The sequence below is a fragment of the Glycine max genome, chromosome 4 (genome assembly GCF_000004515.6).
Source record: "Glycine max cultivar Williams 82 chromosome 4, Glycine_max_v4.0, whole genome shotgun sequence".
NCBI lineage: Eukaryota > Viridiplantae > Streptophyta > Magnoliopsida > Fabales > Fabaceae > Glycine > Glycine max.
In genome coordinates, this window is record NC_016091.4 from 1,889,093 (window position 1) to 2,020,955 (window position 131,863).

The 131,863-nt window shown below is 30.3% G+C and overlaps 15 protein-coding genes and 2 long non-coding RNA genes across 27 annotated transcripts; 10 read left to right on the plus strand and 7 right to left on the minus strand.

Moving 5' to 3' along the window:
* Window positions 1-3,759: 3,759 nt before the first annotated feature.
* Window positions 3,760-8,804, minus strand: LOC100780634 (protein PSK SIMULATOR 2). Of its 2 annotated transcripts, none has more exons than XM_003523500.5 (13): window positions 8,464-8,804; window positions 8,061-8,291; window positions 7,485-7,798; window positions 7,309-7,401; window positions 7,105-7,195; window positions 6,698-6,791; window positions 6,240-6,337; window positions 6,010-6,079; window positions 5,235-5,332; window positions 5,043-5,159; window positions 4,815-4,891; window positions 4,617-4,661; window positions 3,760-4,516 (listed from the first exon to the last, which is right to left on the minus strand). In XM_003523500.5, exons 2-13 carry the CDS (start codon window positions 8,283-8,285, stop codon window positions 4,024-4,026), a joined length of 1,815 nt encoding a protein of 604 aa, XP_003523548.2. In that variant the 5' UTR covers window positions 8,286-8,291; window positions 8,464-8,804; the 3' UTR covers window positions 3,760-4,023. The 2 variants fall into 2 exon arrangements, with proteins under 2 accessions (XP_003523548.2, XP_006577966.2); XM_006577903.4 differs by having other exon boundaries at window positions 8,061-8,372; window positions 8,464-8,802.
* Window positions 8,805-17,444: 8,640 nt separating this feature from the next.
* LOC100781525 (tubulin beta chain) lies at window positions 17,445-21,027 on the plus strand. The gene is made up of 3 exons (XM_003523429.5): window positions 17,445-18,125; window positions 19,746-20,015; window positions 20,110-21,027. The coding sequence occupies exons 1-3, from the start codon at window positions 17,726-17,728 to the stop codon at window positions 20,787-20,789; spliced, it is 1,350 nt and encodes a 449-aa protein (XP_003523477.1). The 5' UTR covers window positions 17,445-17,725; the 3' UTR covers window positions 20,790-21,027.
* A 5,706-nt stretch (window positions 21,028-26,733) lies between these two features.
* On the minus strand, window positions 26,734-28,473 carry LOC102659432 (uncharacterized). Its single transcript, XM_006577904.4, has 4 exons — window positions 27,931-28,473; window positions 27,788-27,850; window positions 27,524-27,598; window positions 26,734-27,349 (listed from the first exon to the last, which is right to left on the minus strand). Exons 1-4 carry the CDS (start codon window positions 28,204-28,206, stop codon window positions 26,963-26,965), a joined length of 801 nt encoding a protein of 266 aa, XP_006577967.1. The 5' UTR covers window positions 28,207-28,473; the 3' UTR covers window positions 26,734-26,962.
* Window positions 28,474-31,218: 2,745 nt separating this feature from the next.
* LOC100781174 (uncharacterized protein DDB_G0280579) lies at window positions 31,219-33,822 on the minus strand. 2 transcript variants are annotated; one of them, XM_026128152.2, is made up of 3 exons: window positions 33,412-33,822; window positions 33,261-33,331; window positions 31,219-31,667 (listed from the first exon to the last, which is right to left on the minus strand). In XM_026128152.2, exons 1-3 carry the CDS (start codon window positions 33,694-33,696, stop codon window positions 31,346-31,348), a joined length of 678 nt encoding a protein of 225 aa, XP_025983937.1. In that variant the 5' UTR covers window positions 33,697-33,822; the 3' UTR covers window positions 31,219-31,345. The 2 variants fall into 2 exon arrangements, with proteins under 2 accessions (XP_025983937.1, XP_025983936.1); XM_026128151.2 differs by having other exon boundaries at window positions 31,219-31,685.
* A 3,102-nt stretch (window positions 33,823-36,924) lies between these two features.
* On the plus strand, window positions 36,925-37,644 carry LOC100790925 (uncharacterized). Its single transcript, XM_041014758.1, has 2 exons — window positions 36,925-36,940; window positions 37,037-37,644. The coding sequence occupies exon 2, from the start codon at window positions 37,062-37,064 to the stop codon at window positions 37,491-37,493; it is 432 nt and encodes a 143-aa protein (XP_040870692.1). The 5' UTR covers window positions 36,925-36,940; window positions 37,037-37,061; the 3' UTR covers window positions 37,494-37,644.
* LOC100787747 (ER lumen protein-retaining receptor erd-2.2) lies at window positions 37,049-41,807 on the plus strand. The gene is made up of 7 exons (XM_003523441.5): window positions 37,049-37,516; window positions 38,409-38,928; window positions 39,156-39,355; window positions 40,078-40,218; window positions 40,414-40,494; window positions 41,110-41,234; window positions 41,596-41,807. The coding sequence occupies exons 2-7, from the start codon at window positions 38,556-38,558 to the stop codon at window positions 41,642-41,644; spliced, it is 969 nt and encodes a 322-aa protein (XP_003523489.2). The 5' UTR covers window positions 37,049-37,516; window positions 38,409-38,555; the 3' UTR covers window positions 41,645-41,807.
* A 3,990-nt stretch (window positions 41,808-45,797) lies between these two features.
* Window positions 45,798-46,905, plus strand: GASA4 (gibberellin-regulated protein 4). Its single transcript, NM_001252707.2, has 3 exons — window positions 45,798-45,927; window positions 46,068-46,107; window positions 46,509-46,905. The coding sequence occupies exons 1-3, from the start codon at window positions 45,847-45,849 to the stop codon at window positions 46,688-46,690; spliced, it is 303 nt and encodes a 100-aa protein (NP_001239636.1). The 5' UTR covers window positions 45,798-45,846; the 3' UTR covers window positions 46,691-46,905.
* A 3,311-nt stretch (window positions 46,906-50,216) lies between these two features.
* Window positions 50,217-50,756, minus strand: LOC121174760 (uncharacterized). Its single transcript, XR_005891068.1, has 2 exons — window positions 50,635-50,756; window positions 50,217-50,528 (listed from the first exon to the last, which is right to left on the minus strand). It is a non-coding gene; the product is annotated as an uncharacterized lncRNA (long non-coding RNA).
* LOC100781719 (uncharacterized) lies at window positions 50,547-54,881 on the plus strand. 2 transcript variants are annotated; one of them, XM_006577907.4, is made up of 13 exons: window positions 50,547-51,035; window positions 51,179-51,334; window positions 51,438-51,495; window positions 51,850-51,956; window positions 52,067-52,289; window positions 52,392-52,629; window positions 52,734-52,800; window positions 52,882-52,942; window positions 53,076-53,145; window positions 53,228-53,318; window positions 53,439-53,780; window positions 53,872-54,087; window positions 54,395-54,881. In XM_006577907.4, exons 2-13 carry the CDS (start codon window positions 51,275-51,277, stop codon window positions 54,827-54,829), a joined length of 1,968 nt encoding a protein of 655 aa, XP_006577970.1. In that variant the 5' UTR covers window positions 50,547-51,035; window positions 51,179-51,274; the 3' UTR covers window positions 54,830-54,881. The 2 variants fall into 2 exon arrangements, with proteins under 2 accessions (XP_006577970.1, XP_003523550.1); XM_003523502.5 differs by having other exon boundaries at window positions 51,183-51,334.
* A 1,391-nt stretch (window positions 54,882-56,272) lies between these two features.
* On the plus strand, window positions 56,273-58,023 carry LOC106798364 (uncharacterized). The gene is made up of 2 exons (XR_005891069.1): window positions 56,273-56,843; window positions 57,843-58,023. It is a non-coding gene; the product is annotated as an uncharacterized lncRNA (long non-coding RNA).
* A 2,020-nt stretch (window positions 58,024-60,043) lies between these two features.
* Window positions 60,044-63,067, plus strand: LOC100807896 (WEB family protein At1g75720). Of its 2 annotated transcripts, none has more exons than XM_006577908.4 (2): window positions 60,044-60,664; window positions 62,126-63,018. In XM_006577908.4, the coding sequence occupies exons 1-2, from the start codon at window positions 60,518-60,520 to the stop codon at window positions 62,600-62,602; spliced, it is 624 nt and encodes a 207-aa protein (XP_006577971.1). In that variant the 5' UTR covers window positions 60,044-60,517; the 3' UTR covers window positions 62,603-63,018. The 2 variants fall into 2 exon arrangements, with proteins under 2 accessions (XP_006577971.1, XP_003523521.1); XM_003523473.5 differs by having other exon boundaries at window positions 60,060-60,664; window positions 62,120-63,067.
* A 2,300-nt stretch (window positions 63,068-65,367) lies between these two features.
* LOC106798608 (uncharacterized) lies at window positions 65,368-66,381 on the minus strand. The gene has a single exon (XM_014775222.2). The coding sequence runs from the start codon at window positions 66,284-66,286 to the stop codon at window positions 65,786-65,788; it is 501 nt and encodes a 166-aa protein (XP_014630708.2). The 5' UTR covers window positions 66,287-66,381; the 3' UTR covers window positions 65,368-65,785.
* A 5,538-nt stretch (window positions 66,382-71,919) lies between these two features.
* LOC100811650 (transcription factor E2FC) lies at window positions 71,920-76,024 on the plus strand. 5 transcript variants are annotated; one of them, XM_014774425.3, is made up of 14 exons: window positions 71,920-72,692; window positions 72,792-72,978; window positions 73,070-73,120; window positions 73,215-73,300; window positions 73,442-73,530; window positions 73,618-73,672; window positions 74,497-74,549; window positions 74,637-74,687; window positions 74,768-74,816; window positions 74,899-74,964; window positions 75,049-75,161; window positions 75,282-75,480; window positions 75,558-75,610; window positions 75,755-76,024. In XM_014774425.3, exons 2-14 carry the CDS (start codon window positions 72,792-72,794, stop codon window positions 75,795-75,797), a joined length of 1,095 nt encoding a protein of 364 aa, XP_014629911.1. In that variant the 5' UTR covers window positions 71,920-72,692; the 3' UTR covers window positions 75,798-76,024. The 5 variants fall into 5 exon arrangements, with proteins under 5 accessions (XP_014629911.1, XP_006577972.1, XP_003523527.1 ...); XM_006577909.4 differs by having other exon boundaries at window positions 71,921-72,446; XM_003523479.5 differs by having other exon boundaries at window positions 71,924-72,446; window positions 75,558-75,615.
* A 4,487-nt stretch (window positions 76,025-80,511) lies between these two features.
* LOC100815932 (putative HVA22-like protein g) lies at window positions 80,512-83,311 on the minus strand. 2 transcript variants are annotated; one of them, XM_003523487.5, is made up of 7 exons: window positions 82,904-83,311; window positions 82,655-82,695; window positions 82,440-82,538; window positions 82,294-82,350; window positions 82,133-82,196; window positions 81,819-82,028; window positions 80,512-81,000 (listed from the first exon to the last, which is right to left on the minus strand). In XM_003523487.5, the coding sequence occupies exons 2-7, from the start codon at window positions 82,684-82,686 to the stop codon at window positions 80,605-80,607; spliced, it is 858 nt and encodes a 285-aa protein (XP_003523535.1). In that variant the 5' UTR covers window positions 82,687-82,695; window positions 82,904-83,311; the 3' UTR covers window positions 80,512-80,604. The 2 variants fall into 2 exon arrangements, with proteins under 2 accessions (XP_003523535.1, XP_040870694.1); XM_041014760.1 differs by lacking the exon at window positions 82,440-82,538 and having other exon boundaries at window positions 82,904-83,250.
* A 5,667-nt stretch (window positions 83,312-88,978) lies between these two features.
* LOC100820195 (endoglucanase 2) lies at window positions 88,979-96,405 on the plus strand. The gene is made up of 6 exons (XM_003523493.5): window positions 88,979-89,803; window positions 89,939-90,222; window positions 90,872-91,309; window positions 91,818-91,965; window positions 95,525-95,691; window positions 95,773-96,405. Exons 1-6 carry the CDS (start codon window positions 89,584-89,586, stop codon window positions 96,103-96,105), a joined length of 1,590 nt encoding a protein of 529 aa, XP_003523541.1. The 5' UTR covers window positions 88,979-89,583; the 3' UTR covers window positions 96,106-96,405.
* Window positions 96,406-103,427: 7,022 nt separating this feature from the next.
* On the minus strand, window positions 103,428-106,495 carry LOC100782787 (probable cytokinin riboside 5'-monophosphate phosphoribohydrolase LOGL10). 2 transcript variants are annotated; one of them, XM_003523503.4, is made up of 7 exons: window positions 106,019-106,495; window positions 105,477-105,574; window positions 105,375-105,405; window positions 105,073-105,172; window positions 104,459-104,529; window positions 103,984-104,127; window positions 103,428-103,838 (listed from the first exon to the last, which is right to left on the minus strand). In XM_003523503.4, exons 1-7 carry the CDS (start codon window positions 106,142-106,144, stop codon window positions 103,743-103,745), a joined length of 666 nt encoding a protein of 221 aa, XP_003523551.1. In that variant the 5' UTR covers window positions 106,145-106,495; the 3' UTR covers window positions 103,428-103,742. The 2 variants fall into 2 exon arrangements, with proteins under 2 accessions (XP_003523551.1, XP_014629913.1); XM_014774427.2 differs by having other exon boundaries at window positions 103,984-104,139; window positions 106,019-106,435.
* Window positions 106,496-127,707: 21,212 nt separating this feature from the next.
* Window positions 127,708-128,365, plus strand: LOC100305700 (uncharacterized). Its single transcript, NM_001248554.3, has one exon. It carries the CDS (start codon window positions 127,758-127,760, stop codon window positions 128,058-128,060), a length of 303 nt encoding a protein of 100 aa, NP_001235483.1. The 5' UTR covers window positions 127,708-127,757; the 3' UTR covers window positions 128,061-128,365.
* Window positions 128,366-131,863: the final 3,498 nt, after the last annotated feature.

Genomic DNA, 131,863 nt, shown 5'->3' on the forward strand with positions numbered 1-131,863 from the left:
AGGGGAATAAAAAGAGGTCCAATTCTATATATATATGGACAAAATAAAATTTCGTCGCAAAGCACTTTATTTATCTCCCTCGCTCCATTCTATATATACTTTGCCCCCTCTTTCTTTTTTGGGTTTACATAAAGGAATATACCTTTTAATAAAATTACATCGTTATCATAAAGAAAGATTGAACAAACTATATTAAACATTTTGTATTGCCCTTCCCAATTAAAGACAAAAAAAATGACCTCATCTTATCATATTCGGCATCAATTAGCACCACGAACTTCTGTACGTACGTTTTCAGAAGGATAATGACCTAGTTAATGTGATTTTCATAATTTTAAAAGCTCGCCTGGCATTTTACATGCTTGCTTTTTTTCATGATTAGTTGCACCAACGTAGATGACTTCCAAGGAAAAAAAGCGTGGTTGTACTCTAATTTCTAGTATAAATTAAACTGCCGGCCCAGCAAAATGTATCTTATGAGTTATGATTTATATATATTTGATTTGGTTGTGATGGTTCTTATGAATTGAAGTAAAGGAGGGCGTCTTATGTTTGAAGTTGCCCGTAAAGTGAAGGAATTTATTTTCCTTCTCAAAAAATAATTTTTTTTCTTAACTTTCCCTCCTTTCATACATTTTTTTTCATCTGACCCTTAGACAATCTTACCTCGCTCCATCTTTGGAGATACGTTGTAACATGGCATATCTGCAAGAACATTTCTATGATAAATATGATGTTAAAGTAAGGTCATGTGTTTCATGTTTGAGAAACTATAGCCAACACACCAATTTGGATTTGTCTCAAACCAATGTAACCTGTCATTGTTCATTAGAGCCTGTATTAGACTTGTAAATATCTTGGTTTATGTAGATGACACTTTGGTCACAGAGCTCTCCTTAGCTCATTCAAGATCCGATTGATTTCTGCTATCTATATAATCTATTTGTACTGAAAGACCTTAGTGATCTTTATTTAATATTTCTTTTGAATAGAAGTCAAGAACCTGAGTGATGGAAGACTACATCTGTCAATAAAGTATAAAAGCACCAAGGTAAGGGCAATCAACACCCTGTGAGTTCAGGTGTCAATGTGTCCAAACCTCAAGGCTGATCCAAACACTCGTATCTTAATTTCAATTCAATAGTAGGTGTTGTATTTTGGTATGCTAGCTAGCTAGATCATACCAACTGAAGTTTATGGGAGATCGCTTTGTGATCCCCAAACTTACCTTTATTAGTGTTCAATGGCATTTTGTAGAAAGTAATCATGTTTAGTTGTTTTTCAGAATCATGTTTGTTTCTAAATTCTAAAAGCACATTTGACTAAAAGTGAAAATTGGTAACTTCAGTGTTAGTGAGAATTTTATCCAAAAATTTACCACAAATCTGTTTTTGATTAAAAAAAAATCTAAACATAAATCACTTCAGATAGCTCAGTTTAACCTATACTGCTGCTGAATTAACATGGCTCCAATTATTTCTAACATGATTGCACATTCCACCTCAACAGCCTGCGTGATCTTTGACAGTCTCAGCACACTAATATTCTTGTCCTACAATCCTGCATTTGCTACAATCTAAAACCAAACACATGGAATTGGGTGGGTTTGGTTTTTGTTCAAGAGAATTAAGGTAATCCAAAAGTGCTTACCAAGGCTTTATATATCCTCCACCCGATTTATATAAGTCTTAAAGCACATAGACATCGTGACTTCAGAGATCTCTCTACATAGTCGGGATTACTTTTTGTCTATCGTCTTCACTAATTCCTATATAACATATATTCAAAATTTTCAATTTATAAGAAAAAAATAATAACACTTAATTATATATTGTGTAAAGGTTAGTAAGGATAATAATAGTCCCAAATCACCTAACAATTTCTTGCTTCCGCGCCAAGTTTGAGGGGGTTCTCCTTGATTTCTCTTATTCTTGGTCATACTTGTTAAAACCAAATTCTTGGAAATTTATTTACCTAAAATCCTTTTTAATAAAAGAAAAGTTAGAAATATTTGGTTCAATTATTTATGTAGACAAGAGCAGAAACAGAGAAAATTATATATAACTACTTTTTGTTTATTTTCATGGGTGTTAATAAAACTTTAATCCTAATGAAGTTCAAAGTTTTCAAGAACTGGTTTCAGAGTTAAAAGAAATGAAAAAAGAAATCCAAAGAGAAGAATTAGAATGAGCTGGAAACCCAAGCTGAAAGTGATGTACAAATAAGCGAATTATGTTCAAGCTTTCGTCATAGATTCTAATATAGCCTAGTTTTTTTGTTCATCTTTACGATAATCCAAATAAAACGGCCACATTTGGTTTGTCATATACCATGAATTGATCGAAGAGGGATTGAAGTGATAACAATGTTTAAGCAACCACCAATCTTTCCCTTGCTTCCAACACTGTGGATGACATCAAGACGATGCAAAAAGCAGGCAGGCCAATTTGAAGTTGGTATTTATGCTAATAATATAAATTTGTATCAAGATTGCTATTTCCCTACAGCAAGCTTTTGTAGTGTGCAATCGTGACAAACTCCTCGCTTGCGTATATCTTGTATAAACGTTAGCTGTCAGCCCTACAAGCATGGCTCATGCTAGGGTACAAATATGGTTGATTGGGTAGGCAAAACAAATTGCATGATTATTGGTAAAAGTTATTCTTAATTAATTAAAGGATGGCAAAATAAAGTAGATAACTTACCTAAGTTAACTTATAAATGGACGACATAGCTGGTTGAAATTTAATTTTCATGCAGAGAGACTTACGATTTGATTTCTTTATAGGTCGCTTACTTGTTACCAAGAAAACTAAGTTCTACAGACAAGAAAGGAGATACCGTGTGCACCGGCAATCGCTGATTAAAAAGACACAAAGTCCAACTACTAAAACTTAGATCCAAATTTGTCAGCCCATTGCGTTGTGAAATGCGTTGCTGTGCGTTACGACTAGTGTCCTCCAAAAGTCCATTATATTAGGCGCATTTAAATAAACACCTTGATTATATATTTAAGTAATTGTATGATGACTGAAATATTCATTAAAATAAGTTGAAAATAATTTATAGCATAATTATTTTCTTAATTCTTATAATTGCAACAACTTTTTCTTTTACTTCTTATTGTTTATAACATCTTAATTTTGTTCTTGCTTGTAGTTGCAAATTTAGGATATGCATGAAACTAAGGAAAAAAGTTGCTTGAAAAATTAAGGGTAATTTTTTTTATCACATTGGTGCGAAGTCACAAGCTCAAGATATTACTTAACAAAAAAACTCAATATCACTGGGAACAACAACTTAGTGGTAAATTGAGGGTAATTTGGAATTATCATGTTTGAGTGAAAGAAAAAACCGTTAAAAAATACTAATCAAAAGCTAAAAATGTCCATATGAATAAAATCAACTTATTATTTTTAAAAAAAAAATGTAAATTTGAGCAAATGTTTTTAAACAAAACAGCTAAAATGAATAATTTAAGTTGTTATAAACACGCTCATGATTTTCTGATTCTAAAGATTACTATGATAACACCTCTAGTTTAGGTTTAAAGTGAAAGTTATTCATTTATTATCCTCGTAGTTTTAATAAAATGTTACTCATATTTTGAAATATAAAATTTAGTGTTTAATATTTTGATGCTTTTTTATTGTCGCAGGTAATTTTTTGTGAAGTATATCTTCTTTCATTGCAATTAGAGCAATGGGAAGATTCATGAAGCACCAAAAGGAAAAAAGAAGGGGAAAAAACAGCAGCAAGTGACAACAAAAATAGAGAATGTATTCACCAAAAAAATAATAAATTGAACAATAAAAGGAATTCAACTATTTTCCTCATCCCCTGTACAAAAGTAATTTATAAAGTTAAATGAATCCAGCGTTAGTCGTTCATATAGATATAGATATGTACATAACTAGAGTTGTATAGAAATGAATGTTGAATATTATCCCTAAGCAAGAATTCCAGCAGAAAAACAAGTGAGAGGTGAGAAGTGAGAACAACGATTGAGTGTAGATGAAGTTTTCAGTAACCCAACCCATCCATAATATCCAAAACGTTATAGTTTTGGTGGTTAAAGACGAGTCTTGTACCGAAGAATTCCTTGGCAGGTGAACTCCCAGCACTTTTGGTCACTTGCAAATGTTTGACTTGTCTTTTCTTAGCCAAACCAAGATCCTCGCTTTTGCTAAGTCCAGGGTTCTTTTTCCTTGCAATAACATCCTCCAATAATCTCCTATCCTCATGAGAAATTTGAGTTCCCAACGGCTTGTTGCTACTATCCACAGATAGAATTAATAACTGTCGCATCTTAGACTGAAGTTCGTGTCCCTTTGGAGGAGACCGTGTAGGCATTGGTCTCAAGGTATTCTGTCTAGATTTTACAGAGCTAATCAAATGGTGAAGCCATGCCAACAATTCAATGATGTAAACATCTATCTTCCTCTTATCAGCGTAATAAAGTGTCTGCAGGCGAATCAGGTTATTTTCTTTGGAGGTGTTATCGCCAGAGTCATTACTGCAATATCAGAAAAAAAGTTATCATTAGGTTTCCTTCCAATTGCACATGTAAACACAATTAGTATATGATGAGAGAATACTCCAAGTTTACAGCTAACCTTGTGTTTGCCCATTCACCTACCCATCCGAAACCTTGATGTGCTCTGTCAGGAATATTAAAAGAGAAAACAAATGCATAAGCAATTGCAGGGAGTTTTAGCCTATTTTCATAAAAGGAAATAAAACCAGCAAGGAGAGGGGGAAAAAAGAGCAAGTATAAGTGAAATTCAAACAAATATATTACATATCTTACTTACTTGACTGTATTTGTGGCAAGTGGTGCAAGCCACTGAAGAATCTTTTCCATTTCAGCTTTGATCTGAGTGATGGAGAGCTACAGAAAATTGCTATGTCATTTAACATAATTCAAAATGAAATAAAACCCTATCTTCATGAAGTAGGTGTGACTAAGCCCCCCAAAAAATGACACATAAATAGGACTAGAAAATGAAAGGCAGTGGATATCTGGTGGAGTGGGGGTGTACCTCTTTCATGTCAGCAACGGTTTGCAACTGGGATGGAAGAGCAGCCTTAATATTGTTGGGCAAACCATGATACAATGTGTCTCGGGTGTTTGGAGGAAGAGCAGTTGGGCGAGATGCCTGATGTAAACAAAATTGTTTTATCAAAAACATCTATAGGTGAGGTCATTAAAAATTTATCATCATGATACATACAATCATATTTATCTGACTGATGATGTTAGCATAGTGCAGTGCAAGACCAGCTTCCCCTAGTCTTTCAGGACCGTCACTGTGCTTAGTTGCAGCTGTACCTGCCATGAATCCACAATTTCACAAGTTCTTATGACCTGCCAACGATCTACATGACAGATAGCACACGAAACGTAGATTTTCATACAAGTCAATACATGACTTGAAAACAAACATAAATAATTAAGGAATTCATTTTTCTCAAATGCTTTTACTCAATAAGCTAATCCAAGAAAAAAAAATATTATTTAGGAGCAGATCAGTTGAAATCTCATTCAACTGATTAGAATTCACATAACTTTTTGTTGTAAGGGATATATACCATGTTTCCAAAATGAGCTTTGGCAATAAATTTTACAATAGACAATATGAAGTGTTTGATTTCAAGGGTATATTTTCTTTGTAAATATGCATATGATGTCTCTAATTTCAACTCTACCACAGAGAAATGCAGCTGGTTATTTCAAGTTACAATTGAATAGAAAACAAGAGCATACAAAAGATTGAAAAAATTAATCTGCAGTCGGTTTGCTTTACAGAGAATCATTTCATACAGTTAGAAGGCATGTGATTTGTTTTGTTTTTTCAATAAAAAGAGTAGGCGCAAGATTAAAAGAACAAGTTCAGACTTCAAACCCTAAGTTACTTCCTAGACTCCTTGCGCATGAAGAGATGCATATGCTATAGCTATATTATGTACAGCATTGGTTTTTGATTCATAAGAGATACAATCTCATACCATGATTTCCAAGGAACAGATAAATTGCTTGATGTATATAGGTAACAATATCAACGAGCTTTTCAACTATCTGCAACAAGAAAATTCAATTTCAACTAAGTAAGTCCATTGTTGTAAATTTGCAGCTATAAAACGTTCACTTCTACACTTAAAAAGAAGGAAACATGAGGAAATACTGAATTCAACAATAATCGATGCAAATTAAGAATTATTCATTGATAATAATATACCTCTTCCAAAGTTCTGGACCAAAGAGACTTCTTTTTCAAGCTCCTCACAAGCTTTCTTTGGTGCTTTAGCTCACTTTGAAACATTGTGATACTCTCCCCTAAAATTGTAAAGAGAATGTAGCTGTCAAACACTAGTTAATTTCAGCAGAATTAAATTTGCAATCCAGCTGATAGTATGTACTGAAAATGAAAACAAGTCAACTGAAACTACTTTTAAGGCCACCAATAATGAGAATATATTTCAGCTGAAAAATGACTTTGCTGGCTCATAACAGTGGGTAACAAATCTTATAAACCAATAATTTTTTTGTTTGTGAGATTATTATATACTCCATCTCAAATACTTAGATAATATACCAAACTGAGCAAATAAAGGAAGAAAAAAAAACTAAAATTGCCATTACAATACAAAATATTATTTGGAAAAACATTCGGGAAAACTATATGATGTTTCTAACCTTTTAGAGGAAGGTTTAAGGACTCCATTTCCTTAATCTTTTGCAGATAATCTTGTTCAAAACGTTCATAAGCATTTAACTCATGGTATAATTCCTACATAAAAGGAGGAAACATGTCATTAGAACTGCTAAAAAATTCAATTGGAAAACCTAATTTTAACCGATAAAGAACTTAGAAAGCATATCAGAAGTAGGAAACAAAATAACATAAATAATATGAACCGATATAAATACAGCTGACAGTATGCCTAAAAACTGCATATAGGTAACACCAGAGATCCATGAATCAAAATCATGCAGTATACATTCAAGAAACCAAAATGATGACAACAACTTTACTCAGTCATCGGTTCACTGAGGAGATTTAAAAATATGCAGAACTTTATTTGAAATGTCAATGAGCTTACAGAAGTATTCCGAACTAGGCTGGTAAACTCCTGCATTGTCTTTTCTGCCTCTACCTGATATTGTTTGTCATCCAGGACATCCAAATCTAATCTGATATTTTTTTGACAAAGATTATAATGTGAAATGTTTGTGATTGTAATCAGCTAATTCAATCAAGATAGGTTAGCATAATCTTGTCATAAGCAATGCACATGGAAACTCACCTTGAGAAATATCTGTCTAGGTTGTGCCACTGTGGATCTTTACACATATTTCCAAATCTAGTCACTTCCCTTGAGAAGACATTGAGTTCTTCCCTACAAATTTCCCCCAAAAAATCAGGATAAAGAACATAAAAAGCAATGACAACAAGCATACTATTCATTGAACAAGCTAGAACCTTTTGTCAGCCTCAGCAAGAGCTATTAACTTCTTCACATCAGTTGATACTAATAGCTGAACCCCCTCCGATTGTAACACCTCATTTTTAAGGAACTGAATGTTTTCTTCAGAAAGTGATTGAAACAAAATTGTTCCTTTGGTTATTGTATTAGCTACTTCAAATGCCAGTATTGATATCTTATTCCCTCTAGAAGTTGTGCCAGAGACAAACCCGCTATTAGTGTTTAACTTAGGCATGCCACTTCCAATTGTGTCCAGAACTTCCACTGCTCTCTCGCCTGCTTTTCCCAGAATAGAACCCCTCTGACTCACCTATGAAAGAAAAAGAGACATCAATCATGAACCATTAAAATTCCAATTCAGAAATTCCCTAACATAATATGAAATGTCACTAATATATTAAATTATTCATAATTGTCCATTCAGAGTTTCAGACATTGCAGGCATCAATGTAATTTCCTTCAACATCCAATTCAGGTATAACAGAAATAATCTTAAAGATATGCATATTGTAAACATTTTCAACCATCCAAATAAAAAACATACAAACAATGCAAGCAGAGTGAAAACACACCTGTTTCCCCCCAGGTGAAGGAGACGATAAACCAAGTTCATGGGAAAACCCAGTATCGTGCTTCTTTTGCTTTCTAGAGTGACCACTATTAGACCTTGAATCTGAAAAAGCTTCTCTCCGATTCACAAAGCTATTTTCCTTCTTAAGCTTCCCAGAAAGCCCCAAACTCTTCCCTCCAAGTTCACCATTTTTCTCCACCATACCAGCCGAACAAACCGCTCCCATTATTATCTTCCTCAAAAAATGTCACCAATTATCAGAAAAAATAAATAAAAAAAATGCAACACAAGACAAAAATTAAAAACCCAACACCTGCGCAAAAAAGAAAAAAAGAGTTTAAACATTAAAGTTCAACAAACCAGGGTAATACAGAACGATTCCAAGTTTCAGAATCGGAGCGTACCTATTTACAGAGAGTGTTTGAAATGGAGAAGGAAAATGAGATTAGAAAAGGAGGGCATGGGAATGGTAAGGAGGTATGAAAAAGGGAAAAGTCGCCGAGAATTTACGACTCTGGGGTTTGACTAAAAACATAAGATGTTGTTGATGACATTCATTCATTGATTTCATACGGTTGAACGAATAAAATAGTAAAAGTAAGCAATTAATGAAAAGAGAGAAAACGCGGAAATAGAATGCTTGCTGGGGTTGGAATGAAATGGAGTAGTTTGACTAGACGTGGCACCCCAACAATGAATGCCAACGACGACTATGTGTGCCCCGTGTAGTACTGTGTATTGCATCAAACATTAAAACATGAAAACGCAGCACTACGTGGACCAAACCACCCTAATTAACATTCCTATCAACTACCTTAATTCTGTACTTATTACAACATTTTTAGATATATTCAATAACATACTTTGTTGTATATACATTACACTATTAGTCTTCGTTCACAGGATTTCGTTTTTGGAAGAAAAAAATACAGTAGTTAATTTCATGAGATGATGACACTCTGGTTGATAAAAAAAACTGGTGGAAGTGATGAAACTTATAGGAAATTGAAACGATTAAATATTAAAGTGATACAAGAGAATAAAAAAATAAAAGTATCATATCTTTAATAAAGAAATGTATCATATCTTTAACTAATGTATTTAATTTTTTCTTCCAAAAACGAAATCCTGGGAACGAAGACTAATAGTGTAATGTATATACAACAATGTCATCATCAGACCCAACAATGTCATCATCAGATGAGCCTTTAGAACTAATTTTTAAGGAATCTAGTTTAGTTTTGGAAAGTTGGTCGTCCTTGAGTTGTGGTTGAATCTTTGACAGTTGTGCAGTAGTAATATCAGCAACCTTCGTACTACACACCGAAGATTTCTGCAACGGGGGCTGAGGTATACGTCTTTCAACCAATGAAATTGATGATTTAGCATCTACATTTAACCATTCCCGCTTTCGGTCAGAATTTCTTTGAATATGTTCTTGAATTCATTCGAAACGTGAGCAAAACACAAATTAGAGAAAAATATGGTCCGTGGACTTTTCTTTTATGTCACCACAAAGCGAGGATTAAGGAAATATAAGCTACACTCAACCAGAGAAATGAGAAAATGAGAAAAGATGATGTAAGACTTCCTAACATCTCCCTCCACATATGTCTGCCCATACAGCCAAGCCTCTATATATATATATATATCAAGAAATCTATGAAATCTTTACAAATGAAGGAAGCTCTGTCCCCTCTAATCAGTTTAATTAATTAAGTTATTAAGTGGAAATTGCAGGTGTGTTGATTCAATTCTTTCCAATATATTATATCTCTTCTACATATAATAGGAATATTTTTCTTAAATTCATTAAAAAAATAGTATTTTTGCATTGACTAACGGCTGCTGTTCATGAAATGAAACGTCAGATATTGAATTTGAGTCTGAAGTATTATAAAATATAATATGTCAAAAAAAAGTATTATAAAAAAATTGAAAGGAAAAAGTATTATAAAATATAAAAAGGCTCTCGTGTACGTTTTTTTGTCAGATTCATTTACGTTTTATAAACAAATTAAAAGACATTCTGTTTAATAAATGCATAATAGATAGTACTTAATATAGTTTTTCTTTTTGAAATACGAACAGGGGTCTTTAGGACACTTGATAATATTTATTATTTTGATTTATGTTTTCTTTCAAGCTTTTGAGACTCTTTTTTTATCAAATTTATAAGTATCCAAACAACATATTTTTTTTATAAAAAAAAACCTGAATATCATATTTGCCATTTGACAAATCTTTAGAATCTCTCAAGACTAATGTTAGGAGGTTTCATTGGGTCTTTCTTATGTTTTGTTTCTTTTACACTTAATCGAAAAGACATTTCATTCTATTTTATAGAATTATTTTTTCCTTATAAAATTTTTTAAGTTCAATTTTAGTCTTTTTAAAAATTTATATCCATTTTTTGTCCATCTAATTTTAAAATAAATCACTTTTACTCCTCAGAGTGTTTTATATAACACTTTATATGAGGACAAAAAATTATTTAGATAATACTTTTAGGATTGCATTTCAAAACTAGAGAAACAAAAAATGATAAAAAAAAATTAGAAATACTAAAACTAAACCTTAAAATTATTTAGAGGGATTAAAATAAATGTTTTTTTTAGATAATTTGTTCTCGCTAACTCTTGGTCTTGGATCCTCCACTAGTGTACCTTGTGCTTAAAGAGATCAAGAAACATGCATTTGTTGAGAGATTGCCATGATGCAAAACAAATTTAGCGAGTTGTTATTGGGAATGATAATGGTGGTAGCTTATTTAAGGGAGATTTATATACCTGGTTGATAAATAATATCAAACCAAAAGACAAATTTCCAATCTACTTATTATACTTGACATTTTCTTTCTTTTTTTTCTCAGTTCATCAAGAGAAAAATAATTATAATTAATTTAAAATTCAATTAAAAAGTAAGTAAAGTCTTATTAAGAATTATTTTCATAAAAAATACCAAACTTGAGTGTTATCCAAAGGATTCAAACTTAAACACATCCTTTTTGAGGTCATATTATGACAATATAAATGAGAAAAAAAATCTAAGGCGTTTGAAGATGTTTTCATCACCCAGCATAGCAAGAATTGAATTTTTTAAGTACAAGTTGGTGATGCACCCCAAACTAAAAAAAATGAGTTAATTAGCAAACTCTTAATTAAGAATAATAATTTTTGTAGATATTTAGACAAACATTTTAAAAATATTTTTTAAAATAAGAATTAATAATAAATAATTTATCATATTATAATATTTTTAAAATATTATTTTATTTACATATATGCCATAAAAAATATTAAAAATATATAATATATAATATAAACAAACATGTATAAAGCACAAGACTAAAATCTAGTAGATACACAAAACTTGTTGTGCAAAAGCATTAAATATTGTATTTATTAAGTAACTTATATTGTATAATTAAATGTGATATTAATTTAATACAGTACTTAATTTCTTAAAGTATATTCACTAGTGTTTTAGAAGAAGTATATTGACAATATTTATAAAAAAAATTGAAGTTATAATTCGTTAAGTTTACGTTAACAAATTCCACAGTTTGATTTTTAAAATAAATATGTTAAGTTTTATCTAAATGCGGTTACATTAACAAATCTTATTTAATATTATAATGGTTTAACTATTGTTTTAGTTCTTAAATTTAGTGTGTGTCTTTTTTAGTTCTTAAAATTTAAAAATGTTTTTTTTAGTTCATGACTTTTGATAAATTATTTCTTTAGGCCTTAATATAATAAATTAACACTTTATGACAGTATTTAATATTTTGTGAGGAATTTTTAATATTTTATGATAATTTTAAAATGCAATTAATTTGAAAAATTAAACCATTTTCTTACATACTAGTTTCAACAAATTTTAAAATAAGTATAAAAATTGGTCTTTGATATCAAAACTAGTTTTAAACAAAATTTAATTAATGTTTTAGTCTCTAAATTTGGGATGTGTGTTTTTTTAGTCCCTAAAATTTAAAATTGTTTTTTTTCTTAAATTTTGACAAATTATTTTTTTAAGTCTCTAATGGAATAAATTGATACTTTGTGGTCATTTTTAATTTTCATAAATTAGTTTTTATTTTTTAATTGTTTGAATTTGTATTTTAAAATTGTCATAATACTAAAAAAAATCGTCATAAATTATCAATTTATTGTGTCAAAGACTAAAAAAAAGAAAATTGTCAAAATTCATGAAATAGAAAAACATTTTTAAATTTCAAAAACTAAAAAAACATATCATCAAGGACTAAAAAAGTAATTAAGTCTATTATAATTAAATGAAATATATACAATATTTATTAAATGCACAAATTTCATATATAAAAATTGTTGTAAAAAGTTATTACTAAACAAAAAAAAAAGTAATTAACATAAAATTTAGTATAAAAAAACTGTAAATGAAATTGTTATGATTTTTCTTATTATTTTAAAACTTAGCTTGTAAAATATATTTCAAGATAATGAAGATCAAAATGGGCATCAATATAATACACGTAATACGTTTTTGGTCCAAGTTAAAATAAGTTAAAAACTTTAAATAATGTATCCAAGTTTAAGTTTTATAAATAAAAAAATATGATTGGAAGATGAAATTTAATTAAAGGTGATCCACCTCAATCATATTTACAATCATGGTGGCCAAAAAATAATACACATCATTTGATAAACTTAAACAAGATAAAATTATGAAGATTAAAAATTTTAAATAGAAAAAATGAAAGATTTAATTATAATGTATTAACATTTAACAATGTAAATTTTATACTGTTATATAAATAAAAATATTGTTTTGTGTAATAATCAATTTAAAATTTAATTTTATAACTAATCAATAGTATTTTATATTGACAATATATCAGAATTAAAAGTAAAATAAAAATAGATAGTATTAAGTAATTTACTATGATTAACAATACATTTCTTATATACGCATTTTATACAATTATGCAAACTTCATTTTTTTACAATGCACATTCTTTTATTTAATTATTGATTTTAATTTACATCTATTTTATATTTTAAAAATTTGTATTTTATTTTGGATGATAAATATTTCAGTATTTTTAAAATAAATTATCTATGTTTTTAATATAAAATATTCTTACTACAATAATATTTCAAAACATTTGTATTTTTTTAAATATGATATCTATATTTTTACTACTAAATATTAATTAAAAACATAATTTATTTTTATGTGGATTTTATATAGGTAAAAATAATTAAAGAAAATATGTGAATATATTTATTACCATCAATTAAGCTAAAGCAATGTCATTCTCTACGTACTTGGTGTTGTGAACATACTAATTTAAAATAAAATATTTATTCACAAGTCATAAGTCAAGATGAATCTGGATGTTACATTTATTTCCACACAGCCTTATTGCATCCTTTCCAACTTGGTCTCAAAGCTTTCTAAGCTCCCGCAACTGCCGACTAATGATTTGAATTTTATAAAAGTTAAAATATTCTTTTACACTTGCGTATGAAATTTCTTTTTTTGGAATATGCTGCGTGTGCCATGAATGCTAGTTACATTGAGTATATCAATAGTAAGTCATTAATGTAAACATTAATTTCATTAAATGTATATGCTCTTCTTCTTTTTTTGGGTGAATAGTAGTATTATGTTCTTTATAATGTAAGATTACATTTACAAAAGTATATATGGAGAATTGCGTGTACGGTAAACATTAGATACATTAATGTATCATTAAAACAGTAAAGCATTAATTCATCATTTTTTATATTAAAATATGTTATACTTATCTACGTAATGTTTAAATACATTTTCTCAAATAAACATTCAGAAATAAGCACCCATTGATTTTATACTTAAATATATATTTTTACTGTAATTTAATGTTTTTTTTTTCTTATTTTCGTCCTTCCAATTTTATTTGCATTAATAGTGTTAGTTTTGATTGACATAATATCTTTAAATTTTTGTCTTGCTACACCAAATTAGTTAAATTAATGTGATAAATTTTGACAAAATAACCAATTTAGTATAACTCATACTTTAACAAATTAAAGTAAAACATTTTAAACTCGAGGATTAAACTTGAAAAACAACAAAATAAGGGACTAAAATTCTGTTTTATTAATTTAAATAAAGTTAAAAAAATAAAACAATAGAAACGTTCTTTCATTTATATTGGTCTTCACATATTTTGATCATCTTTTGTTTTAAAATGATTGTTTAAATTATTAAATAGACACAAATTTTGTTCATTGCCTTGAAAATTTGGGCCAACATTTGCCTAAAAAACTTTGTATTTATTTTACACTCACGATAACTAATTTGTTTAGAACATGAACAACTTAAGAAAATGACTTTTAGAAAAATGAGTTAAATGCATGGTGGTTCTTATGCATGACATTGACTTGATGCTGGTGTAACGTGATGCAAAATAGAAAAATAAATTATCAAAATGTTAAATAAATAAGATTAAAACCTTCGACCCTTAGCACCAACAACAATACTTAATCATCAAAGTAATGAATTTCTTTGTTTTGAAAATGAAAGTTATAATGTCTCTTATATATATAGAGACACTTACTCCAACTATTCATCATTGTTATTCATTTTTTTAAAAAAAAGAATAATGGTTAAATCTTAAAAAAATGAATGATAAAAATGAAAAGTTAATCAGTGAATCCCTTCTCATATATATATATATATATATATAAAAGAGAGATTTATTGGATGTGGCCCAAGAGATCCTTCATTGATTAGCTCTTCTTTTAGTCCTTTCATCACAATTGAAAACCTACATCACATAGGAGTGCAACACATGAATTTGTGATAAAACTATCTGACAAGGGATCGTAACACCATCAAAAACCACATTGTTCCTCGAGGTCCAAAGAATGCAACAAATAGTTTGGGACAAGCACACCAAACTTAAGAGTTTGATGATGGAGCCACTTATGAAGAGACTCATCATCCACATCAGCTATTTGCACAAGAATTCTGCATCTTTCCGATATATATTTGGCTACATGACATTAAAAATGCAATGAGTAATGTTCTCATCCACACTACCACATCTCGGTCACATTGTATCATCCATAATACCCCTATCATGCATAACTTGTCTGGCTAGGATTGTTCGTCTACAAAATTGCCCAAAAAAAAATATGACCATTAGCTGGAGCAGCAAGCTTCCAAATCCATGACAAGGGCACAACCTCCTCCAAATTTTGAATCGACCCATTCAGGAAAGCATAAGCACTTTGAACTAAATAAACTCCAATTATACATTCCTTCTTAATACAGACTTCCAAATGTCAGGAATTTTATAATTTTTAATTAATTAATTAATTAATGTGGACTACATATTATATTAAAATCTGATATATAATTATAATCTTTAATACATCAAATCAACAAACAGCTTCTCTTAAATAAGATGTTTTGGTTCAAAGAAATCATGAAATCAATTATTTGTAACTGTTCTTTAGATTCTGCTGCATTTATTTTGATCAATAATTATGAATTGAGATATTCTTAAAACTATAATTTATGATTATATGTTTCCAATGATATTTTATAAGAATTTTCTAAAATTCTAACATCAAAACCCTCTGTATAGTAACTAGCTTGATACTCGAAATAAGACAGAAATTTTCGTAGTTAGAGCACTGGCCAACTCTTCCAAATGCCACCTATCCAACTATCAAACATCTTCAATGCCCAAACATGTATCAACAATATGGAGTAAAGGAATTTTACTACCAATAGACTCCTTTGCTAGTCAGTGATAAAAAAGAAACATTGATTCACCATCTCCAATCTTAAAATTGAAACCATCTTTGAGCAATTTAATCGCTTTTACAAATTGCATTGGACACTGGCGAGCCATCCTTTCTCTTTGGGGTGAACAAAAGTTGCCCTTTCTTAACATACTTTGCTTTATTCAATGATGCCCGAAGGTGATTCGAATCAAGTTGCAATAGATCCAAAACCAATTTTTCCAATAAATTAGTGTTTTGATGTTTAGCAATTCGCACTTCCAGCCCACTAACATCTATGAGTTTAGTGATTTTCTTCCTACTAACCATGTGCATGCCTTTATCAATTAATATATTAATATTACTAATAATATTATCAGTATCAATTTTGAAATAGATTTACATTTATTTTCAAAATAAAATGAAAAGGTTTTGTGAATTTGATTATTAGTTTTAAGAAACATATTATTATCATAATCATCATTTCACTCCTACTATTAACACTATCAGTGTTACCGTCACCACCACTACTATCATCATTCCGTCACAACCACCTCCACCAACACTATTTCACTCCACCAATATCTTCGCCACCACACTATTTCACCCCACAATTGTTATCACCATTGTTATCTCATTGCTTCCACCACCAACATCGTCGTCACTCCCACCATTGTTACCTCCACCATCATCATTATTTTATAATGGAGTTAGATAAGGTAAAAAAAATTGACTCATTTTATCCATTTTCAATTTGTAACATCTTTTAAAAAACAAAAAATAAATTGAAACTAAAAACTCAAAATTGATTTTGGTTTTTGGAAATTTCAAAATTAAAAGAGAAACCACCCTAAACATGTCCTTAGCGGTCTTTGAGTTTTGAGTGTCTTGTTCTAATCATATTATAACATTTTGACAACCTATTATCTTATTTTTATATGTCACATTATCACGTCATGTCAATGACATATCAAAATTTGTGTCACCATCATATTAACAAAAACAATTTTTAACAAAAGATTGATAAAAAAAAATCGAAATCATTTAAATGAAACTTAGAGGATAAAAAATTAGTGTTATGAAAATCAATTCAATTATTAATTTGATCGAGAACTGAATTAATGGATCAAAGGTCAAATTGGTAAATCACTTGTTGGGTATTATCATTAAATTATTAAAAAAATTCTTGTTATTTTCTATAATTAAGTATAAAATTTATTGAATGTTCATGAATAAATATGATAAAAATATATATAATACATAAATATTAAATTATGTCAAGATTAAGATAATAATTATTAATCATTATATATTTTTATGAAGATGAAAATAATATTATACCAACATATCATATGCTAATATTCAGTGATCGACTATTAATAGTTTAAGATGTGTTTAGTAATTGTAAAAAATTAAGAGTTGTCATGTCATCGGCAAAACATTGACAAAAACTGTAAATATAAAATAAATTTTCATAAAGACTTGAAACAATAAGCATATGGGAGAGATTAGAAAAAAGAAATTATGATTGCATTTGATCTGATGTGGATAGAAAATGCACCGAATATAGGGAAGGCAATGATGCGATGGGCAATAATGTAAATGGAGGTTGAGAAAAGTGGGGTCCGAGAGATAACGTGAGCGAAGTTATGCGCTGGTATGGTTGGTAGCGGTAGCATGGCTGTCACCCTTGAGGAATGAACGGCACAGAATACCGCACTTGAAAACAAAATATCCCGCCATCCATTATTACCATCCTAACCTCCGAATATCCCTCTCTCTCTCTTTCTTCCATAAATCACTCCACTCTCTGTAACGCATCGCATTTCATTTCCCTCCCCCACCCTCACCACCAACGCCAAACAAGCCCTAAATCTCTCTTCTCTTTCTTCTTCTTCCTTTAACCATGAGAGAGATCTTGCACGTTCAGGGAGGCCAATGCGGTAACCAAATCGGTTCCAAGTTCTGGGAGGTGATCTGCGACGAGCACGGCATCGATCCCACCGGAAAGTACAACGAGGAAGGCAACAGCAGCATCCAACTCGAAAGGATCAATGTGTATTACAACGAGGCCTCTGGCGGAAGGTACGTTCCCCGTGCCGTGCTTATGGATCTCGAACCTGGAACCATGGACAGCATCAGATCTGGCCCCTACGGCAAGATCTTCCGCCCCGACAACTTCGTCTTCGGCCAGTCCGGCGCCGGTAACAATTGGGCCAAAGGTCATTATACTGAAGGCGCCGAGCTGATCGACTCCGTTCTCGACGTCGTTCGCAAAGAGGCTGAAAACTGCGATTGCTTGCAAGGTATATAAAATGCACATTTCACATTTCAAATATCTGCATTTAACCTCGTTCAATGCTACTGAGCCGTAATGCTTGAGCGACGATGAATCTCCAGATCTGTTTCATTTCTGTGTTGACATTTCTCTCTGTTTTTTGAATATCGTTGATCTATTCTTCAAACGGTGGTTTATTTAGCATTATAATAGACGTTTATGGATCTGCAAATTTCTCTTGGTCGCATGGATGATAGTGATATAGATCTGGATAGCGGATTTAGAGGTTAAAGATAAACAGAGCATAAGATCCTGTATTCTAATTAAATCCAAATGGAAGAATGAGTATGCTCAATTTGATTGTATATTTGCTTCTAGGAGATCCAATGTACATGTTCAACGCAACCTACATAAACAAAAGTGCTGCTAGTTTTTGCTCCGTTGTTGGATGCAACACCTTTAATTGCCTGTAGACTGTATAAACACGCATTCACATTGTCATCAATTTGTAACTGTAGGATGAAGATTGGACGATTCATAATTTCTCTATAAACCAGATTTGAAATATGCGTTTAAGATCTGAGCCATTCAATCTTCATCCAACCGTTTTTTATATGTAGATCTATAATATAATAACTAATAAGTCAAAGAATAATTATAGATCTGGAGTAGTATCCATGTATCAGGAATCGGGATTTTCTTTATGTCATCTTTCTGCTGCAATAATTGCTGTCTCAAATCTCAATTATTATTATTTTCATTTTTTTTTCTTGTTTGACATTATGCATCTGGATTGCTTGTTTTTAGGGAGAAAATGACAGGGCTGAGATGTTAAATGTGGCCCCTGTTGTCTAGAATGACGACAGGCAGGGACCACCTTATCTTTTATAGTGCTTAATTAATTAAATAAAAATATATAAAATCTGTTTATTTTGTAGTAACATTTTCGCGTGATGATATTTGACTATTGTTTTAAAATGATAATAATAATCCAACATTGATATTCTCTTCCTATCTTTACTATCTCAAATAAGCAAAGTTTAATTATTTTGGTGTGTTATATATATATATATTGGATTTTTTTCGCTTATTCTCAAAATAGTGTACTACATACATGAAAGTGTGTACACAACTTGGAACTTTAGTTACAGTAGCAAGTCACTGTAGTATATTAGTTTACCCCCTGCATCTGAATTCAAAAATTGATTTGGAAAATACTTTGCATACTAAAACAATGCAGATTCGTGAAACAGTTTTGTTTAATTTTGCTCAACTATAAGTTATTATTTTGACAGTGCTTGCAATAGTGATCTAGGAGCCACATAGCACTACATAGTTTCCAGATACCGCTTAATTTGGCTTCTATTGGGTTGTGCTATATAACTCAACTGTGTTCATGGTTCCTTCGCTTAGCAGGGCTCAGAACAGAATTCGGTTGGTGTGCTTTCATGGTCTTGAAATGTGGGCTCTATGAGATCATGAATTTAATTCGAAATGCTTCCATGTGGAATATAATTTTTCTCCTGCTTGGTTCCTGCTGCAGTAAATCTGATTATTGATAGTTTAATAATTATCTCAAGGTTACACTAACTTGCTTTTTTTGTCATCTTTTATTCTGAAATCTGAAAGTTTAATTTAATTTCCTCAGGTTTTCAAGTTTGCCACTCTCTTGGAGGAGGCACAGGTTCTGGCATGGGAACACTGTTGATATCAAAAATTAGGGAGGAATACCCAGACAGAATGATGCTCACTTTCTCTGTTTTCCCATCTCCAAAAGTTTCTGATACAGTTGTGGAGCCATACAATGCCACTTTGTCTGTACACCAACTGGTTGAAAATGCAGATGAGTGCATGGTTCTTGACAATGAAGCACTTTATGACATTTGCTTTAGGACATTGAAACTCAGCACCCCTAGCTGTAAGTATTATCCCCTCTGTTGTACACAATTGCTCTCAGATTAGGCAGATATAAATAATAACATCCGTTGATTTCTCTCATGGATTAATTGTAGTTGGTGATCTCAACCATCTGATTTCTGCAACCATGAGTGGGGTTACCTGTTGTCTGAGGTTTCCTGGACAACTGAACTCTGACCTCAGGAAGCTGGCTGTCAATCTGATTCCATTTCCCCGTCTTCACTTCTTTATGGTGGGGTTTGCACCTCTCACTTCTCGTGGGTCTCAGCAATATGTCTCCCTTACTGTCCCAGAGCTGACTCAGCAAATGTGGGATGCCAAAAATATGATGTGTGCTGCTGATCCCCGACACGGCCGATACTTGACTGCATCTGCTATGTTCAGGGGAAAGATGAGCACCAAAGAGGTTGATGAACAAATGATCAATGTGCAGAACAAAAACTCGTCATACTTTGTTGAATGGATTCCCAACAATGTGAAGTCCAGCGTTTGTGATATTCCACCCAGGAATTTGAAGATGTCATCCACATTTATTGGCAACTCAACATCGATTCAAGAGATGTTTAGGAGGGTCAGCGAGCAGTTCACTGCTATGTACCGGCGCAAAGCCTTCTTGCACTGGTACACTGGGGAGGGGATGGACGAGATGGAGTTCACCGAGGCAGAGAGTAATATGAATGATTTGGTAGCAGAGTACCAGCAGTACCAGGATGCAACAGCAGAGGAGGATGAATACGAGGATGACGGTGATGAGCAGCAGTATGATGACCAGTAGCTGGATCAATCTTAGGGCAATGCTCTGATGGTAATTACCAATGGCGTGATGATAACTTCTGGCACCGATCTACTTTTACTGCTATTCGTGTATCTACAGCCATATGAACTCTATTTCATTCCCATTTATCTCTTCTTTTAAATTCTGCTAATTTCATTTATATGTTCTGCTTTTGAATTGTTTGGAATGTGCCCGGTGAGACAATAGTTGATTATTCTATACTTCCAATTGCCAAGCATAGCAAGTGTATGAACAAGTTTTGTTTCCTCCCATGTCATGGTCCTGAAGAAATGGCCTCAAATGGGCCACCTTTTTTTTGTTGGCGTTCTATTGTTTTTCCTCTTTTTATAAAATAACTAGCATAAGTGTTTTCTTACAATATTAAATTCACATTTTATAAATTTATAAGAGTTATGTTTTATATTATTTAAATTTTTAATATATTTTATTTAGTTTAAATTTTAATAAATGTATGTTAGTAGATATGTCAATAAAAATATTAAAATAAATTGTATTGATAAATAAATGTATAATATAATATTTTGTAAATATGTAGAAATAATTAATCTTGATTTAAATTGTTTTATTTGACAATCAAACAACTCTATTAGTTATTCATCTAAAATTTACTTTTGACCACAATTATTATATTTGAAAATATATTTATAATTGGATATTTTTTACATTTACTTTGATAAAAAAATATACCATATCAATGATACGGTTCTTATATATACTGTATAGAAATTGGAAAAATAAAATAAATATAAAATATGAATATTCTAATTTATAAGATTTTTATATACTGTAATTGATTTAAGATTTTATTGGAAGTAGAATAAATATAAAATATTTATTAATTAAATTATTTGAAGGAAGTATTAGGTGACATCCCTCCATAAAATAAAGCCTTCTTATATGTATATATAGATATATAATAGAAGAGATAATAATTTTTTTAAAAAAATTGAATTAAACAATTAATGTAATTATTAATTAATTTGAACCAATCAAAATATATATATATATATATATATATATATATATATATATATATATATATATATATCAATTAATTTAAGATTTACTAAAATGATTAAATTAATAAAATAGATATAAGATGTGCATTAATTAATTGAATTATTTGGAAACAGAATGAATATGATAAATACATTACCTTACTGAATCATATATATATAGAGAGAGAGAGGGGGCGGTGGGAATTTTTGAAAAAATATATTTTATTTATTTGTTTTTGTTTAAAAGTTTCAAGTCATGAATTACTATTTTTAATTATGTTTTTATTTTTAAGGAAATTAATTAAAATATATTGAAAATAGTTATTTTACATTGACATTTACATACAATTATAAATTGTACTTTTGCAAACTTATCATTTTATAATAGATTATGATTAAATGAAAAATTTTATAATGTATAATCTTTTTTCTCTTGTTTTACATCATTTTTAGGATAAAATTTAATAGACGGTTAAAAAAATTGTGTATATCTTAAAATCATTTTTAAATAATTTATGCATTTATCATAATTGGAAGAATAATTATAACAGGGATCACGTTAGAAAATTAAAAATACTTTTCATATAAAGAACATATTTTAATTTGTTTGATGTAAAGAATAATTTTAATAGGAGTTGCTTAACAATAACTAATAATTGCCTACAATTAATTGCCTACTGTAGGGATAAAGTTAATGTCATGAAAGATACAAGGATGGAAATAGAAGAAATACTGAAAAATAAAGTTGAGAATTGAGATGTACTTCTTCTTTCGGTTTTAAATATAAAAAATAAAACACTTTTTTTTAGGTTTAAAATAATTTTTTTTATTAATTTGATGTTATTATTTCTAAAATATTTTTTATTTGATTAAAGTATTAGTTTGAATGATTTTTTTATTTTTAATATCAAATTTCATTGAAAATTAAGTTAAAAAATATTTTTAATTAAAATTAATATAATTAAATATAATTAATTAACTTTTTTTAGTTAATATGATTTTTATATATATATTTGAGACTGAAAGAGATAATGAGGAGAGATAAAAAGTTAATAAGCCCCGTAACTCCACAAGATAAATTTTGACGCTCAAGTGACGAGAAATAGCTTGAAAAATTATGTTAGCAACTATGGTAGGGTCGTATTTTCTTTTGCTGCCATTGTTGGGTTTTGTTATTTATGTAGAGCTTTGGGCAATTTTTCTCGTATTCTTGCTGCTCGGGATAAAAGAGTTCAAACATTTATGATCTGTTTGGTTGGATGAAACAAAAAAAAAATAAAAAATTGGAAAGAAAATAAAAAAAAATGTTTTTTCTTCTGAAAGTTAACTTTTTTTTTTTTTCTCTCAATCCAAATAACAGAGAATACTTCATGTCTTTTGACTCTTATCTTTCCTTTCTATTTTTTTCCTCACTTTATCTCCAACCAATTTTTTCCTCACTTTATCTCCAACCAATCATATTATTAATTGTAGAGTCTGATTTTATAATTCTACTCAACTTTTTAATCAATGGTTGTTTGAATTATCATCCTTGTTTTTTAAATTATTATGGTCAATTCTTTGACTCGTGGACAGGTTGTTATTTTTTATTATTTATTTTTCTTTTTCGTATTTTCATTATATTTTTCTTTTATTTCTGTTAAATCAATTAATTAATTTTTTCACTTTATTTTTCTCTGTTTTAAATTGGCATAAATCTTTGGTTGAACTGAGATAAAAAAAAATTATGTCATTTTTATGAATTTATAATTATTTTTAAGACATTAGATATTTATGTGTTTAGAATTTATTTATGGACTTGATACGAATATTAGTTATTATTTAGAATATTAGATATTTTATAATAACAATCATTTTAACCTGGAAGTTTGTCTTTTAATGAAACAATTAAGAATTTTTTTATACACAGTAAATTCGGTAAATTGGTATTTTTCATGTCAAGTCAAGGACACGGGTCAATCCAAATGGCCCCATCTAAACAGAGCTATCTTGGTTGGTCCAAAATATTTTCCAACACCATACCTGTCTAACCGGCTAAAATGTTTAAGGAATAAACTTTTTGCCATCCAAAATTAATATACACCTTCAAAAAAATAAAGAAAAAAGTATCAATTTAATAAATAATATAAAAGGAATGGAGAGATAAAAAAATAGAAATATTGATCAGATGTTTGATATTTAAGGGTGTCAAGAAATAAGACACAGTGTCTAATTCTTCCTTTGTGAAAGCTGAAACAGTCACGGAATTGATTAAAAAATTGCAGATAGGAATTATTATGATTTTATTAATACGGATAGGAATTAAACTTTCTTAATTTATGAGCGATCTGAAATTAAAAGGAGTGCGATTTCACCAAAAGCCATGTTAACAGGAACAATGGAAGCAGACCAATCCAACCACTGGATTTTGCACACACACACATACACACAAAAGGATATGCAAACAATAAAATAATGGATTAGTGAGGATAAGTGTTTCGATGAATGAGAAATTCGTAAAAGCATCAGAGTCATGGAAGTATGAGGATAAACATCGCTCACAAATAGACGAGCTTCTCATAATCCGAAATAAACTCATCATTTGCTCGCTTATCATTCAAATTTCATCTACTTGTGTATAAAATAATAATAAGCTGATTTCGGAGACAAGAACAAAATATTATTATTTTGTTCATAATTACGAAGCAGATACGGAATAGAGTGAGATAGAAATGGAACATGAAATGCAGTTGCGGCCGTCGTTTAGCATTTTATAGAGGTGGGAAACCTTATGCTAGGGTTTCTTCATTGAGCTACGACGGGCTAAGGTTTTCTTTGGGCCTCGGCCTCCTGTGTTTTGGGTTACCCATCAAATAGAAACCCGAAATGGTTTGCACAATCCCCGGTTAGCAAATTTCCACGATTATATCTATTCTATCTTAGATACAAGGAAAGATACGGAAAGTCTAAAGGTATATTTATATCTATCATAATTATTTTCTTATATTAAGCTCAAATATATTGTGTATTGTAAGATATAATTTGGCATAAATCATAATCATATTTACTAAAAAGTTTAATATATTGTATTGTATCATATATTTAATGTTGACTTCTTGTATGCACCGTAAATATATTAATCATGCTAAAATTATATTTCCTTTGTATATTTATCTTTTTTAGGGGAAATTTGGATATTTATCTTATAATCATGGTTATTAGAACTTGGAAGATTAACTTTTTTGAGATCGGGAATCTCAGTGATTTGAGACTTATGGTAAAGTTGACGTACATATGATCTGACGTAATTCAATTAAACTTAGTGTCATTCAACTTTAAATTGATGATCCAATTGGTTTGATAGATCTTACATTTTTTAGTTTTTTTTAGTTGAACAACATCACTCATATGAGAAAATTCAATTTATATCTTCCAGTTGTGTTGTTTATAAATTTGCTTACTTTTTTTTTACCAAACATAACCACATCTTAAAATTTGAGATGATAAACTTGTTGTCACTTCAATTTTCCATGGGCTAATGTGTATTAGATTATGTATATTGAATTATAGTTTAAGATTATATAAATTGAATTCTGAAAAAATATGCCGTATGATTAAAATTTTAAACAATTTCATAATTATGCTTTTAAATATATTGAATTTTGTTAAAGTTTAAATAGTACAAAAATTTACATATTATGAAATTATTATTATTTTCAATATAGAATGAGCATGCAGATCAACTAGTTCTTCACTTCATTGATCCCTAATTCAATATTTTGACCGAGTTAATTAATAATTGATATGAGTCTGATAATATTGTTACAAATATTTTCCCGAGAGGTTAGTTGAGAAAGTCCTTCAACTACTTGTATATCATTACATAATTTTCTATTTTTCACTTGTGTTTTTCACCTATACAAAGTTGCGTGATCTATCAACAAGGTTTAGGAATAACCAAGGCTTCAAGAAAGATAATCGATGTCCGTATATTGCCAACACTTAGCTTTCTAATCAATGATGACGGTCTACACCATGTCATAAGAACATCCCCTAAAGAAAAGAAAAAAATATAATAAATAAATATCTGGGGCCTTTTTCTTGGTCCTTAGCCAGGAAAATGGCTAGCCCAAAAAAAGGCCTAATCCAGTACAAGGCCGTGCAAGGAACAAATCACTGACCTCACAATTCACATATGCACAGGTACCAGGCTAAAACAAAACCCTAACTCAGAACCCAGGGCACAAGCGGCGCTACTAGATTTTATGTATTCTTGTTTTTTAATTGAATATTACTTCTGTTTTACTCAGGCTATATCCATTAGGTTAATAAGCTACTAAAGTGTGTCAACCTTAGCCTACGTGCGTTGATGCTTTATAGTCTTGGACCCAAAATTATAGTTGAATTGGCTGTTAGCATGCACAACTATCTCAACAATTCCTAACTGCTCTGTAATATTTGGTTCATTTCTTTTTAAAAAAATTCCATTTATTTATGGATTGAAACGTTTCAAGGAAAGATTAAAAACAAAAATACTTCAAATCTTCAATCAATTAAAAATTTTCTGTGCAATACACAGAACGTAAAATATGCTTCTTTCTAAAAGAAAATGGTGAGCTGCCAAGAGATTTCCATTGTTAAGGATGCAGGCAAAGTCAAGGTCTAACGGAAGGTAAACTCCCCCCCCCCCCCCCCCCCTCTAAAAGTTACTACATTGTTATTCTCCTTTTTCTGATCTATCTATTAAAGAATTTTAATATTTATGATGAGTACATATAATATTTAAAATTTAAATAAAAAATAACTAATTTTAGCTTAAACATTTAAATTTAAAGTGGACAGATTAAAAAATAATCGGAAGGTGGAGCGACGAGTGAGAAGGTGATGCTTTGCCAATATACCATTACACCGATTCGACCTTTTAAATAGCCTTAAAACTCGGAATCTGAAACGTTAAAATCATTATCATGAAACAAAAGTCCGACAAAATCTCCCAGAGAGATTCCAAAATATACATTCTGTGAACAGTAACACCCATTCAATTCCTTCCTTACGAATAGTAGTATGAAAAAACTTGTACTATTAGCAATGGCTAAAAACAAAATTGAAGGTAAGAACTTAAAAGGAAGAACAAATTAAAGTATATGCAAATATAATACTGTACTATAATTACCATCATCTACAAGAGTAACGGGGTTTACTAATTCCAATTGGATTCTTGAACCTGTATTTTTGAAGCATATTCTGGCGGGCCTGAGCTGCCATGGTCCTACTCAGATCCTTATTGGCCAAACTCACATTTATATCACAAAACTCCATTGTCATGGTCATGGACTCATCAAGTGGCAGGTTCAGATCGGGAATTCCAATTGGGCCCACATCATTACTACCTAACGACGTCGTTGCGTGAGCAGGACCAACAACGCCCTCGCCGCCTCTTATTTGGGCTGGCCCAGCCGTCTGATTCAATATCAACGGTGGATGATGCGCCATGCCGGAAAATTGGAATTGCTGTTGTGGTTGCTTGTGTACCAGACCACCTTGACTTGGGCCATGACTTCGCTGTAAAAAATAAATATTGCAATTCAATAAACCAAAATAAAGGAGTGGTCCCCAGCATCAGAGAAAAAGATCAAAGCAACATAAATATAACAAGAACAAGAAATCCCCAAGGGAAAAAAAGAAGAAGATAAACACAAAAAAATTGTCATGCTAGTGGAAGTGGTATAGTAGTACCTCTTGTTTTCTTGCTTTCAACTTCAAATTGTACTCCTTCAGTTTTTCATTGTGACGCTTCACATTCTTTATCTCCTGTTAAAGAATTTTCACAGATCAACCATAACCAATAATTTTTTTTCTCTTAAAAAAAATGTGGAGCTTATGTTTAAGAGGGTCCAAACACCAAAAATTCAGATGAAAAAAAGGCCGAATTACTCGCTAACAAACTATCTCTTGCAAATGATAAAACTGAATAGAAAAGAGGAAGAGAGAGAAGGTTACCCCACGGATCAAATCGTTATGTTTGGTCAAATCTTGTAGAATCTTGACATAGTGTTCTCTCTTCTGCAAGTTTTGAAGTGAAAACCAGAAATTAAAAAAAAAAATAGACAAGGGCGAAAGATAGATGATTAAAAGAAAAATACCCTTTTGAGAGAAACGTTTCTTGTTCTTGTTCTTATGAGTGTGGAGGGGTTTTCATCGGACTCACTGGGAGAGAAGGAGAGAGGGGTGGCAGGACTTGAAGCTTGCCGTGCTTTTGGATCAACGCCAATCGCAGATCTCTTTCTCTTGCAACCCCACGAAGGTTGTAGGATTCCACAGCCACACTCGAATTCCCATATAAGACTTGGGAGGTTAACGAGGATTTCAGCAACCTCGTTCTCCCTCATCGTACACGACCCACTCCCCTGTTTCATCATCGTATTCTTCTTGTTTTGTTTCTACCAATCCTAATCTAAATCCGAATTTGCATTGGAGAATATATATAGAGAGAAAGGGTGGACTTAAATTTCGTAGCGTGGAGTGAACAAGTTAAGAATAGAGAGAGCGTTTTGGTTGCTAGGAAGAGGGACGCTTTCTTCTCTGCTTAATAAAAAGGAGAATTTGGAAATCCATGCCACGCGCCAATCCTTGACACGTGTCATCTCTCGAACAATTGAGGTTACTGCTAGGGTTTATTGTTTCTCTCTAACAAGTTTTTGTATTTTTTTGCACTAGGTTAGGATTGGTTTTGGTTGTGCTGAGCGTAGGTAGATTATAGGAAAACAATTTATCGCTTTTTCTTTTAACTATATATCTTTGTGAGAAAGTCGTAAACTTTTTTTTTTTTTAAGATAAAGTGGTAATTTTATTTATGATATGTTTTTTTTAATGATATGATGTGATTAAATATTGAACAAACGAAATTTTAATAAAAATTCAAACAAGTGTGAAGTTTTGTTGTTGATTGTATTATTATCTTGTGTGAAGTTTTTTATGTGTCAAACCGATATTAAATCCTACAAGTTTTCATATTGTAATATAAGATTAACGTAGAATACATAATGTGAAAAAAGATTTACAATAATTGAAATTGAAAATATAATGAAAATTTATCTATAAACAAAAAATTATGAGTTTAAAATTAATTGAAAACTTCAATTATATAACATATAAAAATATATTTTTATTCATAAAATAAAATTGAAATTTGTATAAAAGATACCGTTATAATTTATAAATATATTAATTCTTGTTATTTTCCATTTTTTAATTTAATAAGTTAAGTTTAATAACTTTTAACTACTAATTAGTTTGTTTTTTTTTATCCAAACATAACCTTTCTAAATAAAACATATCTACAACCTATATAAAAAATTACCTAAGAAACAATTTTTTTAGAAAACAAAAAATATGTTTAAGTACAAACACTCTTGTATGTAGTCATGAGCCAAACAAACTTTAAAAAACACAATAGTAGTTAATAAAAAATGCTTTAATATTTGTTTCTTCTTTTATGTTTAAAATAATAACAGATAAACTAAAAAATAATTAATACTTTTATTTACACTGATTTTTAAAAAATTTCTTATAATTATTTCATTATTATTTATCAAATAAAAGCGTGTATAATATTTTAAGAATAAAAATAATAAATATAATTTTTCATCATTTTTAATCCAACATTTTCATTTTTATTTCTATATTAAATTTTGATGTTTTAAAAATAAATCATCAACAGTTAAAATAATCCTATATCATAATATAAACTATTTATCATAATTTTAAAATATAAAATGTTTTTTATTTTAATCATAAAATATTTTATATTTTAAAAATTATTTAATTACGTACAATAAATATTAATCGTGTGTAATTCACATACTAAAATACACTAATAGATAAATAAAAGAAACGAGGAAAGTTAAAAGAGAATACTATTTAGTATTTACAATGCAATAGAGACAAAATATTAGTAATTTCTGTTCAAACAATTAGTAAGATAATTAGTTTGTATTATTATTAATTTTATACATATGTTTTTTATATACATTGTTAATTTTATAAATATGAATCAATCAATATATAATAAATTTTTATACATACATATATTAATATAATTTTAATTTTGATATGAATTAAAAATATATATGTAATTGTATTTTAATTATTTATTTTATTAATTAAAATTATGTTGTAGATACTTAAACAAGATACAAATAAAATTTGTAGATATTTGAACTTACTTTAAGTTATATGCTAAAAACAAAACTAATAATTTAGCAAAAATAGAAAAAATATTTAAGTGTGATTTTACTCTTTAGAAAATAAGTGGATTTTGTATTAATTTTTTATGTGTATCCGTATGTTTAACTATCATTCTGAAAATCTAATCACAAAGGCTTAATTAGTATTTGAATCCAACCAATAAGTTTGCACTGAGTTCCTAAATTCATGGATCATTATTCCCATTTCTTAAGGTTATCAGATCGTCTCTTCAAGTTTTAAACCTAATATTTTTAACAAAATTATCAGATAGTTAGTTTTCTATAACGATAATTAGGAAATTTTTAGATAGTTGAAGGACCTAAGAAATAATTTAACCTATGATTAATCTACTATCTAATATGTAAGAAGAAGAAAAATTTTGTTTTCATACTCCTTGACAACTTGTAAACATAAAGAAAAAGTCTTTTTCTTTTCACACTACTTGAAAAGAAAAAGTAATATGAGAGAGGAAAAAACATGTAACTATAAGAATATTTGCGGATTAAATTAGATTGATTTCAAAGAGAGAATAAATCATCTGATACAATTACTTCAATTTTTTTTAATTATTCTTCCAACAATTTTGGTCTAAATTTTAAATTTTATCCAATATAAAACATTTTGAATTGTAACAATTTTTAGTTTTAGTCTTATTTTTTTTAGAAAATATAATAAAAAAATTAAATCTACAAAATGTAGTTAACAGTTGAATACTTCTTTAAATATAGACTATTAAAAAAGTATACATTTATTATTATTCACATAAATATAGTTAATAGTACCATAACTCTTTATATAATATAAAAAATAAATTTATAAATGTAATTCAAGGTAATATAATCAAAATTACATTTATAGACCTTTAATTAAATATATTCTTTAGATATATATTATTCACATATAAAAAATAAATATACCAGTGTGAGTAGTATCATACATTTATATTCTGTCAAAAAAGTATCAAACATTATAAATAAAAACATAATTTTTGTATAAGTTTGATTTAAAATAAATTGATTTTCAAAATCAATTTTGAAATCTGATACCATCCAATAAAATTTTTCACTTTGTTCAATTTTCAATTTTTTAGGTATATGTTTGTTATTATTTATAATGAATTGGATTATATTATATTACAGTCCATGTAAATTGTTGGGTTTATCAGATCACTCCTTGTTGGGTTATTATCAAACCACATGTATGCTCATTCCTGTAAAGTATATAACATCATGCCATTCAAGTTGTGTCACCAGCAATAAATGGTAAAGAAGAAATGCGAAAAAGAAATATGAGTGTCACAGAAGGGCATAATTAAGCCATTTTTCTCCTCTTTGCTACTGATGATAATATAAATTCATCATCGGAGGAGTTGGTGTCATCGTCATCCTCAGAGCTTAGATCCTTAACCTTCCTCTTCTTGGACTGCTTTGATGTGGAGTTCGTTGTTGTTGTCTTCTTTTTAACAGAAGACACAGGGGATGCTGGGCTTTTCTTCTTAACAGTGACAGACTTAGTGTTGCTCTTCACAGCAGCTACTGACTTAACTGGAGAAGTGAGCTTCTGTGGAACTTTCTTCTTCTTCTCATATACTTTCTTTGCCACATCTTTAGGAAGCAACCCCGATTCCATCAACCTGCAATTACATTCAATCCTGAAAAATAAACAATCTTCTATTCTTTATATTAACTATGGCAGGTATGTTTTGTTGCTTGGAAGATATTTGCAGAGCAGATAGATTGTCTTGTTTAGATAAGGCTTTGCATTTGGTCTATGGTTAATGTAAAATTCAAGTGTCACTCGTTGCAGTAACTAAGGATTGTTATTTGTTACAACATTTCTCAGGCGTTTATTAACAAGTGGCACCACAGGGTTCACTGATAGTGTTAAACTATTTACATCACTGCTGAATCGAAATTAATTCCTTTAAATAATTTGATAACTTTAAAAAACATTTTAAAAAAATCAATAAAAATCAATATCCTAAACTAAAAAACTTTTAAATGAAAAAAAAGGAACAGGGGAACTAATTATTGCCAAAAGTATCAAGCTAGGCCAATTTGGAGGCGTGAGATACTGAACAGTTTACCTGGATGAAAACTCTAGATATTGCAACTTCAAGGAACAGGTTATAAATCTATTGAATTATTAAATCAAAGAGAAAGAGAGAGGAAAGTAAGCCTGAAATAATTTTAGAATAAGACATTAAAGCAACAAAAGTATCATTGCTCAGATGCTCGAGACAGTGATAAAAGGTTTGATACAAAAACTGATGACAGGTCTAGCATTTTAATAAAAAAAATGACAGCAAAATGAGTACATTGCAAATACAATATAGACAGCAAGGGTAGATGACATCTTATGAAAAAGTTTTGAGAAAGAAGTTAGTCTTGCATTAAGTTTAAATCAACTATAAACCATTTCCATCCAGCTCCTCCCACAAATGCACAATGGCAGATATACTGGTACCTATCTAAAACTGCTAACCTGGTTTTGGGGTTATGATTTAGAGGGACAGTATATGTTTATAAATTGTTATGACTGGGAATACATACCCTGGGGAAAGGAGGGGACTCAATTGAGCCAACAAAAGCTCCTTTTTTCCCCGCCATAATTATTGTTTACAAGTTTACAATAAAAGTTTGTCCATCTCACTCATCCTTTGAAAGAGATGAAAGACTGATCAATCACAAGGGGGAAAAGAAAGGGGAGGGGGGGGGGGGGGGGGGACCCCTAGATCTGCCTTTAAAATGGTTTGTGGTTTGCCTAAACAGAACCTTAAAGTAAAAGCAGAATCCTTTAAGTGCATGACCTTCACTTTAGCACAGACAACTTGGTGTTATAAAAGCTGGGAAATTACTATTGAGACTAATGCTCACATCTTAAAAAAATTGGTTTCATTCATGAAACATTAAGAGCATTCTATTACCTGTACAAATTCCACTTCATCGGCAAATATATTTAACCTGACATTATATCCCTAACACCAATTCTACAATCCACGGGCATTTATCTTAGTGAGACCCAAAAAAATTCATTATTTTATGAGGTTGCAAAATCGCTGTAAATTCCACGAATATTGATAAAAGGGTTTAATTTTTTTTATTTTTTTTCATTTTGTTTTAAGAACTAACAAAGTGCAAAGAAGACAGAAAACAGTAAGAAAACAATACTAGGTCCCTAGTTCCTTCCTTCTCCAATGTAAGTTTGAAAATGAAAGAAAACTCACCAGATTTGTGACATTTCGCTGCTGGGGACTTGCTTGAATAAAGTCTCGTAGAAAATCCTAAGAGGGTCTTTCTAAAAAATAGGAAAAGTTACTCAAAACTTAAAATGACAGAAAAGGAACAAGTGCGAAGAGAAGAGAAACCTGAGCATACCTCCTCAGGTGGATCTCGTTTCTGGCCAGGTAAATCATAAACCTTTTTTTCTTTCTTCTTCTTATTATTCTTATTCTCTTCCTCCTTTATTATTACCTTCTTCTTTTTCTTCACTTCCTTGGAGTTGGAGGTCCTTCTCCCGATGGGGAAGTCGTCGTCGTCATTGTCTTCTTTCTTAACTTTTGTGACCTTAGAGTTCGAAGTTAAGACCTTTTTGGAAACGAAGCTCTTGTTGCTGAAATCCACCTCTTTCTTCACCACCGGCTTCGAATCTTCCGAAGGCATTTTTCTCAGGAAAAATTCAATTTCAATCTGCAATGCGAGTGGGAAAGATAGTGAAGTGTAGAATTGCAGTGCTGCCCTTTTCCCCTTCGTTTCACCAACAATGTACTTCGGGGTTTTGAATTCCAAAACTATGCGTTTTGCCAGTGTTCACTTCATATATCTAGAATACAAAATTTGGGCCCGGCCCAAACAAGGACTCATTATTTGAGGTCACTGTTACTATTCCCACTCCATTTTGTTTTCTTTCTACTATTCCCACTCCATTTTTTCTTTTCTTTCTCTAAATTCACCTCAGCAATCATGCTTCTCTGTTTTTTCTCTCTCGAAAATACCTTTGAGGTAAACACTACCAATTATTCACAATACATAACATAAGCTTGTCACCCACAATTAGGGGCGGAACTTATAATTTGACCTATTTAAAGTTTAGTCCGGTACGCTATATTTAATAATAAAAACCTAAGTTTGGACTTTTAAAAATATTTATTTCTTTAAGTAGGATATGTTTAGGTTTATAAAAAAGTCTATTAGACCTAATAGGTCAGCCTATTTACCTGTAATATATATATATATATATATATATATAATACTAATAATAATATTGTTGATTAAATAAATCAATAAAACTAAGATCATATTATTTATTATATCAAAATAAATAATAGTTAGACTACGCCCGACAATATAATCCATAAGTCACTAATAGTTTCATCGTCTTGTTGAATAATATGACTTTTTACCATTCTACGTTAGTTTTCCATATATTTTAGATTAGCTTTTTTTTTTCTTTATCATATATTTTATGATACTTTTGTCTCTAAATGTGTAATTTATTGATAATACGTCTCTGAAAGATAAAAATATAAAATTTAGTTCCCGAAAGTGTAAAAAATACGAAAAATATATCCAGCAGTTAACTTTCGTCCGTCACTGTTAATAAAATAACCTACGTGACACAACAAGATGAATTTGTCACTGGAATGGTTGTCAACGTGATTATGCTGACTAGATTGGATAAAAATGTCAATAAGATACCATTTTTGGACGTAAATCTCAATAATTTTTTGTTAAATAAAAATGTCAATATTTTTTTATTGGAGGAAAATGTCAAAAAAAAAATTGGACCTAAATGTCAATATGTTCCATTGGACCAAAAATGTTAAGAAGTTATTATTATTGGACAAAAATGTAAGTGATTTTTTATTGGACCTAAATATTAGTATATTTCTATTTGACTAATTTGTTAGACCTAAAATTTCGTTTCATTTAAGGGTAAAATATAATTTTAGGATAAATTCTCACCATTTTTTATCGCCACAAGCATATTATTACGATAATCACTTAAAAAAAATATATTGACAAACATAATTTAAAATAAACATAATAATAACGATAATATTGATTATCAACCATAATTTATCTGTCACAATAAAAATTATTCAAAATAAATATTGTACCAATTTACCAAAATAAAATATTGTAATAATATATCAATCAATACAATTTTTTTTTTCAAATTATCCTAAAAGATAAATATATCTCATATTTCATTTTTTCGAATCTTAATTATTTTATTAACGGCGATGGATGAAAGTTAGCGATCGAATATATTTGTTACATTTTTTTACACTTTTGGGAACTAAATTTTATATTTTCATCTTTCAAAAATGTATTTTTGAGTGAATTACACATTCAAAAACAAAATTGGTTATTTACTCATTCATATTCCTAGAGAGTGAGAAGATGAAATGTCAATTAAATATTATAGGATAAATATGTTCATATGTTGACAATTAGAGATGATCACGCTGGCAATCATTTTAGGGACAAATTCGTCCCTATGTGCTACGTAAACTATTTTATTAATAGTGACGGATGAAAGTTAATGATCAGATATATTTGTTGCACTTTTTATACTTTCGAGGACTAAATTTTGTATTTTCATCTTTCAAAGACGCATTTGTCAGCAAATTACATATTTAGAGAAAAAAAGTGGTTATTTATCCTATGTTTTATAAGTTAGTCTTATGTTAGCGTTTTTTCTATTGTATGTTACATTAGTTTTTCATTTTTTTTTTAATTTTAAGAACTAAATTTTAATAGCAATTATATGTTTAACTTAACATATTTAAATATAGATTTGTTAGTTGATTTAAAATTTATTTTATCAGCATGCTTTTAAATAAGCTAATAGATTTTAAAAAGGCTAAGGGACTTATAAAAAAACATCCATGATAGATAACATGTCATGTTTAGGCCTTATTAGTTTTATAAAACATGTTAGATTTATTGATGCAAAGTCTGATTTGTCCTGTTTCTATTCCTACCCACAATATGTAACATAAGTGATTAAAACTTTAAGTATATGAGAGAGATTCGATTGCTGATTATGTGAATAAAACTTTATTTTTTGGATATTAATCTCATGGCTTTCAATTGTGGGATTTTTTTTTTAGAACTGATGTTGTTTTCAAATATAGGACTTAAAACTGTGACTTTATCAATTACACTTATAGAAGTATGTTTAAGGCCCATAATTATTATTTTGTTAAAATTATTAATTATTAATAACATTAATTCAAAATTAGTAAAAGAATCAAGTATGAATCAAATTTAAAAAGATAAACGACTAAATTATTTTTTTAAATAAATAATCAGATTGAATCTAATTGGAAAAAAAATGACTAAAAATGTAATTTAGTAAAAGAAATATAGCATGAACCATGCATGCATATAAGTTAAACTGTTTATTATTTAAAAATACATTTTAAAATCAAATAAATAACTTTTATTATCTGACTTTAATATTGTAAAACATTCAAATTGAAACGATTAATAATATTTTAAAATTAATCATTATCTACCAACATGATATGATATGACATAATTTACAAATAATTTTATCTTTTAACCATGTATTCATTAATACGATCATAAATTGTATGTATGAGAAAAATCTTTTGGATGATTTAAATGAATTTTGGAATCTTGACATATTAATCTTCAACTCTTTACAAAGGATGAAAGGAATAGTTGGAGCTCCCCCAAAAATTAATCGTTATCTCTTGCCCCGGCCCCATGCGTGAGAATTTCTCCTTCCATATAAATGCTTTGCATGGAAAAGCAATTAAGAATATATTCTTGTAACTCTCCATTGAACAAACGCCGCGCGTGCCTCTCATTTGGTATCAATCCCAATTCCCAACTGGGAACTCGATGCAAAGAAAAGGTGGTCCGGTTGGAGGTATAATAATCTACCTTGGAATTTATGCTAAAGCAAACCATACAGAAATCACAAATATGGTTGTTTTTTCCTTACTATAAATTCTCTAACAAGCAGGCAGAGAGATTTGCAAGTAATTGAAATGGTGTGGCCTTTGAAGGAGAGAAGGGGTCCGGCATGGAAGCAAGGGTGGACAAGAAGCACTTTGTACTCCCTATCTGCACCTCCGTTGCAACTCTTGGCCATAGTTGCCATCGTCATGTTTTTGTTATTTGTTCCGTCCTATATAAACTTCAAGTCAACCGTGCAGACAGCCACCATCGGCTTCCACGTGTTCCTCTTGTTCTTGCCCCTTCTGTTGATTTTTGTTGCCTACACCATCTCTAAATACGGTCCACGCCTCGTGGTTCCGGCGCCGCCACCATTCTTTGGTGGCATTCGAGTACGCACAGAAGCTGGGAGTGGGGGGTTTCCTTGGGGCGTAGCGGCGTTGGTGGTGTTGCTCTTGGTTTTGGCCTCTTACCTCTCCGATTTCAGGTCCATGTGGTCGCCACTCATTTGGAGACCCTACTAGTTGCTACTACTATCATATATAATGTAAGTCATCGTATTCATATGATACCATACGCCAGATTAATCCAAATCAGTTTCTTAGGACCCGGCCAATTTTTGTGTATCCCATCACATCATAATCAGAGTTTATTAATGAATATATTGCAGTACTACTAGTTGGTCTCAATCTAATTAATTATACTCCCTTAATGGTTTGTTAATTTGGCAGAGAATAGTCAAATAATATTTGAGAAAAAATTTATATTTTTTTATCCACGTCCTCAATTTTTTTTTTACAAATATTAATTAATATTTTTAAGGTATTGGTTAAAAAAAGTATAAGTGTTTTTATTAGAAGACGAAAAATTGTGTTATCCAAGATTTTTTTTAAGTTTTTCTATTATTCATCTATAGTTTTATACAATAAATATTTTTTCTTTTTAATTCTTTCACCAATAAGATGAACAAACCTTTTTTCTTTTACTTTTCTTAATCGTGACTTCCAAGATCAATTTAATTTCAATTATCATTACCACCATCTTGGATACCTACAAACATCTCTTTGAATTTGATAGAAATCATATGTAGAATCATTGAATGGATGGTCATATGAACCATAGCTAAATCTAAACGAACCCCTTTAAACCATCACACTAATAATAGATTTATCAAGTTTTTAATATGGATGAGACACAATGAACTATGAGTGAGGACCCGTAAAAAATATTTAAATGTTCAAGTGAGTGAATGTTTTTATCAGCATAACAATATATAATTAGGCCGTCAGGTCAGACTGGATTGGGCCTTAAATTATAGTATTTTTACTCTTAAATTGATTATTTTAAAATATATCTATATATGTTTTGAAAGCGGTCGAACCATTTAATATATTTTTAGTCCACATTGGTATATTTTGGTTGATCACCATATTCTCCAGATTGATTCCCCCTTCCGGCGTTTGCATAAATGGGCCATTACGAAATTGGTGAATGGGCCGTGCCGTCAGGTAAATGAAAGATGTACGGAGGAGATGACGTGGGAAGAAAGTCGTTGAGCAACCCCACCCGTCGCATAACTAATAAACATGCACCTCTCACCAGTGTTCACACGTGTCCTCCTAACACGTATTCATTCATGTCCCAACACACATTACATTACATTAGATTATCACGGGAAGAAGGACACAACACAAGTCAGAAGACAAGACAATCAATTGATTATTTTCTGTTCGGAAATGAAGGGTAGCAAGAGGCCCATCCACGCCGTCACGACATGGGTTCGGCGCCAACCGCCCAAGATAAAGGCCTTTCTCGCGGTGCTGTCTGCCCTTGCGGCCTTGCTCTTCCTCAGAATCGTCGTTCACGACCACGACAGCCTCTTCGTCGCCGCCGAGTTTGTCCATGCATTAGGAATCTCCGTCCTCATTTACAAACTCACCAAGGAAAAAACCTGTGCCGGTACCCACCAATCTCTTTCTTTTTCTCATAAATTAAAATATGAAAAAAATTACCCTCAACATTTCAGGTTAGGGTTATATTAAATTGGACCTTTGGATATTTGGATTGATGTCATTTTTGTGGTGTTAATGTACGATCTTGTTAGGATTTTAACAGAAATTAGTCTTACATATCTTTTCTAATGTGTTTGCATGTAAGATGTAACGGTTGATTTTAAATCCTTGCAGGGCTTTCGCTTAAATCGCAGGAGCTGACGGCTATGTTTCTGGGTGTTAGACTTTATTGCAGTTTTGTGATGGAATATGATATACACACCCTACTCGATATGGCAACCTTGGCCACCACCCTCTGGGTTATTTATATGATACGTTTCAAATTGAAATCTAGTTATATGGATGATAAGGACAACCTTGCAATATACTATGTGGTTAGTTATCCAATGCCTAATCAACTCTGATATAAGAGACTTTTTTTTTTTTTTTTTAACTACAAAACTGCAATTGGTGGAAAATGTAATTTATTCTGCAAACTTTTAGGGTAGGATTGTGTTAAAAACAGTTTAGGAACTTCTTAAATTTATAAAATTATAAAGTTTATTATCTGTATGGTTATTATTAACTGTATTTATCTTGCATAGAAACTGCACCTCAAAGCCTCAAACTAAAGTTTAGTTTGTGATTCTTATTGTTGATTCCTCGTACAGTTTTCCAGAAAAGGGGAAGGGAAGGGCATTGTTTGATTGTGTGTTCTGTCATTCCTGCAAGCTTGTTTGGCTTGATTACCTGTTCAAAAACAGATATTTTAATGTCTGATTATGAGGACAGTGATTTTGGAGGCGTGCTTAGTTCAAATTTTTGTTTTTTAAATCTTTATTGATGAATCACATTTTGAAATCTCAAAATGGGTTCAAGGAAGCAGAAATTTCACCTTATCATTTGTTACTATTTTTGTAGTTTTCCCTTTACCTGTGAATTTTTGGAATGGAAATGTCTTAGTTTCAAACCCAAGTAACCAACTTTATCTCTAAAATGGAAGTATTTTCTGTCATAAGAACTAGGATATTGTATCTTTCATGTGACTGAATGAATGGATGATTAAATTGCTATGCCTGAGTATGGAGTGTTCTAATTTTCTTTTACCAAAATGCAGGTAATACCTTGTGCTGTGCTGTCCTTGTTAATTCATCCAACAACCCGGCATCATCCACTTAATAGGATTCTCTGGGCATTTTGTGTTTATCTTGAAGCTGTTTCTGTTCTCCCTCAGCTGCGGGTCATGCAGAACACTAAGGTCTCAAAGATATGCATTTCTGCCTTTTACCTTTTCTTTATTATCTTTTGAATGTTTTAAATGGTGATGATGATGTGGTTATTACATCTTCTTTTGCTAGTTTGTCTTCACTCTTCATAAATACAATTATCATTCAACTTTGCCTGTTAGTCTTTCTAAACAAAGTTGGATTTAATTTTTAAATTAAACTTTCAGATTGTTGAACCATTCACAGCACACTATGTTTTTGCTCTTGGAGTTGCAAGGTTCTTGAGTTGTGCACATTGGGTCCTCCAGGTTTGTCAAAATTTGAACTCCTCTAAGTTTTTATCACCTAATTCTGGAAATACGTATACAAATTTATTGTAATATCCCAGAGATGTTTGGTATGGAGAATTTCATATTTAAAACATTGGGTCTGCCGCTTGAATGTTTCTGTATGACACTTCTACTTTAAACTAATTGTTTCTGTATGACACTTCTACTTTAAACTAATTTACCACACGACGATAGGGTTCTGATGGTTCCTAAGGAGAGTTGTTGCATAAGAATTTTGGCATCAAGATCTTTGGCTTGCCAGTTATATCTTTTGGCCTTGTCAACCATTAATATCCAATGATAGATAGGCCTACGATATACTTTGGCCTAGTTTTGATTACCTTTTACCTTATGTCAGCCTTTCAGTAGTAAAACTCTATAGGCCAAGAATGTCGAGCTCTATTATGTTGGTAGGTGATTATATAAAAGAGCTTTTAAAAAAGTTGAAGTGCATAAATTAATTTTAACTTATGCAAGAAATTTGATTCATTTACCCCCTCGATTGATTTTAATTTCGTTTCCTATGAGTATTTGTTAAGAAGTTTATTTAAACTGATTCTGTGATTAAGAGCATGGCTGTGTTGTCTTCCTCAGGTATTAGATACTCGTGGACGTCTACTGACTGCATTGGGTTATGGATTGTGGCCTTCTATGGTTCTTCTATCAGAAATTGTCCAAACTTTCATTCTGGCAGATTTTTGCTACTACTACGTCAAGAGGTGGATAATAAAATTATCAGAATATGCAATATATATATACACACATATAGGGTTTTGCTAATATACACACCAACTACAGAATATCTTAAAATATACAATAATATAGCTTGCTAACACACTCATACCGAAAAACAAGGGTGTGTATGTTAGCAAATGCTTGTGGGGTTGGCTAATGTACACACTCTTATTTTTTAGTATGAGTGTGTTAGTCAGTTATAATTAGATAATATGTTAAAATACACCAATGTTGTAACTTCTTAACGCATTCATACTTAAAAACAAGGATGTGTACATTAACAAATCACACACACATATGCTCTTGTCAACTTTCTGACCATTTTTTCTTCTTTTTTGGCTACAGTCTTGTTGGGGGACAACTTGTTCTTCGACTTCCTTCAGGAGTGGTCTAACTTAAACATTCAAGTAGGACGTTCCTTTAGCATGCAGCACTCGGTAAGTCAGAGTAGCTAGTTGATCTTTGACGTGTTATGTATCTATCTGCGGTCAGAGTGAACAGAGTTGAGAATGTACTATACATGTAACATCGTGAAATTTTAATTTATCTTTTGATCAGTTCAAGTTTGTGTTGGTAGTTAACAGATAACAAATATATTAAATGATCCTTTGGATACGAGCAAATACCAGTCGCAGGGCTTGATGGATATGATCAAACCAGAACTCTACTTTACCAAACCTCGTGTTTACGTATCAATGTTGCCTAAGAAAATCACAAGGTGTTTTAAGGCATTGTGCGCTTTGGAATTGGAGTGGTTTCTCTGCTTTCTAAATTAACCATTCGCAGTCCAGGAAAAAAAATATCTGGATAAGTTTTTCTATAAAGATTTATAGGAGAACAAAATAAGAAAACAATAAAATGATTTTTTTATAAATTAAAATTATTTTATACATAAGTTAAAAACATTTTTTTGAAGGAGCTAGATTATGCATAAGTTAATTTTAATTCACGGGAAAACTTTTTTATTTTTTTCTTACAAGTTCTTGTGGGAAAAATTATCTAAACAGGCTTTATATTCATGAAGTTCCTATTATGTGTAAATAAGTTCAGTTTATGTTTGACCATACAGTTGATATTCAATTTTTTTTTATAAGAGTTAATTTATTGATTATAAAATTTTAAAGATTTAATTGATTAAAAAAGAATGTAAAAGATTAATATCATACATTATTTAAATTAATTGAGAAATCAAAATATGATTGAGCGGGCTTTTGAAATACAAACGTATTTTTAATTTTATGCACTTTTATGTTTGTGATTAATTTTACAAACTGAAAATTGTAAATCATTTTTATTTCTTTTAATTTACTGAAAAAAATGATTTTGATAAGTAAAAAAATCAATCAAATGACGCAAGGAACACTAGACAGCACCTTATTTTTTCTAGACAGCACTGAAACTAAGATGTACCCAAAGAAACTTAGTTTCGGCGTTGTCCAGTGTGTGTGATTTGATTTTGTTTTTTGAATGATTTTAACTTTGTTAAATTAATTATAATTAAAATGATACTGTACAATAGAGTAATCTATATTTCCAAATCCTATCTTAAAGTCCATAATAAATTTCAGTATAAAATTTTCAAAACCTGCTTCTAATTACTGTCGCAGAAGATCATGCATGCTAAGAATGGCTAACCACGGTATCTAATTACTGTCGCAGAAATAGGTTTAGGTTCTATATTAATAACTTTCTGTGTGAGTATTTTTAAGGAAATAAAAAAAATATACCATCTATTACTATTTATTTATTGGTGTTATGTCTACCATTAATACCATCTTCACTATCATCTTATTTACAACCATAGTGTGACAAAAGTAAATATGATAACCATAATCATAATAATAATAATGGTATTGATGATGATAAATGTATAGTGAATATAATATAATAGTGATAATGGTAATGATAATTATGATAAATGTGAACATAGTTATAATATCACCTTGTATGTATTTTTTAAAAGAATGTTAAATTTGAATTAACTATCTCAACTGTATACTGCTGTGAATAATTAGAATATGCACATTTTACCACCTTAAGTGTAGGTTAGAACCTTGAAACTAGTAAAACAAATTTCTTCACTATCTCAACTATTTTATTTTTTTCTCTATTTATATATATTATCCCTTTAATCGTTTATCCTTTCAATATTTTCTTTAAGTTTGATCTCTAATCCTTATGTCCAGCTTGATTTATTTTGTCCATACGGGCATTGAACAGAATAGACAAAAAAGATTAGTCTCATATTACCGTGTAACAGCTGTGGTGGCAAAGCATACAGCTGTCAGGGTTGCCTTTGTATCTCTTTTCCTGTATTTTAGCTTACTTTACTTCTTCCTATCTCACAATGTTATTACTTGATATCAAAATTCATGATTTTTTTCCCTAAATACATCTTCTTTCTTCTGTTTTTTCTCAATATATATTACTTAGCAATTTAATTTTTAATATATACTATTTGAGATTTTCTCTTTCTTTTTTATTTTTTTATTTAAAATATTATAAAATATAAATATTATATTATATAATTTTTTTAATTGGTTTTAAAATTACTTATTTATTAAATTAAATTTTATAATTTTGTTTTTTTATTTTTTTAAATAAAATGATATTATTAAATATAATTATTTTTATTTTATTATTTAATTTACTTAACATAGGTGAATATTTTTATTTAAAATCTAAATTTTCTAATATAATTATTTTTAATATAATTATATTACTAAATATAATTAGTTTGTATTTTTAAACATATTTTCAATATAGCAGATACTACTCTTTGAAATTTTAATGTCTATCGTACAAGATAGATTTATCAATTATTTTTTTTATTGTACTTTTTAGTTTATTTTAATATTACTAACTAATTTTCTTATTTTTTTAATTAACCAACATAACAAAAAAAATATCAACAATACATAAATTTAATTACAAAATTACATACAAAGTAACTAAAAAATTGTACTATAATTTTATCCAATATTTTTATTTTTCTTTATTTGTATATTTTTTCTTTAAAAAATAAAAACAAAATTATAAAATTTAATTTAATAAATAAGTAATTTTAAAACCAATTAAAAAAATTATATAATATAATATTTATATTTTATAATATTTTAAATTAAAAAATATAAAGAAAAAAGAAAGACTCAAGTAGTGTATATTAGGAATTAAATTAAATGTAGATTGAAAAAAAAATAAAAGAGAAAAAGTGTTGTTAGGGAAAAAAAAAACCTACATCACCATCTCTCAAAGCCTTAGTTGGCGGCGAGCCACTTAACAAATTCTTGGCTGTTATAATAATAACCCCAGCACCTGTAATTTTCCGTGCTTGGTTTCAAAAGCCGAACCCTTTCATTCATATATCTTCCACTATTCCCCTCCCCCCTCCCCAGTAATGCAATTTAGTCCCAATACAATGATCCTACTTTTGTGGTCTTATATACACATAATCAAATTGTATTAGGTCGCGCTACATATGACATGGCCAAGAAAATAGTATAGCATGCTCTTCCCCTTCAGTTGCAGTCAAAAGGCGTAGTTAAATGAAACTTCAGATTGCTCTGTATATTATCATACTATTCTTAAGCTGTTTTGCGTTAGGTTTGTTGCAAATAAATCTGACGTGATGTTATACTTCAAAAAGATATAACCCACTGTAGGGACTGCCTAGTGGTGGAAGTTGGAGTAAAATGTATGAGATTATAGGTTAAGTCTAAGTGTAATCATTGTAATTCACCCAAAAAAAAACTACTTCAAGAAGATTACTATGTTAAAATTGTTGAAAAATTTAAGGGTCGTTGACTTGTATATTAATCACTAATATAACATATGGCTTAGACAATGTATTTGGCAGAAGACAATACTTGTATTTATGGCTTAATGAATGGCTGCGTCACTTTAGATAGCCATCTGGATAGTTAGTTCATCACGAAGCAAAAGCACTTTGTCGCCTTTTTTATTGCGTACAATCGATGGTTCTAATTCCAACAGCTCTTTTCACTACCAAATGCCTACACATCAGTCACTAATGGAGGAGTATGTAATAAAAACGTTCAATTTCAGCGTGTCCTATCAGTACAAGAGTATCCCGCTCCCATTTTTATTATACATTATCTTATCCGTGCTTTATACACATGGATTAATTTATAATTTAAATTAAAATGCTATTATATTTATTGTTATTTTAAATTAATTAGTTTCACAATATGTTTTTAATCAAAAATTTGAAAAATAAATAGAGTAGAGCGGTGAAAATTATTTCTAATTTTTGTTAGCTGTTATAATTTTTATTTAACAATCTTTATACACGCATACTAGTGTTTTAGCAAGCTAGCACTCACTCATTGTTTGTAGTATTCTAGTTTAACTATAAATAAAGACTCCTAGTTTCACATTCCATGCACTTTTCATTGTTTGTTGTTATTTTTAATTAACAATCTTATACACGCATACTGAAGAGTGAAGAGCTTAAGCAAGCTAGCACTCACACATTGTTTGTAGTATTCTCTTTTAACTATAAATAAAGGCTCCTAGTTTCACATTCCATGCACTTTACATTTTCAAGCACAATACCTCTTTCAAACTCTCTTTGCTATGGCTCTCTCAAAGCTTCTAGTTGCATCCCTTCTGGTATCCTTTGTCCTCTTCCATCTCGTTGATGCTGATGATCAATCGGTAATTTAATTAATCCTTGTTCATTTCTATATATATATTAGTGATTCATTCTATATAGTATAAATAATCCTTGTTCACCTTATAATTAAATTATTGTTTTAATATTTAACTAATTTATACATGCTTTTGAGAAACCGCAGGCATACGCACAGACTCAGGGTTCTCTTGTTCAGCAGATAGGTATTGCACCAGCATCTGTACGCGCGTTAATTTATTAATTAGAGAGCAAATATTTTTTGTTAAAAAAAAACAGTGGGCAATGACAACGAATTGCTTAATTTTGAATATATACCTACTAAATTAAGGAAAGGTATATGCTCCCCTGATTTTTTTTTCGGACAACTCTGTTTAGCTCTGATCAAGTCGTCTGAACCAATTAATATATCACCAAATTTAGAACAGAATTGATGTTATCGATTAGAAAAGATAATTGTGGCAAGCAAAATGTAACCATAATGTTAGTTTATAATTTTATCAAACAGTTTACGCATGGTGTGCTCCTAGAGAATAAATTGATGGAGCAGCGAAAATTCTATTGATTTGATTTTGAACTAATTGGGAACTTGATGAATTGATTTCAGATTGTAATGCTGCATGTGCTGCGAGGTGCCGTTTAGCATCTCGTCAGCGCATGTGCCACAGAGCGTGTGGAACTTGCTGCAGACGCTGCAACTGCGTGCCACCGGGAACTTCCGGTAACCAAGAAGTGTGTCCCTGTTATGCCAGTCTCAGAACCCACGGGGGCAGACGCAAGTGCCCTTAATTAGGGTGTGATACCTTCCAACCCATGCAAGTTATTACATATACAGATAAAATTGTCAGTGTTGTTCCAAGACTACTAGCGTTGGTGGAAAATAAACCTGTATGTTTTCAATGCATGTTGAGTCGTTGCGAGAATTTGTGAGTGTTATGCTTTCTCTTTATCGCCTGTTGTATCGATCATCAAACTTATATAATAATAAAGCTTCATTGTTTTGCTATTTTGGGTTAATGAGACTGGAGACTACAAATTTAGAGGTTTATTACATTACATAGTGTTAATATCGATTGATCTAGAAACCTTGACTTGTTGAATAATATGGAACAAACACATGTCCATGATCCAACTAATATTATATGACACGTAATTGAATTTTTTTATTTTAAAAAATAAATAATAAATAATACACTTTCGGCCCCCTTTAATGCTTACTGATTGGGATCATAAATACATAATGATAACATGCATGGTAACTATCAGGGACGGACACTGTATTAAAGGGGACCGAAAATTATTTTTTATACAATTATTTAAAAATCTAACTTTTAATAAATAATAAGTTTAATAAAAAAATTATTATTAATTTTATTTGTAAAATTAGATATATGATCTACTAGAAAGAAAAAAGTTAAGTATATATAAACTCAAAAATCTATTTTTCTTATATATTTCCCTCTATTAGTTTTCTTTTAATCTTAATTTTTTTATTATATGTACATAAAGGATCCAGGGAGGGAATTGGATCACTGGTAACAATTGTCAATTTGGGTTGGGGCTAAGGGGTTTTATACACACTCCATTTAACCCTCCTTAATCCTCTTCATCAGTAAATGCCTAAATGGAGTTAGAAGCTACCCAGGATGACATATCCTAGGTTACACGCGCAATCTAAAGGCAAGGTGTTGGCTTTATTACCCTTTGAGGCTTGAGGATTGGACCTAGCTTGTTCATCTCAATGTGAACAAGAATTTAGGAAATAAAAAATATTATACTGATGTAGGAAATAATAAAATTTAATGAAATAAAAAAACTTACATATAAATATTATTAGTATTGATGTTCGATCAAAATTGATGTTTCAGTTTGGTATAGTTATTATTTTTATCTTAAAAGTTATGTTTGTCGATATAGTTTTTTTTTCTTATTCTATGTTTGGTAAAAGTAAAAGAAAAATTAGTTAAATATTGAAAGATTAGTTAATAATTAAAGGTTTAAAATTGTTAAGCTAACTTATGAAATAATAAGAGTTTCATAAAAATACATGTTAAAGTAACCGATAAAAGTGAGATTACATAAACAAACAGGCTTATATGATACTTTTGTGTTTTAATTTTATTTTATTGATAAAAATATATTTGGGATATCTATTATTTAAATTTGTAATTAATTTCAAACTCTTGTATTTTTTATTTATAGATAAATTATTTTAATTACATTTTTAGTTTCAATTATATATATATATATATATTGTATATTATACTATATTCTTATTCTATAATAATAAGATAAACATTGTAAACATGTGGTTAAAATAAACGTGTAATTTAAAAAAAAAATAAATAAATAAAATCCTATTGTAGAAAGAGGAAGAAGAGAAACACCAAGAATAATAAAATTCTACTTAAAGTAAAAAAATAAATTGTAATAAAAATTAATATATATTATAAGGATAAATAGAAATAAAATATAAGGAGTTAGAAAGTGATAATTTACAAAATGTTACTTAAAGTAACATTCCAAACAATATTATAGATTATTAAAATAAGTTTATTTATCGGATACAATTAATAATACAAATAAGTTTTTTAATTAGTAAACAAAATTTTAAAAAATTAGATGAAAATATTTGATAAACATATATTTAACAGCTAAAAATAGCAACAGTTATTAAAATAAAAACATTAATAATACTTATAATTATTTAAAATTTAATTTTAGCCCTAAACAAATCAATCCATGGTGGGTTGAATAAGACAAAGCTCTATTCTTGGGCCAAAATCTACGTGCTCGAACCCGAATATGTGTCACTCATTATCCAATTTGAAGCCTACATTGTCTTTGGGCTCTGGCTACAAGAAATACCGAATTGCTTGAAAAAACATTGGCATTATACATTTTTTTAACATTACTCTGGTCCATTATATTTTAATTTTTAAAAATTTTATTTTGATTTTTTATATTTTTTAAAATTTCATTTTGATCTCTTATATTTTCAAAAATTTTATTTTTATTCTTTATATTTTCGAAAATTTCATTTTAATGATTTATATTTCTAAAAGTTTTATTTTAATTATTTTTGTTAATTTTCATTAGCAAAATTTAATGCATCATTAAGTTAATTTTAAAATAATGGTGTTTAAAAAGCATTACTATCTTTTTAAAATAATTTAATTTACCTACTTCTTTAAAGTCTTCTTCAAATTCCATAACCACTATAACGTAAATAATGTAACTACCTTTCACTCAAATCCACAACCTTAAAAACACTACAATTATCATCAACAAATAACTCAAATCTACCACCTCCATCCATCAGCTATGTGTCATCCCATAGACACATAACAATCCAACACCAACATAAATCAAAAGCATGATTTCAATGATGATGAGAAACTTTAGTCTCACATAATGGTGGTGATTGTGTGTTTTCCTTTGATTTGCTAATGTTTGTGAATGAAGATGAGAAGAAATAATTAAAATAAAAAATTTAAAAATATAAAAGACCAAAATAAAATTTAATGTATTAAAATAAAAGTTTTGAAAACATAAAAGATCAACATGAAATTTATCAAAATTAATATAACAAAATAAAAAAACACTAAAATATATTGGACAAAAATAACATTTAACCTACATTTCATTTATTCCACTTTTGACATTCGCCTCCTCTACTCGCGAACTCTCAACCTGAGACCTGAGGTGGAATGCCATGGTCATTACCAAGCAAATATAACCAATACAATAGAATAAAGAAAGTGAAATTATTTGGTTGTATTCGACTGCATTTCATTAAAATTAATTAATTTAACAATAAAAACTGTGTGGAGTAACTGTATTGAAAAAATGAGTAAATTATGTTAACACTTCCTCAGTCACTGTCGGCAAAACATCTTATTAGCAAGCAGAAAAAAATCTATATTTTAATCATGTTTGATTTCAAGACAAAATATCAACATTTAGGACATAGTAAGACTAATTTTTACACTTTAGTAAAAATTATAATAAAATACTTTTTTAAAATTATGTTATTGATACAAAATATTTATAAAATCTATCAATGGTTAATTTTGGTTAAAAAATTTATCTGATCAGTTTAAATAACAAAACGGAATATCATTCCACTGAAAAAACTTGTTGATTCCAATAAATTATATTAGCATTAAATATGTTTGCCTTTCTTGTACACTAAAACCATTGGTCAAAATGAACCCTAATATACAACACTTGAGTAGGCGAATTACAGAGAATGGATGCAGTAATTAGCGAAGTAATTGAAGGGTGGATTAGGAAGAAAGAGATGTGGCAGTCACGCAGGAAACATGAGAATGAAATAATCATAAATGGAATTTCAAAAGGGGAAGACTTAGGAGTGTTTGTTTGGTTTCGCTCCAATTCCAACCCCGCCTTCCGCAAGTACGTATTCATAACAGAACTGACACGTGCTTCTCACACACTCACCCTCTGGTGCTCCGCAGTGCACCATCCTAAAAAATAATACTGATTCACTTTGTCACTCCTCCACAGTCATTCAACGCACTCCAAAACGCAGCTTCTATATTTACTTTCGATTCGATCTCGTTAATTTACTGCGGGATTCGGGATTAATTAAATTCCTTTCACTCTGCAAAAGAGAGAAAATATAAATAGATTTATTTTGAAGACTCACGATAATCAAATAATTAAATACTAACTGTCCTTCCTAATCCTAGAAAACAAAATAAAAATACATTTGAGACTTGAGAGGCTTCCTTTTTCTTTCCCTTCGTTGCCTTGCCTTTCTTTTCTCGTGAGTATTTCCATTTATTTACCCCTCTCTCTCTCTCTCTCTCTACTCTCGCTTCAATCTGTTACTACTACTTTATTTCACAAAGAACCTGATTCTCGGAACACGAGGCACGAACGAATTACTTTTCTCCCTTGCTCGCCTTTTTATTGCTTCGAACCGAAACTTAAACACTGAACAGTGGTTGTGATTCTATGATTTTGTTTGCGGTGCGGTTTCGGAATTAGAGAAATGAAAGGCGGTGAGTGACAGAAGAAATGACGAAACGACACACTAATAAACAACAACAATCTCAATCTTCTTCTTCTTCTTCTGGGGGACGCAACCTAATCCCTCCTGCGTGTGGTAACTATTTCACCACTCATTTTCTGTTTCTATTTCCTCTTGTCGCTTTCCGATAACTAACGCCTCACCCCTTCTCACTCCAAATAAAATAGCATAGATAAATATCTACCACTTTTTTTTTTCTCTCTCTCTCTCTATTTGAGATAGGTTTGAATGCGAGTCGTGGGGACCTTGAGTTTTCGGAGAAATCAAAGAAGGAGAAGGTGAGAAGCTTGAGCGCTGTTGATGAAGCTTTATCAATGGGTTGCCGTGTCTCTCACTCTCATAAACCAACCAAGAAATTTAAGCTTCCCAGAAAGGTACCACCTCTGGTACTAGTACTAGTTAGTTATGTATGCCGCTATTTTCGATTCCGGGATTGTATTTGTGAAATGTTTTTTTTAATATTTAATGATTTGGCAGTTTCTGAAGGACTGCAATGGCGTTGATCATGCCTCTGTTCCACGGAAGATACGTTCAGGTGCCCTATTTTCGGATTCACAGTAAAAGATGTCGCATTTATCTTCTCTTATTTTATCCAAATTCTATTATTCATCGGAAGGGGACTCACATTTCCATCTGCGCTCTAATATAAAATTAAAGGCTGTACAGTGTAATTTTTCAACAGTGTGTGGTACTTTTGAAAAGAATGAATAATCATATATTTTTTTTAAAAATAAAATTATTATTGAGAGATATTTCTACGGTGGATTTGCTTTGTAGCAGCACTCTTTCCATTGAGGTAGTTAGGACTTGGGATTTTTTTCTATAGTATCAAATCTTCTTTATTTATTTATTTTAAAAGGTGGGGATTTTGTATCTGTTGAAATTACAGCTGTGAAGAAACGGGGTCGCGAATCCATCTTTGGTGATTCTGAAAAGGTGAACCATAGGATGAACGGAATGGAATCTCCCCAAAAAGATGGCATAAAGAAATCCAAAGTGAGTGTTGCAACACGTCTTTGTGGTTCAAAACTCCACCTTTTGCTTCGTTTTTCTAGCCATTATTTCAATTTCACTTTTCTTTACTTGTGCATTTTTGCTTTTGTTAGAAACAAAGAACCCCGGGCTGGTCCACGAGGCTAGTCTCACCGGGGCCCATCACAAAGGATGAGGAAGAGGTTGTGGAGACTCTCTATGCATTGGCTGGAATGTTCCCTGCAGATAATGCCTCCAATGCTATTAAGAGTGAACTTGGCAGTGAATCTTTACCAGAAAACTCCACGGTTTTACAGGACCAAGAGGAGAGTCAGAGTGCTAATGTTACTGTTGAAGGTTGCTCTCTCCCTCACGGCACTTTTAATAGCTATTAATTAATTTATGTATTTTAAGTTTTCTTATTTTATCTTTTAATGTTTTGGGTCATGTATTCTATAGCCTCGGGAGCTACTCAGGATGGAGGAGAAAGATCACCTAGGGGGTGTAAAAAAATCAGTTTTTTGAATGAAACCAATTGTCAAGAACAGACTGATTTTCCCGAGAGTGCTAAGTTCTTGGTGGCTACTCACAGCACTGCTCCAAAAACAAATCTGCAGGCCGTGCCTATGATGGTTAAAAGTGAAAGTGGCGGCAACGTTGCATTGCATGACTCTGAATTGTTGTCTCTGGAAATGGGGTGGGTAGTTTTAGTTTTTTTTCAGTTGCATTCTGAAATCTCTCGACTCTATCCTTTTCAAATCTTTAATATTTTTTTTTTCATGTTTTCTCATCGTATTGCAGATTAAATGTGCCTGCACAACCACAGATTTCATATATAGAAAGGCAATCAGACGGGGGATTTCAGACGGTAGTCATTTCAAATTTCACAATTTGCACTAAAATTCTTGGCTAGTGTTAGTACTATTGGTGTTATTGGCTTACATTTCAGGTCAGAAGCGTTGATTATAAGCAAGAACAACAACATCTAATTAAGTACCAAAAAGAAACTGGTACGCTCGAGGGCGAAGCCTGCCTGTTACAAGCAGTGATTTTCTTTTTCTTCTTAATTTCAGTAAGTATAAGTATAGGCTAAAGTATTTCATCAGTTGTCTGACTAAGACATTTTTTTGGTTGTTTTATTAGAAGGTTCAGCATTGTCGCCAGACTTGTCTCGGATTGCATCAGCTGGGATCACTAGTGCTTCTTATTTGCAGTAAGTTTCTCTTATTCCGCTTCATTTTGACCTATTTTCCCCTCTTCAGCATGTCCTGATTTGATGGATTTTCCTTCTGAAGGTCTTCTTCTGCTAAAGCTCAAGATTGGCTGAATACTGCTATTGGTATCTCGAAACAGAATTTGATGGAAAGTTGTTCCTCTGGTGGAAAGGTAAATGAATTACAAATTTGTACTTATACTGCTTTTTTGCATGATTTACCTTTTGTATAACGGCAAAAGTTCTTCATCCTAGTCAATGTACTCCACTCAAAAAGTTCTTCATCGGTGCAGATTTCCGAAATTATTACTCATAAAAAGTCATGGAAGAGGTGTGCAGCTCATGTTCACATCAGTCATCTCATCCGTAGTTTAGAAGTGTCAAAACGACAGGTGGGCAAAGAACATGAGCTTTGTCCTCAAACAAGAGTACACCAAGGGTCAAAATGTGGGGTTCTAACACAAGCACACAACTTGAATTGGATGAGAAGTGGAAATAGTCATGCTACTCGAACAGTTTATTCTGCTACTACGAGTAATTCACGTGAAACCAAGAATGGTATTCTTCAGCATGGCCTTTATCATGAAAAATCTCAGGCTCCCCCAACACCTGGAGTGTATGATCCTCAAAAGCAAGTAAGCTATGGATAATTTTGATTATAGTAATAGTACCTCCCTGTGTCCCCTCTTCCTCGCGCCTGATTTGATGTCTATTCATATTACACAGTGTTCCAACTTCTTGTCCTTGTCAACTAGAGGTAGTGAGTTAAAGGTCAACGAAAGTTTTAATAAAGGTGAAAGTAAGTTGGAACCATATTCAAAACAGCAACTGCCTTATTTTCAGTCACTACATCAGCAGCAGCAGCAGCATGGCCTCATGCCCATTCAAAGTTCTACGTATGCCTCAACTTTCCTTGATCAGCTTCCTGTTGCAGGACCACAGGTTTTTTTTACTTACTAGACTCCTATCAATCTTATACTATTAAAGAACTACAAAATCTAGAGTCAAGTTTTAGAAAAATAGCTTAAAGTAGTGACTATATTGTTCAACATGATATTAATGATGCGGCTAAAATTTATTGTCAACTTGAATAACCTGCCCCACCCGGCCACCCTCGAAGAAAAAAAAAAGAAAGACTTGAGAGAGAAGCCATGCAATTTATTTATATCCTTAATATAATAGCACCCTCTCCCTTTGTCTTATTATCATATTAAGCTCAGTTTCGTAGTAATGCTTTAATTGACTGCAGGTTCGATTGCAGCAGCCTCATTATTATGGTACCCCGTTACGTGGAACTCATTATAGTTCGACAGTTTCCTATAAACAACAGCAGCAAAGTTTTTGGGCGGTGCAGCTAGCAGCTCAAGGTGGGTCTTCTTCTATGAATTGCAGCATTGTGAGGGCCCAATATCCTAATTGGCAAAGTGGTAGACATGACTCTTCTGTAGCCCAAGTAATCCTTCCCCATTCCCCTGCATCTGCATCTGCATCCTTAGAAACACTTGGATCCAAAATCACTTCAATCTCCGAGCAGAACCTATTCAGCTTCGCTTCATCAAGATCCAGGGCAAATGGGCAAGGCATTTATCTTGCTTCGTCTGTGTGTGATGAAAGTAAAGGTAGGTTCCGTAGTAGTAATAGTGGTACCCCATCACTGCAATTGTTATGTGATGAGCGTATTTGAAATTGAACACAAAGGATAAGGCATAGAAATATACTACTATTTCATTGTTGTATATGTGCATGCGCTGGTCTTTTTGCTACTGCTACACCTGCCACGTTAATCAACGTGGCACGGAACTTGCCGTGCCAGCGTTGTTTAACACGTTGGGAAAGGGAAACACAACGTAAATATTTAGCTAAATCTGAGACCGACAGGGCCTGCCCTGCCTTGGCATCAAGTAAATGGATTGGAGTACCTTGCTTTAGGTCTAGAAAAGGGTTACATTTCAAATGGTTGTTTAAGGTTTTTTTCACAAATTAAAAAAATACAGTATACTACTATATTTATATAAATTTTAGACTAAATTATTTTCATTTGTTGTTTTACAATTTTCTATACTAATTTTAACTACTTTATTTATTCTTCAATGAAACATTTGTTTATAATATATTTACTAAGAAGTATTAATGTTTCATGGTAAACGTAAAAATAAGATTAAAATATATTTTGTCTTTATAAAGTTATAATGTGTTGTTTTTTTGGTTTGAGTAAGATTCATTTGTATCTACTATCTAGACAAGCAAAGAGTGATGTTTAAAGGATAAATAAAATTTAATTTATTTTACAAAAGAAAAAAAGTGCGTAAACAAGCAAAACTAGACAACAAATGTTTTAAGCTCATGCAGCCCAGTTAGAAAGGTCATAAATGTTGGACTCGAGCCCCAATTAGGAATTGAAATAAAAATAAAAGAAAGACAAATAATTGTATTGGACTTAGGATTAGAGTGCCCATTTTAAAAGTAGACGTTGTCTTAAAAAAAAAAGAATAATTCTTAATAGACATAAATTTCAAATTAAATTATTTTGAGTTGAAAGTTTTAAAATAAAAAACTATACTATTTTCAAATCATGTACCTTTTAACATTCAGAATCAAGTGTCAACATGAAATTAAATGATAATTGAAAAAATGCTACACTAACATGATAAATGGATCGATATTAAACTTTACTTTCATTGACGTGAGATTATGACTAGCAAACTTAGAAATTAATTTAGTTTGTAATGAATACTTAACTTATAATCCTCTAAGTCGTGATGCATATAATTCATATAGTATCATCTCTTGTAAATTGACAAAGGTTCATGTATAATGGGTTATTGGATTTAAATCACTTTTACATGTTTTTGTTTTTTTATATAACTTTTATTTTCTTTCCAAATGAGAATTACACATTACTTAAATATCTTTCATTTTTTTTAAAATAACATTGGCTTTTCATAGTTGTTGTTTTCTTCTTGATTGTATTAGTTTTTATTTAAAAATTAAGTTCTTAACCTTATTTGTAAATTTTCTCTCTTGTTATTGCTTTTGAACTATCCCTCCCTCCTTCTCTCTCTCCCTTTCTCCCAAAATTTACTATTTAAAGTGAGTGACTCCTTTGTCTCCCCTTGACCTAAGCTCTTTATCCCTTATCTCTCTCTCTCTCTCCCTTTCCCTTTAGACCTCTTTTTCTAGATTTAATATATGTCTTTCACTCTTTGATGAAAAACAACTCGATTTGTGCTTTCTTTCTCACACTTTGAAGGTGAGTGACTTTTTTTCTTCCCTTGGTCTATGTTTTTGTTTATCTTTCTTGCTCACTCTCTACGTGTCTTTGTCACTAGATCTACATTTTCTCATTGTCCAGATCTATTATTTGTCTTTCACTCTTCAATTGAAAGCAACCTGATTTGTTGTTTCTTTCTCACTATTTAAAAGCGAGCAAACCTTTTCCCATCCCTTGATTTGAGTTTCTTATCTCTCTCTGCCCCTTTCTTTCTTCCTCCCTAGATCTACGCTTTGAAAGTGAGTGAATCTTTCTCTTTTCCCATCTAATATTCCTATCACTCTTTGATGGAAAGCAATTTGATCTATTCTTTCTTTCTCACTCTCCAAAAACAAATGACTAATTTTCCTTCCCTTGATCTATACTTCTTATCTCACTCACTTGCTCCTTCTATGCCTTTTTTTTTTTCCAGATCTACGCTTTGAAAGTAAGTGATTTTTTCCCTTGTTCAAATTTGTTTTTCCTCTCATTATTCAATGGCAAATAACTTGATTTGCTTTTTATTTATTGATCTTTGAAGGTGAGCAAACATTTTTCCTTCCCTTGATCTAAGTTGCTTATGTTTCTCTGTCTCTCCCTCTCCCCCCTGGATCTACACTTCGAAAGTGAATGAATCTTTCTTTTTTCCATATCTGATATTCCTTTATCACTCTTCAATGGAAAACAATTTGATCTATGTTTTATTTCTCACTCTTTGAAGGTGAATGAATCATTTCCTTTCTTAATCTATACTTTTTATCCCTTTTGCTCACGCCCTTTGCTCCTCTCTTCTCAAATCTACACTTTGAAAGAAAGTGATTTTTTTGCCTTGCCCAAATATATTTCCCCTTTCTCACTTTTCAATGGAAAACAACCTGATTTGTTATTTCTTTCTTGCTCTTTGGTGAGCAAACCTTTCTTCTTTCCTTCATCTAAGCTTCTTATCTTTCTTTCCCTTAGATCCATGCTTTGAAAGTGAGTGAATCTTTCTCTTTCCCAGATATGATATCCCTCTATCACTCATTGATGAAAAGTAACCCGATATGTGCTTTCTTTCTCACTCTTCGAAGATGAGTGACTCATTTTATTTTCCTTGATCTATATTATACATCTCTTTCTCTTGCTCCCTTAACATTTGTCTTTTCATATCTATGCTTTGAAAGCAAGTGAATCTTTCTCCTTGTCCAAATCTGTTTTTTTTTCTCTCACTTTTCAATGGAAAATAACTTGATTTGTTATTCCTTTGATACTCTTTGAAGGTGAGAAAACCTTTTCATATTATTACTTTGTACCATGTAATTTCTTTTTGTATTTATAAAATGATAAGTCTATAAGAATTATAAAAAAAGTTATTAATTTAATTATGGTACATTGTACTTAATTGCATGATTGATAATGGTAGGTATTTTTGTCATTAATTTAGGCAGTTCCTTGTTTGTGTTGACAGTTGGTGGGCTTTGGCTTCAAATTGCACAACCTAGGTGAAGGGACAAAGGACTTGTGAATTGGTGATAGTGCTTACTTCTCCTTAAAGAACTTTGAGAATCGTTTAAAAATGTAGTTCTTATGTAGTAGAAGTCTTGCTGGTAATAAATAAAGATGACACCATCATGAGATATTATATTCCATACATGTTTGCAATTTAGTTGCATGCATTTAGGTTAGTTTGTTGCTTTGTTTATTTCGGTTAATAATTGCTAATAATTTTCTTCTTGGGCGCAACTTTTTTTTTGTTTGTCTTTATCATTGATTTTGCTTCTACATTAAGTATTTCTCACAATTTTGATAAAGTTAGTGTTTACTGATTTTTTTACTTTTGCTTTGGCTTATTTTTGTTTTTTCATTGCAACCCATGGAACAACTTATATGTTCAAATTGGTGTCTCAATATCCAATCTTTTCATTCTAACAAATTATAACGCTTGATCAAGATTAAGATTCATGCTTGGTTAGATGGACTTTTTTTTTCATTTTCTATGATAATAATAATGCATTGAGAGGAGTAATCTAACAACTATAATTCTTATGGTCCTTTACGCTTAAAGCGTTACTACAACGAATATATGAGTGAATAATAAACGACGACTTGGTTAGCAATTATTAAATGCTTCTTTGTGTAGTCTTGTGAGGATAAATTTGCCTGAGACACTAATAAAAGGAGAAACCAAAATGTTCACTCTTTGGTACTTTGAGGGACATTTAACTTTACGTATAAAATTTGGTTGACTAAAATGATCATGGACCTTCCTAAATGCAATTCACATTTACATTCGTGTGGTGTTGACTAGGTGTAAAATTCACCAAAGTATTAGCACATTAACTCAAAAGTATCATATGAAATATAAAGTCATAATCATTTTGTATGCATTTACTCATCATACTTATTGTTGTCATTATCTCATACCCTATTTATTTGATGAATGATGAACATTTACAAAGCTTATTTGTAAATTTTGTATAATGTTTTTGCATCTCACATTTTTTTCCTAACTTAGTTTGTAAAAATATTTCCTTTATCTACTATCAGTGAGATTATGTGAGATCCTTGAGGACAAAGTAAGCACCACTATTAGAAGTCTTGCGTCCCTTCATCCTTGGTTGTGCAATGAAGTACCATTTTTTCAAGGCAAAAAGTATAGTTATTGCTATGGACAAGTTTTCAATCAATCATAATTGTTAGACCCAACAATCCCTTAAATTATGTCGTTCATCATTGGTGAGAATCTTGGCAATAATTATTGATTGCCTTGATTGGGTGGCTCCCTCAATCAATGCTCCAATCACACCAATCCTCATAAAAGTTGTGGAAGTCACACCTTAACGTGAACAAGCTACTCCTTTGCACTCACTCTATATAAGCGCACAACACACCAAGGGGTACTTGAGATATGTTTGTTTCCCTACCTATTCCTATGAGTCTAAACTAACTTAAACATTAGACTCCCTGCGGGTAACCAACATGGTCTTTGCTCATGGGTTTTGTCGAGTGCAGTCAGATGACTTACCTGAAATGTTGGCAAGAACATTAGACACCCACCATGTGGGTTCCTAGTAAAACTTTTTTGGTCATATGAACCAAGATCCTTCCCTTCTCTTTTGAATTGTTTGACCAATTGTCAACTTACATGCTCTCATCCAATCAAGATCCTTTTTTGCTACAACACAATTATCTTCTTTTGTTGCTCTCCTTATTAAATTTTAACATTCATTTTTATATGCATAAGAACATTGTATATGCATCTTTGACTTTACATGTCATAATATGTTAACTCAAATGCGAATAGGGGATTAAAATTCTAGTAAACGAGAAACAACACTTCACTTCATCATTGCCATTCTAATGAATTTACTATTCCCCTACACCGATGGACACTGAATATTATTATTATTATTATTTATGAATTATTACAAATAAAGTAATGATATATGAATACTTCTCAATTTCAAACATCATATTGACATTTTTTTTTTGTCAATATTTCTATCACATCATATATTCTATTATATATGTATTTTTGTATCACTGTATATCATTTTTTGGACAACCATTGAATACAAACACTTCATCAATATGTTTTATTTCTTTTTTATTATTATTTCATCACATATCAGTCACTTACTCTTTTTATTTTTCTCCAAGTATAAACACCCACTGATATTAATCATTTTATTTTTTTAATTTTTGTATCACATTTCCTATAATGTGAACCCTGTAGGTTTCCATAGGCTTCTCTAGTGGAAAGAAAAACGAAAGAACAGTGGGGCTCTTTAAGTTGGCTACGGGTGAAGAGTCCTTGTCTTTAGTTGTGCTAAAAATATATAAATATTTTGGGCCATTTAGGTCCAACACCAACAGTACCAAGACCCAAGAGCATCCATCCACCCACCCTCAAACATAACAGAATTCTAGTGAAGTGGACGCGAAGAAACGAAGCTTCCAATCTTCATATGTTATATCTCAACCCTCTCTCCTTTGTCCAATTCTAGTACTTAATTCCTACTTGTAGACAATCCATCTCAATCTTCTCTCTCACATACACATTCACTAGCAGCCATCCTTGTTCGCTGTTTCCACTCCCATCCCTTTTAATTTTCTTAGCTTTATTGTGGAAGAAACACAAACATGAACATGGAAGGTGGTGTCTTGCTGGTCAGAAAGGCAGAGATAGACACAAGGGCACCATTCCGGTCTGTCAAAGAGGCTGTCTCATTGTTCGGTGAGAAAGTCTTAGCTGGAGAGGTTTATGCAAGTGCAAACAAGCTCAAAAAGGTTCTACAAATCACTTATCTTTATTGGTTACTCATTTATACACACATACATTATATGATCAATTAATCTACATTCTACAGTGAAAATTACTTGGTGCCACCTAAAAAATATCTTACGTGCGAAAGCTTTATTGATTTATTTCTTTACTCTTTATTTCATTAATTTTTTTCTGATTACGTTGATTCTTGACCGAAGTACCTTTGTGCCATGTAGCATCACTTATCTACAATCCGCTTTAGAACATTTGCACAACAAAACTGTTTTCAATCTGTTTAGTTTTTCGGCGACTCGTACCCGTAGTCTTAGGCATCAATGGTGATGGCCTTAAACTTTTGAACTAATAGTAACAATTTTACTTGAGTTCCAATTTAGAAGTCATTTTACAAACATTTAGAAGGTTTAAATTAACTATATATTAGTCCCAAAATTTTACACAAGATGAATTCAGAATATATTTGATAATAAGTTTAAATATGGTTTTAATTTATGATAGATTAGTAAATTTTGTTTTAAGTTTTTAATAATTTTTTTTGTTTTGAGTTTCAAATGAAACAAAAATATATTTTTTATTCTTATTATTTTGCTTTAGTCATTTTAATATATATGTTTTTGTTTTTGTCCCTATAATATGGGGATCATTTATTATTAGTTCCTATCAAATATTTTGTAGAAAGATTAACATAAAATGAACAAAATTTTATATGGATTAAAATAAAATAAAAAATAGATATATTAAAAGAATTAAAATAAAATAACAAAGATTAAAAATATAATTTTTGTTTTTATTAGGAACTTAATGAAAAAAAGAATTTAAAATAAAATTTATTAGTTTATCATGAAACAAAAATATATTTTAGTTTAAACAATAGATATATATTTAAGGAGAGCTCACCGAAGCATGCGTTGCTCCAACCTTATGCTTGCTTGTAACAGGGTGCAAACAACAACAGATGGTTATTCAGCGGCAGCCTGTGTCGTGTGCTTTCTTGTAATTTGCGTGTCTTCCTTTCTTTATCGTGTCATAGAATAAAGGCACTGAAAAACTAAATTAATTTATGCTTTTGCTCGTACGATACCTTAATTATAATCTATTCATATCTCAAGCTTTGTGGGAAAATATTGAAATAGTAACTATACTTATTCAATACTTTTTTTTAAAGGATTATTCAATACTTTTTTTCCTGTTCCTTTCAATTACATAATTCATTTATCTTACATGTCCATTTTTTAATCTTCTTCCTACTTTCTATTGTGTGAATTTTACACTTCGTTACAAAGAAGAGTTTTATTAACAAATATTCTTAAGATATTAATTAAGGAATTAAAATAAAAAAATCATTTATAATTTAAATTTTTTAACAAATATTCTTAGAACACCAGTTAGCTATTACCAATATATAATAGAATAGTAGTGTATTGTTCCACTCCACACATAGATCTAATTGGTTGTTATAGATACAGAGTGGAGCAAATGAAAACGGCGTTGATTTTTGGAGAATTGAAAACGTTGAAGCTGAGTTAGAGGAGACGAGGGAAAACCTGCAGAGGGCAAAGGAAGAAAGCATGGTAATGGCCCATTGCCTGTCTTCTCTGCAGGAAGAGCTTGAACGCACGAAGCAAGAGCTCCAACAACTGAAGCAACGGGAAACAGAGAAGCACCCGGTGGAATCTGAAATTGAAGATGTCAAGTTTGTGGAGAACTTAACGACGTTTGGAGTGCAAAGTTCGAGATTCGACCAGGAAAATATGGAGTTCCAAAAGAAAAGGTACGTCACGTTCGCGAATCCGCCATCGGTGTCTCATCACGTGATGCTACCGCAACACGGGGTTGAAAAGTTGGAAAGGCACCCTTCTCTCAGGAAGAAGAACAAGAAGTCGTTCATTCCTTTGATTGGAGGCATTTTTTCAAGGAAAAAGGGAAGCCAAGAAATTCCATGAAACCAATTTGAATCAAACGTAAGTTCAGGGCTTTGGTTGGTTTTCCAAACATACGCTAAGTACCATATATGTTTTCGGTTTACTAATATGTTAATTACCAGAATAATTGCCAACTGCATTTTGTTTAGAGTTTCTTTTCTTTCTTTTTTCTCAAAAGGTATATTTTCTTGTCCTCTGTAACGTAACAGACTTTAATGGCAAATGGCCCGTACAATGTAGTTAAACTCAGTAGCAGAGTAGCGGAATATGTATGCATGTGGAGTGTGGTTCATGTAATAAAGCACCATAATTACAATTTCACATTCTCAGTTTTCATTTAGACATATGAGGCCCAAAGAATCAAAGCAATTATTTCCACTTCAAGAGTTGGGGTCAAAATCGTGTAATGACCAAGTGACAGATTAGAAAATATAAGTCGTGGCCTAAATTTATGGAATACACTAATAAATATGGTGTAAGAATTTGTTTCTTTGAGAAGATCGATTGTTGGATAAATTTATGACAGGTGACATATAGAGAGAAATAAGATGTATAAAGATAGATGAAAATCTCAAATAAAAAATTATTAGAGTGTATCTTAGCCTATTACGGTGAATCCTTACCCTCAACATGTTTTATGAGAAGATTGTATCTATAATGTAAAATATTTTTACATTATTGTTGAATTATATATATAATAAGTTTTTTTTTTATAATAAATACCTTAAAAATTATATCTATTATATTTTTTAATTAGTTCATAGTGTACTCCTTTTTTACAATACATAATCATTAAATCATGTTTTATTTATATGCTCAAAATAAGTTTAGCAGTGTGGCTCAAATATTTGTCGAGGATGATATTGAATATAGGAATCTTTTAAAATATTGTGCTGCTTCTAACATGTTAGCCTTCTTCATGATGAGAATCATTGGATAAGATTTTAACGAAGCATAACTTGCACAACATAAATATGGTCTTCAATGTGCAAGATTCAATCCTCTTATTTTAGAGAATTTTTAACTTTAAAAAACAAACAAACAGAGATGCACATAATAAAAGTTTGGTTTATAAAATGAAGGACATATACTACTACAATTTAAGCTTAAAGTTGATTGTAACACACCCAAAACGAAAACAAATCTTATAATCAATTTATATTACATGTAATTTTTTTCTTGTTCTCAAATCTTTGGGGGTTCAACAGTCAACTTTAAGTACTTATGTTGTGTGGACTTATAGTAACACAAATGTCATAATGCGTTGTACCTCAACCCCTTGAGGGAAATTGGGAATGGTAACCCCCAAAAATAACGCGGGTTTGTTTTTTTAAAAAATAAAATCAGAACGTGGGTCTGTGTTGATTAATATATATAAGTTAGAAAATTTGTCTAATCAACTGATGCTTATTAGTGTTGTAAAAATGTAAAAGAATAAATATTTAATTTGTTTATAACCACTAGTTACTTTTGTAATCAAAACTTAAATTTAAATAATTAATATTATATAATAAAATAATTATAAATCACTTTTAAAATTAATTTTTATAAATTAAAATAATTTTTCACTTTTCTAAAAATAAAAAATTTAAATTATATATTTAATACTTTATAACATTAAAATAAATTTATTCTGATTAAATCAATTATACATAATATTTATTTATTTTAAATTTTTTATCAATATAAGTTAAGAATAATATGCTATTAGCTTAGTGTTTCGTGTCCTGCAAGGTATTATTTTCATAATTTATAATTTTTTATATATTATAACTTTTTAATGTATTTATCTATTATATTTTAATTGATAAAAATATATAGTAGTGTATGTATATACATATAATAGTTAATGATATTAATATATAATAAAATATTAAATGTTATAAAAAACTATACAAAATTTTTGTGTGATGTATATTATATTTTTATATACATGCATCGAGTTTGTATTTTTATAAAATTTCGCGTTTCATATCAAATGTATCTGTATGAATTTTATTTTATATTTAATATATTTTCTATATTTTTGAATTAATAAATTTATATATTTTTAATCGATGAAATTTGAACATTAATCAAATAAGTTAATATAAAAGCCTTCTTTAATTAATGAAAAAAATAAGGAAAAAATTGATTTGAAATAAAAATTTATTTCAAATGAGTGAATGTTATTATTGAAATTTCAAATGTTCTTTAACATTTGAACATATTTTATCAATTAATATTTAAATATGATTTACGAATTTAAAATTTCATTTTTATATTTTATTCTTATAATTTTTAATTACATGATGCAAAACATAAATTTATCCTTGTCCTGCAAAATTGATATAACTTAATGCATAGCACCTAAAAAAGATATATTGTTAACCTAAAAGTACAAAAAGAAATCAAATCAAATAAACTGATTGATTATTTTTTTTGTAGTACATTATTAAACAATATTAGAATTGTTATAAAAATAATAATAAAAGAGGAATGAAATAATTGATTAAGAATAAAAATAGAATTGCTTGCATTTAAAAGAATAAAAATTAAATATTACTCTAATAGAAAGAATATTAAAATAGAATAATATTTATTTTAATTATTAATTGAATTAATAATATTTATTTAATATTTCTGATCCTGACATGTTACGTTGGTCAGGGAAATATATACTGCCTATCAGCCTCAAATTTAGCGTGGATAGATCCAACTTCAAATTAGTCTGGTGATGATTTTTTTATTCTTTCATGATTTTACACACTAGTTTTGTTTTGTTGTTTTGTTAATAGAATCTGAAAACTAATTCAATTCAATCCCGTTCCAGAACCACTACACCATGGAGATATAATGTTAATTCAGTGATAAAGGAAAAAAAAAACTGTGAGTTTGAATCTCTAGCTATCAAACAACTAATAATACTAGCCATTAACATTTACTAATAAAAGAAAATAAAAACCTACACAGTCAACATTATTCTCCCTCATTGTATACACACGATTGGAGTACATAAAAAAGAAGCCAGCGATTGAATAGAAGTAATTCCATTATATATGCAAAAATACAATGCTCTCCCATATAAATATATATAGATGAATCACTATAGCATAAGGAAATTAAATAATATAATAAGTATAATGAACAAAGCACATATGATGGCAACCGAATCAAAGAACGCGAGGGCACAAGACATTAATCGAAGGTCAATTAATGTCAGACTCAGACAACATCAGATTTTCGACCATCCAAAACGCCATCTTGTGCTGACTTATTGAAAAACTCGATGCAATCGGCAATGGCCTCGCTGTAATGCGATTGAGAGGAATAGTAGGAACTGCATGAAGTCTTGGGCGGTTCAAACCGGTCATTAACTTTGTGCTTCGAATCCTTTGAGCGACGAGAATTAGGTACCGAGAACATTAGGCGCATGAAGATCTTGCGGAAGCGTTGGAAGAGCTTCATGGCAGAGAGGTTCAACTTTGGACGAGGCTGAGGGATTTGTTCAAAGTATGCTTCTTCTTCAGTACCTCCTCTTATTTTTATAACAACAAAACCCTCTGTTCCTGATTTATGTGGGTTGTTGTGCTTCTTGTACATTTTTCTCTCCCTTTCACACAAGCACACCCTCTTGAAATATATAGTTATCATGGTTTGGTTTCTCTTTTCTGGAGGGTATATATATATATATATATATATAAAGGGTGAGAAATTGATGAGCATTTAAATTAATTAAGCTTGAGAGATTATATATATTCCATATTGGAAGGCCAAAAAGATATTGGACAAGTAAGAAGTGCCATGTGCCCAAATGATCATTTGCATGGCCTTCCTGTCCTCACAATTTGGTTTCTTTGCTTAGGTTTGTTGATTACGTTCAATTAACATCTTAAGCTAATTCATAATCAGTAGCAGGATTAATTAGTACTCTTTTTAATTAAAATTGTGGCAGAATTAGGTGCTTTGGATAGAGTTAATAAAATTTGATCATTTTCAAGTTTATTATTAATAAAAGGAGAAGAATGATGATCGGTCCACACTGCCTCAAATATAAAAACCTTGAAGGATCTCCAACAACAATCATTTGTAACAATTAGTGGAACCCATCCAACATGTCCAACGTTAAAGCAAGTGATTTTGACCTAATTCATTCCCTCTTTCTGGATTTTTTTTTTTTTTTGTACAGTCATCAATCCTGCAAACGCTTCAGCTTTCACTAGGAAATCATCGCGAAGATAACGTGAATAATGCAGGAATAAGCTCACCAATATTTGTGTGTGTGTAATTATATATTGTATTTGTCACAACCAATCCAAATCATTTTGTACCCGAAATCTACGTGGGGATTTCATAATTATAACTGTACATAGGGAGACACACATCCGCAGACATATATGAATGTCGGTGACGCAAGTTAATAGTCATATTCATTTCTTTTATTCGAGTAGTTTTATAAGATTTTTTTTTTTTTTGGGTACAACTTACAAGAGAGAATAAAACGAAAAAGAGATAAATGACATCAGCACGGAGCAGGTCCATCAAATGTAAAATTAGTTCGAATCCTCAAGATAGTTTCAAGATTTTTTTCCTTCATTTTTCATTCAATCATGAATTGTTATACAACTGAGAATAATAATTTTCTCTTCTGAAAAGAATAATAATTTTTAAAAACACATCTAGAAATTTTTTTGATTAAATAATAGTATACAAATCTTAGATTATCTGTATGTTAAAATTAAACTTTATAAGTACTTCTATAGTGTCATAATTGATCTTTTTAATAAAATTTGAATTGTTTAAATAATAAATTATTTTTAAAATTTTAAGTCATTCAATAATTTATATTTTCATTTGATACTTAAATTGAGAAATCCAACAGGATGTGTTAAGAATTATTACCATTCCTCAATAATACTTATTAGTTATCTATTTTTTTATTTCCAAATTTTGTTAATCAAGTTATCAACTATATATATTTTTAATGAATGAACAAACTTAAATTTGTTCCATTATTAAGTTTATATATAAATATGACTTACTTCTAAAATAAGTCAATTTCTCTCATATATGTGTGTATGTATATATACACTCTTACTCTTATAGTGTATATAAAAAAATACACACTCTTATAAATATTAAGAAAATGCACGTGAGGTAAAAATTGATTCCAAGGCAGTTTAATTAATACGTTGTATAAATTATAAATTACTTGTTTCTCTATATTTCTGGATATTAAAGAAGAGATAAAAATAAGAAGCAAAAATTTGTTGATTTTGATAATATTTATTTTCTTTCTTGTAAATTTGTAAACTATGCAAAATGAAAATGAAAAGAAAAAAAAATCCTTCTATTTTCTTTACAATTGAAGAGAGAAAAAAGTCCTTCTTTTTCCTTTAAGATTTCCCTTCAACCAATCATACTAATAGCATATTGGCATGACCTCGCCCTAAGTGTTATTGCTAAATCCGTTTATGTTGAAGTAATTAATCCATTAATAAATGATTTGTGAGAGCATGTGATTACTTACAAATTGGCAGTAGATTAGAAGCTAAGAATATAATGATTGGCATTCTTTTGGCAAGTTTTAGGGGAAACAATGGATATTTTCATTTGAAGTTAAAACCAGCAGGATTACACGAATAGTGGTCCAAACAATAAACTCGCTTAAATTCTCTCTGTAGAGGCAAATTAACCTGCGGGTTATAAAAGTTTGATTAAAGCAATGGCTTCCGTACTACCAGCATTTTGGGGAAGAAATTATTGAATTTGAGGGATTATTTTTTTGTCTATGATTTTGGTTAATCGCGTAATTAGTTTAGTTGTTGAATTTTATTAACTTTTTTCCCTAAATTATAAAAAAAATGCTACATATATATCACATGAAAAATAGCCAATTGCTTTCTTGGCTTTGTGATTTGCTATATCTTCTCACATCATATCAAAGCACAAATTTACGCACAGCATCAAATCAATAAGTAAGGATCATATGCATATAACAATCTCGTATTATATAACTTCTCGGGGGTCGAGAATGTAAAACGTGGTGATGATAATGAATGAGAATCGTTCAGCTAGCATTCTGTTGGACGAATTTGATCATCAGGCCAAAGGTTCGCGGTAATCATGATTCATTCGTAAGACATTATCATTGTGTCTTGTACTTGTTTCGTCTCAAAATAACCCCTTAGGATAGGATGAGGTCATTTCTGCATAAAAAAATACATTCAATTTTAACAAACTAGTTCGATCAATGATTATGCCGGAAAACAGAACAATTTATCCCTTCAATTTTATATAGATATTTAATAAAGAAATTAAAATATGAACAAAATCAAATGTTGGTAAATACTAAATAGATCTTATTATCAAGTATTGACATAAATAATAATATTATTTTTACATTATTATTATTATAAATAAAATTTTAGGATTTATATAGATTATCATATTATTAGGGTGAAATATTATTTGTTGATGATTAATTTTTATCAAAAAATTTGTTAGGCTATGGTTAGTGGGAAATTCTCTCAATCATGTTTTTATCATCTATAAGATTAAAATGTGATATTTTATTTAAGAGATTCAAATCGGATCCATTTAAATCAATGATCTATTGATAATTTTTAAAATTTTAAATCAAATTATCTTAACAAAATTCTTTTAAAGGTAGATTAAATATTTAACATAAATTTAAGGAAAATAAAAACTTTTTTTTTTGAAGAAATTGAATTATAAATTAGAAGTAATGGATGAAAAAGAAACAATAAAAGGCTCGAGAATAAAATAATATTTATGAATCATATTTATTGAAAATGTCATAAATATGTTTGATGTGTTTAAAATATTTTTGAAATTAAAGACATAATAAATTGTATATTTATATTATAAAAACACTCTTCATCCCTTCATGAAAATCATAAACTTTGTAATGTTGTCATATTTTGACAAAATATAAAATATGTTATTTTGAAAATATTTTGACTAAGTACTTGAAAATGGTACCTTTAGGTCTTATTTATAAGATTAAATTATTTAATTTATTATGATTAAAAAATATTTAATTTAGTTTAAAATAGTAAATATGACTCAAATTTATAATTTTTTTAAAAAAATTCTCATTATCATTAATATTTCTATTTCGCTTTCTTTTAGTTGTTTGTTATTACTATCTCTCATTTAATTAGGAATATTTTAGTCTAAAAATAATTAATACAATAGGCATTATGGTTGAGCCTTATAAAAAAGACCAAACATCACACATAAACTATAAAAAGGTTGAAACAATTATTTGAATTTCAATGTGCGAATTAAAAAAAACTTCTAACCTCTAAAAATAACTAAAATATATTTATAAAAAAAAATAAACATTATTTTTTACTTAATGGTTTAATTTTTTTATACTCTCTCCAAACTCAAATATAATTAAAAAGACTATTTTCTATTAATTAAGAAAGTTAGTTAGCCCAAATTTAATTTAATAACCTCGTTTTAAAAAATAATATTTTATTAAAATATCCTAATTAAAATTTGATATTAAGACTGAAATGAGTCGTTAAAATTAAAATATAAATTGAATAAATAATGTTATAAAAATTATATCATTAAATAAGATGAAATTAATTAAAATTTATTTATATTTTCATCAATTAAACATTATTTTTTCTCTTATTTAAGTCCTAAAAAAATATATCCTTTCTTTTTTTAAAAAAAAGAATTTCGTATATAAAAAACTCAGAATCATGTTTTCTTTAAAAAATTATTGTAAGTTGGGGTTTATTTTAATTTTAAAGAAAATCATTATTGAACGCCTATGGTTGACCCTAGTCCACAGGCACAGGGTATGTGGACTCACGTTTAAGGGTGGGCTGGTGAGGGGCCTTGGCCTTCACTAATATTTTCTAAATTTTAAATTCAATGTTCACCGTTATTTTTTTATATAAATTTTACTTTTCGTCATTTATACTTTTTATACTTTTTGCCACCTTCTAAGTTATCAGCCTTATTAATGACACTCTTGGTAAATAAGCCCACGATTAGAACTCTACCAGATCCATCTAAAACACAATTAACTATGGCAGTTGCTATTTTCACTCCTCTCATTTGTTTATACACTTTCCTTTTCATATCCTCTTTCAAAAAAATACACTCCTCTATTAACAGTTTTGATAAAAGCCTGAAAAAGCTGGTGCAAATCTATGAATGGAAGATGTTAATATTATTCTCGATTATTATAACACATTAAATCAGAAAATTGAATACTCCAAGCAATCTAAATCTGGCTTAACAAAAGGGATATCCTATTGATTTAAGGAATATTATATTTTATCAAAATTTAGTTATTATACAATCAAGTTGTTATTGCTAGACTTTTTAAAACTATAGAACCAATAGTAATTTTATCTTTTTTTTTTTAAGAAATCTAATTTGAAGATTATATTATTTTAATTTTATCTATTATACAATCGTTTGTTATCTCTTGATTTTTTATTCTCTTTAAACTATAAAATCAATCACAATTTTATCTTTTTTAAGGAAATTTGATTTAAGTATTATATTTTATCAAATTTAAGTTATTATATAATTAATTCTTATCTCCTAAATTTTAAAATTAATAGCAATTTGATAAATTTAATAGGAATATTATCTAAATGTTATAGTTTATTAATTTTAGTTACTATAAAATAATTTTCCATTTTAGTATCCCATAAAAGAAAGGTATTTCTAATTTTCCATTTTTCATATTTGACATTTAGTATTTTACATTTATATGTTATAAATATATTTCACTAATTATAAATATAAAATTTGCTAATATATACATGTTTATTTTTTAATATGAATGCATTACCAAACTATATCTTAATATTGTCTTCAATGGTGTATCTTACTAATACAATCATATTAAAAATCAAGTATGTATATGTTAGAAAATCCTTGTGAGATTTGTTAATATATACACAATTGTTTTTAGTATGTCTGTGTTAACAAACTATAGCTAAAAATTCTATTAAAATAAATCAATGGTGTAACTTAATATCACACTTATACTAAAAATCAAGTGTTTGTATGTTAGCTATATATATAAACGCACACTATGTAAAATACAAATGTTTATACATTGATGGTTTTGTTTTAGGATAAATTATGTTTTGGGTTCTTGAATTTTTTTACTTTTGTTATTATGGTCTTTTAATTTTTTGGAGACCAGTCTTCCAAATTTTTATTTCATCCAGTATTTTGGTCATTTTTTATTCGAATGCAGTCAATCGCCTGTGGTACTATTTATATTAATATTTAAGAGGATTGGATTGTAAATATCCACCATAGGTTTTAATCGATGTTTTGGTGTAGTTTCTTGACTTGTTTGGTTTGATATATTTTTTTTTCTTTATCAGAATTTGTTATTTCTTAATTATTATTTTTCATCATTTTATCGCCTCTTATTGATCATTCTCTCAACTGCAAAATTCATTTTCTTTCGTGGGTTCTCAAGCAAAAATGCAGAATTTGATAGTTTAGAATTGCAAGTCTGGTTAACAAATTATCATTTCTCAAGAAATGATAAATAGACAAAATGAACAGAACTTTTAAAGAGAAGAGAAGCCCAAAAAGGAGGGCAGAGAGAAAGTGAGGCCCAAAAGGAGGGAAAGGAGAAGAAAAGGGCGGGGTGGCGTGTGCATTCGAACTGAACTGACCGCTTTTTTTGCGCTGGTGTTGGCGGCCACACCACATCACTTTTCATTTTCTATTGCTATTGCTATATAACAGTGTTACTGTTACCATTATTACCCTTCTCGAGTATCAGTGTGTTCATGTCCACTACGGCCCAAGATCAATCCCATCCCCATTCAAATTCCAGCTATTGCTTTCTCCTTCCCTCACAGTGACTTCTCTTCTCTCTTTTCTGCTTTTCTTCTTATTTCAATGACATACATTATCGGATCATTTCCCCCCATTCCAATTATCAAATCTCATCATATCATTGCTTGATTTATTCTTCACAATCTTAACCACATCTGCTAGTTGCTTTTATCTTCTCTGCTCTAATTATCAATTCTACAAAAAATTATTTTAATTACACGCGCCGAGTTGGATTTGTAGAGTTTTGTTAGGGCACTAGCATTCCAAGGTCAAATATTTGAAAATATAGTTTGTCAGCAAATCTTGGCTCTTGTAAATAAGGCACTTCCCTTATGCTTTAAATGTTTGTATTCAACTATCTGTGCAGATGGGTCAAAGATATGAAAACAATGTTTTCAAGTCTCACATAAGTAATATTGAAGCTGCTCCCGGTATGACCCAAACAGTTCATCTTCCTCCCCCACTTCAAACCGACCCTACCATAAGAGGAAAGCAAAATGGTAAACCAAAAGGTTCAAGAAATGCAAAATCTGCGGCTCACAGACCTTATGCCGGTATCAGTCTTTTAGACTATGATTCTGTGAAACTCTTCGTTCATTTATTTCTTTTTGCTTGAATTTATGCTGGGTGGATTTTCCCTATCAGATTCCACTAATTCGACTGCGGTTAACAACTGTCGTTATGACAGTTCCTTAGGTATGTGTATGACCACACTCGAGTATTCCTCCGTGATGCCTTTTTAAGCAAGTTTCTGAGTTAGTGTGACTCTCTTTATCACGTACTTGGGCAGGACTGTTAACCAAGAAATTTGTGAGCTTAATCCAGGATGCTAAGGATGGAACCCTGGATCTAAATAGAACCGCTGAAATCTTGGAGGTAAATAATATGTCTTTCATGGTTTTCTTGACTGATGGCTCCTTTTGAGCTTTTCTTACACGTGCTATTAGTATAGTGTACTTCTGCTTCCTGCTTTTTTGACCTTCGGTTTTATAATATGTCTAAAATTAATTTTGGCAGGTTCAGAAAAGGAGAATTTATGACATTACAAATGTTCTTGAAGGGGTAGGACTGATAGAGAAAACATCAAAGAATCATATAAAGTGGAAGTAAATATCTATTCTTTTGTTTGTTACTTTGTGGCTTTTCATCATCATATATATGATATGATGATAAACGCTGTGCCTTACGAGCAGGGGATGTGATGGGCTTGGACCTCGAGAACTGGAAGACCAAGTTAATAGTTTAAAGGTTTTGATCTTTTTTACTTGTTAGTTAGTGCAGATGTATTCCATAATTCCTGGTTTTAGACTGCTTACATGGTTGCTTTTAATTGTAAGCATCACTTAGTTTTTTACATATGAACATATATGTGAAAAATGAAAACATACCTTGCTTCTTTTCAAACCATGGGTTATACTTATAGGAATCTTGGATTTCTTCTTGGGATCACATTACTCCAAGGAATCTTTGGTTTCAATATTTATATATGGTCATACCCCTGTCCAAAATAGTTGTAGGTAATTGTACAGTTAAGGCTGCTTAGGATGAAGAAATTGATCAAAATAAAATTAAAGTTGCTGGCAATAAAGTGAAACTTGAACTACTCAAGGCACTGTTCTAGAAGACAAAAGAAAAATTCTGGGCACATAGGCATCTAAAAGGATCACTTGTTTGCGTGGATATCTGTTTTCTGTAGAAACTTAAGCTTGACATGTTTTCAAATAGCTCAAGTTTATCTTACAGAATAATATACGATATGACGCCTTTTAATTTAGGCTATTGGACTAGGCAAAATCTAAATGTGATATGATACCATGACTTATGGTACTATTTAAATATAGACCAGGTATAAATTGCATATTATGGAAGGAATATAGGTCTCGCCACTTCTGCCTTGTATTTTATATACCTACGCAGATATCATAGCAAGCTTCTTCCTGAGCTTTGGACTGATGTAACTGATTATAATTTTTAGTTTAAAATGCATGTTGGTTGTAGGATTTTAGCTCCATCTTTGAATGCTGCTGTATGCTAGTGATTTGGTCCAACTCTGACAGCTTGGTTCTATACAGGCTGAAGTTGATAGTCTATATGCCGAGGAATGCAAACTTGATGATTGTATAAGGTTAGCTACTAATATTGTGTGTGAAAAGTTTCATGATGGTTGACCTATCAGTTTTTTTTTTAAACAATTATCATTTTAATTTCTCAGGAAAAAGCAGGAGCTTCTAAGAAACCTGGAGGAAAGTGAAAGCTCTCAAAAGTATGAACTTCTGACAACTTGTCTTATAAGTTACAATTTCTTGGTTTCTTTTCCTGATAGTAAGCTTGGTTGATGATTAGGTACCTCTTTATAACCAAGGAAGATATTCTTGGCCTTCCATGCTTCCAGGTGATTTTTTGTCTAAATATTTAAAATTTTATAAAGCTATGATCTGTTTATCCATTATGACCTTTATCTACTATTTTCACAGAATCAAGAAATTATTGCAATCAAGGCTCCAAAAGCTAGTTCCATCGAGGTTCCTGATCCTGATGAGGTGGGATCTACCTTCTGCTAATATGGGTGTTGCAACTTGTTTGGTATAACAAGCTTTTAATTGACTTCTCACTCAAATAAGCAGGAATTAGGTTTTCGGCAAAGGCAGTACAAAATGATTGTTCGAAGTGCCATTGGACCAATATATTTGTACCTCTTGAGGTACTTCTCTGCTGTAACATTGCAACCAAAAGTTTGGTATTTCTATGTTCTCTGACATTTGCTTTTGTTAAAATCTTTGCTCTTAGTTGGCTTAAGGTCATTTTTTACTTCTTTCTCTTGAGTCTTTAATAACTGATATTTTTTTTATCTTTGAAGCAAGGACGACCACAAGTTTGAGGATGATAGTGCCAAACCGATGAAATTAACAAATCCATCATGGAATAGTGATCTCTACAGAAAGAGGGGTGTGGGATTATTAGAAAGCCAAAATGATGAAAATAATCCTTCTGAGCGTTTCAGTTTGCAGGGTTCACAAGCATTTGGAATTCAAGAAATTACTCCCACTGATTTTGAAGTATGTAAAACTTGAAGCTCTAAATGATAAAACCAAAAACTAGAAAGACAATGTTAAGTCATTGTGTTTATTTGCAGATGGAAGATGACTATTGGTTTCAATCAGATCCTGGAGTGAGCCAAACAGAATTGTGGGGTAGCAATATCTTCTAAACAATCCTTATTATATGAATTTGATTCTCTGATTTTAGCACTGCACGAGGAAGCAAGGTGACCAGTTTAAAGTTCATACTAATGAATGCTCTTTTTTCCCCCTTTCTTTCTTTTCTGTTCAGGGAAGGAGTAGTTGGTTCTGATAGACGTGCTTCAGACGATTAATCCAATAAGAGGTGCGGGATTTGCTTGAACACAAGCTTCACTAACAGATACGATTAATAAGAGATAGACTGTTAATTGTTCCAGATGACACAAAGGATACATTTCAAACTGTAAATTTTGGCTCCTTTTTTTGGCTTTTTTTTCTATCAGCAGTTGCCTTAACTAGGATAATTGTGTCCTAGTTCAACAATGTAACTTACGAATAAGATTGAGATATAACTTTTAAATAGAAGTGTCTCAAATCTATTATAGCTTTACATAGATAAAGATATAACCAAGGGTCTAAGTTAGTTGTTTCAACATAGTGCATAAGTTATTATAACTTTTGTATCTGTCTTTGATTGATTTGATAAAAAAAAAAGACATAAATCCTCTCTCAATAAAGTTTCAAATTAAGTAGTGCAATTTTTATGAGAACACAATTTCAAAAAAAAAATCCCCACAGCACTTATAATTTTTTCTCCTTTATTTTCATATTACAAAAATTTTCATTACAAGTATTTATATCTCACAGAAAGAAATTATTTGACCGACAATTACTGTTGCTCTTTATTATGACCTAATTTCTTGTTGAACACAATTTTCTTGTATCATTATACATATTCATTAATTTCTAGATTCAAATATAATCCTATAATAAAATAGAGTAAAAGATCAATTTATTTCTTGAAATTGACACCAATTAATTTGGATCCCTAAATACTAGAAATGCAAATTTAATCACTAACTTAAAATTATCAATCAATTTAATTTACTACAATTTATATCATTGGTCAATTTAGCCCCTAACATTATAATTAACTTGAAGTTGGTATAAAAATAAGCAAAGTTGCTTGGCGGAACTCGTGGCTTTGCCCAAATTAGGTCAAAACGTTTTAAAAATCTAACCTAGTTAAAAAGTTCAAATTTTAGGTCATACAAAAAATAAAAGACTTAACAGATTGATTTATTTAAATAAATAATAATAATGACCTATAATATTTATTGTATTAAATTATTACTTTAATATTATAACGTTATATACTTGTTTATCTATTTAAAGGCTTAACATCACTGATACACATACAAGTTTAAACTTATTTGCTTATTTAGAGGTAGTTCTTTTACCCATCTAAAAGGCCTTTTTTTATTTTTTTACAAGAATAAGGGTCTTATGACAAACAAGACAAAGTTAAAGCTTTAGATAAAAAAAATTAATTGATTTTTATAAAATAAAAAAGATCTCATATATTGACAAAAAATATCATATATATTAACAAAAATGACTAACATATAACTATCTTATTTTAAAGCAAAAAAATTCTTTAAAAATTACTTTTGGCTTTATTTGTCATTTGATCTGCTCTGATGATAAAGTTGGCTTTTAAATACACTTTCAAGTCAAATAATTTTTGTTCAAATACTAAGTTAGGCCTTTAAAAGGATTTATATATTAAGTAAATACTCGAGGTGTAAGTCTTAAATTTGAGAAATAGGTGAAGTTTGAGTCTTATACAACCTTGCTTCAGTCTAATTTCACTTCCACTTTGGTTTATGAAACAAATAAGAAAAAAAAGAGAAAAAGTATTTGAATAGAAATAAATTATAAGAAAATGATGATAAAATAAATATAGTTTTAGGTCATTTGAAATAATAGAAATATGAAAAAAAAAAGAGAAGAGGAAGAAAAAGAATTAAATTATTATTTTGGAAAAGTTATAATCGAAAACCATTCTATGTCTTGTGCACTATACAAAGCCATTCTGTGTTTCTCCACAGCACCACTAGGACATCTATTTTATGAATTGCATACTAATTTGCACCTACAAATTAAACACCAATTGATTTAAGCGCGTATCAATAAAAGTAACAAAAAATATAATAGTAATAGGGCTTGGGTTGTACAACTTAAATTAAAGCTCTTTCATAAAATATAGTGGAGTACTATTAGACAATTCTAACAAGAGTTAAAATGAATATAATGCATGTGCTTTTTCTAGTTGCATAAACTGTAAAATATTTCTGTTAAAAAAAACAGTAAATGTGTGAGAATTGTACAAAATAGTGGATGATAAGAACTAGTTCCTCAAGTCCTTCAATCCTTTTCCATCTGGTGGTATGCTATTTGATACACAAAATAACTTTTTTTTAATTAGAGTTTGATTTTGACATATTATTAGGTAAAATATTTAAACAATCAATTAATTAATCATGAACATGATTTTTTTAAAAGTAATCATTATAAAAAATTAATAATTTTTAATTACATGATAATTTATGATTGAATTTAAGTAAAACATCCTTACATTATTAACATATTTTATTTGTAAATTAACTCCAATAAATTAAAACATAATAGGAATACCAATATTAGTAGACAAGACTAATAGCAAGATTTCAGAACCAATATATTAAACCAAATTACTCTCATAAAACATGTCAAACTAGAATAGATAAAGACTAATAATTACTCCATTTTCTAGTCATTACTAGAAAAAGAATTCCATATTTGTAGCAGTAACAATAGCCTGCATGATTAACTTAAACACAATTATTAAACAGAGATAACTAAACTTACCTAGAAGCCCTATAACTTCACTTTAACCAACTATTATGAAACTTTACATATATAGAGAGGACATATGATATGAACGTAGTTCTCTTAGATAAGGATGAGAATGATTATTCTCATTGATTAAATTAAAATAAAGAATAAATATTAAAATATTTTAAATTCAAATTAAAGTTTTATTTAATCATAAAGTTTATGTAAGATTTACCAAACAGAAAATTAAATATTTTAAATATTTAATTTAAGTTGAGATGGTTATCATAACCACTATTATCGCTGTAACCACCACCACCATAATTGTCTCCATAACCATTATTATCGCCACCAACATGAATATCATTGTCGCCACCGCTTGTGACCCTGACGATAGTGACAGTCATGTTGATGGCGACGATAGTGGTCATGACAACGATCATGATGATGATGATAGTGGCAATAGGAACGAGCGATCATAATGGTGATAGTTGTGATAACGATCTTGATGTAAATTAATCTTTAAAATATTTGATTTTCTGTTTGATAAATCTTATAGAAATTTTATAGTTAAACATGACTTTAATTATATTATATTATATATATATATATATATATATATATATATATATATGACATGGTCAGTTTATATCACATATAAGTCTTTAGATTTACATCAAATCTCATTCATTTGTTTAGCCAAATCTAATGGTCAATTTTAGGTATATGTCTTTTGATATGTGAATATGGGTTTTGGTATTCCTTGTACCTTTTTATTAATATACAAGTTTTTTGCTAATAAAAAAAATCCATCTCCTTTATTTCAATTGGTTTTAAAATTTGGTGGTGACAATGCTTGAATAAAATCATCGGCTATGAAAATTTCAAATCTTGGATGAAAATAGAAAAAACATTGACAAGTGAGAGGAGATAAGGATTTTGAAATCTAAAATGAAACATAATGTCTCGCGTGATTGTCTTGTTTTTATTTTTTTAATTTTTTAATTAGAATAATTTTAGCCATACGGTTTAATGATATTAACATATGAGATTTAGTGTTAGTGAAAATAGATCTTATGAGGTATTAAACGTCCTTACTAGAACATTCCTCATTCGAAAGAGCCACTCTAGGCACTTTTTGGGGCACGCAAAAAAAAAAAATTGACGTTTCTTTTGTTTTTTGTTGCATAGAAATTACTCACAACACTTTGGTGCAATATGGATGGATCACTTTCAACCTAGTCAATGTATCCCACCCGTCTCTTTCAATATACACATATGTCTATTTTGTGCATATAGTCAGTTTCTTTTGATAAATTTTATTACGCTTCTCAATGGTTACAACTTGTTCAGTTATTACTATTTGACACTTATATACATCATGCAATTTATCAAAACAATATTTCCGCTTGACATTTTCTTCTCTTAAGCCTCTACTAAGTCAATCATAGGCTCCTTTCGCCTTGTTTGCGGGAAACCAAATGTCCTAGTAAAGTGGCATGATTGTTCATAATTGGGGAACAACGAATTGAAATTAAGGGGAGTGAAAGTTTTCATTCACCCAAGTCACTAATATGTTTTCAAATGAGTTAATTAAGTCAAGGTTATCCTTCTCCTATCTTGGAGTCTTTACTTTGCAATTACAACTAGTTTTCCTATGACTCAATCAATACCAAAATGCTCCGTCAATGCATGTCAAGTTAGCAACATGAGATTTATCTTATTATCAATCACATCATGAGTTCATAAGATGCACTTTATAATAAAAAACATATTGAACACAAATTTTATGACAAATAAGTTGTAACTCACCCTTATAAAATCTTATCATACTTCATCCTCGATCTCAAACCTTATTACTCATAGGAGTGATAATAAAACATCCAAATAAAACATAAATTTATCTTTAAATAAATTTATATGCTTAATTCTTTATATAGCTTAACATGCTTAATATTTAAAAAGATAAGTATATAATTTTAATACATCATAAAAAAATAATATAATAATATTTTTCTTTTGTTTTTTTTAATATTTTATAAATAGAATATTAAAATATAAATAAATATATTTAATATTTTAGAAACATAAAATAAGCATTTCATGCATTTTTCATTTAATAAGGGGATTGATAAGGTGTTGTAAAAAAAAATTATTCATAAGAAAAAAAAGCAATAAATGGAATGAAACTGAGGCAAAAATATACACACAACTTTACTATTCCACACCCACTATTATCCATCTACCCATGTTTTCCAGGCTAAAACTTGAAAACAATGATATCTAACGGATTCGAGCTGATCGATTTTTTCTTAGTCTACCACGCGTTACCCTAATGCTTTCTTCCATTATTGTATCTTCCAAGGGAGGGTTCTCATTTTCATTTGCAGAAGAGGATGAAGGTGCTGCTGCTTCAATCTGCATTGGCTCATCCTCTTCAGGTACCGATTGATTGGCCGTTTCAGGTATAGGATTAGACTTCTGGCTACTTAAACCTGCTACAGTATAAGGTGCTTTAGGCACTTGTGAAGAACCCAACTCCTCCTCTGCTACTTCCTTCTGTTGCTGACTGGATGAACTAGAAGTAGGAGAAGATGGATTCTCAGCTTGTGGTTCTGTCGCAGATGCTGGTTGGCTATTACTAGTTGCGGCTTGACGCACCCTCATAGCTGGTTGTTGCTGTGAATTAAAGAAAATGTTTTTTTACGTGAGTCAGTCAGCAAGGAAATGGGATAAAGACAAAGAAAATGACATTTGATGCAGCAAAGATTCACGAAACAACTTATTTTGGAAAAATAAGAATAAACCATCAATTTAATCTGTGAAGTATTACCATCTCTCATATGTAGTCCCTAAAGTAATAAAATTATATAAATAATCTCTAAAGTATTGAATATCTATCAGTTTAGACCTTAAATTGATTTATTTTACTAGTGTTCGGGGATCAATTAGATGGTTTTTTCAATACTTGAAGGACTATTTATTATGATTTCTAATACTTGAGAGATTACTTAGATAATTTTCTTACTTTAGTGACCATTTAAGAGAGAGAATAATACTTTGAGGATGAAATTGAGAACTTATTTGAAAAATAATCCCCTACAACATAGAATGCAGTAGCAGCAACACCTTTGGAAATAAATATTTGATATCTAGATTTTTCCCCCTCTTTAAAAAAAAGTCATTCCAGGCACAAGTTTCTTTTACACGTGCAAAATAAATCTCCTTCCCAGATTAACAGATGTTGAATATGTATATATAAACAAAAGAACAGCACAAACCAAGCACGTGATTTGAAAAGCTTATTTCTGTTTTTTTTCAGAAATTCTCTTAAGTTGACAAAAATACAAAACAATTGTTTCTCCGTGCTAAATCTCGAACACACCAAGTTTGATGAACAAAGGAAAGCTGAAAGTTTTTCTGCATACAAATTCCAGTATAGTTAAGCCACACCTAAAATATAATAATAGAGAAACCAAGACAAGCTCAATGAATACCTGAGCAGGGCGTGGCGAAGGTGTTGACTGTGCAGCAACATACTGCAAAATTTCAAATATTCTAGTCTGGCCATAACTAGCAGCTTTTTGCCAATACAAAACTGCAGTATCTCCTGCCCTTGTCCTTAGTTCCAACAAGTTGCGGTCAATTTCTGTCTCATGTTTCGCAACATATGGTCTAAAGAAGGAATCATACACATATGTTGTTCCCTAACACAGGTAAATGATATTAAATTCAACCATCAAGCTGAAGAGAAGCAAATAACAGAGCAATACCAGATATTCAGATGCTACCACAGTAATGAATTTTATACCTTTGTTTTCGGGTACCACAAGTATATGACAAATGCCAACTTAGCTTCACTATACATTGGGACCCTTCAAGAAGAACAAGTTGATTATTTTAATATGAAAGCACAATAAACTTTTTCTGTTCAATACAGAAAATCCACTCAAAGATACTAGTATCCATTACCATGATATAAAAGCATCAGCAATCCGCTCACATACTGACAAAACAGCTACCAAAATCCTGCAACACAAATGGGTACGAAAAGAAGTCTTTACCAACAGTTATGCATAAGTTTAAGTTTTATGCAGATGAATGGATGTGCAATCTACCAGTACTGGCACCAAAAACGAAGTTGTTCAATTTCTGGCCTATTCTTTTCAACTGCTTTATAGCATTCATAGGCAGGGAAGGCATAGCCAAAAACCATCCTGCCATGCCAACAAAATAGATGAAAATATAAATAAATTCAGTGAATCTTGAAAACTACGGCAAAACCCCATTATACAAAAATGATCAGAGATTTAGTATAATAGCTTAAACATACACAAGTGCCCTTGTAATAAAAGATCCTATCATTGTGTATCCCTGCCATGAAAAAAAAGAGAAGATAATCAGTGAAGCCAAACAAGATAGCTTTCAACTTCCAAGAAACTGAAACTAAAGAAGTGCCATGGGTCTCAAAATACACTAATCTTAAATTAAGCATGCTTTAATATGAGAGACCACGCTATTATGCAGAAAATTAGGGTCAACACAAATTAAAGACATATTCATATAACGTTATGCTACTTACGAGGAAACGTCAACTTGTGCGACGCAAATTGAAACCAAAACCAAACGAAGAATGAGGTACACTGCAATAGGTTGTGCAGTGATTTAAATTTAAATAGCAAAGACGTTGAAGTTGAGAGAAAGGCGTTTGGTTAGCGGTGTTGTCTCTAAACAGAACACAATTTGGAACCATCAAAGTCAATAACCCAACGCTGAACGAGTCAGTGAAGGTTGTTCAATTTTTAATCGACGCATCGCAAAATGAAAGCGAGAGAAGTGAAAATACCTCTGTGTGTGTGTGCAGTGTAAAAGAAAGAAGGAAGTATAAAAATCCAAAAATGAAATGTGTTCAGAAGTTGGGAATTGGAGCCGTTTAATCTTTTAATTCTATATGTTCGTTGCTGGAAACTCTACACTCTAGGGCTTTCCTATTCTCATCTTTTCTTTTTGCTCTTTTCACCCCACTCTTTGTTTTTACATTCCCAAAATACTCCTTCCTAATGGAAACATATTATTTTACTCTGCAAAAACGTGTTTTTGTTATCTTAATTTTCTGCACAAAATAATTTTAATTAATTTAATTTTTAAATTAATCAACTTAATGGTGATATAAATTATTTTTTGATATTAATTAAATTAATTAAGATAAAATTCATTCTTTTTTAATTATAAATATTATAGTTAATTATGTTATTATTATTTCCTTTTTTTAAAAAATATTATTAAAAACAGATAACGTGTGTAGTCAAAATCATATATATCATAATTATTTGGTTTTAGTCTCCAGATTTCAATTTTGATCAATATCATTCTTTAACTTTACAAAATCAATGATTTTTGTCCCTCATTATAAATATTGTTTTTGAACTTATGAGAGCCAAAATTTCCAGTTTTTCTAAAAAGTATAAATATATATATAACAAAATCTTTCTTGTGCGTTTATTTTTTTTATTCCTAAAAATAAAAATAATATCAAGAATATACAATAACTCACTACTTTGTTCAAAATACTTAGTTGGATTCCCTAGGTATGTATATGAGTTTACACAAATAACATAACAAAAACACGGTTCCTTTGAATCAACGAAAAAAAATCCATAGTTACAAGAAAATAGGAAAGGATAAGAGTGTCTTTTTGTCTCTTTTTTTTTTTTAAAAAAAAAAGTAAGAGATAGGAAAAGTAATCTATTGATTGACTATTGAGAATAGTAGCCCCTAAACTCTAGACTATTGTTTCGTGCATTTCCCAAGTTGCTTTCAACACATCTTTTATGGCTTCTAGAATTACGTTACGAAATACATCTCTTTTTTTGCTTTCAAAATGATCATCAATCCAAAACATAAATAAAACATTTCGGAAATGATGCAGGAAGTAACAGTCTAAACTCTAACCTAACCCAACCCTATCCAACCCTGGATTTGGGTTCAGTGTGGCCTCTTTTACGTCTCTTCCCCTTTTTTTATGGAAGTAAATCATAAAGAATGAATATTTATTTTTTATACTTAAAATTTATAATAAATAAATGTTTTTATATTTATAATGAAAATTTTAAATTATGACATAGACTTATTACTGTAAAAAAAAATATTAAGAAACTGTAAAAAAATATTAAGCATAGAAATTTGAAATTTTAAAAGATTGTAAACAGTTGTTTACCTAATGAAATATTGTTTTAAGGAAAATTTATTGCTCTTTTGTTCTTCAAAATGAAAAAATATCCTCCGTTTAATAGTTGAGAAACTAATTTCTTAGAATATGATCAGAAACTGAAACGATAATTTATGTCCAGACATTCCACAAGAAATTAATGATTTTTCAGTAGGGATGATATTTTGGTTTAAATGTAATTTTACTCTCTATTTTATTTAATATGTAATTTTGATATCTCTATTTTAAAATTAAGATATTTGATTTTCTTATTTTTAAAATCTATAAGTTTGTTCTTTTTATTTTAAAATATAAGTATTTGATCTTTATATTTTAGATAATTTGTAATTTTGATTTCATTATTTTAAAAAATTTATAACTTTTGTTTAATACTTATTTTTTTATATTTTATTTCTTATTTTGTAATTAATTAAAGATGATATTTTAAATGACTATATTAGGTTTAGAGTTCAATTGAAAAAAATATAGATAAAATTAAAAATTTGATTAAAATTATAATTTTTTGAAAATAAGACAACTAGATGTCTCTAATTTAAAATTAAAGAATTAAAATCACAAATTTTTTAAAATAAAAGACTAAATATCTACATTTTAAAATTCAAAAATCAAAATTATAAATTCAACAAAATAAATAATTACATTTAAGCCTAATATTTTCTTTCTGTTAAATAGATGGGGACTGAAGTCAAAATCGCCTATTTGAAGGAATACATAATACAGATTAAGACGCGTTAATAAAAAAAATATAGATTAAAGATTTTTTCAATTCGAGTTCGGATATAACTCTTGTGACGAAACTTAATTAAATTATATTAGTCTTCCTCTATTAACTTTTTTTTATGGAAGATTTCATCTATTAACTAGTTTACGTATTTTCAAAATTCAAAGCTCGAATTAATAATATAGAAATGAATAAAATAAATATTAATTAATACAAATTTAATATTAGTAATTTGTGCATGAGTAAACAGTGCAAAGAAAATTACATCATTATTCAATGATAAATTCTCATATATAATAAGTTTATTATTTTTTAAAATTCATTCTGGTTAATCTAATAAAGTTTTTTAGATTAATAATATATAAAGAAATTAAAGTCTTTATACGTTAAAGTGGAAGGATGCATGACTATTAGTCTGTTACAGTGTGATAATTATAACGGAAGCTTCTGAGTTCTGACTTTTGCGAGAGTTAATTATTGCACTACTCCAATATGGGATTCAAATGTCTTATTATCGATCATATGTCCTTAGTGGACTTAATGGCCATCAACTCACAGTCCGTCTCATTAGGGGTGGAGCGGAGGCCACGGATCTCATGCTTCTTTTTGTCAACGGATCTCATGCATACATGTTTTTTTTAATATATACACTATATATAAAAAATCTAACCTTTTCTTTTTACTGTGAAAGATCAATAAGTATTAACTTAACTAGCAGAAAACAGACACTTCGGAGTGCCTCACTGTCTTTTCATTTTTTTTTTTCAATACAAAAGATAGTGATAGTTTCAAGATTGCAAAGATAGTTATAATTGAGGATAAAATAATAATTTATGAATGTAGTTATGGAAACAAAATGAATATAAAAATATGAAATATGTATATCAAAACATCCCTATTATACATATATATATATATATATATATATATATATATATTTGTAGATTCTCACGGAAAAATAGGTGCCGAAGTGTCTAACTGATATTTGATTTTTTTGATAAAAAAAAAAAGATAATAGAAGATAGCAGGTAGTTTTTAGTTTGTGAGATAATTGTAATTGAGAATAAAATAGTAATTTATGAATATAATTATAGTGATAAAATGGGTATAAAGATATGTATATCAAAACACTCATCTTTTTTTTATATATAGTTATAGATTCACGTTAATGTAAATATTTTTTTCTCATAAATTCTTGATATTAGACATACCAACGAAATATGTACTTGTAGGTATCCGTCCAAATCTGCTCCGACTTTGATTAATAACATTCGAGTTGACAAGGTATGGGTGTGAATTTTGGGATTATCCGATTTTTTTAATAGGACGGATCATTATCCGTCCTATACCCGTCCTCGTATTCACCTATATGAAATTATTAAAATTTTTATTTATTATTTGTTAATTTTATTTTAATTTTTTTTTATATAATTTAATATTATTTTCTTAATGATTTTTGTAGACAAACACACTAAAATGAATTTATTGATATATAAATAGTTAAAAATAAATGTGTAACAATCAATTTATTTTTTCTAAAATTATATTTAATATAATTTTAAAAAAACTATTTCACTATCTTATACAAGTATATGAATAGGGGCAATAAATTTCAACTAGTGCGAGACATTGAAGACAAATATAAAAATATGTTGGAGATTTTGAGATCGGAAAACTGATGGAGAATATTCGTTCTCACTTTGTTCCATTGTCATGTCTACTTGATATAATTAACAACTATTTTTAAATATCAATTGTCAATTTTAACCTTCAAAAAATGAAATAAAGATTTAAGATAAAAATTTAAAACTGAAAATAATAATATTTTAAACTTCGTTCTACTTTTTTTAAAATTAAAATTAATAATACGCTGTTCAAATTTAGTTATTAATTATATGAAAAGTTGTAAAAAAAAATATCACTGATAAACAAATTCACAATTACTTATTACTATTAACTATTAAGAGATTCATTTATATTAAAAAAATACTAAAATATAATCTATATTTATTTTTCATGAAAAATATGTTTTAAGTAAGAAAACTATTTTTTATTTAAATAAAAATAAAAAATAAAATATAATTTGTTCCATACAATATTGTATTGTATTATATTAAGCATAAAACTAAAGGAAATCAGAAAGGAGAAACGTGTAGATTGCAGTTGCAGATGCTAAAGAAAGTGGATGTTTCCTCTTAAAAAGAGATAAAGAATAATGAGAAAATAAAAATAAAAAAGCCTTTTGAAAGTATAAGTGATCCATAGTCTATTCCGTTTCATGATCTAATGGGACACGCAAACGCCCAATGCAAAAAAATATTCGACTTCATGATCTAATGGAACATACAAAAGCCCAATATAAAAAAAAAATCGTAGCTCATGATGCCAATGTTGCAACATCAAAGTATATTCGATCTCATGAATGAAGTGTTTAGAAATTCGGTGAACAACTAATTTTCAAATAAAATTAATTTTATCAAACAATCTGAAATTTAGAATCTTTATTTTTGTTTTCATTTCAGTTTTTATATGTTGGATCTATATTAAAATACACTTACATATTGCAATAATTTCAACTACAAAACAAATATGCACAAAATATGTTTCTTAAAAGTAAGGTAATAATTATTTTTAATTTCTCAAAATAAATGAACTTTTTGTAGTCACTTATTTGTGACAAAAAACAAATGAACTCTTTTTTTAGAGATAAAAAACAAATGAACTCTTTGTAGTCAATTATTTGTATAAATAAAAGGTACACAAGAAACATTTTTTAACGAAGGGCAAGAACCGGCTCTAAAACCTAAAGAAGGAAAATTATTTTTTAGAGAAAAAATGGATATTATCATATTTGAAAGAATTAAAAATATATTTAACTCTTATTTTTATATAATAATTTTGGATTGAGACTTTCATTTCACCATTTTTTATTAACTTATTTTTTTATATTTGTTATTTTCATATTACGTTACGTAGTATTTTCTACATAGAACTTATAAGAATAAAATCATTTTTTTAATATTTACAGTTTTAATTTATTTAATTGTTATTGTAGCAAAGAGCATTTTGCCATCATTGTATTTAATAAGAAAATTAAAATTAACAGAGCAAGTTTGCGAAATGGATAATTGAAGGACAGCGGAAGTTCACTAAATGAATTATTGAATTATATAGACAAGATCTAGGAAATGGATAATTGAATTAATAAAAAAATAGAATAGTCAAAATTTATCAAATTTAAAGAAAAGGCATAATTGATTACGAAATGGAAATCAACTTAAACGATCGTAACCTTTTGTTCACTTGTACGATCTCAAGCTTGTGATAATTTATATTATCGTTTCTATAATCAAAGCATCAAAATGGAAATCAAAGAAATGTAAATTAGGTGAGAAGAGAGAATGGAATAAACTTCCTAGTTTTAGAAAGGAAAGATAGATTACGAATTGCAAATGAAACACGTACCAGGTATGTGGGCAGAGGATTTTAGTTGTTAAATCTTATCTATTCATTCACAGTAAAATTAAGGACGGAAAGTAATATATATATATATATATATATATATATATATATATATATATATATATATATATATACCTTTTTCTAATGATAATAAATTTATGCGTGTTTATTTTGAGAAAAAATGTGTTTAAAATATTTGTTTTTTCATTTTTAAAATTAAAAGAAGAAGAAATGATACATTTAACTGAGAAAGGCCAAAATCCTGATGGTTAGTTAGCAACACATCAATGTTTGATTGAAGTTGAAGTAAAATGTATGGTTTTAGGGTGGTTGCTTAAGATGGAGAGGGTCCTTCTCACTCAATAACAAAAGCCCACCGACGCAGAAGCTGGCATCACTCACATGTTGACTCCCTCCTTTTACCATTATACCCTCACTACCACCGACACAATCTTCTCTTTGGCACGGACATCCTCGTCATTTCTCAAACAAAAAAGACAAAAGTCATAAACCACCGGTACCTACCCCCCAATCCACTGCCAAAGATATTCTCCCGCGAGAACATCCTTCGCCGTCGCCACCATTTTTGTCACCCTCCATCATACCGGGTCGGTTCGGGTATTGACGAGACAACTCCACACACAGAGAGAGTTGTTGGAGTTGTTCTGTCTGAAACCGAACCACATTCCAAAGATAGCCGTTGTCATTGTCAGAAGGAGAAGCCATTGCGTTTTAGAAAGCGATACCGTGAGCGACAACAATGCATTGCGTTAGGGTTTGATTATATTACGCAGATCGAGGCTCCCGCTGTGAAGCGCATTTTGCAATTTCAACAAATAAATAAATAAAAATGGGAGAAAAATCGAGGTCCAAAGGAGGGTGCTGCGGTTGGTTTATCGCGTTTATCATTCTGGCTCTCGTCGTCGGTGCCATTGTTTTTACCGTTAAGAAGAAATTTAGTCACTCCGGTTCCGATAAGCCTGCTCCGGTTCCCGGTCCCCCTGGCGCCGTTGACCAAAAATATTCCACTGCACTCAAAACTGCGATGCAATTCTTCGATATTCAGAAATGTATTCATTCTTTTACTTCAATATTTCACAATGTGGCTCTTTAATTATTTATTATTTTATTTCCCCTGACACATGGTATGCTAATGCCTATAATGATTCATTGAATGGCCTATTTAACAATGTCATGTGATTCAGCTGGGAAGTTAGTTGACAACAAAATATCTTGGAGAGGGAATTCGGCTCTTAAGGATGGGAGCCAAGCGAAGTTGGATCTAACAAAAGGGATGTACGATGCTGGGGATAACATGAAGTTTGGTTTTCCCATGGCTTTTACGGCGACGGTGCTGTCGTGGTCCATTCTGGAATATGGAGATCAGATGGATCACGTTGGCCAGTTAGACGCTGCGCAAGATTCGCTCAAGTGGATCACTGATTATCTCATCAATGCTCACCCTTCTGAGAATGTTCTCTATATTCAGGTTACTGTGTTTTGCAACTTTCGTTTCTTTGCAAGTTAGCTACTGTGAATGCATAAGTTTATTATCTTTTGTCTTCTTATAAGGACACGGACACTCTGATTTGTTGGAATGTTCTGTATAGTTAAACTATAAGATTTTGACTTTAATCCATCGATCGTGCTAGAGATTTTACACAATCAGCGAATTATATGATGCCACCTGTTTGAAAAACAATTAAATGCTTTAGCAAGCAGTGTAATATATTTATTAGTTACGACAATTATGCAGCATATTGTTGTTTCCTTACAGTGAAAATCTGTTACATTGACAGTTAATCAAATTTAAGATCAGATCTATGTTGTTGTTCTTCCTATTTGTAAGGTTATTGGTATGATTTTGGTGTTAATCCCATGCCAGGCCATGAAGTTAGATAAGGGATTTTGTTCAGGGCAGGCTATTGATTTGAGATTTTCTAGACTTCATTTTTTTATTCTTTGTTGTATGTGTATATGATGATTGAATAAGTCTGATTACTCTTTTTCCTTTTTATGTTCAGCCACTTCAGCCTTTTTCTTTTGGTGTATTAGGACTATCGAGCCTTCAAGTTTAACAACCTTTTTTTAGTTAAACCTTTTCTAACTTGTTCCATGTATTCAAATCATTGTGGCAGGTGGGTGATCCTGTTGCAGATCACAAGTGTTGGGAAAAACCAGAAGCCATTACTGAGGAACGACCACTCATACAAGTGAATGCATCTTGTCCTGGATCAGACGTTGCAGCTGAAACTGCAGCAGCCATGGCCTCAGCATCTTTGGTCTTTAAAAAGACTGATCCTACATATTCAAGCACTCTACTCAAGCATGCAAAACAGTTGTTTACTTTTGCTGACAAGAATAGAGGTTCCTATAGTGAGAATATACCCGAAGTCCAGACATATTATAACTCAACTGGATATGGTGATGAGCTTTTATGGGCAGCTAGTTGGCTCTATCATGCTACGGGTGATGATTCTTACCTTCAGTTTGTGACTGGCCAAGATGGAGAAGACTATGCTCAATGGGGAAGCCCAACCTGGTTCAGTTGGGATAACAAGCTTGCTGGAACTCAGGTATTAAGAAAGGATAATGGTAGATGGTACAAATTTGTTTGCACAAAAACTGAATAACACACTTCTCAAGAGATTTCCATCAAGCCCCCTCTGTTTTGTTTTGTTTTTACTTTGATATTCAACCAATACTGTTTGAACATGTCAAATTTCACACAAAGAGTGTTCATACAGCACAGTAGAACGCATTAGAAAAAGCTCAATCTTTTTTCCCGTTTCCAATTTGAGATTTTATTAACTTGGGACAATCATTAGTGTTATGAGTGTTGCTATAGAGAATGGCTTTTTAAATTTTATCGCAACCTACTTACCTACACATCACATGGATAAGACAAAATGACCTATTGGCTTAAATTTCTGCCCTATGAACAGAGTTGAGCCCATATTGAGAGTCTTGTGGCATTCTCGTGTTCAGGATCATGCTTCTAGTTATTCTAGTTATATTACAATACAAAGCTGACTTTTGCTATTCACACATATTTCCTTTAATAATTCTTCCTTCTTGGTGCAGGTTTTGTTATCTAGATTAAGCTTTTTTAAGGCAAAGGACATTTCGAATTCATATAGCTCTGGGCTCCATAGTTACAGGAAAACTGCTGAGGCTGTAATGTGTGGTCTTCTTCCGGATTCTCCAACAGCCACAAAAAGCAGAACAGATGGTAATATTCTCCTTGAATGCTATATGATAGGATACTCACTTATATTCTTATTTTTCTTTTCTCCCTGCCACATACCATTTTTCACATCTTTACATCTTGTTAGTAAATGCCAAGTGCCCAGTGCACGAGTCTTATACATAAGGGGGTCTAAAATGGATCAAATGTTTGCAACCTTACCCCTCATGAGCAGCCAGCTGTCTGCATTATTAGAACCCATTATGGTTATGAGGGTGCAGCAGTACAGTACTGCTTCCCCAAGTCTCAAGTCTAAACTGCTAGGGAATTTGAGTGTTTCTAATTAATTAAATTGAGTTGTAGACGGATATCAAATAATTGACATGCAGATTTTATTTTTTTGGTTGCCTGTGATGTTGGACTCAAGAAATAAACACACCGAATTCTGAATAAAGATAGAAATAATTTGTTTTTTAGACCAGATTTTAGTACAGAGATGGGGATTCCCCCTAACACGGGTTTCTTCCTTAAAAGGGGTTTCCTTCTTAAAAACACATGAAATAACAATTTGACTCCTTAATTCCCTTTTGCAAGTCTACAACACAACTTTTATATCACTATAACTGTTGCACCATAATCTATAATTGCCTGATCCAAAATTATTATAAAAATAACTGCCTAATAACTTCGCAATACAGAATTGCAACTGCTCAAGTTAGATTTTGATCTATCAATGACTCCTGCTACAGTAACAGCCTTGTCTTCAAGGCTGAAATAAGGAAACTGTTCTTTGCAGATTAACATTTGAATTTGGTTTCATCAATTCAACCTCTTTCAATTCTCCTTGTTCTCGCACATCATCATCTTCCCCCAAATAAGCACTCTTAACTGCCTTTTAAGACAACAATGAAGTGAGGCAAATGGTTGGCAACATGGAAAATAACCTTTTTCCCTCCTTTTAACATACCCTTGATAAGGTAAATGCCTAGTGCCAGTTTTTAACAACGAATTTCAAAATTACTACAAGCAAAACTTGCACCTGTTCCCAAAGTATTTCCACCTGCTCTCACACTAAGAGAAGAAACAGAATGTTGAACAGCCAAGCGATTAGACCTAGTGTTCTTATGTGCAAAATTGCCTCGTGTTGATCTGTAACTTCTCCATTCGAGGCAAACCACACCAGACAGGAGGTTGAGAATTTCAATTTTTTTTCCTAAACTCAACATCATAATGTCACTAGATTTTCCTTGACATCATAAATTTTGTTTGATGGATGGTTGCTAATTGTTCACAAGGATTTTCAGTTCCACTTTCTAGAAAACCTTTTCAATAATTCTACTTCTAAAACCTCCCATGTCATCTTTGCTAGTCTCTTCCTCAAATATCTAAATTAGTGTGTATTAGTTGTGATTGTATGAATACAAGGTTTTGATGATGCCAAAATAGAATCAAATAACAAGGTTGTTTCAACAAACATTCAAAGGGTTTAAAAAGGGTTTTAAATTTGAATTTTGAATCATGTAATCTATTACCAGATGTTTGTAATCGATTACCAGCAACGACACTTCAGAAAATACTTTGAAAAGACATGACCTTTCAAAATATAACTGTGTAATCGATTTACTAGTGAAGAATTTCAGAAAATCTTTTTGAGAAGGCACGAAGGGTCTATATATATGTGTGTCTGATTTCGAAAAGCAAGAGAGAGATATTATAAGAGAACTTAATTGTCAAATGCTCTCTCAACAACTCTTTGGTAAACACTTGCAAATCTATTGAGAATTCATCTAGGAACTTCAAATTGTATTATTATCTCTAAAAGAGAGAAATTATTTTAGGAACTTCAATTTGTATCATCCACTCTAAAGGAAAGAAATCTTTCTATTCATCTCAAAAGGTCAGTTGTAATCAAAAGACTGATTGTCTCTTGGAGAATCTTGAACACAAGGGTGAGGGATCCCAAGATGTGTTCAAAATCTGCAAAGGAATTGTATTATTATCTCTAAAAAACTTCGTACCCCATTGCCCAGAGGCTCTTCGCTATGCGAAGGTATGGGGGAGGGATATTGTACGCAGCCTTACCCTTGCATATGCAAAGAGGCTGTTTCCGGATTCGAACCCATGACCAACAAGTCACCAAGGCACAACTTTACCGCTGCACCAGGGCTCGCCCTCTATTATTATCTCTAAAAGAGAGAAATTATTTTAGGAACTTCAATTTGTATCATCCACTCTATAAAGGAAAGAAATCTTTCTATTCATCTCAAAAGATCAGTTGTAATCAAAAGACTGATTGTCTCTTGGATTGTGAAAATTGTAATCAAGAGACGGATTGTCTCTTGGAGAATCTTGAACACAAGGGTGAGGGATCCCAAGATGTGTTCAAAATCTGCAAAGGATTTACAGAGATAATGAAAAATCTCAAGTGGGTTACTTGAGGACTGGACGTAAGTACAGGAAGTGACCGAATCAGTATAAATCGAATTTGTATTTCTCTCTTTCCTTATCTCATTTATGTTATTGCAATCAATTTTGTCTTACATGTTTAAAGAACATTATTAAATTGATTGTTGCTTCTTCTGCATTCTGAGTCTATCATTTAAAAGGGGGTTAAAAGTTTGTTAGTGAAAAATTTTGAAACTTAATTCATCCTTTCTTTTAAGTTATTGAGGCCACTTGTCTAATATTAGTCTTTGGTTTAGTCTTTTGAATTTCAAAACTCTTTTCAGCATTGGCCAGCCATCCAGTTGAATCTTGCCTATCAAAACTGGGCAATTCCACTTTATGCACCGCCTTTATAATTAAACTCATCTGAATCCCCACCGTCAAGGCTGGATGAATGAGTGCTGAAATGCCCTTGATTATGTGGTTGACTAGTTCTAACCAGGTCAGAACTTCCTGCAGGGTATTCTACATTAATTGGGTCTTTTTGCTTAACCAAACCCTTCAACAATGGTAGAATGGTATACAAACTGTCAAGCCTTTCTCTCATTTCTCCAAAATCTCTGCGAACATCTTGGATTGCATCTTCCATTTCTCGCATATATTCATTGTGGTGAGAAACTGAGAATGGGATCTTAGTATCTCTTCAGCACTCATCTCCTCCACATGCTTTTCTGATGCTTCCACTCTAAAGTCCATCCTCCTCAATGACATCCGACAGGAAGGTTGGACCAATTGTTGGACTCAAGAAATAAACATACTGATTTCTGACTAAAGATGGAAATAATCTGTTTTTTAGGCCAGATTTGAGTACAAACACAAGGTTTCTCCCTAACACATACAAGGTTTCCCTCTAATAAGGAGTTTCCTATTTCAAAACATAGTAAGTAACCTTAATTCCCTTTTACATGTCTGTAACAACTTTTATATAGTTATAATTGTCACACAAAAACCAATAACTCCCTAATATGAAATTAATACAAAAATAACTGCCTAGTAACTTCTTAGTACAGAATTGTAACTGCTTAAATCAGGTTTTGGCCTATCATACTCCTGGATGAAAATATTTTTTCAAATTTAAATGTTTGAAATTCATTTTAGAATTATATTTCTACTGATATATGTTCAATAATTAATTTTTTTATTTTTTTCTCTGATACAGATGGTCTTATATGGGTGAGCCAATGGAACTCTTTGCAACATCCTGTTGCATCCGCATTCTTAGCTGCTGTTTACAGTGACTATATGCTAACATCGCAGACACCAAAACTAAAATGTGGTTCAGATTCCTTTACCCCATCAGATCTTCGAGACTTTGCCAAATCTCAGGTATGCATCCATTATTATTTGCACACATTATCTGCTTGGAGTGATCCGTGTTTAAATTGAAAATCTATGTAATACTTTCAGGCTGATTACGTATTGGGCAAGAATCCTATGCATATGAGTTTTCTGGTGGGCTATGGAGATAAATACCCTCAATTTGTGCATCATAGGGGTGCTTCAATTCCTGCTGATGCAAAAACTGGCTGCAAGGATGGCTTCCAGTGGCTTGAGTCATCTGATCCTAATCCCAATGTAGCTACTGGAGCACTTGTTGGTGGACCCTTCTTAAATGAGACTTTCATTGATTCCAGGAACAATTCCATGCAAACAGAACCAAGCACGTACAACAGTGCTGTCATAGTCGGTCTCTTATCAAGTTTAGTTACCACGTCTTCTGCCGTTCAATCCTTTACCTAAGCTGTAGCTTCCTATCCGTCCTGAGTTGCACTTGTTGACGTAGATTTATGTTTTTTGTTGCTTTATTCACTTCCCAATCCTTACAAATGAAGTGTTGTCAAAAGCACGAAACATAATATTGTAACGATATGCATGATTGTATGAGTGTAAACCCTGAGGTTTGGATAGGTTTATCGTGAATATGTACGGGTGTAGTTTGCTTTGGCATTATTAGCTCAGCAGGTGTGGAGCTATTTTGTTGTAGTATGTAGAGCAAATCTTTAAAATTTATTATTATTATAACCACTGCTTTTATTATTATCATCATCATTAGACAGACTATGATCACATTATTGATCTTTGGTTTCATTCTGTTGTACGAGCATTTTGTTTGACACAACCAACCCTCGACATGTACATTTTGTTGGCATCTACGACTACCTAGTACTAACGCTGGCACATGATCACTTGCCTATATGCAGTGTTCCTTTCTTCTGCCAATATGACTTTACGAGGAAAGGATAACTTGCCTACTAGAGTTGGTTTAGTGGTGAGAGTTAGAGTAAATGCATGAGGACTTAAATTTAATTTTCATTACAGCCTTTGTAAAAAATAAATAAATAAATCAGACAAGTAAATATATTCAATAACAATATAGTAGAGTAACACCTATTGCATAAAAAATGAAGAATCTTGCGATAATGCTTTATTTGGTTTAAGAAGTGTATTGCTAACTCTTTTCGCATAGTCAACAATCAACAGTCAATCTTATGCAATGGGAAAAGGCTGTATTGCATGGTTTTTCAAACCAATTAAATGATGAATTAGACAATGGCGGAGGTTTAAAAAATCATAGATGGCTTAAGATGGAGTTGAAGCCGACGTTAACAGGGTGAACAAAAAGTCAGGAGGGACTTGAGGTTGATGGAAAGAAAAAAAATAAGCTAGTAGTGATTTGAATGCATAAAGGGAGAACCAGACGGGAATGTTTACTTTTGGGTTCAACAGGAATTGTTGTGGCAGAAAGTTTCATGTCGAGACCCCAAAATTTGGAATTTGACCAAAGAAGTCCAAGTTTAAGTTCGTGATGGTCGCCAAACATTCAAAACGCCAATGATTTTGTTTCCTTTCACATAATTCAGAGACTACGTACATACACACATGCTTTGTACTAACATATACCCGATCGTATTAATATTCCGAATGTCGACTCTGTTTGACGGTGAAACTTGTGTGAAACTAGCAAAAGGAACATGCGAAAACGGAAGCCAAAAACACATTAATAATTGAAAAGTAAGGAAAAAGCTAATTAATGATTCAATTGCAAACCCGCTTTGGTGGGACATCAATTAAATTCATTATGTCACTAGCTATACGCTCGCTATTAGCACAACTTAAACAACACTTAATTAATCAACGTTATAATTACTTTCTTTTGGTTTCCCTTTAATCTTTTTGACCAGCATATATATAAAATAAAAAGGAAAGAGGGAAAGATCAATGCACACAATTAAAGACTATGAAGACATGATTCCCACCGGCACTGGACATTTTATCGACCTGGCTTATGCTTATCCAATACTCAAAAAGAGCAAAAGAAGAAAAATGGGAAAATAAAAAGTAATAAAAAGCTAGACCAAGAGGGTTTTTTTTTTTAATTTCCTTTTCCATACACGTCCTAGTTCCGAATTCATACCGTTGCCATGCCCCCCTTTGTCGAATAAAGAAAGAATCACAACGTTACCAGTTCCCATTCATTCTAGTAGCGAAACACCATGTCCACGTGGGCATGCACTCGTTGTGGTTCCTTGCCGCCAAGAAATTATTGCTTATTCTCGTATCATTACAATCATGAATTTACTCGTATTACATAATTGAGTCTTATAAAAATTTTCATTTATAAACTAAAAAAGTTAATTGTATATCATGTGAAAATATAACCATATGATAATCTAAAATCATGTAATGTTTTTAATTTTTTTTCTATGGACTCTTGGTTCTTGTTCGGAAATATCAACATTATTTTTCTCTTTGTAAACTCAAAATAGATATTTAGTGAAAACAAGAAAAAACAAAAATAAAGAGTAGAAGAATGACACCAATAATTTTTAACGTAGAGAATCCTTTCAATGTCAAAGGTAAAAAATCATGGGATCAAGTTAATAAATATCTATACTATTAAAAGTAAAATTACAATGATTATCTCAATATAAGAGAATATTTCTCAACCTCACCTAACAAGGATGATTTATAATTTATCTCAACTCTCACCAAGTGTAATGAAAATTAAAACTTTTTTTCTCACTATCACTCTTGCTTTACTTCTCTTTGGATGAGATGAGATGGGATTCTCCAACTCTTTACAAACCTTTTTATTTACAGGAGAAGGGTGTGACTTCATTCAAGAATGAGTGATGGATGTTAATAAATGAGTTACATTCACAAAGTTTCTTGTAACTCTAATATTCAATTTCCTAAGTGGAATGTGTAAGTCTCAAGGTCAAAGAAACCAATTCTGAGCCTTTGAAAAGTGCTCCACAACTTTCTATGCATGCCTTGAAATGTATTTTTCAATTTCACATGTATTTAAATTTGCATGTTTACTTGAATGTGAATTAACCTTAACTATGGAGGAATTTCCAACAAATCTTCCCCTTCCAACATGATTGGAGTGCACCACTATACCAACACCTTGACAGTAGTCCTCAACCTTCTTGGTTGGTATTGTCTTGGTCATCATATCAAACCAATTAAAATCTGTATGAATTTTTTCTAACTTCATTTTCTTCTCATCCAACACCTCTCATATCCAATGATAATGGATGTCAATGTGTTTGGAGCGTGAATGGAACATGGGATTCTTGGCTAATGGATGACACTTTAATTATCACAGCTTACCACATAATAATCGTCTTGATCATGTCCCAACTCATTTAAGAATTTTTTCGTTCATAACATTTCTTTGAATGCTTCAGCTACAACAATGTATTCTGCTTTAGTGGTTGATAATACAACACACTTTTGAAGTTTTGATTGCCAAGACACAGCTCCCCCTGCAAAAGTAGTCAGATATCTGGATGTAGACTTTCTAGAATTCACATCTTCTGCCATATTTGCGTCTGTATATCCAAGGAGCATTAAATCTCCATTGCTAAAGCACAAACATCTTTTGGCGATTCCTCTAAGGTACCATAGTATTCACTTCACAACGTTCCAACATTCTTTTCTTGGATTTGATAGGAATCTGCTCACAACTCCTACAACATAGGCAATGTCTGGTCTTGTGTAGATCATTGCATACATAAGGTTACTCATAGCAGACGAATAAGGCACCTTGCTCATCTTTTTTTTTTCTTCTTTATTCTTTGGACATTGCATCTTGCTTAATTTGAAATGTCCATGAAGAGGAACATGCACTGGCTTGACATTATGCATGTTGAATCTTTCAAGAACCTTCTCAATGTAGTCCTCTTGAGATATCTAGAGCCTTCTTCTAGATCAATCTCTAGTGATCTTCATTCCAAGAATCTTCTTTATTGGATCCAGATCTCTCATGGCAAAAGATTTGCTTAATGCCTTTTTGAAAGCATCAATCTTCATTTGATTTTTGCCAACAATCAACATACAACAAGAGTATGATGGACTCACCATTCTTGTAGTTCTTCACAAACACACAATGGTCTGTGGAGGTCTTTCTAAAATTATGTTGAGCCATAAAGAGATCAAACTTCTTGTACCATTGTCTTGGAGCTTATTTTAAACCATAAAGACTTTTCTTTAGGCGGCACACTAAGTGTTTTTTTCCTGGTTCTACAAAACCTTTTGGTTACTTCATATAAATTTCTTCCTCTAAGTCTCCATGTAAGAATGTTGTTTTGATATCAAGCTACTCAACCTCCAAGTCTTGTTTTGCAGCTAGACCAAGAATTGTTCTAATGGATGTCATCTTCATTACCGGTGAGAAAACTTCTTCAAAATCTATGTCTTTCTTCTGGTTATATCCTTTCACCACAATGCGAGCTTTGTACCTTGGGTTTGGGTTGTTTTCTTCCTTCTTGAGTTTGAACACCCACTTGTTTCTTAATGCTTTCCTTCCTTTTGGTAACTCCATTAAATCATATGTTTGATTTTCAATCAGGAACTGCATTTCTTCTTTCATGGCTTGCATCCATTTCTCTTTATCATCTATCTCAATGGCTTCTTGGAAACTTTAAGGTTCCCTATCATTAGTGAGATTGGCACATTCATTAGAGAAATACCTCTTTGATGGCTATCTGACTCTTTTTGATCTCCTCAGTTGGGATTCATCTTTTGTCTGAATAGTCTCCATTGTTGATTCTTCCATCTTCTGAGTTGGATGCTCCATTTGACTCTGTTTCATCTAGTCAAGTTGTTCTATCTGAGGAGGTTGCTCTATCTGATTGGTTTCTATCATCTGAGTGGGTTCTACCTCTTTTAGAAGAGTCTCTTCCCTTGAGTTTCTCATTATAGGCTTTGACTTCTCAAATAGTTGGATATCATGTATTGTATGATCTTCGAAGAACACCACATCTCTACTTCGAACAATCTTCTTGTTTATAGGATCCCATAGTTTGAATCCAAGTTCATCTCTTGGTGAACCAAGGTATATGCATTCCTTCACCTTAGCATCAAGCTTTGCTCTTTCATCTTTTGGAATATGGACAAAAGCCTTGCACTTGAAGACTCTCAAGTGACCATAGGAGGCTTTCTTTCTAGACCAAACTTCTTCTGGTATCTCTCCATTTAAAGGTCTTGAAGGAGACAAATTGATCAAATCAACTACAGTCTTTACTGCTTCACCTCAAAATGTCTTGGGGAGTTTTGAATGTGAAAGCATACATTTGACTTTCTCTTCAATTGTTTTATTCATCCTTTAAGCTAATCCATTCAACTGAGGAGTTTTGGGAGGTACCTTCTTATGTCGTATCCCATGAGCCTTGCAGTATGCCTCGAATGGACCTTTGTATTCTCCACCATTGTCTAATCTCAAGCATTTCAGCTTTCTTCCAGTCTCTCGTTCTACTGAGGCATGGAACTCCTTGAAAGTTTGAAGAACTGGATCTTTCATCTTCAGCGGATACACCCACACCTTTCTGAAGTGATCATTAATGAAGGTAACAAAGTATCGGGCATCACCTAAGGACTTTTCAAACATTGAGCAAACATCTGAATGAACAAGATCCAAGATTTGTTTCCTTAAAATAGGCACTTAGCGAAAACAGGAAAAAACAAGAATAAAGAATAAAAGAATGACACAAAGAATTTTTAACGTGAAAAATCCTTTCAATGTGAAAGGTAAAAATCAGAAGACCAAGTCGATAGATATCTCTACTATTAAAAGTAGGATTACAATGACTCTTTCAATACAAGAGAATATCTTTACACATCGCCCAATAAGGATGATTTATAATTTCTCTCAACTATCATCAAGTACTGTGAAAACTAGAATCATCTTTCTCACTATCACTCTTGCTTTGTTTCTCTTTGGATGTGATGAGATGAGATATTCAAACTCTTCATAAGCATTCTTATTTATAAGAGAGGGGTGTGACTTCCTTCAAGAGTGAGTGATGGATGTCAATAAATGAGTTACATTTACAAAACTTCTTGTAACCCTAATATTTAATTTCTTAAGTGGAGTGTTTAAGTCTCAAAATTAAAAAAAATCAATTTCAAGCCCTTAAAAAATACTCCATAATTTCGTATGCATATCTTATTCTTTTTCAATTTCCCATATATTTAAATTTATATATTTACTTAAATATGAATCCATCTTAGTTATGGAAGAATTTGGAAGACTTCTTTATCTTGTAAGTCAATAGCTTATAGCTAGGTCTATTGAAGACTCACCAGCCAACCTACTAAGCTGTGGCCAATGGGGACACTGGCACTCCCTCACCTCTTTATTTATCCTTCCCTTTTGTTTTTGTTTTGTACACGAGGCATCGTGTATGTTGTCCACTGGGTACGGTCAAGGACAGGTGTCCTTTCAGCCCTTCAATTATTCAAGATCAACCAAATAACTTCGACCATGCTGCTAAATTGCTGCTCCAATTATGTTGCCTAAGTCTCCAAATGTCCTACGATACAAATAATGATGCAAACTATAGACCGTGAATTACTCATGGTTTTAATTTTTTGACTGCAGAGGATCGTCTGTATACTTTTGTGTGTAGAGTTTGATTTTTCTTTTCAAAACTATCTATAGTTTGATTTTGACGGCATCCGATGCATTTGAAAACAAATTCAAACTAAAATGGACACGAGGTACCGATTTTCAAATAGGACTACTTTTTTTCCCCCAAAACATTTAAGAATTGATAATTTGGTAAAACAAGAGAAGATGATTTTTGGGCGACTATATGTCTATTTTTTTTTTCAAAATTTAGTGACATTTAAAATTTATTTTACCTTTCTTTAAAGATATATTATGTGAATCTTAAGTTCTCCTTTAGTGTGTGTTGTCAATTAAATTATGTTTATTGGACATTTAAACAATATGATATATTCATAATATTTTAACTTCTTTTATCAATATAGCTATATGTTTAATATACATATACTTACAACACATGCATAATAAGCACAAACTTTATATACTTACTATCATTGATGTATATGATGTTTTTGTAATAATACATAATTAAATCATTTTTTTAATTAAATTAGTAATCAAACTGTTAATAAAGATTTTTGGGGGAGGGCGGACCCACCCTTACTCCCCTTGAATCTGCCGTTGCCTATTTCCCATTTCCTTCGATCATAACTAATAGGATCCCCTCTAGAAAGAAAAGAAAAAAATTTTGCCCCAACGTAATAGTTGTTCTATCATGTAAAGAGGAGGGCAAACAAAAATTTCATATACATTCTTGAAACTATTAGAATGGAGCAATACATGGTAACTGTGGTTGGGTTATGCTGATTTATCCATTAAATGTGGTCAAATTGTGTGGGTTCCACCGATCGGGGACCATAAGATTGGTTAGAATAAGACTCAGAAAGTGTCTTTTTTTTCTTCTTTTTCTTTCCTCATCGAGTAGTTAGCAAAGAAAAAAGGAAAAGAATAGGGTCCCGTCCCCGAACCCACATATGAAAAATAACCGGGACGATAACAGTCATTATAGATAGATAGATGCCGATGGAACCTCATCATGTGATTCATGTCAACATTCCAACCAATTTTATTTAGTTCTATTTCTGTCAAATTTCAACGTGTCATCATTGTTGTCCATCCACATCAATTCTTTCCATTAAGAGCTGTATTCAACAACTGATTATTTTTTATTTGAAACTTATAGCATTACAAATCACCGACACGACAGAAAATTAATGCATAGTATATTACTATAATTAAATATGTCTTCGATCTATCATCCAGGTCAAATTCTAATGCACAATTAGTTCGTAACTCTAAGAAATAATTAAAATACATATAGTCTCAGCCATGAAAGCCAATCAACAAAGAAATTACATAGATCCACAGCTAAACTAAAAACGACTGTGGTCGCCCTATTCTGTGGAGCTTACAACTACATCATGGGTTGAGTTGTTTTTGGTTGAGGTTATATTATACACTAAATCTAGGGTCCTTGAAGGTGCATTAGTGAGCTTGAAGAAGATTAATATTATTTGGTTAGTCAACGGGAAATATCTGACTTTGCAGTGTTAACTAACTGTTGCTCCATCTCCCAACTTAGTTTGGGGGCAACACCACAGTGCTCGGGGACATATTCCTGTTCAAAGTGGAAAATCAACGGTTCAGATAATTGGACCCACCACGTTGTCCCACGTGTGCACATATAATAGGGTGTATAAGTGAATGGAATGTACCTTAAGATGATTATTATAAAAATTATTACTATTATAAGAATTATGTACCTCAAGTTTGCACATGAGATCTTGGGCAGTGTGGGCAGAAACAATAATGTGACGGGCAGCTGGTGTTACGAAACCTTCGTCCACAGCTTTGTCCATGAATGCCAGCAGCGAGTTGTAGTACCCATCCACGTTCAACAACCCCACCTGCAACCAATTCTGTCCCATCACTTCTTCTTTTTTCCATTATAGGACTATATATTATCGTGTGCCTTCAAAATATTATGAATTTTTCACTTTAACTCTTTAACCAATATTGTTTGATCATTGGTCAGCATTCAACTTCTAAAAATAATCATTAATCAACTTCTCTCTTTTGAACCCTAAACACCCTGATTATGTCTTTTTCTTTGACTTCCTCAAACAAAAAAAATTTGCTAATAATGTCTATTTATCAGTAATTAAAAAAGCGAATAATTTCTTTTAAAAATTCAGTTGATTAAAAAGAAAAGGAGTTTTTTGGTTTTCGAAATCTTACCGGTTTATCATGGATACCTAGTTGAGCCCAGGTGATAATTTCCAGTAGTTCTTCAAGGGTGCCATATCCACCTATTGGAATATAAATTAGCAACGAGTTATTATTACTGCCATGACATTACAATAGTGGCACAGTAAAAAAAAAACAATTCTTAAAATAAGAATTTCATGGGAGTCACCGCCAGAAGAATCACATACGGTTGACAGTTACAGATACAGTTATCTAGGGAAACGCTTTTGGTTTCGCAAAGAATGTCAACAAAGGATGAAATTGAAGATGGGCGTAGTTAGATACGCAGACTTTTCTCTTTTTCTTTTTTCACAAGCACATATGCCAAAAAAAAAAAAAACTGTTTGAAAAGTTTTCATTCTATAATTGATGTAGTATTTGTTAAATTATTGGTATACAAAATTTACATAGAAATAAAAATAATTGAAAGGGGGTGAAAGAGATAATTAGAGAGGCGACGTCAGTTAAGAATGTTACTGTTTGGAAAACAATAATAATATCTCGTTATCCACATACAAACGCATACAAATACAAGTTGGAGAAGAGAGAATTTATTAAAAAAAAAAAAAGAAGAGAGAAAGAGGAGAATATGATATGATATTAACCTGGCAGTGCAATAAATGCATCGGCTTGTCGGGCCATTTCGGCTTTGCGTTGGTGCATGCCCGATACAGCTCTCACTTCTCCAACACTCTCTCCAGTTATCTAAACACATCAATTAATTAACTATTGTCAATTCCACTGGTGCTTTTAATTAATTCAACTTAGGGTGTTGTCAATAAATGTTCTAATAACATTGTTTAAGGAATTAAAAAATATTTATTATAAAAATCATAAAAAATTATAAACAACACAATTTTACGTATCATTATTATAAAAAAAATAAAAAAACATTTAAGTATTGTACCTCTTTTGCATTAAGAGTCTTTGGAATCACCCTGTACCAGCAAGAAGATTCATGAGCATAAATACAGGAAGAAAGAGACAGAAGAAGGGAGCGGTGAGTTACCCTAACACGTGGCGTCCACCATCATACACAACTTGTGAGATTAGACCCATCAACCCTATGCTTCCCCCTCCATAAACCAAGTCAATGTTCCTCTCCACCTACATACATATATCATACATTATTTATTTTAAGAAAATGTTTTTCACTTAACAATGTCAAAATAAACTATAGCCTTCAATCAACCATTTGTTTTTGGTATCATGGCTTTAAATGGCTAGCTATCATAGTTGTGATTGCAATTTTGTCACGATCTTTAATATTACAAACAAATAAAGCTAATAAAATCATAATTATTGTTGCAATAAGTTAAAAAAAAACCTTTAAGGTGCAGCAATAATTATAGTTACAACCACAATTTAAAATTGTATTTAGTAGTACCAGTATTTGCCAACTGAGAATTAAAAATTAATTCTTTAAAATGTTAAAATCTATTCAAGAAACTGAGCTCTCTTAATGTAACCCTGATTTATATGTAGCCTAATAATATGAAGAGAGAGAGAAACGCCCAAGTGTTTGATACAAATATAAACATATATACTTGCCAGTTGTTTTCCGAGCTGAATAGCAGCGAGCTGATAGCTAGGGTTTTTGCCAGGGCTGCTACCACAGTAGACACAGATGCGTCTGAACCTAGACTTGATGGTGGGTTGTTGGTGTTGAGTTTCCATAAGAGCTAGAGAGTTGAGGAATTGAATTGAAGGAAGAGAGAGTAGCTATAGGCGAAGGTGTATGCTGTGTTGTGCAAAGGAAAGACGGAACTAGGAAATAAGGAGTCAGCAATCACTTTGAACCCAAAAGTGAGGGGGAATGAGAATTGGGGTGCATTGGTTCTCTTTATATACAGTGAGTGTGTCTCATAAATAAATATGAGAATGAGTGTACCATGCCACCCACACATGACATAATAATATTTCACATGTCATATCAATTTCCCCATCACATCTCACATCTCTCTTCTCTTCTCTCCTCTCGTCTCGTGACATATTCTTCCATGAATCTGCTTGACACTCCCATATCCTTCTCTAGTTCTCCGTATATTCCTCTTTCCACATGTATATATTTAGTGATTAGATTAGAGATGTGGTTTAAATTTATTCTAGAGTTATCAAATTGTATAATGAATGCGCGTAATAGATTTTTTTAATCTATTTTTTCAAAAAAATTGTAACAAATTTTAAAAAATAAAATTCCACGCTTTCATGATTAAAATATATACTAAATTATATAAATAACTGGCCTTTCGAGCTTAAAGGTACAATGTCAGTACGTGACATGTAGACTAACTAGCTTAATTAATTTTTTTTATGGATTAGAGATAATAATATTTTTTAACTTACTGGTGAGAGACTAATTATGTTATTGATACGTGCTATTGACTTCATGAAATTTTGCAAACAAAAAAAATAAAATATAAAATATCTCATTAAATAAATTTGTTCCACTACGTCAAACTTACGTTTAGTTATCTTCATCAAGGTTTTTCTTGTGTGTGTGGAAGCTAGCTTAATTTAGTTAATAACATATATACAAGAATTCATATTTTTTTATTTTTGAATTTTAGATCCTATTATTTATAAATTTATGTCCTTGTTGAGATAATACAAGTATGCTATCCACAGCTCACTTGGTATACCTGGTCTTAGCAGTTCATGTTATAATATCTCTTCTCAACAAAAATCATGGTGAGGCTGTAATCGTTTCCAACTTTTTTTTTTATGTTATAATGGTTTCAAACTTCATAAGTTCATAGCATGCACGGATACACTGTACCTAGAAAAAAACTTCATATTGCTATTGTAGTTTCTTTGCGTTTCTCATATATTCGTACTATATATTAAACCGCTATGCAGTTCAGTAGCCCAAAATAATTGTCCTTCTCCAGGATTTAAAAAAAAGAGTAACCGGGACATGATCTTAACCAGGCTAAATATTTTATCAAAAAAAAATATCACGGTTCAAGCTTAACACATAACTTAGATTTTTTTTATATTAAAAAAGATTATATATAAAATAATGGGAGAAATGAAAATTGAAAAAGAAATTACAATTAGTTTAATTTTAGAGACACAAGACGTACTATTAAATATGCGGGTAAATTTTTCTGTGTTTTTATTTGCTGGTGCAGCACATTGTCAATTGTTTCGACTTTCAAAACCTTCATCGTGTTAAAAAAATATATAAATATAAAAGTCCCAGTACTTGGGAGTTATATAGGCACACGTGAATATCACGTGAAATCTTCGATGTTTGTCTGTCCGGCCCGTGATTCGTGAATTACTTTTACTGGTTGAAAAAAAATGCAAAGGAAATCCGACGATATGCATGAATATATAATTTAACTCTTACAATGATTTTTTTAAAAATACAAATTTAATGTTTTCAATTAAAAAACTAACAGAGTAAATGCTATAATTTTTTGTATTGATTTACTGTAATTTTACTGTAACAACCAAAAAAATGTACTGCATTTGCAATTTACAATAATTTACAGTGATCTTTATTTGTATTTACAATAATTTATTGTTTAACCAAATAAATCGTTAAATTTTTTTATTAACATCTATAGTTTCATATTACTGTAAAAAAAAAAACTATAGTCTTATAGCTTTTCTAAACTATAAAATATTTTATTTCACTCGTACTAGTTTGTTTTCACACTTATTAACTTTTCTTCAAAATATTTTTTTCTTTTTTATTAATTAAATTAATAATTAGGGGAAACTATAAAATTTAATTAAATAAAAGTTAAAATAAATATATTATATTGATGGTAAACATCCTCCTAAATTCTTTATTGATGAGTGGATTTTTTTTTTTTATGGACCTACTGAAAAGATATCAGATAATTATAACTTTTTTTTTGTCGGAATGATAATAACAGCTGTAGCGGTTGTTACAGTAATACAGGACCAGGCTACTGGGCCTGCCCGATTTTCCTATCAATCACCATTACGATAATAACGCATAAAAGGACATTTCGTAAAAAAATAAAAATATTAAATCAAATTCACATTAAATAAACTCAAAATGGTCTAAAAGGTATATACTCTTTTCTATTTCATATTATTGATTATTTATTTGAGAGTTCTTATTTATCTCAAACCAATTATTTTAAAAAAATTAACAAATATTAATTATTTTTTAATAGCATCTTTATTTATGGCTATATCATATAAGTATTTAAATAATTTATAACTATATTATATTTAGTAAATATATTTAATCAGAGATAATTATTTTATTATCATAATTTATGTAATTAATATTTTTTAAAAAGGTGTTTATTACTATAAAAGATAAATAATGAGAGAAAGGACAAAGGAGTATATGGTTTTTAATGAAAGAGTTAGGACTGCATTTTTTTGTGTATGGGAAATTCGAAATCCTATACTATCTCTAAGAATTTTGAAAATATAGGTATGTTAAAACATTTTCAAAAATGAAAGAAGATTATGCTAATATAATTTTGATAATTATTATATTATTTTATAATTTTTAATTAAATAATATTTTTTTTAAAAATTATCGTTGGATTAAAATTCATTTTACGTATATATACAAAATTTTATGTTAATAAAAAAATATTTATTATTTTATTCATATAAATTAAAATTGATCTAATATAAATATTTTAAAATATATTAAAATATAAATAATTTGATTATTTTTTAATTATTGTTTAATTTTAATATAAATAATTTTAATAATAAATGAATATAATTTAATTATTAAATCAATAAAAACTATATTATATATCAAGTTATAAAAATAATATAATAATTATCAAATAAAATAAAATGTGACTTAATCTCTCTTCTTTAAATGATATTTTGTAATTTACATATCCAATCTCATTAATGATCAGCTTGTACTTAATTTTGTCAATCACGGAAACTAACGGTGGCAGTACTTTGAAGTTTCAAGAACGACTAAACAGTGGCATGTATCGTCTTTGTCAAGCACTCTCCTCAAATCAGATTCGTTGCTAATTCAACCTAATTATGTACCTGTCGTTTTCCAACTTGAGGATGAAAGAATGTTTTAGTAATATTCCATACCATTTTACATTTTTTTATTTTTTTCTAGCCAAGGGGAGGAGGTTTATTATTATTATTATTATTATTATTATTATTATTATTATTCGTTTTTGGTCATCAGGAGCCTACCGACTTTACTATTACACATATTAAAATTAACCCTTAAAAGATGCTTTCTCTGAAATAAAATGAGCCGTAATTTCAGATTATTGATGTTCATATTAGAAAATACATTTCTCAAAAAATTCTAAAGTCCAACACGAACTCAAGAATTTTTAACGAGCTAAACCACCATATGGTTTGACTTGATATGGAGTGATCATGCCTATTTAACAAGTGTCCACTAACAATTTTTACCTTTTTTTAGGAAGAGGCGAAGAGAATGCTAATAATATCTTAGTTATATGCCAGAAAGTGTAATGTCAATAATACATAAGTTAGATGTGGGAAGAAATTATTTATTTATTTGAAAGGCAGATGTGGGAAGAATTTATATATAATTGCATTATATTGAGTATATGTCTCCTTATGGTCTTAGGTCCCTCTCAACTCAGGGGGTAAATAAGTTAACCAATTCATTCATGCACTATGTGAAATGAACTTGTTAAATGTTCAATTAATGAAGCTCATTAGTTTAAGTGTGTGTGTGTGTAAAGCGAGTATGTTTCAAAAAACAATAAAAAAACACTAAAGGTTATTTAAGTAAAGAAGAAAGAGTGCAAAAAGCTATTGCCAAACTCTTACTTGATTGGTCGTCAATGGTTTGATTCTTAGTTAGACGATCCAATTTACCTTTTAAAATTTATTAGTGTTATACTTTTCTCGGTGTTATAATTTTTAGTTATCATAATTTATAAATTTGCGTGTGATAGACTTCAAAGGCAGGATTCTTTCCAAAAGAAATTATTTTCTTTTATCATAGTTGTGGTTAAATTGAAAATAGAAACTTTTTAAATATATATATATATATATATATATATATATATATATATATATATATATATATATAACATAGACCAATATCGACGTAAAAAATTATCAATATTAGAAAATTTATGACGAATCACACATATTGCTCACAAACATCTATAAGAGATTGTGTGCGAGTTTATATAGTATATACTTGTATTTTGAACATTTTTTTTTTGTCCGAAGAGAGTTAATTATTTCAGTTTTCACAGAATTGCTAAAAATAATTACTTGAAAGGCCTTTTTCACAGGAGTCAATTTTCATAGTATATATAGATAGATATTCAGTTTTTTGCCCTATGCATGATGTGTAATAGGACTAGAGGTTGGTAAAGAAAAATTATGGAAAGTAAAAAAATTATTTAGTAAAATAAGTTATTTATTATTTTATCTCTCTAAATTATATACAGAGAGAAACTTATTTCAAGACTAACTTTCAAGAAGTAATTTCTTATTTTTATTATTTATTTTTTAAATTTCAATTATTGTAATGAGTAATTAATTTTAACTATTTGATTTTTAATTAATGAAAATGAAGAATAGCTCTTATAAATTGTAACTTGATCCATTATTATTATTATGATTATGATGGCTACCCAAAGAGCTGGTTTGCAACCTCATAACGCCGCGTGGGACATAACTCGAAATATTTTCGGTTTGGAATCCCAATTCCACGCACAACACAAGGAGGCCAAGCCTTTGTCTTCTACTTCTCTTCCTTTGTTGAATCTTTCCTAGAATCCTTGATGCCAAATGTGAACCCGTCTCTCTGATCAGTTACAAGATCAAAGCCACCATAAAATATTATTCCCCTTTTTCTTTTTCTAGAATAATTCAAAAAAAGAATAGGAATGAATCTTCCATGCTTCAATTCAAACATCATATCCAATCCAGTGCTTTCCAAAAATCTTATCCGACTTGCTTGGTTCTTGTCTTTGCTTTAGGATTTGCTGCATAATGTAAACTCAACTTGTGTCTCTTTATACAATTTTTTATATGTATGTGTTTTAATAAAAAAAAATGCTCCACAACAAATTCAAAAATGATTTTGAAGCTGTTAATAGCGTGTTTAATGAGCCTAAATTATGGCAAACGCTTCCGTCCTTCAATATATAATATATGTTTTTTAAGTATTAATAAGGGCTATGATGAATATGATTTCCCCCCCTTAATTATAGTGTGAGCCTGCTGTCTCTAAAAGGCATGCACATCTATGCTTCGCAAAATTGAACAGGAACGAGAACGTGCCCTCTTTCTTTGGCCCTTCACACGCATTCCTTTCACAACTCGTGGGTATGTTTATTTAATTCGGGGGATATTATTATATGATTATATATAATAATAATTGAATGTTTGAACTTGGAATTGTTTATTGCTGTTCGTTCACAATGAGAATCGCGCTGTGTGTGGTCCTTTCACTATGGCTTGCTTATATTTATATATATACTTACAATCCTGAAAACGTGGATTGCAAAAGAAATTATATAATTACTCTTAATTAGGAAGAGACATTTCCATGTTTAATTTGATCCTAAAGAAAAGCCAAGTTAATGATATTTTCGTAACACATTACTGGGCAAGGGACGCCATGAAATTTCAAATTTTTTGCATTAATAAATATCTTTGGTGACTTTTCATGGGCCGTCATCTTGTGGCTCTGGGTAGAATTCACCGATGGTTGAAAAATAGAGCAGCGCAATGTGGGTGAGGAAAGAACCACTTGGCACGCATGGCGTTAAGAATGATGTTTTTTAAAAATAAAAAATAAAAACAATTATTTTAAAGATCTATGAACACATTTATCTCCGTGAGTTATAAACAACACAAAAGGTTGGAGATTTTTTCTTCTAACCCAATATAGTTCCTTCCAGAAGAGAACTCAAATTTGTTTGATTGCATGCAAATGCCAAGTACATGGACCACCAACTGTGTGGTCTAACTAACTTGAAACTATTTTAACTCAATAGATGATTTTGAATTTGAGTTCTAGACATATAAATACATTAAATATTTCAAGGAATAATTTTGACACATAATAATCCTAGTTGCTTTGAATAATTTTTTTAAGAATTGGATTAAGAACTACACTAAATTTTAAGACGAATTTTCTTCAACAAGAATATTTTTAAGAACTTTTCTTAATCTCTAACAATATTTGTGGTGTATACTAAAAAATAGTGTTATAGACTTATAGTGACTTTAGTCAGTCTTGAAAAAAATACTATCATTCACTTCAATATTTATAGATACGTTAAAAAAATTAGTCAGAAAAGGATTAATAATTAGTTTGGATGACTTATTATAAATTATGCCAGATAATGTCTGGAATTAATTTGAAAAGTTTTCTACTATTAATTGTACATTACTCAATGAATTTAAATATGCCAACAATTATATAAGACGTCAAACTCATTAAAAAGTATCATAATGCATCATTAAATGTAAGTATAAATTCTTGTACTTTATCCATTAAAATCATATTCCACCAATTTTGGTTTTAATTTTTTAACAAAATACAAACACAATACTCTAAGCTTTAGACACTGCAAGAGGACTCAAATTAGTTACCCGGATTCTTTCAACAACAATGGCCTATACCGTATCAAATTTAGCGTATAACCTACCACGGTTCTCTATAAAGAAGTATCGTAATAATAACACAAATTAAACATGAGGAACTATATACGTACGTATATGAACGGCATACTCGGTACAACGTACATATATAAACTATAAATCTGAATTTTAAGACAAGGGGCCTCTAATTCTGCCAACACCCGACACATACAACCTGTGACCTCTGACTGCGATACATTCGTGTGCTTGATTTGCTTTGCAATCATATATTATACACTTGTTGCTCACTTTCACTTCCCAATCCCCATCACCGACTGTTTAATAACGCGTTCACTTGTCTAGCACATGTTTGAAACTTGGAAGTTTGAATAACACATATTCATCATTCACTTTGAATATCCTAGCTCACTGAATGCCATTCAGATGATTGGATTCGAAAACAATGTGTCGGTGATGACCGATCAGTCATTGCACTTGCATGCAGCAAGATTATATTTTTAGTACAACGGTAATAACAAAGTTAAACTTGCACTTTTATATAAATTATCCTATCTTTTTATTATTAGTTCAATCCTAATGATGACTTAATTGTTTGCAGTAGCAATGCTGTCATTATTTATTCACTAGTTTTCTGCATAAACTAGCTATCTAGAACTTCTGCATAAGCTACGATGTCATTATTTATTTACTAGCTATCTAGAACTTCTGCATAAGCTACGAGTGCCAAGTACCAACACATTAATATGACATGAACGGGCATATGAAAAATGGTGCTATCTAGTATGAAGAGATTTGAGAAGGTAAAAGTGAAATCGAAAACGAGACTGCTAACGTGCTGTTGATTCGGCAAATATGGTCTACTTTGCTCAGAAAGAAAAGGTACTAGTGCATGTGTTAGCATGTTTTTTTTATCCGATCCAACATCTTGATAAAGACATTTGTTTGGATGTGAATCCAAATCCACTCAAAACTCAATAATGTATAAATTTTAGTAATATGTATAATTGAATTGTTAAAATTTTAAAATATATAAAATCAAGATTAATATACATATATATATAAAAATAATTATTTATATAAATATATTTTATAGAAAATAATATCAATCAAATAAAAGTATTATTTTTTTAAAAAAAATGTACATAAATTTGTGCTTTAAATTTCAACGTTGGTCTCATGTTATTTCTAAAAATAAAGTTTTATTAATTTATTTTAGAAAGAAATAATGTGGATCTAAATAATATGTGTTCGCATGTGGAATTTAAAATGAAATTTACTAAGCCTAAATATCAGAAAAGTATGTTTAACAAAATTGCATGAATAATTGTGTGCTATGAAAATATTTAATTGAAATTAAATTTAAAAAAATAGAGGATTTTAATATTAAATTTATTAATTGAGGGCTGAATTAAAAATAATAAAATAGTTAAGTGTAAGATTGTGTGTTTATTTTTCTTTTTTTTCCTTTTCTTTCTTTTTTGGGCTGAACCGCATAGGAGTTGAGTAGCCTCTAAATTGGTAGAGATGGGCTGGTGCATTTGTTTTTCCCCCTCTAATATGCCACGCAGCCCAAAACCCATGACCACAGTCCACACAAGTAGGTAGGATCTAATGGCTAACACACTGTTGTTCTCTAACCGGGGTATTTCACTGACGGTGTTTGGTTGTGATGATATAAGAAATATTGTGTTTTTAGAAATAAAAAAGGGCGTGTGTCGCATACTTTTTTCTCATAAACAAGTGCAGAAAATTACCGTATTCTGTCAAACACAATTAATTATCAATCCTTCATAATCAATTGTCAAAAAATTAAATGTAAAATCTTTTATTTTCCCAAAATAATAGACTATCAATGGTTCATAATCGATTATTAATCTTAATTTTTTATTTCTCTTAAAACAAAGAGTTAATTTCTACTCCCCTTTAAACTTGTAACGATAATTAAAATACAAACTTTACACTTAGGTAGCCCTCTCAAAATAATACACTAAAAATGCATTTTTAATTGAAAGATAAAATTTTCACAAATTGACTCACTATTTTTTATTCTTAGAAATAATCTCTCCAAGATTTTCTCTATTTTCCTCTCACGATCTGGGAAGGGGAGCATGGAATAGTGGTTACAAAATCAAGTGGTGTACCAACTTGGTTCTCACTTTGATTCGCCTGGGGGAATGGAAGTATAACTATTGAAGTTGGCTGTTGCTTGGTTATGGAAAGTTCATTCCGTAAGCAACAGTATGAGTGAAGTTTTATTCCGTAAGCAACTTGGTTCTTTTTCAGTTTTGGTCAGTATTATCTAATTTTGAGTCAAAGTATTATCTGACTTCCTAATTTTGGTCCACGGCCATGCAGACATGTACTGGGTTAATACAAACGATGGCCCACTGGCATCCCAGAAAAACACAGCCCATGTTGTATAATGTTTTATCTACTAGCGACGTAGTTTTGCATCTTACTGTGGGCCAAAAAAAAAAGTTTTGCAACTTGATAAAAAAATATATATGAGAAAAAGGCAGAGAAACAAAATGAAAAAGAATTAGACTATTTTAAAAGTGATCGATATAGTTAGGAAAAAAAAATACAGATTTATAATTGCTTATTTAAAAATTATATTAATAACTTCATAGGTTGTTATATATAGGTAGATTGATAGATAGATTTTAAGATTAATTATTTATTTTTAATAAAAAAAATTATTATTCTGCTATTCATCTTTAGAAGTTCACATATGAAGTGGGATTTTTATTTAGTTTGAAGAGTAGAAGTGTTTTTTAATGTAACAAATCATAAGGTTGGTGCACATATCGGAGAGTTGTCTCTGCATTTCGCGTTTTATTATTTGGGTGGACCCCACATGTTTTGTAGCAAATTTACTATTACTCTATTCTCCAACGAAACGGTAGAAATAAAAACTTTCTTCGCCTTTCTTTCAATGGAAATGAACATGCCCTAAATTGTACGTGGTTTTTAAAAAAAAAATCAAAAAAGTGAAAAATCTAAAAGTATATTTTGAGTGTAGGGAGCTGGTACTGTCCGTATTTCTATTGTAACTTTTAGAAGGAATGGATGGTTGAGACTTGAAAGGAGTACGGCAAGGGACGATATATATATTTGGATAAAGAAAGAAGCTGGGAGTGGAAACGCGATAAAGAAGTTTTCTAATAACTGTATTCGATCTAACCCAGTGCTCATACTTATTATTTTCAAGGTGTAGCTGCTTTATTTACTATTATTATTATTTTGTTGGGGGAAGGGTGGTGAATGAGAGATCAGGGTTATTAATTAATTTGGGAGCCTCAAGGATCATAACAATTTAATTAGAAGTATGATAATTCAAAAGTTATTTATTCTGAAGGATCATAACAGAATCTTAAACGTACGATAACCAGATTACTTATTTTAACGAAAATTCATTTAATAATTGATCTTTGACATATTAAAAGTACTACGTCGACATACTATGTATAATTCTTTCAGAAAAAAAAACGGGATAACCTTTAGTTAACTACCACCCATCACCGTGCATGCTTGATTTTATTTTTAATCAGATCCCTACGAGGTTTGATGACAACTCCCAATCCCAGAATGTAATTTTGGGTGAACATGCAACCTCTCACGTGCTAAACAATCGTGCTTAATCGGGCCCACACTAAATAACTGGTGTCTAGTGATGTCCCTGCAGGTCTCTCTGAACGAGCCCCCCCTTCTTTTTGTGTTTGAAAATATATTATTGATTATTTTCAACAAGAGGCTTTTTCAATTATAATTGTAATCCTTCAATGACCTCCATTAGAGAAGATTTAGAGAAATCACGTGATATTTACAATTTCTGAAACTATTCATTCATTCCCCCCCACTTTTCTTAAATTCGTTTGAATTGGGTGGATAAGGTGGGAATGAATTTCAATACAGTTAGTTGTTGAGCCTGTTTGTCATTGAATTTACATTTTAACTAAATCAAGAGCAACTCAGCAGAGCATTCAATCAAAATATTTAAGCTTCATTTCAATCAAGATTATGAAAACACAATTTCCACCCTGGCTTGGACCCCTCTTAGCATATACTATACTTTTTCTTTTGCCATTATACACCGGTCACTTTTGGTTGCAAACTAACGAATTTGATCCTGATCATATACTTCTCTTCATGTCATACAGCACATGTGCTTGAGCATGTTAGAGGTACATTGTAATCCTTTGGTGCTCGCGATCCCAAGCTGAGCTGTGATGGGGCCGATTCTCTTTTCCCCTATAAGAAGATAAAAGTCATGCGTATACCTACTGTATGTGTGTGGCTTAATTAGTGTAAGGGTTTGAGATGTTATATTGTATCTCACTATTGGTATTAATGAATATTAGGCTGCACATTAGAGTAGCTAGCTAGCCATGTAGCTAGATTAAGGGGATTGGTTGTTGAAGTATTGTCGGTGTAGACCTTTATCTCATACCAATCTAAACATGTTTTTTCTTCTGTCTTTTCCTATTTCAATGTTTGATCTCTTTCTATCCGAGATGGATTTGATTAATGTTGTCTAGCATTTAATAGGTAAACTAGTGAATGCTATCTTTTAGTAGATCATATATTAGGGCCCATATTCTTAGAATTTAGCTAGATATAGATATACCATGCATTGACAAATGCTCCACATCTCCATAATCCAACTTGTTGTTTACTAGCCTTTTCTAATTTCTAGTAAAACTAAAACAAGTGCACCATCAGCTCCACTCTCTCTCGCTTGTTTTCACTATAAACTTGGGAAAACTATAACCGTGACTTTGAATTGTGTTTGGTAAATTCAAGAAAAATTGTCGGTACTGTCATTTGCATGTCCTTACTACCCGTAATGTCTCCTTAGCTTTGAGTGCAAAAGTAACGTGCTTGCATGTGCACAACAGAGGATGGCAGTGGCAGGGGAAAGTTGTTGTATTTTCTACCACGGTTAATAAGCAAAGCAAACTAAGTAACTAAGTATATAGATATTCACTATCGTGGTAGGGTAGCATATTCCCATCTGTTTTTTTCATTGTTCTTAACAAATACCAACCAATCTCAATCGCAGAACATGGGTAGCCTCTTTTGAAGACTAAACCTGTGATAACATGGGCACAATGGCCCAAGGTTCACACTTCACATTTAAGACTTGTTTTAGCCATCTCATAAAGTCACCGCTCAGAAAGGATGGCCATATAGTTTTCCAAGACTACCATAATTACGAGCTAGTCATGGCCATAGATACGGAAGTTGAAAGTCCAAGTCAAAGAAACCAAACTATTCATATCATATATATTATGCAAATTGCAACTTAGAGACAATTGGACAACAAATTCTACATAAAGAGAAATATGGTGACTCCATCGTTAAGAGATGAATTTTTTAAATACCTTAAACTATTAATTAATTCATAGCTCTCCATTAAGAATATCCTGAATCCACTAAAAACAATTATGTGATGATGAGAGACAAAAGAAAAATATTGCTACATAAATTATTACATGAATAACACACATAATTATCCAATGGATGCCGTGGACGTCTTCCGTCCCCATAAATACTAGTTTCCGTGTTTGGAAATTAAATTATGAGAGACCATATTAATATAAGTATAAGATTAGTAAGAAATGTCGATGCTTTCTCTCGGTCCACTTACTTTTTAAGTGACCATTGAAAATGTCATAAAGCTGGCTCCACACCTGAAAATTAAGACGTCATAATTTAGAAAAAAAAATATAAAATAAAAAGGGAGTGGGGGGCACCGAGTTATATCTAGACCATTGAGAGTTAGACTCGTGGTATGAAATGGGTTAAGCAATATATGATGATCACGTGCTGTGCCTGTTCATAGAGATACACACGTACGTACAATGAAGGTACCGGTTGAGGTTGAGATGGGTGCATATCGTCACCACTGACTTGTAACTGTTGGCCTTAGAACATGGGCATGAATCATGGTAGTAGTAGTAGTAGTAGTTGGTTATTGTTATTCTGCAGTAAGAGCTAGCCAACTCCTCATTTAATGCTTTTTTTTTTCTCGACCAATTTATATCTGATTGCGACCCTGCTGCTTTTCATTTCTAGTGCTCTGCCTCTGCGCAACGTACATTGTAGAAATACAGGACCACACCCCCAACCACTCCTTTTTACAAGCTAGAGAGGGATGATGAAGAAGTGGCCATGCGATAATGTGAGCCTTCCCCATTACACTTTCTTTTTTTTATCATCCAAAGGTTAGTCATCAGGGTATACTTTAAAAAATAAAAAGAAGATTCAATGTATTGCTGAATTTGTAGTCTCAACTCTCAATACATGATATAGCATGTTAGTATTATTAATATGCATTTATGTACTAGTATATATGTTCAGCTATGATAAAAAGGAGAAAATAGTACGGCTCTATATCACGGTTAGGATATCCGCTATCTTAAGCAAAAATTAACCCAAAAGTAAAAAATGAGCTGATAAGTATAAGTTGAAAGTATGTAACCCAACAATTAGTTTATTAAATTATAAATATTTTATAAAATTAGTAATTGAAAAATGTAAAATAAAAAAAATTATGATTTATTTTAAAATGATAATTAAGAAATTGAATAAATATATTAAAAATAAAAATAAAAGAATATATAAAAAATTTAATACTAACATTTTAAGATGCTACTTCAAATACGTTTCGACAAATGTTAAGGTTATTAAAAGAATATTATTTTTTGAATAGTTAAATAAATTTTTCAACTGATAAAAAAATTAAAAATTAATTAATAATTACCCTCAATTTGAAGAAAACAAAAAGAGCGAGATTTAGGGGTTTCTCCTGGCTGCACCCAAATAATGAAGAAACGAAAACCAGCAATTCAACACCTGAATCGAACAAAGTCAGGTTAGGTTAGAATATTGAACCGAAGCAATCCAACGATCTAAACCAAAAATGGTTACAGTGGATTGACCGGATTCATAGGCCAATCTGTACCTATGATTCATGCAACAGTTATACTATCATTGAATTAAATTAAAACTATTTCTTTAGAAAAATTAAAAAAAATCAATCAAGTTTGTTTTCCTTCATTTACTCTAGTTCTTTTAATAACAAGAAAATATACTTTTTAAGAACCTTACTACAAAAACTTAACTGCTTGGAATTTGTATTCAGCCCATTGGATATAAGGTGTTATGGATGAATTCATCCAACTATAAACACTCTCGGTTTCATTATCCTTTCACATAAATATGTTTGGATACAGAGTATATTAGAGTGACAGAGAAGTGAAGATAAACTTCTTCATTTTTACTATAACATAAAAATTCATTTATTTGAGGATTTTTAAAAATATAAGGAACAACATAAGATATTATCATATAATACTCCAATATCTATTTTCGTTCTTATAAATATTATTTTCTTATTCTTTTCAAATAAAATAAAGATACGGCTAGAGGAAGTATTAAAATTAAATAATTTTTCGCATAAAATATCATAATTAAGTAACTATTTTAATGGGTTTTTTATGGTCACATAATGAAATATAAAGTAGGATAATATTATATCTAGAAAAGGCCCAGTAACACGTTCAAATAACTACCTTCTTTTTTTTCTTTTTAGTAATCAAACTCTAATAATTTGATTTTTTTTTTTTAATTTTAGCCTGGACGGATATTTCAAATAGCGAATGAGCGCTACTGGTTCCGTTTTTCAGCTAACCCCATTACCATGACAAGTATGGGCATTCAACCAACTTTTTTATTTCTTATGTAAGAGTGATTACAGGTTAGTTGGATTGCATTTGATAAAAATATAAAATCTGAATCAAAATCTTAGTTTTGGAACAAGAAAAAAGAACTGGAAAAGAAGAAAAACAATTCTTTGTTGTATTGAATAATCCGATATAATGTACGTGTAATAGAAAATAGAATTGAGTGATGCTTATATCATACTCCCTATATATTTAATGAAAACGTCTCAATTAACCCGTAATTTTAATTTAGATTGAATTAGGTTAATACAAAAGAGTTGGATTGAATTCATAATTACCTATAGGCTCTATCACTAGGTGAGGCCAGATCATTTGCTCTCTCCGTTTCTCTTGACAACTTTACAGAGAGACGAAAGTCCTTAACCTTTTAGCACTTGAAGGATTAAATGCTCCTTTCTATTAAAAACTATGTTAGTCAAGATACTCTAAGTTAACTTAATCCTTTCATTACAAATAATCTATCATTTAAGGTAATATATAGATTTAAAAAATAATAATTACAGTAACTCTTATTAAGAAAATAATATACTCTGACTAAAATATCCATATTGAAATTTGTCTTCTTATTGAGAATTTTTTGAAACAAACCCTTAGATGAAATATTTTTACAAGTATTAACATCTTATGTCTCTTAGATGATCATCTTAGAAAATAACTTAATTTTTTTTTTAATTTAATATTGTAATATTATCTTTTGCGTGACTTTGACTGCAAATTTAGCCGTCTGTTAAATGATGGATTTGTGAATTGTGGGTAATTAAGCTTTGTGGTATAGGTCTTAACGTGGGACTGTTAGATGCCTGGGGCAGGTTGTGAACCTTTCATACATTTTCTTTGATATTTACTTCTCTTGAAAAGAAAATTAATAAATAAAAAAAAAGGAATGTAAATTGTTATCTGTCTTCCTTCTAAAAGTAAAAATTTGAAGAAAAAAAAATATTGTACATATAAAAAACTTCCGAATTCTACTAACGAGTGTTACATGAGTGTTAATTAATTTAAATAAAAATATTCATTAAAAAATATGATAATAGTGCATTGGTAACTTTTTTTAGAGCATGCATTGGTAACTTTAAATATAATGTTTTTATAAAAAAATATTTTAAATATTCTTAACTAATGTATTTAAGAGCAATGGTTTACATAATTATATTTTTCATTTGTATCCTGTATTTTGATACTTCTGGTACCGGTTAAATATAATTTATTTTATTGCTGAGAGAAAAAAATATGGCATGTAAGCGTTTCTGTTAGTCTTTATTGGAATTTTTTTATACTATATTATAAGCTTAGAATGGGTTAAATTCGCCTTCCTCTAACCCTTTTGATAGAACTAAAAGAGGGGGGAAATGCTGGAATAACTTTATCTTCACAAAATTAAAGGTGGTCCATTGGAGGGACTCGCTGCGTGCAACACCTTAGAGGCCAGATTTTACAGTTTCAACCGCAGTAGCGACCTAAGAAGAAAGAAAGTATAAGAATCGTACGCCAATATTTACAATTTTATTTGTATGAAGCATGGTAGTATTAAATTTATCAAAGAAAACCAACAAGGGCACTAGATCTCCATGCATATTGCTTTTTGTATCGACAAAAATGTTACATTCGAAGGATAGTCGTATGTGTATTATTGATCAATGTTGCGATCACTTGGGTAGTGGTGGTCATTAAAAAAAATATCAGTTGTAATAATAATGCAAAAGAAAAAATGAAATAGAAGCCACATTAATACATGACCGTTGTCCCCTTTAAGAAAATTTATCCCCTGTTTCTGTGCATGTTTAAAAGCAGATAGAGGAAAGACCGTACCGTGAAGAAAACTGCTAGCAGGAAAGTTCAATGCAAGCATGTGAAATCCTGCATTCAACTGTCAACTCATAAACCCAACAAAGCTGCATGTGTTTGTACTCAACTCAATAATTCTTCATCTTGCACGCTGGATCGATTTCATGGTCCATTTAGTGATAATTGTACTCCTCACAACTCAATTCTGAGGCATAATAATGTAAGTGTTTTAGTGTTTTTTAATAATTATATAATAAAATTAAGTTATTGAATATAAATGATTAATATGTTAAAATTAAGATTAAATCATTTTCATGTAATATTCAAGTTTAATTTTTAATAAAATTAATTGTTGATAAGATTTTATTTATTTTTAAATTGAACTCCAGATTAATCAAAGATTTTTTTTTTCCGAATGAACCCAGAGGATTAATACTAAAATAATTTATACAATAGATGTTGGCACTAAAATTGGTATAAATTTTTGAAATTAAACTTAATTATAACACTGAGGCTTAGTTTTGAGGCTTAATTTTGTTGACGATGAAATGGCTTCTGACAGTTTAATTTTGGAAATTTATTTTTCATCCTTTAAATTTTACAATGTCAAAAAATTATAAAGTTTCATTTATTAAAATGATAACTAGTTAATCAAAAATAGAGTCATTTAGCCGTAAACCTAGCAGGAGTAGTATTTATAAACGTACTGTAACTGATCACCACTCAAGTTTATTACCAATCTGATCAGAGTAAAAACAGTGAAAATTAGCACCAGTAAACTGTTAAAAAAAAAAACAGGAGACAATTTTTTTTAACGAAATATGACACCGAGAAAAATAATATTACACGTGAAATTTGATTTACGTTCTTTTTAACGAAATATATTGATAAAAGCATCATGATCAAACTCTCTGGAGTTAAATTGTTAATTTTTACAAGTTTACTTGTTCACTTATTTCTTTGTGAATTGATTTGTGTGTAAATTTTTTTTTTAATAGATTTTGGGTAAACTCAATAAACTGGCATTTCATATTTTTTTATGTTTTACCACTATTATAACATCTACAAATTATTATTTAATAGTGATGCATTATTAAATTTGATTATTTAAGTATTATAAAATGTATGACTTACTATTTTACTTTATTATAGTATTGAAATGTTTAATTAATATATTATTTATTGATATTTTATTATTATTGTTATATGAAGTGGACTCTTACTAGTCTCTGAATTGAATCTATAAAATTGTGATGAGTCTATAAAATTCTTATTAAACTCTCAAATTTAATAACATTAAATAAAAGGAGAAACTAAAATATCTACCAATAAAACATTAACAACAAAGGCAGGAGCTACATCAAAAATACAAAACGGACTATTACTGTTTAACCCAACCTTAGCCAAACTCTACAACTTTTCTTGTCTCCATACGTTCACATAAACGTTCCAAAAAAAAAGTGTTTACAATCTTGAACAGGTTTACAAATTTGGTAAACCACCCTTTATCACACTATAAATTCTTTCAATAATTACAAGAAATAATTAATATATGCTCGTGAGATTACTCTCCCTACAACTAACCACACACATGCACTTGTTTTGCTTTCTTAGACGTATGGTGTGTGTGTGACTTACTCATAATAATTAATGTCTTTCACATTTTAACACTTTTTTATCCAAAGAAATCAAAGATAAATATTAAAAAATTTACAATAATTTATGCGTCATCTTAACCAACTTTCTCAATTATTTTTAACACCTTTAAAAATCTCAATCTCCAATTCTTCCAAAAATATTAAATGTAGACTTCCCAGGAACCAAACCCTAAATTCCAACAATTTACAATGTTTTGAAGTCTCCCATTTCAGTTTCTATTTTAGAATTTTGAATTATTTTTTTCAACATTCCTTTTTTTATAATTATTGTACAACTGTGATGTATTAATATTTTTTGTTCAATTTCAGTCTTTATTTTTTCTATTGTTAATAACTACCTTTTTTAGCATCCCTCTACATAAAATCCTCAATAATATTTTAGATTTTACTTCCTATAATTTCATGTTATTTAGGTTTTGATTCTTGTATATATTTTGACACACATTTATGAATGTCTCTTAAAAAAATATACATATGTGGTAACGCATTATTGATGATAATGACCAAAACTGAAAAAAATAAAACAAGAATATGTTTAATGAATGTACAAAAATCCTAACCAGTGGTGGAGTGTGTAGTGCGAATCTCAGCTTTGAGGAAGAAAATGAAAAACTGTCAAATGGCTCGAGAGCAGGGGACAAGGCAAAAACTCTGCCATATTCAGGCTCTCCATCATTATTATTGAAAATAATGCTAAAAGAGCCTGAAACTAAAAAGGCAGGGAAGCATGTACGGATACGGACTACTATTACATTACTACTGCACTGGAGAAAGGGGTCTTGTTACACGGCTACTTCAATTCTTGCCGTTGGTTTGGTATACAATACAGGGGAATAGGTGAATTGATTTGGATTGGATTTAATAAAATATGTGGCTTAATTTAATTAAATTTTAATGAATTGGTTTTGTTGATTTTTAAGAAAAATAATTAAAATCTAATTTAAATTAATCTGTTTCTAAATGATTTGGATTTAATCCACGGATCAAAGTATTTTAATTTATCTATTATTTTTAAAACTTAATATTTTGTATAAGTTAAATTTTTTATTAAAAGAAAAATTGAATATATTACTTATAATTATTAAGTCTAATAGTCAAACCCTGAAACAAAATTAAGGAATCATATTATTGTCGTCATCATCAAATAGATTAATGTATTATATTATATATGATTTAAAAATTGAAATATAACACAAAGGTTACAACTACATTCATGAAACTTATGACTATTATATCATAGTTTAAAATTTTCAATGTTCTCAAATATTCAAATTAGTAGTATAACTAAAATTTCAATTAAATTTAAAATAGTTGGAAATAAATTAAAAAATAAAATAAATATTTTACAACTGAAAGTTGAAATCTTAATTTTATAAGAGTTATCGAGTGAAATCATGAGAATTGACTGGAAAAAAAGAAGACAATATCATTCTTATTAAATATGATAATAATAGTAATTGATTTTTTAAAATTAAAAAAATATGATAATAATAATAATAATTTAATACAAATTAATGGATCAACAAATAAGCTTTAGACAAAACTCAATAAATTTAAACAAATTTGATCCAAACACCAAAAATATTACATCTAAACTATTTTAATTGATTTGAATTAATTTGGATTGTGGAAGAACGATACCACCCATGAACACTCCTAATACAATCTGAATCTATGGTTCACCTTCACCGTTTCATTTCATCTTAATTTAATGCAAAATATGGAGTTCCCTGTGACATGTGACATGTGGCATTTTGAATGTAATTTGTCCAAAAATATATTATGTAAAAACTGAAGAATGACCAAGGCACTGAGTGAGATTGGGAATTTTCGAATTTTTATGCTTTCAATATATATTAAGAACATGCCAATATGTGTTAAGAGAAAAGAATCATGAAAACTCAAATAATACAAAATACTCAGTCTATTAGAATTTGAATTTGTGTGTAACTTAAACTGCTTACAAAGTGAGAATTACCATTATTTACATATATTATTTTGGTTATATCACATGAGATTTTTGATATATTTCTCGACATTGAGTATTGGATTTGAGCATAAGGTTTTGAGGTTAGTTTACAGCTAAAATGATTAACTATCTAATAACAAGAGGTGATGATAGCATAATAAAAAGTACATCAATAGGACAATATCATATTAAAAAAGAGATGCAAGTTTGTAAGAGTGTGAGAAATCTACTAATATATTAAAATTTAAATTTGAATTTAATACGGGATTAGGATATTTCTATTTATATGTACAATTTTGATCATAGGACTAACGAACAGAGAATTTTAACGCAATCAAAATCTCTCATATTTCTTTGTTCCTTTCTTTATCACGTCAAATTATTCATATTATTAATTACTTTCTTCTTTTTCTTTTTCTGGTTGTCTCCATCAGGTGTCAAAAATCTTTTTCCTGAAGAAAAAAAATCTATTTGATGTAGTTTAAAAGTAAAAATTGGAAAATGGGAATTGCTGGGATGCTTCTTGTGAGAATCATACGTAACAAGTAAATTCACGAATGGATAAATATCATGTTGGAAGTTGAAGAATGGCAAGGAAATGGGAGATATAATTTATATATGCTTTCAATGTATGTAAGAAATTAACAAGAGATGTCAAGAGAAAGAAAGAAAAAATTAATTCTATGTAATGCAAGTAATAATTAGTTTTGTAATTTATTACAGCGTTGATCACTTGGTTGAATAAAGAGACAAAAGATAAAATACCAAAAAAAGAGACAAAAGACAGAGACAATAAATTTTTAAGTTCAATTTTTGGTAACCATTTGTTCAAATAAATAAATAAAATGCTGATAGTCTCATGGAATAAAATTAGGCTAAGATTTCTTAAGTAAGATTTTAAATTTAAGTTTAAGTTTTTGAAAAAAAAAATTATCAATAAAAATTAGTAAATACTTTACATAAATATATAATTCAATGATAAAAAATAAAATTAAAATACAGAAAATAATTCTACAAACAATTTTTTATTTTTATTTTTTTTCTATTTCTCCTTTAAAAACTCGATACATCACATTACTAGTTTACTACGTCATAAAAAATAGAAAATATAAAATTTAGATCGAGATATAATTGGAAAAAAATGTTTTAAGAACATTAAAGTGAGACAATAAAATAATATTTTATTGTATTTTAAAGTTATGTTTATATGTATATATAAAAGAATAAAATATTAGTGATTAAAAAAATCATGTATAAGCTCACACATAATCTCAATTTTGATTATTTATTCAAATAAAAAAACTGTAAAGAGGGGCCAAGGTGTCTTTAGAAAGGGCAGCAAGGGGAAGTTTTTAGCTCCCTTGATCAGTCATAGGCCCTAGGCTATCCCCACAACCCCACATGACTCTGTTTCTCAATCTACCGCTTATTATTCTGCTTCTGCCCAATGCTATCGATAAATAGCCACCACACTCCCTTTTCCCTTTCACACCAAAGTCTTTCAAATTAAATCTTCTCTTCCACACGCCAGCCACAACATGGCTTTGAGAAAATCAAGTAAACTTCCTCAGACAGCACTAATCAAGCAAATCCTCAAGAGGTGTTCGAGTTTAGGGAGGAAAGATGATCAAGGCCTTCTGGACGTGCCAAAGGGTCACTTTGTTGTATATGTTGGAGAAAACAGAAGCAGATATATTGTTCCTATTTCCTTCCTAAGTCGCCCTGAGTTCCAAACACTTCTCCACCAGGCTGAAGAAGAGTTTGGCTTTGATCACGAAAAGGGTCTCACTATTCCATGCGAAGAGGACGTTTTTGAGTCTCTCACCTCCATGCTCAGATGAGAAACTTACCTTAACACGTATGAATCATTTTTCGTTTTCTTTTTGAAGGAGGGGGAGAAAATTTAATAGCTCAAGATGAAGCTGCTTCATTGCTTCTCTGACTTGATTCTCTCCATTTCTTTTATATATATATATGAGGTTTGTATTTTATAGAGACTCTAACCTCACGGAATTGACCCATGAAAGAAATAATCTTGTTTCTTCTTATTATGGGATTAGGTTGTAAATAATGTACTAGAAAGCAGCATTTTTCCCACAGAGGTGAACGGTCGAGTAAATGTGCCCTGTTGGAGAACTAATTTAAATGATAGTATATATATATATTTATGTTAAACTGTTTCGGTTCTTTCTTTCTCTCTTTTGGGTAAAATTATGCATTTGACTGCTTTGACTTCATTTCATCCGTTGATGGCGTATGCTTCCACTAAATGGGCTCTATGCTTTTCAGCTCTGTTTTACACATATTAATAAGGCTGAATTAATTAATAAGCATATACATGGATCTGCTTACGTTACGTATGTCTTGTTTGACACACAACTTAAAAACCAAAAAAGAAAAAGTTTTATTAAAAAATATGATGAGATGTGTTAATAATAATATTTTTGTGGTTTTTGTTTTTAAATCCTTAATTAATGCTCTAAAAATATTTGTTGTTTTTTAAGTATATTTATTGATGGTACAAAGACTTATAAAAAAAAGAAGAAAAATTAGCCATTTGGTCGTTATAGCTACAGCCTGGATAATCTTCATCTTTTAGTTTCTATTATAATTAAAAATCATCCATTTAAATTCCTGTATAAAACACTTTTAGATTTCTTTTGATCTTTGTTGTTATACAATTTTTATCTTTTAGTCTTTTTCATTTTGTAACTAGATGGGTTAAAAAATATTTAAAAAAATACTAGTATAGGAACTAAAAGAAATAATTTTTAATTTTAGGAACTAAAAGGTAAAGTTTGTGTAATTATAAAAATTAAATGAAATATTTTTCCTATAATAAATAATTTAATTAGAGGTGTTACGAATAACAGTTATGTTAGGTCCTCGACCGCCAGCATAAAACTCGCCATTATATTAAATATGAACTTTTATTCTAGATTATGTCTTAGAATTCGAGAATGTGTGTTGAAATTAAAAAAAAATCATATTTCTGAAATTTATCTAAACATAACTTTCATGCTTTCAAAATTATTGGATCGGTTCGTGTTTAAATAATTGGTCGTATCAAAACTTTGAGTTGAATATAGACAAAGATAAGTCTATTCCTACATATCCGACGATCACCCTTAAAATAATATTATTTACATAAAAATTAAAAAAAAAACATGTTTAATTTTTTATTTGATTTGATTTTATAAAATTATTATATTTATCTCCTTGTTAATAGATTTTTTCAAAAAAAAATTATAATATTTCACTTGGTTAATATTTATAAAAAGTAAATATAAAATTGTTTACCTAATCACCATAAAGATGGTTGCTCATCAAATAAAATTTTAGGGGCATATGAGAAGATTACTTATTACGATAAGTATTTCTCGAAGAGACATAATAAACAAACAACAATTTATATAAAATTTATATGACAATATGTTTATGTCTATCTTTTTCTATCATTAGGAGTTACAACATGTAATAAATGATTTGTAAAAAAAATAATCACAAAATACAATTATATAAATTATTGTCTCAATCAATATTTTGAAAATTAGATTGGTTGGTTTAATCGGTTGGAACCTGGCGATCGGATCCGAACATTCCAAAGATTTGAGACATTTCAAAATTGGTCAAATCATGTTGAATCGATCATTCTCAATCTTCTTTCTTGTTTTTTTAGTTTTATAAACTATTTTAGTCTAAAATATTTTTAAGATAAATAAAAGATACATACTTAATTATGTCAAGTAAGTATCAATTATTTTTAATTTTAATATTATGAAACCTATAGTTTACTTATTTATAAATTTTTAGATCTAAGTTTTTGTAATTTTATATTATTTTATCACTTGAAATATTATATGATATAAAAAATATAAAATCGATTCAACTTGTACCATTGAATTGTAAATCAATGCATTTATTGATTCAATTCAATGGCTAGATATAAAAATATAATAATTTGAAGTCAATCACATTTATCTTTCTAATGATGTACACCATCTACTTTATTTTGAGTTTTAACGGCTTCGTGTCTTCTCCACAGGCACAGTTACGGCCGTTGAAAATTGAAACCGTACAGATCAGAAACCACTCTGAACGGACTGTTTGATCACGAGCAAGCAAGGAAAGTTAGGAAACTCTAATTAATTTATGGAATAAAAACACAAATATTCTCTAGTTTATACCTCAATTCCAATTAAAACTGAAACAGATATATGATTTTTTTATAAATAAAATAAATCAAAATTTTCACATAAAATAAAACCAATTATCTTAATTTTTAATTTTTCATAAACACTCGCAAACAAATATTACGATTATTTAAATAAAGATATTGCAATATTTTTTATTACACGAACGAACACAAAAAATACATGATTAAATATTATGATATTTTTTCCATATTTATAATAAATCATAACAGGATCGCATATTTATTTTAATTATTTTTTCGTGCATTTCGTGTTTTTCATTCTCAATGCAACGCAGCAATTTTGTAAAAAAAAAAAACTGATCATTGCTGATTCGATATGCTGTTTGTTTTCTTACAAAAGATTCGATATAGTGTTTGGAAAGAAAAGTCCCAATAAACCTTGCTATTTGAAAGGTAAATGCAGCAAGCTTGAGGTTTTGATTTGAAATTGAAGGGTCCCTCTTTACCCTTACCACACGGAAACCATACTGTGGCCTATGGTTTCATTCACTTTAACTTGCGGACCACCCATGATAACTACCATACCTACAGGTTACACTGTTAGCAATACCCACCAGGTTTTCATCTTAGATTCAATAAATATTTATAAGAGAAAAAAAAATTATAAAATAAATCATTTTTCAGAAGTTAAAACTAATTTATATACTTTCATATTTTTTTAAACTTTTCACATTTAATTTTCTAACTTAAATATATAAAATAGTTTTATCTTATGAAAAAATTAATTCTTTTAGAAAAAATAGGCTATATATTAACTTTGTTATTAGATAATAATATAAATACTCTTTATATTGTTAGTACATAGATTAATTACTCGTAATTTTATATCCTTAATATGAGGCCCGATCTCAGTAATGTATTTTTTTTTTTTGCCACGACTATTGTATCTTTTTTGTATTGAAAAATACTATAACTACTTGATTCAATAAGCCTTATTATTTTGTGTATAGAAAAATGAGCAGAGCTATGAGGTGTTTTATGCATATTATGGGATAATACAAGTCGAATAACACAATACAGTGGCTAAATCAAAATATATATTTTTGATTTGTTATTTAATAATCGATGCGATGCAAAACAAGAGTGAACTTGAGAGAAAATAGGAAAGAATAAAGGGTCAAGGAAAATAAAAAGAACTAGATAGGACCAATGCAATATAAGCAATGCTTAAAAGAAAAAAAAAACTTTTTTTATTTTAAATAAGAGAGTTTTATGTTGGATATTTTGTCAAATTATGTGAACTTTTTTATTTTAAAAAATTAAAAACAAATATTTTTTTTGTTAGTAATTAGTAAGCGTAAAACTTGAACTTTTGGTTGTTTTATCCTTGACATAGTTGTGAAAATCAAACCAATCTGAGTGGTCGAACTGGTTCGATCAAGAATCAATAGTCTGATCAATCCGATTATGGGATTTACGGATGGGGTC

Coding starts and splice junctions, on each gene's coding strand:
- LOC100780634 (XM_003523500.5), bottom strand. CDS start 8,285: ATGGGAGCGGTTTGTTCGGCTGGTATGGTGGAGAAAAATGGTGAACTT. Junction 6,792..7,104: donor GCCTAGTTCGGAATACTTCT/GTAAGCTCATTG, acceptor CCTTTTATGTAG/GAATTATACCATGAGTTAAA. Junction 5,160..5,234: donor TCAGTCAGATAAATATGATT/GTATGTATCATG, acceptor TGTTTACATCAG/GCATCTCGCCCAACTGCTCT.
- LOC100781525 (XM_003523429.5), top strand. CDS start 17,726: ATGAGAGAGATCTTGCACGTTCAGGGAGGCCAATGCGGTAACCAAATC. Junction 18,126..19,745: donor AAACTGCGATTGCTTGCAAG/GTATATAAAATG, acceptor TAATTTCCTCAG/GTTTTCAAGTTTGCCACTCT. Junction 20,016..20,109: donor GAAACTCAGCACCCCTAGCT/GTAAGTATTATC, acceptor GATTAATTGTAG/TTGGTGATCTCAACCATCTG.
- LOC102659432 (XM_006577904.4), bottom strand. CDS start 28,206: ATGATGAAACAGGGGAGTGGGTCGTGTACGATGAGGGAGAACGAGGTT. Junction 27,599..27,787: donor ATAACGATTTGATCCGTGGG/GTAACCTTCTCT, acceptor ATTCTTTAACAG/GAGATAAAGAATGTGAAGCG. Junction 27,350..27,523: donor TGAAAGCAAGAAAACAAGAG/GTACTACTATAC, acceptor TATTTTTTACAG/CGAAGTCATGGCCCAAGTCA.
- LOC100781174 (XM_026128151.2), bottom strand. CDS start 33,696: ATGCCTTCGGAAGATTCGAAGCCGGTGGTGAAGAAAGAGGTGGATTTC. Junction 33,332..33,411: donor AACGAGATCCACCTGAGGAG/GTATGCTCAGGT, acceptor CCTATTTTTTAG/AAAGACCCTCTTAGGATTTT. Junction 31,686..33,260: donor AGCGAAATGTCACAAATCTG/GTGAGTTTTCTT, acceptor TTTATTTTTCAG/GATTGAATGTAATTGCAGGT.
- LOC100790925 (XM_041014758.1), top strand. CDS start 37,062: ATGGTGTGGCCTTTGAAGGAGAGAAGGGGTCCGGCATGGAAGCAAGGG.
- LOC100787747 (XM_003523441.5), top strand. CDS start 38,556: ATGCACCTCTCACCAGTGTTCACACGTGTCCTCCTAACACGTATTCAT. Junction 38,929..39,155: donor CAAGGAAAAAACCTGTGCCG/GTACCCACCAAT, acceptor AAATCCTTGCAG/GGCTTTCGCTTAAATCGCAG. Junction 41,235..41,595: donor TGCTACTACTACGTCAAGAG/GTGGATAATAAA, acceptor TTTTGGCTACAG/TCTTGTTGGGGGACAACTTG.
- GASA4 (NM_001252707.2), top strand. CDS start 45,847: ATGGCTCTCTCAAAGCTTCTAGTTGCATCCCTTCTGGTATCCTTTGTC. Junction 45,928..46,067: donor TTGATGCTGATGATCAATCG/GTAATTTAATTA, acceptor GAGAAACCGCAG/GCATACGCACAGACTCAGGG. Junction 46,108..46,508: donor TTCTCTTGTTCAGCAGATAG/GTATTGCACCAG, acceptor AATTGATTTCAG/ATTGTAATGCTGCATGTGCT.
- LOC100781719 (XM_003523502.5), top strand. CDS start 50,948: ATGACGAAACGACACACTAATAAACAACAACAATCTCAATCTTCTTCT. Junction 51,496..51,849: donor TCCACGGAAGATACGTTCAG/GTGCCCTATTTT, acceptor TTGAAATTACAG/CTGTGAAGAAACGGGGTCGC. Junction 53,781..53,871: donor TGTATGATCCTCAAAAGCAA/GTAAGCTATGGA, acceptor CATATTACACAG/TGTTCCAACTTCTTGTCCTT.
- LOC100807896 (XM_003523473.5), top strand. CDS start 60,518: ATGAACATGGAAGGTGGTGTCTTGCTGGTCAGAAAGGCAGAGATAGAC. Junction 60,665..62,119: donor GTGCAAACAAGCTCAAAAAG/GTTCTACAAATC, acceptor TGGTTGTTATAG/ATACAGAGTGGAGCAAATGA.
- LOC106798608 (XM_014775222.2), bottom strand. CDS start 66,286: ATGCTCATCAATTTCTCACCCTTTATATATATATATATATATATATAC.
- LOC100811650 (XM_014774425.3), top strand. CDS start 72,792: ATGGGTCAAAGATATGAAAACAATGTTTTCAAGTCTCACATAAGTAAT. Junction 74,817..74,898: donor TTGGCCTTCCATGCTTCCAG/GTGATTTTTTGT, acceptor CTATTTTCACAG/AATCAAGAAATTATTGCAAT. Junction 74,965..75,048: donor AGGTTCCTGATCCTGATGAG/GTGGGATCTACC, acceptor TCAAATAAGCAG/GAATTAGGTTTTCGGCAAAG.
- LOC100815932 (XM_003523487.5), bottom strand. CDS start 82,686: ATGATAGGATCTTTTATTACAAGGGCACTTGT. Junction 82,351..82,439: donor CGTTTTTGGTGCCAGTACTG/GTAGATTGCACA, acceptor TTTGTGTTGCAG/GATTTTGGTAGCTGTTTTGT. Junction 82,197..82,293: donor GCTGATGCTTTTATATCATG/GTAATGGATACT, acceptor TTCTTCTTGAAG/GGTCCCAATGTATAGTGAAG.
- LOC100820195 (XM_003523493.5), top strand. CDS start 89,584: ATGGGAGAAAAATCGAGGTCCAAAGGAGGGTGCTGCGGTTGGTTTATC. Junction 91,966..95,524: donor CACAAAAAGCAGAACAGATG/GTAATATTCTCC, acceptor TCTCTGATACAG/ATGGTCTTATATGGGTGAGC. Junction 95,692..95,772: donor GAGACTTTGCCAAATCTCAG/GTATGCATCCAT, acceptor TAATACTTTCAG/GCTGATTACGTATTGGGCAA.
- LOC100782787 (XM_014774427.2), bottom strand. CDS start 106,144: ATGGAAACTCAACACCAACAACCCACCATCAAGTCTAGGTTCAGACGC. Junction 105,173..105,374: donor AGACTCTTAATGCAAAAGAG/GTACAATACTTA, acceptor TGATGTGTTTAG/ATAACTGGAGAGAGTGTTGG. Junction 103,839..103,983: donor ATCTCATGTGCAAACTTGAG/GTACATAATTCT, acceptor CACTTTGAACAG/GAATATGTCCCCGAGCACTG.
- LOC100305700 (NM_001248554.3), top strand. CDS start 127,758: ATGGCTTTGAGAAAATCAAGTAAACTTCCTCAGACAGCACTAATCAAG.